Source organism: Euphorbia lathyris, chromosome 4, assembly GCF_963576675.1.
Source record: "Euphorbia lathyris chromosome 4, ddEupLath1.1, whole genome shotgun sequence".
Lineage (NCBI taxonomy): Eukaryota > Viridiplantae > Streptophyta > Magnoliopsida > Malpighiales > Euphorbiaceae > Euphorbia > Euphorbia lathyris.
Window position 1 is genome coordinate 12,037,594 of NC_088913.1, and position 144,179 is coordinate 12,181,772.

The 144,179-nt window shown below is 37.3% G+C and overlaps 4 protein-coding genes and 1 pseudogene across 5 annotated transcripts; all 5 read right to left on the minus strand.

Moving 5' to 3' along the window:
• Window positions 1–5,367: 5,367 nt before the first annotated feature.
• Window positions 5,368–14,718, minus strand: LOC136227405 (cyclase-like protein 2). The gene is made up of 6 exons (XM_066016054.1): window positions 14,367–14,718; window positions 13,046–13,090; window positions 6,427–6,499; window positions 6,217–6,314; window positions 5,911–5,981; window positions 5,368–5,550 (listed from the first exon to the last, which is right to left on the minus strand). Exons 1-6 carry the CDS (start codon window positions 14,701–14,703, stop codon window positions 5,425–5,427), a joined length of 750 nt encoding a protein of 249 aa, XP_065872126.1. The 5' UTR covers window positions 14,704–14,718; the 3' UTR covers window positions 5,368–5,424.
• Window positions 14,719–17,933: 3,215 nt separating this feature from the next.
• LOC136226872 (cyclase-like protein 2) lies at window positions 17,934–72,477 on the minus strand (annotated as a pseudogene).
• Window positions 72,478–79,953: 7,476 nt separating this feature from the next.
• On the minus strand, window positions 79,954–85,175 carry LOC136227747 (cyclase-like protein 2). Its single transcript, XM_066016486.1, has 6 exons — window positions 84,723–85,175; window positions 83,389–83,433; window positions 82,279–82,351; window positions 81,842–81,939; window positions 81,388–81,458; window positions 79,954–80,274 (listed from the first exon to the last, which is right to left on the minus strand). Exons 1-6 carry the CDS (start codon window positions 85,060–85,062, stop codon window positions 80,149–80,151), a joined length of 753 nt encoding a protein of 250 aa, XP_065872558.1. The 5' UTR covers window positions 85,063–85,175; the 3' UTR covers window positions 79,954–80,148.
• A 4,883-nt stretch (window positions 85,176–90,058) lies between these two features.
• Window positions 90,059–95,225, minus strand: LOC136227422 (cyclase-like protein 2). Of its 2 annotated transcripts, none has more exons than XM_066016082.1 (7): window positions 94,739–95,221; window positions 94,559–94,603; window positions 94,074–94,146; window positions 92,792–92,889; window positions 92,095–92,165; window positions 91,460–91,601; window positions 90,059–90,379 (listed from the first exon to the last, which is right to left on the minus strand). In XM_066016082.1, the coding sequence occupies exons 1-6, from the start codon at window positions 95,160–95,162 to the stop codon at window positions 91,476–91,478; spliced, it is 837 nt and encodes a 278-aa protein (XP_065872154.1). In that variant the 5' UTR covers window positions 95,163–95,221; the 3' UTR covers window positions 90,059–90,379; window positions 91,460–91,475. The 2 variants fall into 2 exon arrangements, 1 of the variants encoding a protein (XP_065872154.1); XR_010688059.1 differs by lacking the exon at window positions 90,059–90,379 and adding an exon at window positions 92,276–92,374 and having other exon boundaries at window positions 91,556–91,601; window positions 94,739–95,225.
• A 12,460-nt stretch (window positions 95,226–107,685) lies between these two features.
• Window positions 107,686–113,247, minus strand: LOC136226546 (cyclase-like protein 2). The gene is made up of 6 exons (XM_066015099.1): window positions 112,794–113,247; window positions 109,696–109,740; window positions 109,527–109,599; window positions 109,058–109,155; window positions 108,317–108,387; window positions 107,686–107,962 (listed from the first exon to the last, which is right to left on the minus strand). Exons 1-6 carry the CDS (start codon window positions 113,209–113,211, stop codon window positions 107,837–107,839), a joined length of 831 nt encoding a protein of 276 aa, XP_065871171.1. The 5' UTR covers window positions 113,212–113,247; the 3' UTR covers window positions 107,686–107,836.
• Between the last annotated feature and the right edge of the window lie 30,932 nt (window positions 113,248–144,179).

The window sequence follows — 144,179 nt, forward strand, 5'->3', positions numbered from 1 at the left end:
AAGGGCGAATAAAAACATGCGATTACTATGGACACAAAATCCTTGAAAGGGAATGACAAGCTTCTACCCCCAAAACAACAATATACCTCTATGGCGCGCTTCTCGATCCCCTCCATAGCAGTAGGAAGCGGTACTTGTTCTCGCACGCGGGAAGCAGAGGGGAGTCGCCCAAGGACATTGCATATGGAAGAAACAATGTCCTTACAGGAGAAACTCACGGCCATGCCAAAGGTCCTAGTCCACCACCCGCTAATATCGGGAATAGGCTGCGAACGCATAAGGAAAGAGATCAGAAGAACAGCAGATAGCTTATAAAGAACAATAAACATTACAATAAATCAAGATACCTCGTGAATTGGTGTACTGCTCTTTCCTTTTGATGAAGCAGATATGGGTGTACCGCCAACAGTAGGAGATACAGAGGTGTTTTTCTTCCTGGGCCGAGAAGACTCCGTATCTGCATTATTCTTTCGCTTCCTAGTTAAAGGAAGGTCCTCAGAAACAGAAGTGGGACCTTGTGAAACGGAAGCGATTGGAAGGGAAGCCGCCTCAACAGAAGGAGCCGCCCCCACAGGAGAATTCGCCCCTGCAACAGAAGTTGTTCCCTCCATCCGCTTCTTCCTTCTTGCTAGAGCTTTTGCCTCCCGATCTGCAGCGAGTTGAGATAAAGGATCACCCCTACAAAGGGTTAAAAGAAATCATCAACTTGGAAATGGAAAAAAAGAAAAGTACCTTGAACAAAAACGCGATAAGGGATATAGACAACGCGATCTCCCTCGCGGTAGGCAATCGCCACTCGACTTCTTAGCATGTGGAAGGCCTGATCATACGTCCATACAAAAGGAGGCGTACTCTTCAAGAACTTTATAACAGCGGATTCTTCCTCACTGGGGTAACCGAAGTTCAAACTCTTTACATTGGGCCGGCCCCAGCAGCGAAGGAAGTTTGGATTCCCTTCATTAAACTTGATAAAGAAGTAAGATCGGTCCCACTCGCGGATCTTGTTCAGCTTCTCATCGAAACCATAGTAACCGCTCTGACGGATGAAAGTGAAATACCCCGCCGAACTCTTGAAATGATGAAGCTTGGAGAAAATTTTGAGCGAGAAGGGAACCTCCAAACAATCCGCCAGAAATTTATCCAGAGTTAAGTCGGCCCATCCATTGGGATGCAATTGACCGGGTGCGATTCCGTAACCGCCCAGGACGGAAGCAATCTCATCCGCCAGCGGATACGTGAAACCGCAGATAATCTGGGCGACGAAAATGGTGAAATACCCCTTTGGGTAGTCGTCCGGTCCTCTATCCTCCCCGGGAATGATGGTCTCGAGACCTTGAAGCCAAGGATACTGCTTCCGCAAATCATCAATTGTCTCACGACAAACTAGGCTTCCTGACCGGTCCTTCTTTGGTAATAAACGGGGGGTTAGGACAAGTGGCAGAATCAACTTCTTAGGGTCAAAACCTAGACCCTCATCGGTTGTATTCGCTAGGTGGAGGAAGTCGGTGGGATGGGAATCAGACCCAGGAGAGCTGGTTGAAGCTTCATCAACCATCTCATCGACCTCATGAGACACCTCGCGGACGTAATTTTCGTCGAACGGTGCGAAATCGAGGTCAAGGTTCGACATATTGATGAAGAAAAATGAACAGAAGTAAAGAGCTGAACGAATTACAAGTAACGGAAAAGAAAACTTACATGTGGGAAAGAATACAGAGAAGAACGAACACTAAGGGGTTGACGCCGGAGAAGAAATGACAGGAGAAGGAAAGAACAACTTTCGAATTTTGAAAGAACAACTTTCGAATATCCAGACAAAGACGAAGAGTCTCCTATAACATGTGAAAAGACCCTAAAGGGCTCTTGCCAAACTAAAGGGGAGGCATGTGATGATCCGCGAAGCCAAAACGGGCTCCGAATAAAGGAAGCGGGTAAAGCGAATAACCACCCCGACATCCTAAACGGAGCATTAAAACTCCCACTCAAACACGTTTGTTGCCACGTAAGGGACGTGGCCTAGAAGGAGTAACCGCCCTCGGCGGTTACTTCAGAACACTTATAAAAAGCCATAAGGCCAGAGGGGGAGGTACATTCATATTTTTCCAGCAATACTATTATCAATTTACCAACCCTCCTACAAAAACTGACTTGATCGTCGGAGAGTTTTCCCGGAGATCCTGTCTCCGGTTCTGTTTTGCAGGTAACTACGGTGGAGATCATCTAATCGGATCCAGCAAGTTATCATATGATTATTGTCTTTATATAATTATTTAGTTAGTAAAAACACTAGTAGTAGACCTTTAATGCTTTGTTTGGTCCAAACATAAACCAAACCGGACCAGACAGAAATAATTCAGTTCGATCCCGATCAAACTGAATTATAATTTGGTTTGATTTTGTTCTAAAATATACATGTAATTTAGTTTAGTCCAATTTGATTTGATTCGATTTTTGTACTGAACCGGACCATGCTCACCCCTAATCCAGACTAATCATTCGTTTTCCTCTAAAAAAAACCACAAGTCCATCACCCATGAGTATTGCATCTCCGAATCCCATTTTTTCATGTCCCATGAAAAACTCAATTCTCGAAACAATTTCATCCACTATTTCAGATTCTGCCTTAAATTTTGTTCTTTTTTATAGTCGGCAATGTGTCACTTCCTCCCGAAATCATTTCCTGCAACTCAGAAATTCCACTTTAAACTCACGTCGCAAATTCTTGGGCCTCGTCACTCTTCTCAATGGCACAGATTGTGAACCTTCGTGTGTTTTACGAAAGTCAACAAACTGCAAGAGACTCTTAGTGAGCTCTCTAAAAATAATATAAATAATTGACTCTTATTGATTTAAGAATGACTAAGATATATGATCTCAACAATGTTCCTTATATTCACTCCTTATTTATTATTTTATTATTAAAATTATTCTTTATTGTTACATTACCAATAGTGTGAGGAGAGAGACACATCAATAATAAATTATTAATAAAAAATGAAGTTAGGATGCACTAAGAGGTGGAGAGAGGCTCTCTATTAATAGAGAGGATGGAGAGGCTCTTAGTGGTTTGAGGAGCCACTAAGAGGCTGTTGGAGATGAATTTTCATTCTCTCTCCTCAAATTTTAACTTAAGAGCCAACTTAAGAGGCTGTTGGAGATGCTCTGAATAGCGTCTGACAGAGGCGTATACAGGGGTCCGGCCCCCTCCGGCCGTCGGAACCATCATGGTCACGAGTAGTTTCGGCTTCCTTAAATATTAGTGTATATAGACTTTATGTAGTAATATTTCATTGTTTAAAGGTAGATGAGATGGTTAAAACACTTTTTTCTTTTTAAAAGATCATAGGTTCAATTCCTTCTAACCTCAATTTATTTTAAAAAGTGTTTATTTATTTAAATTTTATTTTTCAATAATTATAAAACTATGTTACCATTATTAATTTATTTATTTATTTTCATAACACTCTTGAACTCATTTTTATTATGTCTTTCCATTAAAAAATTAATTTCTTATTTTTGAGACCTAGACAACTTAATTTCTAAATTAAATTTTAAAAATAAAAATAAAAATAAATGTAAGAATGTTATAATTTTTTTTAGAAACTAGTATTGAACTAATAAAAAAAATTAAATATATCCCGTTACGTGTTAGGCTTGTCCAAAATTCAAAATTTCAATATTTTGGACCTATTAGGTACTACATAAATCTAAATTTCTAATTTTTTTGGCTTGTTAGGCCTCTATAAATCCAAATTTCTAATATATTTTTTTTGGCTTGTTAGGCCTTTCTAAATCCAAATTTCTAATTTTTTTTTGTCATGTTAGGTCTCCATAAATCCAAATTTCTAATTTTTTTGGCCTCTTAGGTCTCCTTAAAATTGGATCTTAACCATTCAAATTATAACACGCATATATACAAAAAAAATTAAACAAGTTCGATTTAGCAAAAAAAATCCAAACGCACGTGTAAAATCGGCCCCCCAACCAACTAATCCTGTATTCGCCACTGGCGTCTGACTACGTCAAATGAAATTGTGGCACTCTTAGAAAATTCTACTTGGACTTTGGTTCCCCGGCCAGCTAATTATAACATCATCACTTGTTGTTGGCTCTTTCGAATCAAACAAAGAGAAAATGGTAGTATTGAATTATACAAAGCTCGATTGGTTGTCAGAGACTTTATTCAACAATCTAGGATTGATTACACCGAAACATTCAATTCGATTGTTAAAACTACAACAATAAATGCCATATTACTCTAGCTGCTGCTCAGAACTGGTCAATCAATGAAATTTGCTTCAAATTCCTTCTTACATTGTAATCTTACTAAAACCATTGGATCAAGCATCTTACTTCTTGTGACTTGAAATTCATTAATCAAAATAAGGCATTCACCTTTCATAAATGAAGTATGTGGGAGACATCCATTAACGTGTCAAAATGACTAATTGTAAACCTTGTTCTACACCCATGGCTACCACTCTTAATCTCTCCCAAGAACATGGCATTCGTCTCACCTCTGATCGTGAATATCAAAGCACTCTTGGAACACCATTATATCTTACACTGACACGTCTTGACATTACCTTTGCTATTAACAAATTGTGCCAATTTTTGCATTATCCAACTAATAAGCACTGGAAAGCAGTCAGATGCATTTTAAGTTACATTCATGGCACCTAGGATTTAGATATTGCCTTCTCTTCATCTCTAACCAAAGCAATTCACTACTACACAAATAGTGGCAGGGAGGGATGTCTGGATGATGAATGATCCATTGGGGCTTTTATGTCTATTTGGGGAACAGTTTGGTCTTTTAGCACACTCGTAAACAACCAACAATTGCTCGTTCCTCTACTAAAAGCGAATATAAAGTTGTTGCCAATGCCACGACATAACTTCTTTGGCTTCACTCTTTTCGGGTTGAAAGTTGGTGTCCAATACCTCATCCTATCCAACTGTAGCGTGACAATGTGGGTGTTATATACCTCACAGTCAATATGGTATTCCATGCTTGATTACCACTTTTTTCGTGAACAAGTTGCAAATGAGTTTCTCGCAGTTCCTTTTATTCCCAAAGAGGATCATGTTGCAGACATTATTACCAAACCGCCTTCGAGCATTTGATTTCTTGTGCTACGTCGCTCATTATGTCTTCATTCTCTTCGTCGGCTTACGGAGGGCTGTTAGGATAATAGCTTATTAATATGATAAATTTGTATTTACCCCTTTCCACAACATATCCATATTAAGTCTCCTACGGGAAACGCGTATGCGTAACCCTAACCTAGTCTATTTAGGTTTCTTCCTCTTCTATATATTATCATTTTGGCTATCTTTTCAACATAAAGAATAATATAGATTCAGTCATACATATTTTCATATTCCTTCAATTAACAATCAGAATCTAATAACTTTAAAAAATCATTCAATAAGAATACATCGGGTTGGTGAACCATCAGCACCATGTAACCGTAGAGGCAAGCAATGAAGATCGTATATTCCTGTTTTAATATCATCAAGTTTTAAGCCTTCCACCAAAATAATTTTCTACACACAAAAAAAATAATTAATTTTCTACTCAAATCATAAAATAAATAAACATTTCTAAAAAAATATAATGAATACTTTGTTCATTTTATAATCTCGGGTTGTTTTAAAAAAATGAAATTATTTATTGTATTATAAATTAGGAAGATAATAATTTATATATATATATATATATATATATATATATATATAATTGATATTGGTTACAAATAAAATTATGATAGTCAAAAGTAATTTATATCTAATAAAATAATTTAATTATCTTTGTAATTGTTTAAAAAAGAAAATGAATTTTCATCCGAGAAAGGGAAAATAAATTAATTTTATAATCTAAAATATTTGGAGAAGATATTTTCTTACCCTGCTTTTAAGGAAGTGAAGATGTGTTGGAGCCGCATCGATATAAGCAGAAACAGACAAGTAATCAAGTCCTGTTTTATTCCAACTATGAGAAATTTTACTATATTTCGGCGTAATACGGTCACCACATCCTTCGTGCATGGAATGAAACTAAAAAAACTATAATTGTAGAATGAAATGTGTATGAAAATTAACGTTTAAAAGCTTAATCTAAAAAATTAGATAATTAGGAGCTCAATTCTAAAAATCTTAAAAATTCGAGTGTCAATTATTGAATTAAATAGATTATAAATATAATATCCTTACCAACAAGTTTAATTTGAGTATTTTCCACTAGCCATTTTGCCCCGTCAGCCATGAATCCGGTAAAGTTGGAATTGAATTCTTTCTTATACATAAGCTTTCTGAAAATTTCTTAAAACAAATTAATTATAATTTCTTATAACTAAAATCAAAATTAATATTCTCACATTAAATCAAATCTGGAATTGAAATTATAAATTATTAAAAATATACCTATCAGTATTTAAAGTTCTGAATAGAACACGATGTATTCCTTTTGGAATTTTCAACGACTTCATCACGTTAGCTAAAATAAAATAAAATAAATCAAATATATTAGAAGAAAATGCACTATAAGTTATTGACAAATTCATAGGTCAAGTCAAGTGACCGGCCAATTTTATATTTATTTATTTCTAAACAATAAATATAAGTTTTTTTTTTAAGGATATTTAATTAAATACAGAATTACTTTTAATAAAAATTATTTCATATATACCCGCAACAACAAATAACAAACTGGAAAATACAACCCCAAAAAAGTCTCTCTCGACTACGCGATAAAGCGTTTGCGCCGACGCCGTGCTACCTCGGCCAGGGCCGTCGCCGTGAATCGTTGCCAGTGAGAGGGTCCTTTCCGTCGACTGGTAAAGGTAGTCCCCGTCCTGTTTATGTGGGTCTTGTGTTGTGTGGTTTCGTATTGTGTTGAGGTGGTTAACGGATTTCTGCGTTTTTCAACCTAGATCAGAGTCGATCTAGTGGTGGCCGTGGGCGGGTGAGAGAGAGGCACAGGGGTGTGCGACGGTGGTGAGGAGGCGTTTCTGTTGGTGCGGTGGGTGTGTGGCCGGTGTTGTGTCACTGCGGTTTGCGGTTTTCTTGGCTGCATTTTCTTGGTGCGAATTTGGGGGTTCTGGAACCTCATTCTACTAGGCTTTCTGTTTGCTGTTCCAATTGGGATAGGTGTAGTTGGAAAGGATATCAGAAATGGAAGGAGATTTAGAGAGGCTCAGAATTGAAGGAGATGAAGGAGGACTCATTGATTTGCTTACACCGGCCGCTCCAGAAGCAGTGATTGGTACGGGTCTTCGTTACTTAGGAAGGTTTGTGGCAGATAGACCGCTCAATTTCGTGAGCATGAAAAACCGGATGGCGGTTCTATGGAGACCAATGAGAGGGGTCGAAATTCAAGAGGTAAGCTCTAACCTTTACTCTTTTGAATTCTTTCATCCGATGGATAGAGATAGGGTAATTGCTGGAGGTCCGTGGGCTTTTGACAACTATATATTGATTATGAATGTCTGGAATTGGGGTGTGCATATAGATGATGTGAATTTATTGAAATATTCTATTTGGGTGCATATTTATGGACTTTCTGTGGGGACTATGTCTGAATTAGTTGGCAAACAACTAGGAAATTTCCTAGGGACCTTCGAGGAGTACGATATAAATAATAATTCTGGTTTCCACAGACAGTTTATGCGTATCAGAGTCAATCTAGACAGTGAACGCCCGTTGAAAAGGTTTAAAAACTGAGGAGCACTGGAAATGTGTGTTCTTTAGCTACTTTCAAATATGAACGCTTAGGTATTTTCTGCTATATGTGTGGTTGCCTGGGACATACAGAACGCTTTTGCGAGAGAGTTTTCAATATGCAGGGGGACGAGATTCTGAGGGAGTGGGGGGATTGGCTTAAAGCCTCAGTAAGGAGAGGCGGAGACAATAGTGGGGCAAAATGGTTAATAGATAGCAATGGGGGAGGGGGTTGAGGGGATTCGGAGGTGGTAGGGGAGGGAGATCGGGAGCTATGAGGGACATAACTAATACAGGGAGAGGGAAGGATGTGAGGGGGATGAACAAACAAGTGAGGGAAGGGGAGAGAGAAGTCATGATCTGTCCATTTACAGGGCCGTTCTTCAAGCCTTTAGCGAATGATGAGGGTAAAGAGATGGGGGATGAGGAGGAGGGAGATAAGGGGGAAGATACTGAGATGGAACTAAATGATGTTAGAAAAAGAAGAAGGGAGGATAAGGGAAAAGGGAGGGAGGGGGAGGGAGAGGATAGGCAGGAGGGGGAAGTCTCTGTTCTTGGAAAGGATAAGGGGAGTTCTACAGAAAATGGTTCGGCGAGCCCTAAAGTACAGGGCCGCCGGGGGCAATGAGTTGTTTAAGCTGGAACTGTCGTGGCCTGGGAAACCACCGGGCAGTTCGCTCCTTAAAGGAGCATGTTTCTTCCCAAAGCCCGAATATTGTATTTCTGATGGAAACACTAGTGGAGGACCAGAGAGTTAGTTTAATTAAACAACAGTTAAAATTTGAGGGAGCTTTCCCTGTCAGTAGAAGAGGCCGTAGTGGAGGTTTAGCTTTGTTACGGAAAGCAGGGACTCAGGTGGTGATCAAAAGTTTCTCTGATCATCATATTGAGGCAATCATCACTAATTATTCACAAGGTGATTGGAGATTGGTGGGCTTCTATGATTTTGCTGATCATAGTAGGCATGGAGAGTCGTGGGATTTATTGAGGAGTCTAGCCAGAGATGCTTCTATCCCATGGGTAGTGATTGGAGATTTTAATTGCATTCTGAATTCTAATGAAAAGGTGGGGGGAGCGGATTACCCAAACCCCTTAATGCAGGAGTTTGCCAAAACGATTGAGGATTGTGGTCTGAGCGAACTGGTTCTGAATGGGAACCATTTTACTTGGGAAAGAGGTAGAGGGTCTGAGCTCTGGGTTAGAGAAAAACTGGATAGGGGTTTTTCCTCAGCTGAGTGGCTGAATCGATTTGACAATCATCACCTCAAAACTTGTATGACAGGGTATTCAGACCACCTTCCGCTCTCTCTTCATCTGGAAAGGGAGAGAAATAGAAGTAGGGAAAGGAGATTCCATTTTGAGGAGGTATGGCTTAAAGATCAGGAGTTTAATAACTTGGTAAGAGGTCACTGGCGAAGTCAGAGGGGAAACCAGTTTAGGAAAATTTGGAGGAGTGTGTCCAGAAAATGGCAGTGTGGGGAAAGAGTTTCAATATGCGGTTCAAAAGCCAAATTAGGAAATGGAGATTTCAAATGGAAAGATTACATGGTAGTAGAAACAGGGATTCCATTGCCGCTTATTTCCTAGCCAAAAGAAAACTTAATGATACCCTAGAAGCTGAGGAGAGTTATTGGAGACAGAAGGCTAAGGTTTTCTGGCTGACAGAAGGGGACAGAAACACACAGTTTTTCCATTCTAGTGTCAAAACTAGACGTCAACAGAATTCAATTACCTCTTTGACAGATGAGAATGGGGAGGTGATTGATAACCAAGCCGAATTATTGGACCTGGCACAGAGTTATTTTCAGGATGTTTTCTCTGCTTCGAATTTGAGTAGGGTTGACACAGTGCAGGTAATTGACACGTGCATCAGTCCTGACATGAACGATTCACTTGTTGCTCCTTTCAATCAAGAAGAGTTTAAACAAGCTCTATTTTCTATGAGTCCTAACAAATCCCCAGGCCCTGATGGGTTAAATCCGGGCTTTTTTCAAGCCTTTTGGGACACATTGGGAGTAGACGTGGGAGCAGCCTGCGCAAAGTGGCTTCGGGAGGGGGAATTTCCAAGTGGGATAAACGACACCACAATTGTTCTGATACCAAAGGTTGATAATCCTAGAATGCTGAAGGATTTTCGCCCTATCGCCCTGTGCAACGTCATTTACAAGATAATTGCAAAGGCCTTAGCAAATCGTCTGAAAAGGGTACTCCCTAAGATTATTGGTGAAACTCAATCTGCATTTGTTCCAGAAAGGTCTATAATTGACAATGTTCAGGTAGCCTTTGAAAGTATACATTTTATGAAGAGGTTGAAGAGAGGGAGGAATGGGTAGGTTGCCTTAAAAATTGATATCAGCAAAGCCTATGATAGAGTTGATTGGGAATTCCTTAAAGCAGTTATGGGCAGAATGGGATTTCATGAAACCTGGATTGGCTGGATGATGTTATGTATAACAACTGTGAAATACAAGGTGGCAGTAAATGGGGAGTGCTCTGATCAAGTTGTCCCTGGCAGAGGTTTAAGGCAAGGGGATCCCCTATCTCCCTACCTTTTTATCCTGTGTGCTGAAGTTTTATCTAAACGTATCAGAAAAGCTGAAGAAGATGGGCTTATTTCAGGTTGTAGGATCTGCAGAAGGGCACCGGCAGTAACACACCTCTTCTTTGCTGATGACATCTTTTTATTCTTTGGGGCAACTATTGATGAGTCTAGAAAGTTCATGAACATCCTGTCTGAATATGAAGTGGCGTCGGGTCAGGCAGTAAACTTGAGCAAATCAGGGGTTTTTTTCAGCCTTAATGTGACTGAACAATTGCGAACACAGATCAAAGCAATATTGGGTGTGTGCACTCCTTTCGACACAGGCAGGTATCTGGGGTTACCATCACTCATTGGGCGGTCCAAACGCAGGATTTTTACTTTCTTGATTGATAGGCTTCACAAGAAGTTTGGTGCGTGGGGCCTAAAATTCCTTTCCCAGGCTGGGAAAGAGGTGCTTCTCAAGTCTGTAGCTCAAGCCTTGCCAACCTTCTGTATGAGTACGTTCCTTTTACCCTTATCTATCTGTGATGAGCTGCAAAAATTAATGAATTCCTTTTGGTGGGGTATAAAACCTGAGGGTAGAAGAAACATTCATTGGTTTGATTGGGGCAAATTATGTAGACCTAAAGATTCAGGTGGGATGGGCTTTAAGGATCTACATATGTTTAATCTAGCAATGTTAGGTAAACAGGGATGGAAATTACTAAAATTCTCAAATACTTTAGTGAGTCAAATGTTCAAAGCTAAATATTACCCTAGGGAGGACTTACTTCTCTCCAAATTAGGCAATAATCCTAGTATGGTTTGGAGAAGTATATGGGAAGGCATTAGTATATTGAAAACAGGGGTTAGGTGGAGAGTGGAAAATGGTAGATCAATCAGAGTTTGGGAGGATGAGTGGGTCCCTAATCTAGAGGGTTTTTGCATAAATTCCTTTTTGGTCCCCGGAATGGAAAATCTGATGGTAGCGGGCTTGTTTCTTGAAAATGGGAAAGGGTGGGATATGCAGAGACTAAACGGCTGCTTTAGCGAAGTGGAAGTGCAAGCTATTGGTGATATTATCTTACCATACAATGGGGGGGAAGATATGAGAATCTGGCATTGGTCAAGGGATGGACACTACAATGTTCACTCAGGCTACTTGTCAGGTATGGGGCTAGTAGAAGCTAGCAGAGACCAGGATGGTTGGAAGAGGTTGTGGAAGTTGATGATTCCCCCCAAGCTGAAACAGTTTATTTGGCGGCTGTGTTCAAAGTGCTTACCCACTAGAGCTCGGTTGGCCCAAAGAAGAGTCCCCATTTCAACTGAATGTCCAGTATGTGTGGAGCAAGAAGAGACGGATAACCATTTATTTGTTGATTGTTGTTTCGCATGTGACATTTGGCGTGTTGCAGGAGTTCCTGCGCCGAGAGTGGACAACAGACACATTGACGAGTGGCTCCTGCAAGCCTTGAGCAACTCCAATCTGGAAGAATTAGTCAGAATCTGTTGTGCGCTCAAAGCAATCTGGGACCATAAAAACAGAGTCCTGTGGCACATGAGATGGTGGCCGACAGACACGGCTTGGCGAATCAGCTTGGAGGATGTTCTTGACTGGAAGGCCTATCAACAGAAGGCACCAGCTTCGGGCAATCGACAATTGCAAGCAACACACATGCATGTGGTCCCACCGACGACCGTTCGGCCACTCCCGCACACACAGGGCGAACAGACGGGAGGTAACCACTTCCAGCCAAATCCTCCCCAGAGATGGAACACGCCTAGCCCGGACTTTATCAAATGCAACATCGACGGGGCTATCTTCAAGGAATTAAGTAGCAGCGGCATGGGAGCGGGTATTAGGGACGAAAGGGGAGCTTTTCTCTTTTGTAGTAGCAGTCTTATCCCTAGCATCAAGGAGCCACGGGTAATTGAAGCTCTTGCAATCCGCATGAGCTTATTATGGATTGCTAATATGGGTTTTTCTGCTGTTATATTTGAATCTGATGCTAAGGCTGTGGTAGATGCTATTCTCTCTGAAAAGCAAGATATTTCTGAATTTGGCATGATTGTAGAAGATTGTCGAGTCATGCTAAGATCCATCCCATCTTTTAAATTAGGCTTTGTTTCTCGTTTAGCGAACAGTGCGGCTCATTTGGTAGCTAGGCTTGCCTGTTCCAATGCTAGCGATTTCTTTACAACTATTGTGCCAGAATGGCTTGTGAACACTATTTATATGGATGCAAATACATCATCTATTTAAGCTTCACTTTCAGGTTCAAAAAAAAACAACAAATAACAAATATTAAATCGTAACAGTTAAATAGGGGTGGAGACATGGGTTCTAGGCGCTAAATCCACTCATACATGAGCAATTCCGCCCTTCTGTTTCCGACATATTAAGATTAAAATGGTTAATTAGTTCATTAAATTTTTATTTAATACAAATTCAAACAATTCACTTCTAATTTTATAGTTCAAATCTAACTCAATTTTGAGACGTTTTACCGTAGTACGAAAAAATTGATTTTAGACATTTCAGATGATAACATGTATATATACCCAAGAAAAATTGAACGAGTTCGATTTAGGAAAAAAAAATACAGATATGTGTAAAATTGACTCCTAATAGAACTATCATGTATTCGATACTAAATAAAAGGTTTGGTAAAAAAAAATAGTAGAGAAAAAAGAATATCAAGACATGTATGAATATTCTAATTTTCCTCTATTCCGCCCACTTTCCCGATATACCAAACTACCTCTACGTTTTATTCTAAATCCAGAACGATATACAGTTACCAGTGATGTTTGAATTTCTTGGAACGTCAATTAACAATGCTGGACCTGCAAAAAAAAAAAATGAAATTGAAAACATTGAACCATTGTAATTTAATTCAGTTCGGTTCAGTTTTGATTTTTCAGCAATTTCAGTTTTGGGTTCAGTTCGGTCTTAAAAGGAAGTACTCTAATAAGACCAAACCGATGTTATGTTATTAAAGGAATCTATTGGGCTGATAAAAAAAATTTATTTCTATAAATACGAATTTTTGTACAGCTAAATATAACTTTAGGTTTGTATTTAAAATGGCATTATATATTACATTTCAATCTTCTATTTGTAGCTTCCTTTTGTCCCCTTTATGCATTATGCTGATATTTTTCTGCAATGTGTCCATTATTAGGAAAATTACACCGACGGTGACTAAAATTTATTTATTTATACAGTATTACTATTAAACTTTAAAATGTAATAAAAGTCCCTTAATTTTACATTTTTTAACATTATTATAACTCCATTTCAATTAACGCCTAAAAATGACCGTTGATGACCTCAAAATAGAAATTTTTTATAGTTTATGATATTTTAAACAACTTTAATTTTAAGTTTTTCATTTTGAGCTCATTTAGGTGTTGTTTGGTTAGAAATGAGAAAATGAATGTTTAGAGAGAGAAAGCTCCGGAAATGGTATTAGAAAAATAAATAATGTGCTTCCATGCTAAATATAGTTCTAAAACAACTTTAATTCTTCGATTTTTCTACTTTGAGTCGTTAATTAAAGTTTAATAGCTGTAATATTAGAAAGTGTAAAATTTATAACTTCTATCTTATGTTTTGAAACGTGAAAATGAATAAAGTTCAGTAGTCATGTGTGGTGAAGCTCTTAGCCTAGTGGTTGAGAGCTTACCTATGATTAGGGAGGTCATGGGTTCGAATCACATTCGGGTCTGGTGGGGATTTTTCTTTCTTCTTTAATGTAAGCGCATTGTGTGCAAAATTTTTTAAAAAAAAAAAATGTGTGTGATTTACCCATCAGTTATATGCCAAATTTAATGTTTGTAAATTTCTTTAACGAATAAATTTTGTAGGATTTGAATCCGTGAGCACTTTAATCTAGGACACTATGATATCATGTCAATAAACCATTTTACTCAAAAATCTTAAACAATTTTTTCCCGATTTGAGGGTGTAATTATAGCACCCTCTAGATCATCTTTCCAACTAGAGAACCCGGTGAAACCACCCGTCCTAGAGTAAACTCGAGTGACCGGAATGTAAGAGACATGGTTCCCGAAAAGGAAAAAATATAAATAAGTAAATAAATGTAGTTAAGAGTGTTACCATTAAGAACCTTCAGATCAAGCGAATCAACGTCATACCCAGCTTCAAAATAAGACTCATAAAAATGGCTAGGTGCATCAACATGAGTCCCCGAATGTGTGGTCAATGTTATGTTTGACACATTAGCCAACGAACCATTCTTGATGCTTTCAGTTTGCCAAATGAACTGTCCTAACCCATCCTTAGACCCAAACTTAGGCAAATCTTCAACATACCTATGAGTTATGTCATAGATTTTTCCGTTTTCGAGATCTCCGATGCCCCGTCTACGTCCACCATAGACCACGGTGGCTAAGGTGAAAAGAATTGTTACAATTGAGAAATGGTGGTGATCCATCCTTAGTTATTTGTCTTTGAAAATTTTGAGCATTTTATAGGGGATTTAGAGGAGAACTAATAATAAAAATAGATTCTCCTTTTGATTGGATTATATTCAAATATGATAAGAATATGATAATGAGTCAAAAATGAAAGGTACACATCAAGGAATGCCAAAAAAATATTGTTTCTTATTTTATTTTATATTGCATGTAGTTGTCACAATCTAAATTTAATATGATTAATTCTTGTAATATAGTCACCGACTTTTTTGGAGTGCTAAGCACATTATATATTTTATGTTTTCTTCATTCAAATGATGAATTTATATGATTGGCTTTATAAAACTTATATAAATAAATATGAATTATTAATTAATCGATAAATAAATATTTTATTAATTTATCGATAAATTAATATTTATTAATTTATAGAATAATTTTTATTTTGTACATTATATTTTTCAAATTAAACAATTAATTTTTTCAGTAATTAAGAAAAGAAAAAAATAATTAATTAATAATGATGCATTGTATATCTAAGTTTATTAATCTTGTTAAAAAGAAGTTCATTAATTTTGAGATGACGTGTTTCAAAATAGAATGCATGTATAAATACATTAGAATATGAAATGTTGTGAATTTCTATCTGAGGAAGGTATGCTTCTAGAAGAAGAAACGGGTGATGTTGAAGTATGCTTTCAGAAGAAGAAACGGTTGATGTTGAAGGCATTCAAAGATTAGAGGAAGTTATTTCTAATCTACATTATAGAAACGCCAATGAATGTAGAGCAAATTATAAATTATCCTAGTGAAAATGAAGTTTTAACGGAATCGCCTACGGACGAAGAAATTATGAAAGGAGTAATGGACATGGAAGATGAGAACAATCAAGATACAGATGATAGTAATGCTACCATATTCTCCAAAAGAAGTTTTTCTTACCATAGAGACTTTGAAACATTACTTGCTTCAAAATGAGAAAAATATGCCGAATGTAGTTTATACCCTCCAAAAAGTAAAAAATAAAATTGAGTTTAATTCACATGAAAAGAAAAAAAAAATGACTATAAATGCATAATTTAGTAAAAATAAAATTCGAAATAAAAGTTGTTTAGAAAGTGATTTATTTTATAAATTATATATATAATTTTTGTACGTATTTAATGAATTATTATTTTATATTTTCAACGGGCCTCAAGGAATTTTTTTAAAATTATTATCTCGTGCATTTAGCGAGATTATTATTTTATCTCATAGTCGGAACCGGAGAAAATTATTATTTAATCGAGGTTATTAATTTATCGAATATTCATTTATCGAGATTTTACTATACTTTATGAATCATATTTAATATTATAAACTTAAATCAATTCATATAATCATATCATCTATAGTGTTCACATGACCTTAATTACTAAATGAATTTGGTCATTTATCGTTCGATATAGTTATGATGCTTTGAATCTCCATCATATAAATTTAATAAGCCTAGATCTAATGGTGAATGATCAAATATAACATTTTAAGATCCGTGTGATTAAAATCGATCCTATCAAATAGAATGTCGAAAAATTCGATAAAAAAATTTCACAATATAAATGCTTGAGGTTATATTCGACCAAAATGATGTGGAGAAAATCATATCCCTACCGGCAGCGAATCTAGCATATGAAAATAGAATAATTTGGCATTATGACAAAAGTGGATGCTCTACGGTCAAGTCGAGTTACCATCTGGTGGTGAAGGATATGGGCGAGACTACTGGCAGCAGCAATACCACGGTTCCCTAGAGTGGTATTTGGAAATTACAAATCCCTCCGAAAGTAAGATTCTTCCTGTGGAAAGGGTGTAATGAGTTTTTACCAATGAAGGAACAACCCTTTCTTAGAGGACTATGAGCCCATTTGATTTATTTGTTGTTTGTCGTTTGCTGTTACGAGATGTTTGCTGTTGTAAAATGTTACTTTTCCAAAAAGCAGAGATTCTTTTTTTTTATGTAAAAAGTTACTTTTCATGTATAAAAAACAAAAACAAGGTTTCTAACCAAACACCTAAAACTCTCCTTTTTAAAATGAAAAGTCAAACAACATAAGAAAAGTAGACAAGCAAACATCCCTACAGGTCGAGAAAAAAGTGTGTGTGTGTGTTGTGGGAAATTTGGGGAATACAGTATGCATGTATTCATTGGCTGTTACTACACGCAACAATACTGGCAGTAGGTGGGAATCGACAGTATAATAGGCCCGGCTAATTTATAAAAACTCAGACACTAAAAGTTGATATATACTTCTGATAATAGGCAAATAAAGATACATATCATGTGGACCAATCAATACGTCCGGATCAAAGGTAAAGATAAACACCTCTGACATGTGGATTGATGCACGTGATACGTAAATAAAGTCAAGTGCACCATATTACTGCAAAAGAATAAAGTACATTAGTACAAGTCAATCCCATGAGAATTATCAATCTGGATATCAATTCTAATCAAGTTCTTTATTATCTAAGCAATTGAATAATTTTGAATGAAGTTTTAAACTAAAAAAGTAAAATAAATAGATTAGGTTGAGTTATGTTTTGATTAACAATAATGAAGGGAAACTAGGATTTCGGATCCCTTAATCAACTCATATACCTATAAGGAAAACTTGTAATGTGCTTCTAAAAACCATTAAACAAAAGACAACGGTTTCTCCTAAAATCATAATGATTTTGTTCGAACTTATTACTCTATTTGTATCTCTAGTTACAATTGATATAATGTCTAATCTAACTAACTAAGGTTATGTTGTACCCTAGACCACTAGGCCGCGTTGATCCTATTTGGACTTAGGTCTAATTAAGTAAGTCTAGTTGATCGATTACTTGGCTTGTCTTCCATTCAACTTCTCCCCAAACTGCTCCGTTGTATATTATAAATGGAATAAGATGATTGTGCAGTTAATGTATCTCGGTGCTGAATCATATAATCTTTCCCTTCTCAAACCTTGTTAACTTAAGCATGAGAATGAGGTCACCAATCCTTTTACTCATTTTCTATCTTATAACAAGAGATTGTAGTCTCACGTTATACCCTAAAAGTTTCCCCTCAAGATTTCCACATTAACTACAAATTTCTATAATTTCAATTTCATAAATACTCAACTTTAGTTCTAACATTAGTCATTCGTTTTTAATCTTGTAGTTCCATTTTTGAAATAGTTATTCTTCATGTTTATAGAATGATTGTGAATTTTATTTATTTTTCTGTCATTTAGACTTAATACAATCATATATTCAGATATCAAGCACATTACTCATAGTAGTTTACATGTTAATAATTGACAATAGATGTCTAACATGCTCGTAAAATCGAAAAAAAAAACGAAATTATTAATCTCAAAATAATCATAAATTAATAAATTCATCATAAGAAAAAACATCATTCGATAAGAATGCACCGGGTTGGTGAACCATCAGCACCACTCAACCTCAAAGGCAAGCAATGGAGATTATATATTCCCGCTTTAATGTCATCAAGTTTCAAGCTTTCCACTGGAATTACTCTCTACACAAACAAATTTAAAAAGTTAAAAAATTCTTGCTCAAATTATAAATTAAAGATATATTCTGAATGGAAAAATTTCCCCTAAAATTATTGAAGAAGATATCATATAAAATAGTGCAATTTTATCTTTATAATACAACAATTAGTGCAATTTTATCTTTATGATAGAAAATCTAGTTCAAATTGACCATTTTATATGTGAATATCAATGAAAAATAAAGGTAAAAGAACTCCTTGAGAAAAGGTAAAATGAACTAAAATTTCTACCGTGGAAGTAAATTAATGAATCCTCTTAGTAACAGATAAATTGAATTCCCCCAATAATTTCAGAGGTAAAATTGATCGTTATCTACCACTAATATTGGTTAAAATAAAATTAAGATAGTAAAAAGTAATATATATAAAAATTTGATAACATAATTAAAGTACTTTAATTTTTTTTAATCTATATACTGATATTTTTTACAAGATTCATATTGCTTAATCGAGAGCGAGTAGTTGTTTAAACGGAAAATTTATTGTCATTCAAAGGAAAATGGAAAATAAATTAATATTTTTTAAAAATCTAAAGTTAATTTGAGAATATATTTCTTACCCTGTTTTTAAGGAAATGATGATGTACTGGAAGTAAATCCGTCGTATGCAGCAACAGATAAGTAATTGAGTCCTTTTTTATTCAAACACAAGAGTAAATTAATATAAATTCATGTAAGTTATTTATTAAAAAAGACAGAAATATAAATGTAAGGAAAAGTAAAAAAAAACACATGTAATTTAGCACATTTGGAAAGTCGGTGCTTTCTATGATTACTTTGTTTTTGATAAAGTACCATTACTTAGTATGTTTTCACCATTGGATGATGGATTAGAAAATTAATCCAATGGTAAAAACACACAAAGTAAGACTTACTTTGTTAAAAACAAAGTAAGCATAGCTTTTACTTTGGAAAGTCATATATGTTCAATCAAAAAAAAAAGAAAGTCATATATGTAATTTAAAATTTTGTAAAAACAAAATTGAACTTAAACAAAATTGCACAAATACCCTTAATTTAAATGATAAAGAAAAACCTCCACCTCATTAAAAAAAAAAAAAATCGTTACCCTTTAAATATAATTAACACTTTTTTTTTGTAGTGTGAAATCTAAATCTAAATTTATTATATAAAAAATATAATTATATCTATTAATTTAAAATTAAATTTATATATTGATTTAAAAATATGCTCATATTAGCAATTTCACATACTAATTAATATCAAGCGAATATAAACTCTCTCATGTGGCCCTTACGAATCTTGCATCGTCCGTAAAACAGAACACGTGAAGTCACCATACTGAAGTTGTTCAATATGATCCCATCTTAAGGTCTTGGCTCGAAAAGTCTCCAAAAACCCCATCAAGGATCAACAGTTACAACAAATACGTCTGATATCGTCAATCACATACCTAGTGGGTTTGAGGGATATTGAGACCCGATATTCGAGCATACATTCAACTATCGACAGGTGACACATAGCACGTCCCGCTTCTAAGTTTACAACTGTCTTCTATAGCTCGATCACATTATAAATAGAGTAAGGTACTACTCAAGGTGCAGTACTTCATTCATTAAGCTTACATTACAGCTTTAATTTACTGTTGTGTTCATCCTCAAGTTTTTCCTCAATCTAACTTAACCATCGGAGCAGGTTAACCGGACTCCGACCCCCCTTTTGACCTTATTTGTGTCTAGTTGCATATTTACAAGTGGACTTACAGAATTCAACCACATCAAATTATTGCGCTAAGCATGGACCTAATATAGCAATGACTCGCTTAAACAGTTCCATGCAAATTTCCTCCTCTAGTACACTCATTGCATCCGGAGTTTAGAGAGTGATGGAAGAAGAAGCGCGCCGACAGCTTGAGGTCGACCACAGCCTAGATCTAGAAATGGAGGAGGATATTGAAGCCTTAGAGCCACAACAACAAAGGCTCTTAGGCGCAATCTTTAAACACCTTGCAAAAACCTTGGATATGTCCATGACGTTGTCAATGTAATGCAACAAGAGAACACCATCCAAATGGTAGAAGCCAAAGAGAAGCTGGAGATAATAGAAGAAACTATGAGATGCATTAACAAATAAGAGAATACAGTCTGCTCTACGGACACCACATCGTCCAAACATCGTCATCATCGAGACGGGTCGCTGATAAATCAATAAAGAGGATCTAGCGGCTAGTCAAGGGGTGGAGAGAACTCCATAATAAGGCTCCACATATCCAGAACTCCCCCTGCATGAAACACATAGAATGTCAATGAGCAATCTTTCATGAGATCGATCTTGGTGAAGGAAAAAAATGACCATCCCCGAATAGAAAGACCCCAGACTGAAATCACAAAAGGACCTAACACAGATCCATTGAGTCCCGATCTATTAGCTAGGAGAAGGTGATTGAATCCAAGACTCGGGATCAATAGGCACCCAAGGAAAGGAATCTCATGGGAAGAGGCATAGATTCCAAGAGTAAGTTTGATGTGATTTAGAAAGAACTGGATAAGCTCAAGAGTACCATTTCTAACGGATGGATCGATTCAAAGCATCCTCACATAATAGAGGTAGAGATAGTGTTATGTAAAAATATCATTATTGAACCTATGCCGAGAGAGTTTAAATATCCACTGCTGAAAGAGTACAATGGGACAAGGGACCCTGGTACTCATATCAAAAACTTCAGGTGTGCTATAGATACTACCACAGAAATTGCCACTATGATGTTCCCCCTTTTCCCACTATCTTGCAAGATACTACCTCCTAATGGTACAATTAGCTTAGCACGGGAACGATCACTCGTTTTAAACAAATAATAGGGCTCTTCACCGACAACTTTATGATATCCATCCCTGAGAGAAAAACCATACATGATCTCAACTATCTCGTCTAGCATGAAAATGAAACTCTGAAGGATTATGTGGATCGGCTCCAGCATGAAGCCGTTCAGGTCAAGGTACTAAATGTAGAGGGAACAATGCGCATCGTGGTTGTAAAGTACCTCAATAAGGAGTTATGCCAAGAGCTGACAACCAATAGGCCTCGAACCTTCAAAGTCTTGATGGTTGAGCAAAAGACTTCTGCAGATGGGAGGTAAATAGATTAAATTTTATATTGAAAGATAAGGTTGCCTCCACCAGCGCATACAAGCAGCCTAGAAATGAGAGAGGCTAGGACTAGAAAAATCCATGAGCGCACTCGGAGAGAACAACAATCTCCCTAAATGATCCTAGAAAGGAAGTCATGTACTGGGTGCAATGGAATAGGGTGCACATCATCTACCCTCCAAAGATGAAAAAATCTCCCTTGCACAACAACGGGGCATAACCAAACTTCCGTAAAAACGAAGAGCATAACACGGAGGATTGCAAGAAACTCATTATCGAGCTGGAGAAGCTGTCTTCGCAAAGAAAGGTAGACCATTTCCTTAAGATGATTAGGCGGCGCTTAGCATCATAGAAAAAGAAAGGTGCAATAAGAATAAAGACATTTGAGGTGTGATCAACGTCACCTTAAAAGGAACCGATCCTCAAGCATCCAAAATAAGAAGGTTCCCCAAGAATGATAGGCCTCAAATGCTAAGGCCATACTTCTCATTCGACAGAATGAGAAATACCCTAGCTAAGATAGCGCATGATGATGCATTGGTGATCAAAGTTCAAATCGAAGACTTCAAGGTTCACAAGGTGTTGGTAGATACGAGAAGCTCAGCCAACATCATCACAAAGAAAACCTACGAAGCACTCTGCCTCAAACCAAGCAGGTTGAGCCCCAAAAAATCTCACTTAATAGGAATCAGTGGACATACGGTATACCTTTGTTAGGTAGTGTCGCATGAAGATTGAGCTCGAGGATGGACACACTACCTAGTGATTGAAATTTGAGTTCCTAGTGATTGATGCTCGTCTAATACAATGTGGTAATAGGACGACCTCTACTATCCAACTCGGGAGGCACCTTGTCCATCAGGAACCTGGCATGGCAGATCCCCACCTCCGAATGAATGGTCATAGCCCTAGGAAATCAAACAATGGCCTATAAAACATAGATGGCATCGTTGGAAATGAAGCCATCATAAATCAAGTTCGTCGAGGAAGAAAGAGAAAGACTAAAACTAGTAGGGGGCATGAAATCCGTCTTTCTGGTAGAAGGAAAGTCAGTGCAAATCTCAACAGAAATACCATCCTCCTTAAAGGAAGAGATAGTCCAAATGTTGAATGACAATATTGCTGCCTTCGCCTAGTGCCCAGTAAACGTGGTCAGGATATCCCCCGAGATAATGACCCATTATTTGAACATTGACCCAGAAGCCATGGTAGTCCAGTAGAAGAAGCGAAACCATGACCTTAAAAGGCAAAAGGTTATCCATGCAAAAGAAAAGAAGTTGCTAGATTGTGGGCACATCGAGAAGGTCTTCTACCCACCTTTTCTCGCACATATGGTTCTAATAAAAAAAAAAGGCAAATGAGAAGTAGAGGTTATACTTTGACTTTACAAATCTAAACAAAGTTTGCTCAAACGACTCATATCTACTTCCCTTTTATCAATATACTTATAGATTCTACGACGAGGTATGCCATCTATTCACTACTAGATGCCGCAGTAAGATACCACCAAATACCTATGAACTCACTTGATAAAGAAAGCACAAGCTTCATAACCAATGAAGGCACATACTGCTACAAGGTTATACCATTCAAGCTAAAGAACATTGGTGCTACTTATTAGAGACATCAACGTGATCTTCGAGGAAATGATCAGGGAGAAAATCAAAATCTATGTTAATGATATGATCGTGAAGAGCAAAAAGTCGAACAGCACAATGTAGATCTAGAGATGGTCTTCAAAACTGTAAAAGAGTACGACCTGAAGTAAGCAATGGGTGAAAGAAACTCACCAAACACTTTCTTCCTTTATATTGTTCAAGAAGCAAATGAAATGATGGGCATCATCATTACTAACAAGTAATGATGAGAGAGCATAAATAGCTCATGACACGCCCCCTCAAAGAATGCGAACTACAACACATGGCGAGCAGAGACAAATAGCCATCAGCTCGAAATACGCCCCAAAAAAGCACACTCTGATATAGGTGCAATTAAGAGCATACCAAGTGAGGGGAAAATAAATTTTCATGAGCTCACATAACCTCGTTATTAGTCCATCATTTCTCAAAAAAAAAAAAAAACCCCCAAATTATCAAGACAAATCCCCCTCTATCAATTTATAAGGAATCAACAAATACAACGCTCCTCGAAGCATATGCTTTCTCATCCTAAAGAATGATAAATTAGACCCGGTTAGGGGAACATTTGATAGTAGGAATATAAACTCATCCATATGAAACTTACGAAGCTCGGAGCATAGTGAAGCTACTGAATATGCTACAGGCTTAAAGTCTCCAAAGACCTCGTCAATGATCTACTCATTACAGCAATCACGCCTGATCCCGTAAATCACAGACCTAGTGGACTTAAGGGATATTGAGCCCTGATATACAGGCACACATTCACCTATCGATAGGTGACATGTACCACATCCCACTCCTAAGCTTATAATTGTCTTCTACAGCTCGATCGCAGTATAAATAGAGTAAGGTACTGCTCAAGATACATGACTTCATTCATTTATTAAGCTTACATTACAACTTTAATTTATTTTTGTGTTCATCCTCAATGCTTCCTTCAAATCTAAGTTAACCATCGAAGCAGGTTAGTTGGACTCCCCTCCTATCCTTATTTCTATCAAATTTCAGGTTTACAAGTGGACTTACAGGATTCAATCACATCACTAACAACAACATACAAACATAATTCTACCAACCACTAATAATCAAATAGCAAGTAGTAAATGGCAATCAACATGTGAACCCAACAAATAACATGTGAACTAAACAAGGAACTTAGTATTTTAAACCGAAATTCAAAATTGGACATTATCCTTACCAACAAGCTTAATGTCAGTATTCTCCACCAGCCATTTTACTCCATCAGCCTTAAATCCAACATAGCTATGATCGAATTCTTTCTTATACATAAGCTTTCTAGAAATTAATTCATATAAAGGATTTAGAGTATATATAAAAAGTTTTCTTAAAACAAATTAATGGAGTTAACAATTTTTAACACCATATTACAATTTATCTACTAAGTCGATTGATACAATACGATTGATAAAAATATCATTTTCTTTTACTTCTATCATATACAAATAATATAAAACATATAAATAGTATAAACAATTATGGTACGAGATAAATTATCACTCTCACAAATTAAAAATAATATTCTCATATTAAATAATAGTTGAATTAAAAATAATATTCTCATATTAAATAATATTGCAACTATTATCCAACGTCAAAATTAAGTTATAATTTGTTAAGAATTTACCTGTCGGTATTCAAAAGTTCTAAATAGAACACGATGTATTCCTTTTGAAATTTTCAACGACTTCGTCACTTCAGCTATAATCAACAATTAAAAATATTAGAACAAAATGTATTATATGTAATCTACATGGTTATAGTTTAGTGGGATAGAGGTGAGATCGGTTCGGTTTAATATGGTGATTTAAGAATCTCTAAAATTGTAGCCGATGAAAGTTAGTGCTATAATTACATTTGGCCCTAAAAAAATCAATTGTTTAATCTAATTTTAGACCATTTATTCAAGTATATATCTGGTTTAAGAATCTTCGAGATATGTACTTAGCCTTCATTGGAATTTAAAAAACTCTAGAATTATACTTAATGAAAGTCAATGATATTCAATTTGATCTTAAAAAAATTCAACAGTTTAATGCAATTGTTTCTAAAAATTTATTCATATATTTGGTCCAATCTAAAAATCTCAAGTTAAAAAATCTTCAAAATCCATGCTCAGATTTAATCTAGTTACCAACGTAGCATATTAACGATATGTTTGGTTGGAAGTAATAGTCGTAGAGAGATGGGAAGGAAGTTAGAAATTTGAGGCATATATACGGATGTTCCAAACACACCATATGTTCGTATTTCATCTAAAGTTGTAAAAAATGCCAACCGCTAACAGGAGCGTAGACAGGGGGCCTGGGCCCCTCCGGCCGCCGGAACCACCTTCATCTAAAGTTGTGGATCTATTATGTACTCCCCAAATCCAAATTTCTAATTTTTTTCGGCCTGCTAGGCCTCTCTAAATCCAAATTTCTAATTTTTTTTGGCTTGTTAGCCCTATATAAATCCAAATTTCTAATTATTTTTGGCATGCTAGGTCTTCCTAAAACCAAATTTCTAATTTTTTTTGGGTCTGTTGAGCCTCTTTAAATCCAAATTATTAATTTTTTTGGCCTGGTAGGCCCTCCGAAATCAAAATTTTTAATTTTTTTACCACTTTAGCCCTCCCTAAATCCAAATTTTTTTTACATGTTAGAATTATTAAACGAAATCTAGCTTAATTTTGAAAAATTTTACATTAATACTTAAAAATTGGTTATTGATCATTCAAATTATAACACACACACTTCCTAGGTGAGAACTCACCTTAGATGAGAACCACCCAAAACTACGTAGTTTTGGGTATGAAAATTTAAAAAAAACGCTGATGTCTAGGGGGATTGAACCTAGGACCCTGCATCTATACTCCACACTACTTAACACTAAGCCAATTATCTTTCTTGTGTACTATGTGTCGCGCTGCTTAATATATTATGACCCTTTTAGCTTCCATTGTTTAATATTTGATGAATGCACTTATTAATATCAATTAAATGTGCATAATAATAAATTATTAATAAAAAAAAGAAATATGCATAATAATGAATTATTAATAGAAAAAAATGCAAAAACATGCTCTAATTTCTTATTTATTTAATTCCTCTATATTTTTGTAATTTATATTTTAAAATGTTAAGGACGATGTTCTAAATATTGTTACATATATTCTAAACTTTATAATTTGTTTTCTCAAAATTAAGTATAATGTTTAAAAAAATAGTAAATATATGGACCATTTTTACATTTGTTCTATAATATAATTTATAACACTCATATTCTAAATAACATAATGTATGTTCTCAAAAACATAACGCATGTTGTTCCAAAAATTAAGTATAATGTTCTAAAAAATCAGTAGATATCTCGATCGGTTTTTCATTTGTTCTATAATATAATTTATAACTCATGTTCGAAAAAACATAACACGTGTTCTAAAAAACATAACGTATGTTCTAAAAAATATGTCGTACGTTCTAAACTTCATAGTTCGTGTTTTAAAAGTTAAAATATATGTTCTAACGTTTGTTTTAAAAAATATATAGTTTGTGTTCCAAAAATTAAGTATAATGTTCTAAAAAAATCAGTAGATATTTCGATCGTTTTTTCACTTGTTCTATAATATAATTTATAACTCATGTTCGAAAAAACATAACACGTGTTCTAAAAAACATAACGTATGTTCTAAAAAATATGTTGTACGTTCTAACTTCATAGTTCGTGTTTTAAAAGTTAAAATATATGTTATAACGTATGTTTTAAAAAATATATAGTTTGTGTTCTAAAAATTAAGTATAATGTTCTAAAAAATCAGTAGATATCTGGATCGTTTTTTCATTTAATCTATAATATAATTTATAACTCATGTTCGAAAAAACATAACACATGTTCTAAAAAACATAACGTATGTTCTAAAAAATATGTCGTACGTTCTAAACTTCATAGTTCGTGTTTTAAAAGTTAAAATATATGTCCTAACGTATGTTTTAAAAAATATATTTTCCTATGTAACATAAATTACAAAAATATAAAGGAATTAAATAAATAAGAAATTAGAGCATGTTCTTTGATTTTTTTTTTATTAATAATTCATTATTATGCACATTTCTCTTTTTTTCTATTAATAATTCATTATTATGCACATTTCCTTTTTTCTATTAATAATTCATTATTATGCATATTTAATCGATTATGTACATGAAGCTAAAAGGGAGATGGTATATTAATCAGCGCGCGAAATGATATACAAAATGAGCAATTGGCTCAGTGGTAAATAACATGGAGTGTGCGTGAACAGGTCTTAGGTTTGAACCCCCTAATAAGCAGCAACATTTTTTCTTAATTTTCCTACTCAAAACTACGTAGTTTTGGGTGGTTCTCACCTAAGGTGAGTTCTCACTTAGGGGAGGGTTCTCACTTGATCCCTCCCCTATATATATATATATATATATATATATATATATATATGCTTAATACATACCCAACCCCCTAAAGTTGTCCATTTTATTCATTTAACCCCTTCAACTTAAGGGACATCCTTTTAACCCCTTAAACTCTAAAAAAACGCTACTTTTAACCCCCTATCATCCGACGTGGCATTGACCTAGTCAACGTTTGTGTCTCAAACACAGGAGGCGCGTGGGAGGATTTAGTTCTTGCCTCCAACGGTAAAAAAAAATGCATGCAGCCCCCTAAAGTTGTCCATTTTGTTCATTTAACCCCCTCACCTCACGGAACAACCCTTTAACCCCTTAAACTCCAAAAAAATCCTAGTTCCAACTCAAGTACGGGCATTGGAGATAAAGAAGATTTAATTCAGCAAGTTTGATTCAGCAAAAAAAAAAAAAATTACGAACACGTGTAAAATTGGCTCCCCCAACCGAGTAATCCTGTATTCGCCACTGGCCGCTAATTGGACGGACAGAGTCCTCAAAAATTAATTGGATTTATATTTTTAAAATTTTTAATTTGTTAATTAATAAACTGTTATGTAAAATCAATTAAAATATGTATTATACTATTTAAAAATAATAATATAAAATTATTTAATATAGAAAAATATGTATATTTATAATATATAATTTTAAAAATGTGTAAAACATCAATATTTCAATAAAAATATATATTATTGAAACAACTCAAACGAATAAAATATAATGTGAAATAATATTCGCAAGCAATATAATTCAGTAAAAACCGAAGCATACCAGTGATGTTGGTGTTTCTTGGAACGTCAATTATCAATGCCGGACCTGTAAAAAAATATATAAATGAATAAGTGACTTTGATCCAACTGTGATGCAGATTAAAGATAGTAAAAATAAATAAATTAGGAGACAAAATAATCATAAATAGTATTTCTCAAAAAAAAAAAAATCATAAATAGCAGCTTTACATTATGGTATATAATTTCGTATTAAAAAAGTAAATTACGTAGGCTACCCAAATTAGGTTAAGCTTTAAAATAGATGATCCAACTCCAAATAGATGTCTTTAATTTTTAATGAATGGCAATTAACTAAATTAATAGCAAACACTAAAATAATTATGGATTTTTTTTATTTTTCCTAATATGTCATCTATTTACTTAATTCGAGTCAGCAAAAGTTTTCAAAAGCTTTTCTAAAGTTTTCAAAAGCTTATATAAAATTTGAGTCACGACAGGCTTTCAAAGATTTTCCAAAAATGACAAAGTAGTTTTTTCATACTGTTGGTCCAAAATAAAATAAATTTTATTTTTATGTATATAGAAAGCTTATATTTAATTTAGGATATAGTTTCTATTTTTGTTTAGAAAATAATGAAAAATACACTTATAAACTAACCGCCAACCGATGAGAAAGTCCGGCACTACGCAGGGCGTGTCTTCCAATACGCGGGGCGTAGATCAAGCAACCAGAGAAGGTCTGCTTCAGAGGCTCCAATACGCGGGACGTAACCTCAGGGACGCCACGCGTAAAACTTGGCAACAAGGCGTTTCGAGATCAGAAGCTCCAACACGCGGGGCGTCCATTCTCATACGCAGGACATACTTCCTTACGCGGGACGTAATACCAAGTACGCCACGCGTATGCACCATCAACAAAACGCGCCAACTCTAGAAGCTGCACTACGCGGGACGTAATCAACATTACGGGAGGCGTAACCAAGAATACGCGGGGCGTATCGTCTCTTCCGGCAGCAGTTGGAAGGAGTCAACAGCAGTTTGTGGAAGTTGAGGTAGTGGGATGATGTGGCATTGGTGGTTAGTGGTAGTTGGAGGAAGTTGAGGAAGTTAAGTTAGTTGGTTAGAGTTAGTTGGAGTTAGTTGAGTTAGTTGGTGAATAATTACCAAAATACCACTCAATAATTACCAAAATGCCACTCCAAAATACTATAAATAGACCCCCTCCCCTTCATTAAAAATCACACTCAACACACAACAAAACCCCTCTCTCAAGCTTCAATGCTTAATCCTTAGTTTTGCTCTTTAGTTCTTAAGTTCTTTCGTTCTTAGTTTTTCAAGTTCTTCCTTTCGTTCTTCATTTTTCGTAGCTTCAGTCCCTCTTTTAGCTTCCTTTAGCTTCAATTCAAGTTCCAAAAGCCTCTTTTCAACTTTCTCAACTCAAATTAGCGTTTCAAAGTCGTTACTCTGCTCAAGTTTTCAATTAGAATTTCCTTTCTAAAATAATTTTTCAGATTCGTCCATCCTTTTTCAAAGCCCAATTCTGTCCATTTAACGTTATTTTTTGCCTTCGATCCCTTCGACAAAGTTGTTCCTAACGTCCTGAATTTCGATCTAGCCTTTTGATTCACTCAATTCCGTGTTCAGAAACTCCGTTTACAAGCTTATCTTTGTACCCCAAATTCTTTTAGCTATTCTGCCCAGAATTTCCCAGATTCGACTAGTTGTTTTCAAAGCCATATTCCGTCCATTTAGAATCCGTTTTAGCCTTCGATCCCTCATAGAAAGTTGTTCCTAACCTCCCGAAGTTCAATTTACACTATTTACTTGTCCAATTCCGTATTCTTAAGCACTCCAACCAAGCTCCCCAAAGTCAAGGTTTAAATCTGCCCCATTTGCCTACCAACGTTTAGTCATTGCACAAAGCACATACCGTACGGGCCCGACCGGTTGCAGCTCTCCGAGGACCTCGCACCTACACCAAAATTCAACTTCAATCCGAGATAGCTATTGTGGCTCCGAGTTTGTTGTTGAATTTCAATTTATTTTATCGCATTTCAATTCTTTGTATTGATTTGTTTGTTCCAATTCAATTGATTACCTATATGTTTAATATAGAGATTTCTCAATTGTAATTTAATTCATTTCCAATTTCATGTTTCAAACATTTATTCATCAATAAAATACCAATTTTCACCAAATCTTGTGTCAATTTCGCATCTTTCAATTTCTTTATTTTTCACGTCTTCAATTTATTCGCATTAGCTTAAATAAAACAATTTATCTAGCAAAGTTTCTATAACGGCGCTAGAGACCCAAGAGGGACTTTTTCAATCCTTGCGTCCCTCGCCAATCGTTTGGTTTAGAATTCAAGTTTTGGCGCGCAAATCCATAAACTTAACCCACTTTAATAATTGAGAAATAATTTCTCTGGCACGCCCGCACCCTAACCACACGTGACAAGGTTGAAATTAGCATATTTCGAAAATATCGCTAACAATTTTTGGCACGCCTAGTGGGACCTTTATTTAAGCTTTGCCAAAAATTTCAATACCTTTTTGCATATAAACACGACTCATTTTTTTTTCTCGCCCCACTTTACCTTACCAAAATTTATTAGCTAACGCTAACAATTTTTGGCACGCCCAGTGGGACCTTTGTTTTTTTTTTAGCTTAGCCAAAATTTTTAAAAGCATGTTTCTTTTCGTACCACGTATATATTTTTATTCAATTCTTAAACCAATTGTTTTTCATACTATGTTATTATTCCATTAATAAGTATTCATTTATTTTCTTGTCCTTTCTTGTTTAAACTCGATCATTAACTTAATTTCATCATTTTCACCCATAAATACTTACGGAGAATGCCTCCAAGGAAGAACACCGGGAAGGATCCAATTCCATCCGATTCAGAAGAAAGTCAAAATCAGACCCGAGATCAGAACAATGAGCCCGGCATGCCTGAAGGCTTTGTAGCCGAGACCGTGAGCAATAGCGGAAGTGCAAGCCAACAACCACCTCAAGGCCCACCCATATTCGACATGACACCACTATTAGCGAGTATGGAGAAGCAAATCAACCAATTCGTACATGGATTTTCACAAACTATGAAAGAGAATCATGAGGTTATATGCAACGCAATGCAAGCTATCAATGAGACCCTGTTCAAAACTAGCAATGAGGCGGTAAACAATTCCAACAAGGTTCCGGCTCTCGAGGAGAGGATTGTCGATTTAACCGGAGAAATCGACAAAATCCTGAAAAAATATGCCGAGCTGTTCTCACAAAAGTCAACATCTCAAGGACCAGCGGACAATGGAAAGGGAACACCGATCTCAGGTGTCGGCGAAAGGTACATCCCTCCGCTAGTCCGAGAAGAGAGTCTCAGGTTCAATGAGCGCGGCGATAGGATTAACCCAGAACCCGTTCAGGTCCCACCACCACCTCAACAGCATTTTAGGTCTCATATCGGGCCTAGTAACCATGCCGAATACTATGAGGAAAACCATACTCGTAATATGGGGGGCAATGGGAGAGGAACCAGCTTTCACCCACAACGGACGATGCACACACGCATGGAGCCCGCCAATAACTTGGGAGAGGCCCAACGCATAAGAAACATCGTCCAAGAGATTTATGGGCCAGCCGTAAGGGAGGTGTACCGACCCGAGTTCCAGAAACCGTATCCACGGCAGTACGATCAACTATATCCCTTACCTCACAACTTTAGAGTCCCTGATTTCACCTTGTTTTCAAGAGAGGAAGGGCAATCCACCATAGAGCATGTGGCACGCTTCACCTTTCAATGCAGTGGTTTGAGCATGGCTATGAACTTCGACATGTTGCGCTTACGCTTATTTCCAGGATCATTAACAGGACCAGCGTTCTCTTGGTACACCACTTTGCCATCCGGGTCCATTCATGGATGGGAACAAATGGAAAGGCTTTTCCATAACCAATTCTATCGAACGGAGCCCGAGGTCTGTGTGGCAGAACTTTCCCATGTAGTGCAGCGACATGGGGAACCGGTCGAAAATTTCATTAATAGATTTAAGAAGATGCGACATCGATGTCGAATCAACATTCCCGAAGCCGAATTTGTAAAAATTGCTCAACGAGGCTTGAAATTCGAAAACCGAAAGAAATTCCAAGGGATCGACTTCCATGATTATTATGAGTTGGTAGCTAAAGTATCTGAGTACGAAGAGTTGATGAAGGAGGATCATTGGCGAAAAAAAACTATGGGGAGCTATCAAGAAAATATGCAAACACATGAGATAGCTATTGCCGATTTAGCAAACACCGGATCTCGGATGTGCCCCAGTTTGTTAAAGAACCCTAAGACACCAGACGTAGTCAAAAGGAGTCCAACCGCTCAGTACACTTTCGACGTCTCAAAGACGGAAGAAATCTTCGATTATTTGTTGAAGGAAAAGTTCATCACACTACCACCTAGACATGTGATTCCAGCTAAAGAAGAAATACGTGGACAAGACTATTGCAAGTATCACGACAACTGGAGCCATAATACTCAAACTTGTTTTAGTTTTAGAAATGCCGTGCAGGATAGGATAAACCGCGGGATACTCCAATTCCCGGAAAAGAAGGAAAGCATGTTGATCGATGATGATCCATTCCCAGTGGCCAACATGATCAATGCCACTTCACTAGTATGGGGGGCAAGGGAAAAGAGTGTTCCAACCCAAGGACCCGACGAGTTTGGGTACTGTAGACACCGAGTCGGAGGACCTGTGACGAAAACCTGAAAACAAGACGGTTGAAGCGATTGATTCCGAAAGTTTCAAAAATAATAAAATAAATAAGTTACAGTCGGTCGCTGTTGTCGATCGGATAGCTCGCGAATGCTTAACGGCACGGTGCGAGTGCTTAGCAGCGTCCGGCAAAGCACGCGCTCGACGTCTGTCGGACGCACGCACCCAATCATGAATAGTACGCACTCGGCGTCCGAGCAAGGCACGAGCTCGACGTCTGTCGGACGCACGCACCCAATCATGAATAGTACGCACTCGGCGTCCGAGCAAGGCACGAGCTTGACGGCACGGGACGCGCGCTCGTCGGTCACGGGACGTGTGCAACCGGCAGCGCGGAACACGCGTTCGGCGGTCACGACGCGTGAACGCCCGATGATGCGGAACGCGAGTTCGACGGCCGCGGGGCGTGCACGCCCGACGGCGCGAGACGCGCCCCGACGGACGTTGAGCGAGTGCCCAATCGCGTTGGGCGGAAGCCCAAAGGTAGGGGGGGCGCGAGCGCCCAACCGCGCGTTGGGCGCTCGCCCAACGCTACTGGGCGATCGCCCAACAATTGTTGGGCGGCCGCCCAACTATTGTTGGGCGGCCGCCCAACAATGTTGGGCGGTAGCCCAACGTGATGTTGGGCGGCCGCCCAACAAGCCTTGGGCGGCCGCCCAACGACTTTGGACGACGCCCAATTTTGCTCGGGTGTCGCCCAAAGTTTCCGGGACCCGTTTCCCTATATAAGGGGCACGGATCCCAATGCAAAGGAGAGGAAAATTTTGGGAGCTTTCTCACTCTAAACATTTTTAGAGAGAGAAAGTCAATTTTTTAGAGAAAATATTTTTTTTCCCAAAAAAATCCAAATTTTCCAAACTTAAATTTTTACTAAAAAAACACAAAAAAAACGGAAAATCACGACTCGTGGAATCAATCGGCTTCAACTGTCAGATACCGAATCTAAGGTATTATCCGAGGACTAGACTCTTTTATTTATTTTCTTCTTCTATTTATTTTTTTATGTTATAGTTTCTTTATTTGATTAGTTATTTATTTTATCACGTTTTATTTAATTAGCGTATTTATTTAATTTTCGTTTCGTGTTGAATAAAATTCGGTTTTGTTTTAAAATAGAAAACCTCGTTTTGATATCCCAATACGAACCGTGATCCGATAAAAAGGTAGTTCGGGTATCGAAAAACGTTGAAATTATAAGTTTCTAATTTAAAAGAAATTTTCAAATAATGTTTTAAAATAAAAACATCGTTTTAGGAACTTCCGTTATTGACTATGATCCATTTTTGGTAGTTCGGAAATCCAAAACGATTGAATTAGATTTAATTTAAAGCTTCTGAATAAATCTGGAAACAATTAGAGTGCTGCTGTAATTTGCCATTTCTGTCACTAATTGCTGTTTACCTACGGATTTTCCGTCGGTAAATCTGCCAAAACGCAAAAAATGCCATTTCAGTCCCTTTTTCTCAACTTCTAAGCTTTTAATCCTTAATATATATATGTATAGTTATGTAATATATGTGTTTCAAACTATTTTAGATGTTTAGTGTATATAATTATTTAGGATGTTTGTATATCATTCGTTATTTAATTTTTAAAACATAAGTATATGTATATATTTGTTCTTTTATTCATTTGAGTTATATTAGATCCTATTTTGAAGATTATTTACTTGGGCATTTTGGGAAATAATCAATAGATATTAGTATATGCTATTTTTTTGATATTTAAAACTATAATAGTTATGTATATATGTAGTTTTGGGATATTTGGGTTATTTTATTGGTTATTGAATGAAATTATTTTGGGTAAATGTTATGTTCTTATTTATGAAATTTATTTACTATTTTCACATCTTTAAAGTATAAATGTATTTTATCTAATATTTTCATATATGTATTATATAGTTTCCTTTTATTAACTTTTATTTTCATATTCTCTTTTTGATTTAAATGTATATATATATGCTAGAATTACTTTCTTTATTCTTTTGGATCATTCATGGGTCCATGTTTCAAATGGGCTTTATTTGATTATGAATCTTGCTTTAAATGGGTTTATTATTGTAATTATAATAGGTAGAGAGAGTCCATTAAATAAAAGGGGAAAATAAATCAAAAGAAAGAGAGTTTTCAATTTGATTATTTAAACTAATGAATTTTTAGAGGTTCCTAATGTAAATACATGGAGTTGTTTTTTTGTTAATATTTCAAATCGTTTCCAAAACACCACGTTTTAAATCCTTAATCCGTTCCAAAGGCGGATTAAGTGAACATGGTAATTAAAATCGCTTTCCTTGTGAATAATAGAGTTTTTGAATCATTTTCTTAAAGGATTTGTACAAAATAAAGTTGACTTGTATGTTTAACCACGTTTTCTTAACTAAAGGTTTTTGTCTCAAACATTTCCAAAGCACTTGAGTCGTTCCAACGGCGACTCGAGTAAACTTCACTAATCGTGGTTTTAAAACGCACCTAAATCGTTCCAACGGTGATTAAGGTGCGAACCATGTAAATAAACTCGTTTTGGGGAAATAAGTTAGTGTAGAATAAACACACGGCATGACATTTAAATAAAGTTGTAAATAAATCACTTCTTTCTTCCCCCTTCTCTGTGTATGTATAATCTAAAAAGGGTGATTCTTTACTAATATGGCTTTCCAATAATATATGCTCAAAACGGTTTCTGAAAAAGAAAGAAAAGGTTTCAAATGAATTTTAAACTTAAAGAAGTATACGATTAGTCCGTTATCGCCTAACATGCTGAGTAGGAGGCCGGTGGTTCATAACCGGGCGATGTCGGGGTGCCTAGTAGCCTTTCTTCGAAAAGGAGCTAGCCTTCTCGGCTCGTAGCTAAGTTTCCCGAACCCACACCGGTCTCCCGCAAGGGATCGGTGTTCATTTTCCCATTCGTGGGTGGCGACTCTTCCATATCTCCGAGCTCCGGTCCTGCCGAGCAGCTTGATTCCACGATTGGTTGCTTTCGGCGCCAATCACCGCTTACGTCGCCATGAGGTTGTCCACCCCCCGGTCCACCCAGGAGATTAGGTCGCGGCACCTCGTCTAACAAGTGGCGACTCTGCTGGGGAAGCGAGAAATTTGATTCTGGAAGGCGTGTATTAAGCCCTTAATGGGGACGGATCGTATTACTTCTTTTCGTATGCATTCATGTGCATTATTGCAAACCTTTTGGGTAATTTCCGCGAAACCTCTAGCGAGAGTCCATTCGTCGCTCGAAAGAGGCTAGTGTAAGTTCCCCCTTACAGTAAGGCGCCAAAGGGTCCCCATCCATTCGTTAGGGGCGAATTTGTGTGGTCCTGTGAGGTCCCGCGCTCAGCCGTGTCAGCATATAGTAGCCTTAGAAGTTTCCATAGGATTACCCGTTACTATTTTTGATGTGATAAATGAATCAGTTCGTATTTTCAAACCGCCATGATACGTGTCTAATCCTAAAGTATGTAAAGAAAATGAGACGATGCGTTAATATATACTCGTGAATCGACATACTAATTATCCTAAAACACCGAAACGATTTGAACTAAAGACGACTTAGTCATCTCATATGAATGAACATGTGCGGCCCGCCTTGTCCATTTCGGTGTCCCGACGAAGGCACATGTTCAGGAAATGCGTTATGACGTAAGCACGTATTAGTATGAATTGGTTTGGTGTTAAGGATAGTTATATCTCGATTCAAAAGACTATATTAACAGTAGCCGTTATTCATATTCTTTAAATAAATTAGGATAGAATGAGATCATAACGAAACGAAAATAAAGAACATTTCTGTTTCGAACGACCCTGGTATAACGTGAAAAGTTTCGCATAAGTAGCCCGTCCCTTCCGAATAAAAGACGAGCTTTTACGTTATGCCTCGTGTCGTTCTTAAGAGAAATGGATGTGTCCGCAAAGGTGACTAAGAAAATAAAAGAAAAGAAAAATGAACTAAACGACCAAAATCATTCCGAGTCTACGATATATACCAATCCCGAGGGTAGTTAAAGAAAATAAACCAATATCGTTGAATACGTGCCTCGAACGAGTGTATACCCCGTTTAAAATCTCGAAGCCGAATCAAACCAAACCGCATAATCGCGCCATATGGACGAGACTGCGGGTTTTGACTAATGACTCGATCATTTCGACCGTTACCAAAACTGCAAGAAATATGGCCCGATGTACATGTTTGCTTAATTCGCGCCCAAATGAAAAAGAACGGTGATATCCTCGAACAAACACGTGATTCGACGAAATGTTGATTTTCTATAACCACGCTAAGATGATATATCCCGTAAATTGGAAAGAATAAAGATTTGTTGCTAGCCGAAAGATTACCGTGCGCTCAAATAAGACTCGCCGTCTTTTCACGTAGCTAAAATGAGCAAACGGATCCTCGACGCTAAAAACAAACACGTTACGCGATGAATCCGTTCCCTAAATTCAAAAGTGATTCCATCACTAAATAAACGCGTGGTTACGTCTCTCGATAGATTCAAAAGATCCCGTTGTAAATCTAAAAATCGAGACACGAATCCACGTGAATAAAAGGGAACGAGTCATGGACGATAACGAACGATTGGACTAGAAGAATAACTCGAACCACGTCTAAAAAACTGAGATGCGCTCAAAGGGAGTCAAAACCCGAACTAATGCGTCTCGCGAAAGGACAAAAGACGAGTTATTCCGAAAGAACAATCCAACTTGGTCGATTTCTTAGTCACTGAACGTGGTACATCAAAACGAATTGTATTGTCTGATGAGTGATTTATTTTTCCGCAATAATCGACGGTATCACGCGTCCTCTGGACCATGATGTGAGCCCATGCCAAAATCCTAGGAAAGAGACTTGGACCAGCGAGTGTGTGGAGGAATAAGGATGGAAGAGAGATGATGTGATGATTGTGATTATTATCTAACGTTTTCTTATTGCAATCTAATTACGCGTTATGTACGATTTTCGCTAACTAGTTTGTTCGTATGGATTTCTATCTGTTTGTACATCAATCGAGTCAGATTTAAGTCATAATGCATCCTATGCTTAACAAATCATTGCAGTCGTACCATATAGAGTGTTGCATGCTGACCAAATTGTGTGCAGCTATATTAGGTTTCATAGACTTAGGACATATTTATTAGGAATGTGAGAAAGAGTCGACCCCAACGTCGCGTATCATTCTGGAGGCATACTAGTTATGTCGTGACGTATCCTATACGTCTTTGCCTTGTCATACCTAGGTGCTGGGATGCATCCTATGCGTCCTTGGCACGTCCTGTGCATCTTCACCGTGTCGTTTGTATGCTAGCTAGGAGGCATGTCCATTATGTTGTGACGTATCCCATCCGTCTTTGCCTTAGCATACTATATGTATGGTAGCTTACCTCGTACATTTCTCTCGTATCCCAGGAACTAGTCAGAAGGTACAACCCTTATGTCATGGCGTATCCCATACGCCTTTGTTTTGGCATACCCCGTATGTCACGACACCTCCAATATGTCCTTACCCTGTCAAGAGGCGTACCATTCTCTGGTGGCGTGCCCGCTATATCCTTGCTGCGTCGTGTCATCACGTGTCCACCCGTCATGAGTCCCACCTGTCATGGGGTGATGTATTCCTTGCATCTTTACTTTGTCATACTCCATGAGACGTAATGCACCCCATGCATCTTCCATTAATCATTCAGACACCGATCAAGAGGCGTACCTGTTATGTCGTGACATATCCCATATGTCTTTTCCGTATTGTGCCTCGTATATTATGACCCATTCCTTGTGTCTCTACCATGTCATTACACACCGGTCAGAAGGTGTACTATATGTGTCATAATGCATCCTGTACATCTTCGCCTCATTCCTTGCGCCAAGCGAGGGGCATGAGTTGCATGCCCCATATGTCAGGGCATGTTAGGTGCTTGTTCACCATGCTATGTACGTTAGATGAAAGGCATACCATTTGGACCGTGACGTATCCCATACATCCTTACCTCGTCCCATCTTCCATATCGTGAAGTGTCCCAGGCGTCTCCATCACGTCAGCTATAGACCAGTCAAGACATGTACTCGATGCACCGCCGTGCATCACGTACGTCTGGGTATTGCCAAGGTCGTACATCGCGATAGGTCGCACATGCGTCTTCCATATCAGATACGCTAGTCTAGAGCCATACCCCGTATATCATGATTTGAGTTCTCGCCTTGCGAGGTGCCTGACAGAAGATGTACCCCATACATCACAATGTATCTCGCGTCTTTACCATGTCTCGCATGCCCGTCAAAAGGTCTACCCCGCATGTTGTGATGTGTCTCATATATTAGTCCGGAGGAGCACCTTTAGACCTTGAGGTATTCCCAACGTCTTTGTCATGTTATACTTTGTGTGGGATATGTCGCGCACATCTTTATCGTCCTCTTTATACCATTAGGGGGTATGCCATGTGCATCGTGGCATATCACATGCATCTTTTCCACCGTGTTTAAGTTATCCGGAGACATGTCCCATGTGTCACGACGAACTCCGCCTCCCTCTATCATGGTTAGGAATACTGTTCGTTAGATATGCATCCTTGCTAGATCCAAACTGCTTGGTGGTCGTACCTCGTTTGTCATAACATTCGCATCATGGGGCAAATTCTGTTCACTTTTCGCATGGTCGACTCGAGATGTACTATGTGTGTTGCCACATCGCCGATAACTTATCGATAGTTCAAAAAAAGAAACATTGTCATGGCATCGGTTCCTCCCGAGACTCAAATTAACCATTCGTCACATGTCTCATACACGTCCTACTTATGTCTCAAGACATACCATGTATGTCGCTACGCCTTAGCCAACACATCTCAAGATTATGACTGGTACCTTGATCTCAAATAGAACCATAATCTCACGGGTCGTCATCACCTCCCTTTCGTATCTCAAGACATACCCACGGATGTCGCCACACTATACACAATGACTAAGTGATTCCAAATTACGTTGTTGTATTATCCATGCCCCTCACCTCGTAGGTTGCCATCATGACCTTCGCACGCTAAGACATGCCACGTGTGTCGGTGCGCCGTGCACCTATACTCCAAAGTTACGTGGTTGTAAGATCGAAACCTTAGGGTCGGGTGAACTGTTTCACACGAATCTCGTTTACCTATCGTCATTCGCATCTGGGGGGTAGTCCATACGTAGCACCTCCGTATTTCAAAAATATGGGCAATACCCTGAGCTTCGAAACGAAACCTTGACTGGTATGTTGTCCACGCTTCCCATTTGTACCTTTAGGTGCGCCATGTGGGTCATCATAATTACACCATCCCACTGTCCGGACCCCAGGTTCGCATTGACCCTCTGACGCACGCTTCACACAAAGTCATGGTGTCACATCCGCGTTTTAACTGGCACCTTATATGTCACCTCGTCACATCTAATAAATCCATTGCACTAACCTCTTAGCTAGTAGGTCATCCTCATGCCCCATTGGTACTCTCGGTCGTACCTTGTATATCGACACGTCATTGTACTAAAGTAACCGCGCATCCTTGGCCTTCTTGAGACACGCTGTCGCATCTTCAAAAATGGGCAAATCGATATGAGACATACCAGGTGTATCATCATATATCATAACACGTCAGTATTCCAAACATGTGACACTAGTCCTTCGAACACGTATCAGCTTTCGGTGCATATCCCGTATGTCACCGCTTGTGCCTTAGTCATACATTGGGCCTTGTCAAAATGTGCCCCACATGTCGCCTTATCATTGACAATATTTGTAGCCCACGAATATGTCATTAGGCTATCCAATTCTGGACCGACCTTTGACGCGTGTTCTGTATGTCATCCCTCGCACCTTACTCACATATCAAAGACTGTGTCGTTTATACCATCCAGTCAGGGTTAAGCTTGTGGCACACACCCATATACGCGGTTCGGTACGTCCTGTTCGCATGTCAAATGTCGAGTCACTCATGTCATTGAGTTCTAGTCGAATCTGGGGCAAGTTCATATATGTCATCACGTGCATCTTGCTTACACCCCCAATGTCGAGTCATTTGTATCGATAAGTTCAAGTTGAACTTTTGGCCCGTACCTGTCATATAGAGTGATTCATGTCATCAAGTCCAAGTCACACCCTTAGGCACGTACCCTATGGGCCGTCTCGAGCATCCCGCTCATACCTTGACACACTGAGTCGTTCATGTCGTGAGGTTCCTGTCAAACTCTTGACGTACGCCCTGTAAATTGTCACTCATATCTTGAGTACGCCTCAAACAGCAGTTTGTTTATGTTGTCAAATCCTCGACACACTCCCCTTACACCCTTGGTATTATTGTCTATGCGCCCCAAACTCCGAATTGCCTTATTTACGAGTCTGAGACATATGCCCTATGTGTCCTTATTTGGGTCTCGCTCATATCAGTAGTATCAAGTTGTTTATACCGTGGCTAAGTCCAACATTTGGCACTTACCTCGAAGGTCTTGGTTTGCGTCCTCGTTGCTCTTCGAGTTGTTCATAGTAATAGGTTCCAGTCATCTCAAATATCGGTGATGAACCCAATCCGTCGTAAATATCCACATAAGATCTTTAGGGATTCTCATAAAACATATCGTCATCAGGTTCGCGCTATGAAACAAATTGACCTTCGACACGTACCAGGTAAGTCGTCGTTTCTGTCTCGTTGATACCTCGATCGGATTAGGACACTTCTCATTCTACCAGACGCACCGATGTTCGCAAATTCATTGAGGTATTTGGGGTCTCTAGCTTAAGTTAATCCTTGAACCGCACCCTGCGTGTCGGTATCGTGTCTAGCTGACACTTCCAATGTTGTTAGAAGGTACCTCTTGAGTCATCTCTGTGCTTCATCCACACCCAAAGTTGGTCAGATAATACGTGTGTAGTATGCGTACCCTATTCGTGTCTCGTACCTAGCATGTTGGATTTCCCCCATTATGGTCGAAATCCCAAAATCAAGCCATCATATCGTTCGTGAGTTGCGTATAAGTAAATCGTGGGGGCACATCAAGTGGGACTCCCATCCTGCCGTTTGGCTACCTCTAAGGCATACAACGTACGTCACCGTATTCCCTAAATGCACCATGTCTCAAACCACTCTGCCCAGCCACTAGTGAGTCGAGTAGGAGTTAATAATTGGCACATACCTCGTATGTTGACATATGCATCCTATTCGAACCTCGAGTATCAGGTATTCCGTGTGCATTATCCCGTCAAATAATACTCATCATCGTAATAGTTGCTTTCCAGGAGAAGCTGACAATCGGCGCACATCACGTATGTCACTCGAGTCTCCCATATGCCTTAACCTGTTTAGGGCATGTCCCGTGCGTCACCACTTTCTGCATAACACACCAAGGTTCTGTTGGTACGTCTACGTATTAGTGTCTTGGGTTTAAACTAACCATCGACCCACACCCCATATGCGGTGGTCTCGTCCCGTTTGCTTCTAGTTTAGGACACACCCTCTATGCCGGCCTGTTTCAGGAAACTTGTGTTTCCCAGAAAGACGTTTCCCTGTTATCAGTATCAATACCAAGTAAACTATGGACAAGTGCCCCGCATGTCTCCGTCACGGTCTATTGGAGTCTCGGACATACCATGAGCGTCACATCAGTCCATGTAACACCGTGTATCTTCGAAGTACGTCATTGCTACCAATGATGGCAATCCCTCACATACACCTCATGCATGGTCGCTGTAGACACCGAGTCGGAGGACCTGTGATGAAAACCTGAAACAAGACGGTCGAAGCGATTGATTCCGGAAGTTTTGAAAAATATATAAAGAATAATAAGCGGAGGAAAATTAACGGCACGGCACGAGCACGCAACGGCATCCCGCACGCGGACGATGATGGTCGAACGCCCGTTTGACGGCTCGAGACGTGCGCGCGGCGTCCGTCGGACGCACCGCGAGTGGCACGCTCTCGACGTCCGAGCAATGCTTGGTACCGCTGGCGGTGCGCGCCCTCGTGGGCCGTTGAGCACACGTGCCTGGCAACGCGAGGCGCGCGTTCGGCGGCCGCGACGTGCGAGCGTCTGGCTGAGCGGAACGCGCGCTCGGCGGCCACGGTGTGCACGCGTCCGACGGCGCGGGGCACGCCCCGAGGGTCGCCGGGCGGGCACCCAACCACGTCGGGCGAACGCCCAACGCGTCGGGCGGACGCCCGACGAGGGTTGGGCGCGGGCACCCAACCTCGCGTTGGGCGCTCGCCCAACGCCGTTGGGCGATCGCCTAACATTGTTGGGCGGCCGCCCAACTATTGTTGGGCGGCCGCCCAACTCATGTTGGGCGGTAGCCCAACACTAGGTTGGGCGGCCGTCCAAATTTTTTTGGGCGTCGCCCATTGTTCCGGGATCCGTTTCCCTATATAAGGGCACGGATCCCAAGGTAAAAAAGAAAAAAAAGGTTTTTGGAGGAAGGGGGGCCTTTTTTGGGAAAACTTTCTCACTCTAAACATTTTTAGAGAGAGAGAGTGGATTTTTTTTGAGAAAAATATTTTTTTTCTCAAAAATTCTAAATTTCCTAAGTTCAATTTTTACTAAATTTTTATTAAAATCGGGAGCTCGCGGTTTGTGGAATCAATCGGCTTCGACTGTCAGATACCGAATCAAAGGTATTATCCGAGGACTAGACTCTTTATTTTTATTTAATTTATTTCTCTCCTTCTATTTATTTTTTTATGCTATAGTTTTTATTCCTTTAGTCATTTATTTATTTTGTCACGTTTTATTTAGTTAGCGTATTTATTTAATTTTCGTTTCGTGTTAAATAAATTCGGTTTTGTTTTGAAATAAAAACCTCGTTTTGGATATCCCAATACGAACCGTGATCCGATAAAAAGGTAGTTCGGGTATCGAAAATCTTGTAATTATAAGTTTTTTATTTAAAAGAGGTTTCCAAATAACGTTTTAAAATAAAAACATCGTTTTAGGAGCTTCCGTTTTCGACTATGATCCATCTTTGGTAGTTCGGAAGTCCAAAACAATTGAATTAAATTTAATTTAATGCTTTTGAACAAATCTGGAAAATATTGGAGCGCTGCTGTAATTTGCCAATTCTGTCACTAAAGGCTGTTTACCGACGGATTTCCGTCGGTAAATCTGCCAAAATGTAAAAAATGCCATTTCGGTCCCCTTTTCTTAACTTTTAGACTTTTAATCCTTAGTATATATATATATATAGTTAGTTAATATATGATTTTCAAATTATTTTAGAACTTTAACATATATAATTATTTTAGAAGAGTGGTGTTCCATTTTATTTTTATATATGTATGTATTATCTTCTCTTTTTTATTATTATTTGTTTAAGTCACATTAAAATCTATTTTAAACGTTATTTACTTGGGTATTTTGTGAGACAATTAGTAGATATTAGGGGATAAACATATAGTCTTTTTGACATTAAGATTATATTAGTTATGTATATATATATATAGTTTCGGAGTATATTTGGGTTATGTTAATTATTGATAAATAGAGTTATTTTGAGTGATAAATGCTATTTTCTTATTTATGAATTTCATCTACTATTTTCATATATTTAAAGTATAAATATATTATTTTCATTATTCTTTCTTATATATGTATTAGGTAGTATATTTTCATTTACTCTTATTTTATGTCTTTTGGGCTAAAATGTGTAAATATATATCTATATTATTTTCTTTATTTCTTTTGGTCATTTATAAGTCCATGTTTCAAATGGGCTTCACTTGAAAAAATTAACTTTTTGGGCCTAAATGTGTTTATTGATGTAATTATAATAGTTAGAGAGTCCATTAAATAAGTGGGAAAAATAAGTCACAAAAAGAGAGTTTTCAATTAAATTATTTAACCTAATGAGCTTTCTTAGATCTCTAATGTAGATAAATAGAGTCATTTTGGTTGATATTTCAAATCATCTTCAAAACACCACGTTTTAAAACCTTAATCCGTTCCAAAGGCGGATTAAAGGATCATTGTAATTAAAATCGTTTTCGTTGTAAATAAGGACTTTTGAATTGTTTTCTTAAAGGATTTGTACAAAATGAAAGTGACTTGTATGTTTAACCACGTTTTCTCATTAAAGGTTTTTATCTCAAACGTTTTCAAATGTTCGAGTCGTTCCAACGGCGATTCGAGTGAACTTCATCAAACGGGGTTTTGAAACGCACCCTAATCGTTCCAACGGCGATTAAGGTGCGAACCATGTAAATAAATCCGTTTTGGGGAAATAAGTTAATGTAGAATAAGCACACGACATAATATTTAATACGGTTGTAAATAAACCACTTCTTTCTTCCCCCTCTCTGTGTATGTATAAACATAAATGGGTGATTCTTTACTGATGTGGCTTTTCAATATCATATGCTCAAAACGGTTTCTAAAAAGAGAAAGAAAAGGGTTTCAAATGAATTTTAAACTTAAAGAAGTATACGATTAGTCCGTTATCGCCTAACATGCTGAGTAGGAGGCCGGTGGTTCATAACCGGGCGATGTCGGGGTGCCTAGTAGCCTTTCTCAGGAAAGGAGCTAGCCTTCTCGGCTCGTACCTAAGTTTCCCGAACCCACATCGGTGTTCATTTTCCCATTCGTGGGTGGCGACTCTTCCATATCTCCGAGCTCCGGTCCTGCCGAGCAGCTTGATTCCATGATTGGTTGCTTTCGGCGCCAATCACCGCTTACGTCGCCATGAGGTTGTCCACCCCCCGGTCCACCCGGGAGATTAGGCCGCGGCACCTCGTCTAACAAGTGGCGACTCCGCTGGGGAAGCGAGAAATTTGATTCCGGAAGGCATGCACTAAGCCCTTAACGGGGACGGATCGTTTTACTTCTTCTCGTATGCATACATGTGCATTATTGTAAACCCTTTGGGTAATTTCCGCGAAACCTCTAGCGAGAGTCCATTCGTCGCTCGAAAGAGGATAGCGTAAGTTCCCCCTTACAGTAAGGCGCCAGAGGGTCCCCATCCATTCGTTAGGGGCGAATCTGTGCGGTCCTGTGAGGTCCCGCGGTCAGCCGTGTCAGCATATAGTAGCCTTAGAAGTTTCCATAGGATTACCCGTTACTATTTTTGATGTGATAAATGAATCAGTTCGTGTTTTCAAACCGCCATGATACGTGTCTAATCCTAAATTATGTAAAGAAAGTGAGACGATGCGTTAATATATACTCATGAATCGACATACTAATTACCCTAAAACATCGAAATGATTTGAACTAAAGACGACTTAGTCATCTCATATGAATGAAAATGTGCGACCCGCCTTGTCCCTTTCGGTGTCCCGACGAAGGCATGTGTTCAGGAAATACGTTATGACGTAAGCACGTATTAGTATGAATCGGTTCGGTGTTAAGGATAGTTACATTTCGATACAAAAGACTATATTAACGGTAGCCGTTATTCACATTCTTTAGATAAATTGGGATAAAACGAGATCACGACGAAACGAAAACGAAGAACATTTCTGTTTCGAATGACCTTGTCATAACGCGAAAAGTTTCGCACAAGTAGCCGGTCCCTTCCGAATGAAAGACGAGCTTTTACGTTATGCCTCGTGTCGTTCTTAAGAGAAATGGATGTGTCCGTACAGATGACTAAGAAAATAAAGAAAAGAAAAATAAACTAAACGACCAAAATCATTCCGAATCTACGATATATCAATACCGAGAGTAGTTAAAGAAAATAAACCAATGTCGTTGAATACGTGCCTCGAACGAGAGTATACCCCGTTTAAAATCTCGAAGCCGAATTAAGCCAAACCATATAATTGCACCATATGGACGAGACTGCGGGTTTTGACTAACGACTCGATCATTTCGACCGTTACCAAAACTGCAAGAAATATGGCCCGATATATGTGTTTGCTTAAATTCGTGCCTAAAGGAAAGAAAACGGTGATATCCTCGCTTCGGACAAACACGCGATTCAACGAAACGTTGATTTTCTATAACCACACTGAGATGATATATCCCGTGGATTGGGAGGAACAAAGAGTTGTAATTAGCCGAAGGATTACCGTACGCTCAAATAAAGACTCACCGTCTTTCACGTAGAGCAAACGAATCCTCGACGCTAAGAACAAACACGTTACGCGATGAGTCCGTTCCCTAAAATAAAATCCAAAAGTGATTCCATCACTAAATAAACACGTGGTTACGTCTCTCGATAGATCCAAAAGATCCCGTTGTAATCCAAAAATCGAGACACGAACCCGCGCGAATAAAAGGGAACGAGTCATTGACAATAACGAACGATTGGACTAGAAGAGTAACTCGTACCACGTCTAAAAACTGAGATGCGCTCAAAGGGAATCAAAACCCGAATTAATGCGTCTCGCGAAAGGACAAAAGACGAGCTATTCCGAAAGGACAATCCGACTTGGTCGATTTCTTATCCGCTGAACGCTGATATGTCAAAATAAACTGTATTGTCTGATGGATGATTTACTTTTCCGCAATAATCGACGGCATCATGCGTCCTCTGGACCACGATGTGAGCCCATACCAAAATCCTAGAAAAGAGACTTGGACCAACGAGTGTGTGGAGGAATAAGGATGGAAGAGAGATAATGTGATGAATGTGATTGTTATCTAACGTTTTCTTTCTCTTATTGCGATCTACTTACGCGTTATGTACGATTTTTCGCTAACTAGTTTGTTTGTATAGATTTATATCTTGTTGTACATCAGTCGAGTCAGATTTAAGTTATAATGCGTTTTATGCTTAACGAATCATTGCAATCATACCATATAGAGCGTTGCATGTTAACCGCATTGCGTGCAGCCATTCTAGGTTTCATAGATTTAGGACGTGTTTATTAGGAAAGTGAGAAAGAGTCGACCCCAGCGTCGCGTGTCATTCAGGAGGCATACTAGTTATGTCGTGACGTATCCCATACGTCTTTGCCTTGTTATACCTATGTGTTGGAGTGCATCCTATGCGACCTTGGCACGTCTCGCGCGTCTTCACCGTGTTGTTTGTATGCTAGCTAGGAGGCATGTCCATTATGTCGTGACGTATCCTATGCATCTTCGCCTTAGCATACTATGTGTATGGTAGCGTACCTCGTACATTTTTCCAGTATCGTAGGCACCAGTCAGAAGGTACAACCATTATGTCATAGTGTATCCCCTACGCCTTGGTTTTGGCATACCCCGTATGTCACGGCACCTCCAATATGTCCTTACCCTGTCAAGAGGCGTACTATTCTCTCGTGACGTATCCCCTATGTCTTTGTTGTGTCGTGTCATCACGCGTCCACCCGTCAGGAGTCCCACCTGTCATGTGGTGACGTATTCCTTGCATCTTTACTTTGTCATACCCCTGAGGACGTAACGCACCCCCCATGCACTTTCCAGTAAACATTCAGACACTGATCAAGGGGTGTACCCGTTATACTATGACGTATACCACATGTCCTATCCCTGTCGTGCCTCGTATATTATGATTCATCCCTTGTGTCTTTACCACGTCATTACACACCGGCCAGAAGGGGTACCATGTGTGTCATAACGCATCATGTACATCTTCGCCTCATTCCTTGCGCCAAGCAAGGGGCATGAGTTGCATACCCCATATGTCAGGGCATATCCGGTGCTTGTTCACCATGTTATGTATGTTAGACGGAAGGCATACCATTTGAGCTGTGGCGTAGCCCAGACATCCTTACCCCATCCCATCTTCCATATTATGGAATGTCCTATACGTCTCCATCACGTCAGCTATACGCTAGTCAAGACGTGTACTCGATGCGCCATCGTGCACCGCGTACATTCAGGCATTGTCAAGGTCGCACATCGTGATAGGTCACAAATGCGTCGTCCATATCAGATACACTAGTCCAGAGCCATACCCCACATGTCACGACTTGAGTTCTCACCTTGTTAGGTGCCTAATGAAAGACATACCCCGTATGTCATGATGAATCTCGCACGTCTTTACCAGGTCTTGCATACCCGTCAAGTGGTCTACCTCTAGACCCCGAGGTGTTCTCTACGTCTTCGCCAGGTTATACTTTGCGTGGGATGGGTCGGACATATCTTTATCGTCCCGTTCATACCATTAGGGGGTATACCGCCTGCATCGTGACCTGCCACACGCACCTTCGCCATCGTGTTTAAGTCATCCGGAGACATATCCCATATGTCGTGACGTACTCCGCCTCCCTTTGTCATGGTTAACAATACCAAACTGCTTGGTGGTCGTACCTTGTTGTCCTAACATTCACATCGTGGGTAAAATTCCGTTCACTTCCCGCATGGTCGACTCGAGACATATTATGTGTGTCGCCACGTCACTTACAACTTATCGATAGTTCAAAAAAAAAGAAACATTGTCATGGCATCGGTTCCCCCCGAGACTCGAATTAACCATTCGTCACATGTCTCACACACGTCCTACTTATGTCTCAAGACATACCATGTATGTCGTTATGCCTTAGCCAACACATCTCAAGATTATGACTGGTACCTTGATCTCAAATAGAACCATAATCTCATGGGTCATCGTCACCTCCCTTTCGTATCTCAAAACATACCCACGAATGTCGCCACGCTATACATAATGCCTAAGTGATTCTAAATATATGTTGTTGTATTATTCATGCCCCTCACCTCGTAGGTTGCCATCATGACCTTCGCACGCTAAGACATGCCACGTGTGTCGGTGCGCCATGAACCTATACTCCAAAATTACGTGGTTGTAGGATCGAAACCTTAGGGTCGAGTGAACTGTTTCGTATGAATCTCGTTTACCCGTCGCCATTCGCATCTGGGGAGGTAACCCATACGTAGCACCTCCGTATTTCAGAACTATGGGCAATACCCTGAACTTCGAAATGAACCCTTTGCTGGTGTGTTGTCCATGCTTCCCATTTGTACCTTTAGGTGCGGCATGTGGGTCGTCATAGCGTCCCCTCGTATTTACGTCATCCCACTGTCCGGACCCCAGGTTCACATTGACCCTCTGATGCACGCTTCACACGAAGTCGCGGCGTCACATTCGCGCTTTAAGTGGTGCCTTATATGTCGCCTCGTCACATCTAATGAATCTGTGCGTTATTGTACTAACCGCTTACGCTTTGGTCGCTGGACGGGCCTTGTCAAAACGCGCCCCACATGTCGCCTTGTCATCAGAAATATTTGCAGTCCACGAATATATCATTAGGCTATCCAATTTTGGATCCGCCTTTGACACACGTTCCGTATGTCATCCCTCGCACCTTACTCACATGTCGAAGACTGAGTCATTTATACCGTCCAGCCAGGGTTAAGCTTATAGCACACACCCACATACGCGGTTCGGTACGTCTGGTTCGCATGTCAAATGTCGAGTCACCCATGTCATTTAAGTTCAAGTCGAATCTGGGGCAAGTTCATATATGTCATCATGTGCATCTTGCTTACACCTCCAATGTCGAGTCATTCGTATCGACAAGTTCAAGTTGAACTTTTGGCCCGTACCTGTCGTATAAAGTGATTCATGTCATCGAGTCCAAGTCATACTCTTAGGCATGTGCCCTATGGGCTGTCTCGAGGATCCCGCTCATCCCTTGACACACTGAGTCATTCATGTCGTGAGGCTCCTATCAAACTCTTGACGTACGCCCTGTAAGTCGTCACTCATGTTTTGAGTGCGCCTCAAACAGCGGTTTGTTTATATTGTCAAACCCTCGACACGCTCCCCCTACATCATTGGTACCGTTGTCTATGTGCCCCCAAACTCCACGAGTCGGAGATATATGCCCTATGTGTCGCTATTTGGGTCTCACTCGTATCAGTAGTATCGAGTTGTTCATACCGCGGCTAAATCCAACATTTGGCACTTACCTCGAAGGTCTTGGTGTGCATCCCCATTGCTCCTCGAGTTGTTCATAGTAATAGGTCCTAGTCATCTCAAATATCGGTGATGAACCCTATACGTCGTAAATATCCACATAAGATCTTCAGGGATTCTCATAAAACATGTCATCATCAGGTTTGCGCTATGAAACAAATTGACCTTCGACACGTACCGGGTAAGTCGTCGTTTTCGTCTCGTTGATACCTCGATCGAATTAGGACACTTCTCATTCTACCAGACGCACCGATGTCCGCAAATTCATCGAGGTATTTGGGGTCTCTAGATTAAGTTAATCCTTAGACTGCACCATGCGTGTCGGTATCGTGTGTAGCTGACACTTCCAATGTTGTTAGAATGTACCTCTCGAGTCATCTCTGTGCTTCATCTATACCCAGAGTTGGTCAGATAATACGTGTGTCGTATGCATACCCTATTCATGTCTCGTACCTAGTATGTTGGATTTCCCCCACGATGGTTGAAATCCCAAAATCAAGCCATCACATCGTTCGTCAGTTGCGTATAAGTCAATCGTGGGGGCACATTAAGTGGGACTCCCATCCTGCCGTTTGGCTACCTCTAAGGCATACAACGTACGTCACCGCATTTCCTAAATACACCATGTTTCGAACCACTCTGCCCAAGCACTAGTGAGTCGAGTAGGAATTAATAATTGGCACATGCCTCGATGTTGACATATGCATCCTATTCGAACCTCGAGTATCAGGTATTCCGTGTGCATTATCCCGTCAAATAATACCCGTCATTGCAATAGTGGCTTTCCAAGAGAAGCTGACAATTGGCACACATCACGTATGTCACTCGCGTCCTCCTTATGCCTTAACCTGTTTGAGGCACGCCCCGTGTGTTACCACTTTCTGCATAGCCCGCCAAGGTTCCGTTGGTACGTCTACGCATTTGTGTCTTGGGTTTAAACTAACCATCGACCCACACCCCATATGTGGTGGACTCGTCCCGCTTGCTTCTAGTTTAGGACACACCCTCTATGCCGGCCTGTTTCAGGAAACTTGTGATCAGTATCAATACCAAGTAAACTATGGACAAGTGCCCCGCATGTCTCCGTCACGGTCTGTTTGAGTCTCGGACATACCATGAGCGTCACATCAGTCCATGTAACACCGCATATCTTCGAAGTACGTCATTACTACCAGGGAGGGCAATCCCTCACCTACACCTCATGCATGATCGCTTAGGTTGTTCTTTTTAGATCGTGAGTCGTATCGATGTACCAAATATGCCATTCCCACCACTCATATCGCTACCCCTCCAATGTATCTACACGTCACGGATATCATCGGGGTACACTCTCATTTACCTAGCGCCCTAGGGAATTTTACTTATCATGAGGGTCGTCTCAATCTCACAAGTGTCAGTCGTGTCAAGCGTCATTCAACATTGTACATCTTATAAAGCATTGCAAGGTAAACTTGTAGGGTTCGTACTAATGTGTGTATAACAGTTGAAATGGTTTCAAGCATCGGCACTTCCAAACAGGTAAGTTAGCACAAACGATCGAAGTACTGCCAACGGCTCTGGTAAATAAAAAGAAAAAAGAAAAAAGGGGTTTAGCTCCACTCAAGTCGTGTTTATGTTGTGAGAAATAAAGCGCAGATCACGAATCATGCATACATCCATCTATAGGAGGCACAAATAGATAGCTTTAGCATTCGCATCGCACGTGCATTGCATCATCAAAATTCATAATGCCTAAAAAGCTCCACTCATCGATCCTTTCTCTTTCCTTGTTAGAAACCCAACTCATGGCCCAGTCCAACAATTCAAACCATAATCTTGAGAGCCGTGTGCAAGGGGCTTTAGCCAAATACATCTTTTCTAATGAGTTCAAACGTGCTCTTAATGATCCGGAGAATGTTAAGCATAAGGGGGTTGAAAATTCCCAGGAGATGATAGGAGATTTCAATCTCAGAGTAGAAATCGAGCGAGTTCTTCCTGATATCCTTGCTTCAGATGAATTCAAGATAGAGCTGAAAAGGTTGGTCAGGGAGGTCCTGAGCGAGTCACTAGTCGCGGAGATCCCGAAAGCTGCTATGGAGAAAGCTATGTTCCAGCTCACGTCACAAGTTAATCCACAAACATTCACTCCACCAAGGGTAGTCTCACACCATATTTCACGAACACAACAAGATCCACACCATCGGGGACATGAGATTACCAGGGTTGTTCGCCCTCCGTCGCCCACTCAGTATAGAGGGGAGGGAAGGGAATTCTCCACTTTCACTCAACCCTTATTAGAAGTGTTGGAGGGTCTACAAATGTATGATATACTTCATCCCCTACCAGCCACGGGAGGTCCAACCACTGAATTAGTCAAACGCAGGGGCTACTGCCACTTCCACCAGAAATATGGTCACGAAACAAGCACTTACATGAAGTTGAAGGATGAAATCCAAGATCTCATCGAAGCTGGGAAGATAAGTGACCCAGATCCTTCTCAGCGGATGAAGTCTTCGGCTTGTTCCTTGAACGGTGAGGTCTACCACGGATCAGGATAAACGAAAGAAGAGGTTCTCTAGATTGAGGACGCTTATGAAGCAGGAGAACTTGAAGCTTCCTGAAGTAGTATGAGAGAGAGGATTGCACTTGTAGTCTTTATCCTTGTCTTTTATTTTATCTTCTATTCCACAAGATGTTATTAACCTCCTTTTGAATTCAATGAAATTTCGTTTCCGCAAGTTTATCCTAAACATACGTACTTACATTTGATATCCACTTAATTGAGATATTCCCGTTTCTATCATGGCACGGACATAAGCTCTAGAATATACTTATTGCTCAGTACTTAACCACTGAAGAGAGAAAATTAAGAGAATAAAAAAAAAGCAAAATAAATCATGAGAAGCGATTCCCTGACTCTACAATGATAAGTCGGACGTAGATCCATAAAACGAAGGGTTCTCACCGGCTTTTGCCAAGAAGAAGATTGAGCGACAATCAACAAAGTCCAAAAGAGAGAAAAAGAAAAGAAAATATGGAGCAAGCAACAAGCCCTCAGAGCCATACTTACACTGAGGCACCGACAAAGATTTCTCCCCCCAAGGGGGGACACAAGTACAGGAGTGCGCCCTTTAGAACGAGGCGGGGGCAACTAACCTATCAGCGATAAAGTATTTTGTCCCAGGATCAACGAAAGGGTTAGACCTATGATGACTCAAAGTTAAACAAAGGAAGAAGAAAAAAAATGATGCTAAAAAGGCCCTGGGGCAAAGTCAAGTCAATCGGAAGTAAAAGAAAATAAATCAAAAGCTGACGTGATCAGCCAAGAGGCGTCAAGGTGGCAAGAATGGTTGACATTGTCCAACAAATGTGTAATCAAATGTACGAGAAAATCTCACTGTAACGAAGAAAGATCAAATGCGTAGTCAAGGGAAGCCGAAGGCGGCAACGAAGTTCAGAACTTTAATCAATCTCGAGGGAACCGAGGAATCCTTCTTATAAAAATAAAAAAAAAAGAAAGAAAGAAAATCCCGATGGGTTGAAAATCCGCAAAGGACGGCCTATGCAACAATAAGGGACACCCCAATAAAGGAAAGCCCCGTGGGGCGCTTATTTGAAAATTCCGGGGATAGAAGGAGAGAGTTAAAATAACTGAAGTGTGAAAACCCGAAAGGGCATACTTCGGTGACAGTGGTTAATAAACTGAGCAGTAATCAACTCAATGTATGTTTGCCAAGTGCTTTACTTAAGCTAGACGGTTGCATTTGCCATAAAAACACTCGCATCAATAGGCACCCCATCTCAACTGAAATCACCCCAACACCCATAAACCGATCCAAAATCTATAAAAAAGAAAAACTAAAAAAAAAAGACTATTCCTCTCTCTCATGCTCCATGAAGTCTGGTTCCTCTGCTCCTATGTGGTCCTCTCAAGGGTCAAACTTCGACCGAAGCGTCTCTCCTCCATAGCTACTCCCAACGGCAGTATCCCTAGTTTGGGGCACACGAAATCTCACCTCGAGTTGGCAGGGGCATACGCCCGCATCAACTTCTAACCTACACCAAGACAGTAACTTTAATCGGGGGCATGGCCCTACAATCAGATCAACATCCATCTCACTCCGGAAGCTTCTCCATTAACGAAGGCATCGGGCATGAACTCATCATCAAATGATTAGCATAGAAATGGCCCGTGAATATAAACCCCATGTGCTATCCGGTATCATTCACAATCAAGAAAGAAAGAAAAAGAGAAGAAAAATTGAACAAAAAGGTTGGATTGAAAACCTCCAAAGAGGCGATCCAAGCAAAAGGAGAGATAGAGAAAATCAGTGAGATATAGAAAAGATGAATTGAAAACCCCTAGGGGCAGTTCATGCAAAAGGAGAGATAGAGAACATCGGAGAGATCCCGTTGAGTTGAAAACCCGAAAAGGGCAGCTCAGGCAAAAATTAGGGAAAAAATGAATACGTCAAACTCTGGTTAAAAGCGAGAGTCCCTTTGACACGAGCTCATCAAGACCAAATCCTTATCCTTACAACCCTTGGTTTCAAACTTAACCTCGCCCTCATCCTCGCACTCCTTGGGGACGGCCCGAAACATCATTTCTTGATCTGAAGCTACAAAAATCCTCCAAGCCTATGAAAAGGGAATCCATCCGAGCATTTCATCCACATGTACATAGTTCGCATACACACATGTCCATACATCCGCATAAAGCAAAACACATAAGCCACACTTATGCACATTCAAACACACGCACAGTCACCTACACACACACATAGGTGTTTACATGCATCCATAGACTAGGCTACATTCATCCATCTATATGCATCACTACACACCTGCGGTCGATTTAGAGACCAGGGTTGCTTTTGAGCCATTTTGACTCACGGTCGCAGACCGGAGTTGCTTTTGAGCCACCTGACTCGCGGTCGCAGATCGGAGTTGCTTTTGAGCCATTTTGACTCACGGTCGCAGACCGGAGTTGCTTTTGAGCCACCTGACTCGCGGTCGCAGATCGGAATTGCTTTTGAGCCACCTGACTCGCGGTCGCAGATCGGAGTTGCTTTTGAGCCATCTGACTCGCGGTCGCAGACCGGAGTTGCTTTTGAGCCATTTGACTCACGGTCGCAGACCGGAGTTGCTTTTGAGCCATCTGACTCACGGTCGCAGACCGGAGTTGCTTTTGAGCCATCTGACTCACGGTCGCAGACCGGAGTTGCTTTTGAGCCATTTGACTCACGGTCGCAGACCGGAGTTGCTTTTGAGCCATCTGACTCACGGTCGCAGACCGGAGTTGCTTTTGAGCCATTTGACTCACGGTCGCAGACCGGAGTTGCTTTTGAGCCATCTGACTCACGGTCGCAGACCGGAGTTGCTTTTGAGCCATCTGACTCACGGTCGCAGTTTGCTTTTGAGCCATCTGACTCACGGTCGCAGACCGGAGTTGCTTTTGAGCCATCTGACTCACGGTCGCAGATCGGAGTTGCTTTTGAGCCATCTGACTCATGGTCGCAGACCGGAGTTGCTTTTGAGCCATATTTACCTAAGATCGTAGACTAGGGTAGCTGTTTAGCCATTATCCCCGGGATCTTGAAATGGGGTAGCTGTTTAGCCATTATCCCCGCAATCTTGAAATAGGGTAGCGGTTTAGCCATTATCCCCGCAATCTTGAAATAGGGTAGCGGTTTAGCCATTATCCCCGCAATCTTGAAATGGGGTAGCTGTTTAGCCATTATCCCCGCAATCTTGAAATAGGGTAGCTGTTTAGCCCTTATCCCCGCGATCTTGAAATGGGGTAGCTGTTTAGCCATTATCCCCGCAATCTTGAAATAGGGTAGCTGTTTAGCCATTATCCCCGCAATCTTGAAATGGGGTAGCTGTTTAGCCATTATCCCCGCAATCTTGAAATAGGGTAGCTGTTTAGCCATTATCCCCGCAATCTTGAAATAGGGTAGCTGTTTAGCCATTATCCCCACAGTCGTAGATCAGGGTAGCTGTTTAGCCATTATCCTCGCAATCTTGAAATAGGGTAGCTGTTTAGCTATTATCCCCGCAATCTTGAAATAGGGTAGCTGTTTAGCCATTATCCCCGCAATCTTGAAATAGGGTAGCTATTTAGCCATTATCCCCGCAGTCGTAAATTAGGGTAGCTATTTAGCCATTATCCCCGCAATATTGAAATAGGGTAGCTGTTTAGCCATTATCCCCGCAGTCGTAAACTAGGGTAGCTATTTAGCCATTATCCCCGCGGTCGTGAACTAGGGTGCAGCCCGAAGCAGAGTCTGATGCAGTCAGAGAGCAACGCCGGAGCGTGCAGCGCAAAGGTCAGGTATGTTTCCTCCTACTCATTACGTGTCTTTTACTTTTATATGTTTTACATTGCATGTGTTACGTTAGCAAAAAAACGTTTTCGAACCACACACATCACTGTCAAAATAGAAAAGTAGGGGCAACTGTAGACACCGAGTCGAAGGACCTGTGACGAAAACCTGAAACAAGACGGTCGAAGCGATTGATTCCGGAAGTTTTGAAAAATATATAAAGAATAATAAGCGGAGGAAAATTAACGGCACGGCGCGAGCACGCAACGGCATCCCGCACGCGGACGACGATGGTCGAACGCCCGCTTGACGGCTCGAGACGTGCGCGCGGCGTCCGTCGGACGCACCGCGAGTGGCACGCTCTCGACGTCCGAGCAATGCCTGGTACCGCTGGCGGTGCGCGCCCTCGTGGGCCGTTGAGCACACGTGCCTGGCAGTGCGAGGCGCGCGTTCAGCGGCCGCGACGTGCGAGCGTCTGGCTGCGCGGAACGCGCGCTCGGCGGCCACGGTGTGCACGCGTTTGACGGCGCGGGGCACGCCCCGAGGGTCACCGGGCGGGCACCCAACCACGTCGGGCGAACGGCCAACGCGTCGGGCGGACGCCCGACGAGGGTTGGGCGCGGGCGCCCAACCTCGCGTTGGGCGCTCGCCCAACGCCGTTGGGCGATCGCCCAACATTGTTGGGCGGCCGCCCAACTCATGTTGGGCGGCCGCCCAACAAGGTTGGGCGGTAGCCCAACACTAGCTTGGGCGGCCGCCCAACCACAATGGGCGACGCCCAAATTTTTTTGGGCGTCGCCCATTGTTCCGGGATCCGTTTCCCTATATAAGGGCACGGATCCCAAGGTAAAAAAGAAAAAAAAAGGTTTTTGGAGGAAGGGGGGCCTTTTTTGGGAAAACTTTCTCACTCTAAACATTTTTAGAGAGAGAGAGTGGATTTTTTTTGAGAAAAATATTTTTTTTCTCAAAAATTCCAAATTTCCTAAGTTCAATTTTTACTAAATTTTTATTAAAATCGGGAGCTCGCGGTTTGTGGAATCAATCGGCTTCGACTGTCAGATACCGAATCAAAGGTATTATCCGAGGACTAGACTCTTTATTTTTATTTAATTTATTTCTCTCCTTCTATTTATTTTTTTATGCTATAGTTTTTATTCCTTTAGTCATTTATTTATTTTGTCACGTTTTATTTAGTTAACGTATTTATTTAATTTTCGTTTCGTGTTAAATAAATTCGGTTTTGTTTTGAAATAAAAACCTCGTTTTGGATATCCCAATACGAACCGTGATCCGATAAAAAGGTAGTTCGGGTATCGAAAATCTTGTAATTATAAGTTTTTTATTTAAAAGAGGTTTCCAAATAACGTTTTAAAATAAAAACATCGTTTTAGGAGCTTCCGTTTTCGACTATGATCCATCTTTGGTAGTTCGGAAGTCCAAAACGATTAAATTTAATTTAATTTAATGCTTTTGAACAAATCTGGAAAATGTTGGAGCGCTGCTGTAATTTGCCAATTCTGTCACTAAAGGCTGTTTACCGACGGATTTTCCGTCGTAAATCTGCCAAAATGTAAAAAATGCCATTTCGGTCCCCTTTTCTTAACTTTTAGACTTTTAATCCTTAGTATATATATATATATATATAGTTAGTTAATATATGATTTTCAAATTGTTTTTGAACTTTAACATATATAATTATTTTAGAAGAGTGGTGTTCCATTTTATTTTTATATATGTATGTATTATCTTCTCTTTTTTATTATTATTTGTTTGAGTCACATTAAAATCTATTTTAAACGTTATTTACTTGGGTATTTTGTGAGACAATTAGTAGATATTAGGGGATAAACATATAGTCTTTTTGACATTAAGATTATATTAGTTATGTATATATATATAGTTTCGGAGTATATTTGGGTTATGTTAATTATTGATAAATAGAGTTATTTTGAGTGATAAATGCTATTTTCTTATTTATGAATTTCATCTACTATTTTCATATATTTAAAGTATAAATATATTATTTTCATTATTCTTTCTTATATATGTATTAGGTAGTATATTTTCATTTACTCTTATTTTATGTCTTTTAGGCTAAAATGTGTAAATATATATCTATATTATTTTCTTTATTTCTTTTGGTCATTTATAAGTCCATGTTTCAAATGGGCTTCACTTGGAAAAATTAACTTTTGGGCCTAAATGTGTTTATTGATGTAATTATAATAGTTAGAGAGTCCATTAAATAAGTGGGGAAAATAAGTCACAAAAAGAGAGTTTTCAATTAAATTATTTAAGCTAATGAGCTTCTTAGATCTCTAATGTAGATAAATAGAGTCATTTTGGTTGATATTTCAAATCATCTTCAAAACACCACGTTTTAAAACCTTAATCTGTTCCAAAGGCGGATTAAAGGATCATTGTAATTAAAATCGTTTTCATTGTAAATAAGGAGTTGTGAATCGTTTTCTTAAAGGATTTGTACAAAATGAAAGTGACTTGTATGTTTAACCACGTTTTCTCATTAAAGGTTTTTATCTCAAACGTTTTCAAATGTGCGAGTCGTTCCAACGGCGATTCGAGTGAACTTCATCAAACGGGGTTTTGAAACGCACCCTAATCGTTCCAACGGCGATTAAGGTGCGAACCATGTAAATAAATCCGTTTTGGGGAAATAAGTTAATGTAGAATAAGCACACGACATAATATTTAATACGGTTGTAAATAAACCACTTCTTTCTTCCCCCTCTCTGTGTATGTATAAACATAAATGGGTGATTCTTTACTGATGTGGCTTTTCAATATCATATGCTCAAAACGGTTTCTAAAAAGAGAAAGAAAAGGGTTTCAAATGAATTTTAAACTTAAAGAAGTATACGATTAGTCCGTTATCGCCTAACATGCTGAGTAGGAGGCCGGTGGTTCATAACCGGGCGATGTCGGGGTGCCTAGTAGCCTTTCTCCGGAAAGGAGCTAGCCTTCTCGGCTCGTACCTAAGTTTCCCGAACCCACACCGGTCTCCCGCAAGGGATCGGTGTTCATTTTCTCATTCGTGGGTGGCGACTCTTCCATATCTCCGAGCTCCGGTCCTGCCGAGCAGCTTGATTCCACGATTGGTTGCTTTCGGCGCCAATCACCGCTTACGTCGCCATGAGGTTGTCCACCCCCCGGTCCGCCCGGGAGATTAGGCCGCGGCACCTCGTCTAACATCGCTTAGGTTGTTCTTTTTAGATCGTGAGTCGTATCAATGTACCAAGTATGTCATTCCCACCACTCAGGTCGCTACCCCTCCAATGTATCTACACGTCACGGATATCATCGGGGTACACTCTCATTTACCTAGCGTCCTAGGGAATTCTACTTATCATGAGGGTCGTCTCACAAGTGTCAGTCGTGTCAAGCGTCATTCAACATTGTACATCTTATAAAGCATTGCAAGGTAAACTTGTAGGATTCATACTAATGTGTGTATAACAGTTGAAATGGTTTCAGGCATCGGCACTTCCAAACAGGTAAGTTAGCACAAACGATCAAAGTACTCCGATCCTCTCTCTTTCCTTGTTAGAAACCCAACTCATGGCCCAGTCCAGCAATTCAAACCACAATCTTGAGAGCCGTGTGCAAGGGGCTTTAGCCAAATACATCTTTTCTGATGAGTTCAAACGTGCTCCTAATGATCCGGAGAATACTAAGCATAAGGGGGTTGAAAATTCCCAAGAGATGATAGGAGATTTCAATCTCAGAGCAGAAATCGAGCGAGTTCTTCCCGATATCCTTGCTTCAGATGAATTCAAGATAGAGCTGAAAAGGTTGGTCAGGGAGGTCCTAAGCGAGTCACTGGTTGTGGAGATCCCGAAAGCCGTTGTGGAGAAACCTATTTTCCAGCTCGCGTCACAAGTTAATCCACAAACATTCACTCCACCAAGGGTAGTCTCACACCATATTTCACGAACACAACAAGATCCACATCATTGGGGACATGGGATTACCAGGGTTGTTCGCCCTCCGTCGCCCACTCAGTATAGAAGGGAGGAAAGGGAATTCTCCACTTTCACCCAACCCTTGTTTGAAGTTTTGGAGGGTCTACGAATGCGTGACATACTTCACCCTCTACCAGCCATGGGAGGTCAAACCACTGAATTAGTCAAACGCGGGGGCTACTGCCACTTCCACCAGAAATATGGTCACGAAACAAACACTTGCATGAGGTTGAAACATGAAATCCAAGATCTCATCGAAGCTGGAAAGATAAGTGATCCAGATCTTTCTCAACAGATGAAGCCTTCGACTTGTTCCTTGAATGGCGAAGTCTACAACGGATCAGGATAATCTAAAGAAGAAGTTCCCGAGATTGAGGACACCTATGAAGTGAGAGAATCTGAAGCTTCTTGAAATAGCATGAGAGAGAGGAGTACACTTGTAGTCTTTATCCTTGTCTTTTATTTTTATCTTTTATTCCACAAGAGGTTATTAACCTCCTTTTGAATTCAATGAAATTTCGTTTCCGCAAATTTATCCTAAACATACGTACTTACATTTGATATCTACTCAATTGAGATATTCCCGCTTCTATCACGGCACGGACATAAGCTCTAGAATATACTTATTGCTCAGTACTTAACCACTGAAGAGAGAAAATTAAAAGAGTAAAAAAAAAACAAAAAATCATGAGAAACGATTCCCTGACTCTACGATGATAAGTCGGGCGTAGACCCATCAAACGAAGGGTTCTCACCGGCTTTTGCTAGAAAGAAGATTGAGCAACAATTAATAAAGTCCAAAAGAACAAGTGCATGAGTGCACCATTCAGAACAAGAAGGGGGCAACTAACCTATCAACGATAAAGGACCCTGCTCCAGGATCAATGAAAAGGTTCAGATCTATGATGACAAAAAAAAAAAAAAAAAAAAGGCCAATGCTGAAAAGGCTCAGTGGCAAAGTCAAGCCAATCAGAAGTAAGAGAAAATTATCAAGTAGACGTAACTAGCCGAGGGGCGTCAAGGGGACAAGAGTGGTTGACATTGCCCAGCAAATGGGTGATCAAATGTATGAGAAAAGCTCACTTTAACGAAGAAAGATCAAATGCGTAGGCGAATGAAGCTAAAGGCGGCGACAAAGTTTAGAACTTTAATCAATCTCGAGGGAACCGGGGAATCCTTCTCATAAAAAAAAGAAAGAAATTCCGGATAGGTTGAAAACCCGTAAAGGGCGGCCTATGCAACAATAAGGGACATCCCAGTGGGTGAAAACTCGAAAGGGCACTCATTTGAAAATTTCGGGATAGCAAAAGGAGAGGATTAAAATAACTGAGATATGAAAACCCGAAAGGGCATACTTTAGTGACAGTGGTTAATGAACTGAGCAATGAACAATTCAATTCATGCTTGCCAAGTGCTTTATTTAAGCTAGACGGTTGCATTTGCAATGAAAACACCCGCATCAATAGACACCTCATCTCAACTAAAGTCGCCTTGACACCCATGAACCGATCCAAAATCCAAAAAAAAAAACTAAAAAAAAAAAAAAAAAAAAAACTATTCCTCTCCCCCATGCTCCATGAAGTCTGGTTCCTCCGCTCCTATGTTGTCCTCTCAAGGGTCAAATTTCGACCAAAGCGTCTCTCTTCCATAGCTACTCCCAACGGCAGCATCCCTAGTCTGGCGTACATGAAATCTCGCCTCGAGTTGGCAGGGGCATACACCCGCATCAACTTCTAACCTACACCAAGACGGTAACTTTAATCGGGGGCACGGCCCTACAATCAGATCAACGTCCATCTCACTCCGGAAGCTTCTCCATTAACGAATGCATCGGGCATGAACTCATCGTCAAATGATTAGCATAGAAATGGCCCGTGGATATAAAACCCCATGTCCTATCCGGTATCATTCACATTCACAATCAAAAAAATAAAAAAAAATTGAACAAAAAAGAGTTGGATTGAAAACCTCAAAAGAGGCGATCCAAGCAAAAGGAGAGATAGAGAAAATCAGGGAGATATAGAAAAGATGAATTGAAAACCCCTAGGGGCAGTTCATGCAAAAGGGGAGATAGAGAACATCGGAGAGATCCCGTTGAGTTGAAAACCCGAAAAGGGCAGCTCAGGCAAAAATTAGGGGAAAATGAATACGTCAAACTCTGGTTAAGAGCGAGAGCCCCTTTGACACAAGCTCATCAAGACCAAATCCTCATCCTTACAACCCTTGGTTTCAAACTTAACCTCACCCTCATCCTCACACTCCTTGGGGACAGCCCGAAACATCATTTCTCGATCTGAAGCTACGAAAATCCTCCAAGCCTATGAAAAGGGAATCCATCCGAGCATCTCATCCACATGTACATAGTTTGCATTCCCACATGTCCATGCATCCATATAAAGTAAAACACATAGGCCACACGTATGCACATTCAAACACACGCACGGTCACCTGCATACGCACATATAAGGGTTTACATGCATCCATAGATTAGGCTACATCCGCCCATCTATATGCATCACTACATACCTCCCCTTGACACAAGATCATCAAAACCAAATCCTCATCCTTGCAACCCTTGGTTTCAAACTTATCCTCACCCTCATCCTTGCACACTTTAGGGATGGCCTGAAGCATCATTTCTCGATCTGAAGCTACCGAAATCCTCCAGCCTATGAAAAAGGAATCCATTCGACCATCTCATCCACACATACATAGTTTGCATACACACATGTCCATACATCCGCATAAAGCAAAACGCATAAGCCACACTTATGCACATTCAAACACATGCACAGTCACCTGCACACACACACATAGTTGCTTACACGCATCCATAGACTACGCTACATTCACCCCATCTATATGCATCACTACACACCTGCGGTCGATTTAGAGACCAGGGTTGCTTTTGAGCCATTTTACCCACGGTCGTGGACCAGGGTTGCTTTTGAGCCATTTTACTCACGGTCGTGGACCAGGATTGCTTTTGAGCCATTTTACCCGCGGTCATGGACTAGGGTTGCTTTCGAGCCACTTACCCGCGGTCGTGGACTAGGGTTGCTATTGAGCCTTTTTGCCTGCGGTCGATTTAGAGATCAGGGTTGCTTTTGAGCCATTTTACCCGCGGTCGTGGACCAGGGTTGCTATTGAGCCTTTTTGCCTGCGGTCGATTTAGAGACCAGGGTTGCTTTTGAGCCATTTTACCCGCGGTCATGGACCAGGGTTGCTTTTGAGCCACTTACCCGCGGTCGTGGACTAGGGTTGCTATTGAGCCATTTTGCCTGTGGTCGATTTAGAGACCAGGGTTGCTTTTGAGCCATTCTGCCTACGGTCGATTTAGAGACTAGGGTTGCTATTGAGCCATTTTACCAGCAGTCGATTTAGAGACTAGGTTCCCCAAAAAGAGCGTCTGTTCGCGACCGATTTAAAGGCAAAGACGGGACAAACCAGACAAAGATCGAAGACAAGGTCGGAGGTATTCTTCCTCCTACTCTTCACGTGTCTTTTACTTTCATATGTTTTGCATTGCATATGTTATGTTAGCAAAAAAAAACGTTTTCAAAACACACACATCACTGTCAAAATAGAAAAGTAGGGGCAACTGTAGACACCGAGTCGGAGGACCTGTGACGAAAACCTGAAAACAAGACGGTTGAAGCGATTGATTCCGAAAGTTTCAAAAATAATAAAATAAATAAGTTACAGTCGGTCGCTGTTGTCGATCGGATAGCTCGTGAATGCTTAACGGCACTGTGCGAGTGCTTAGCGGCGGCCGGCGTGCATTCAACAACAGTCGGACGCACGCTCGACGACGCAAAGCACGCGCTCGACGTCTGTCGGACGCACGCACCCAACCATGAATAGTACGCGCTCGGTGTCCGAGCAAGGCACGAGCTTGGCGGCACGGGACGCGCGCTCGTCGGCCACGGGACGTGTGCAACCGGCAGCGCGGAACACGCGTGAACGCCCGACGACGCGGAACGCGAGTTCGACGATCGCGGGGCGTGGACGCCCGACGGCGCGAGGCGCGCCTCGGCGGCCGTTGAGCGAGTGCCCAATCGCGTTGGGCGGAAGCCCAAAGGTAGGGGGGCGCGAGCGCCCAACCGCGTCGGGCGGACGCCCAACGGCAGTTGGGCGCGCGCGCCCAACAATCCGCCCAACAATGTTGGGCGGTAGCCCAACGTGATGTTGGGCGGCCGCCCAACAAGCCTTGGGCGGCCGCCCAACGACTTTGGGCGACGCCCAATTTTGCTCGGGCGTCGCCCAAAGTTTCCGGGACCCGTTTCCCTATATAAGGGGCACGGATCCCAATGCAAAGGAGAGGGAAATTTTGGGAGCTTTCTCACTCTAAACATTTTTAGAGAGAGAAAGTCAATTTTTTGGAGAAAATATTTTTTTTTTCAAAAAAATCCAAATTTTCCAAAGTTAAATTTTTACTAAAAAAACACAAAAAAAACGGAAAATCACGACTCGTGGAATCAATCGGCTTCAACTGTCAGATACCGAATTTAAGGTATTATCCGAGGACTAGACTCTTTTATTTATTCTCTTCTTCTATTTATTTTTTTATGTTATAGTTTCTTTATTTGATTAGTTATTTATTTTATCACGTTTTATTTAATTAGCGTATTTATTTAATTTTCGTTTCGTGTTGAATAAAATTCGGTTTTGTTTTAAAATAGAAAACCTCGTTTTGATATCCCAATACGAACCGTGATCCGATAAAAAGGTAGTTCGGGTATCGAAAAACATTGAAATTATAAGTTTCTAATTTAAAAGAAATTTCCAAATAATGTTTTAAAATAAAAACATCGTTTTAGGAACTTCCGTTATTGACTATGATCCATTTTTGGTAGTTCGAAAATCCAAAACGATTGAATTAGATTTAATTTAAATCTTCTGAATAAATCTGGAAACAATTAGAGTGCTGCTGTAATTTGCCATTTCTGTCACTAATTGCTGTTTACCTACGGATGTTCCGTCGGTAAATCTGCCAAAACGCAAAAAATGCCATTTCAGTCCCTTTTTCTCAACTTCTAAGCTTTTAATCCTTAATATATATATGTATAGTTATGTAATATATGTGTTTCAAACTATTTTAGATGTTTAGTGTATATAATTATTTAGGATGTTTGTATATCATTCTTTATTTAATTTTTAAAACATAAGTATATGTATATATTTGTTCTTTTATTCATTTGAGTTATATTAGATCCTATTTTGAAGATTATTTACTTGGGCATTTTGGGAAATAATCAATAGATATTAGTATATGCTATTTTTTTGATATTTAAAACTATAATAGTTATGTATATATGTAGTTTTGGGATATTTGGGTTATTTTATTGGTTATTGAATGAAATTATTTTGGGTAAATGTTATGTTCTTATTTATGAAATTTATTTACTATTTTCACATCTTTAAAGTATAAATGTATTTTATCTAATATTTTCATATATGTATTATATAGTTTCCTTTTATTAACTTTTATTTTCATATTCTCTTTTTGATTTAAATGTATATATATATGCTAGAATTACTTTCTTTATTCTTTTGGATCATTCATGGGTCCATGTTTCAAATGGACTTTATTTGATTATGAATCTTGCTTTAAATGGGTTTATTATTGTAATTATAATAGGTAGAGAGAGTCCATTAAATAAGAGGGGAAAATAAATCAAAAGAAAGAGAGTTTTCAATTTGATTATTTAAACTAATGAATTTTTAGAGGTTCCTAATGTAAATACATGGAGTTGTTTTTTTGTTAATATTTCAAATCGTTTCCAAAACACCACGTTTTAAATCCTTAATCCGTTCCAAAGGCGGATTAAGTGAACAGGGTAATTAAAATCGCTTTCCTTGTGAATAATAGAGTTTTTGAATCATTTTCTTAAAGGATTTGTACAAAATAAAGTTGACTTGTATGTTTAACCACGTTTTCTTAACTAAAGATTTTTGTCTCAAACGTTTCCAAAGCACTTGAGTCGTTCCAACGGCAGGTAATCAACCATAAGAAGTTCCCAAGACATCTCTCAAAAAATGCGAAAAGAAAATTAAGAAAAAGAGAGGCAGACAAAAGAAATAGTCAAAGGGAATCATCCAGCATTAGCCCTAGTGACGCAAAAGAAAAAAGCAAAAACCAAGAAAAGAGCATCCAAATCCGTGTGGGGAATTTCATCATCCAGACAGATTGTGCAACCACCTCTTTGACCTTACCTTCAAATTTTAGAGGTGAAGGCACTAAGAAGGAAGCCCCTAAGCTCGAGCACAAAGAGCGAGAAGATCCAACACCGAAGGCGTCCGTCGAAGACGCCATGAGGAGGGTTTACTTTGACAAGCCCACTCCAAGGATGACTCGCCACAATAAACCTTTATACGTTAAGGCTCATATAGATGCCAAGACAATATCCAGAGTGCTCATCGACAATGGATCAGCTGTTAACATCATGCCAATGAAGACGGTCTTGGCCCTAGGCAAATCGGAGGAAGACATAATCTCATCAGAGGCATCAGTTTCAGCCTTCACGGGAGAAATCACGAAGACATACGGTGTCCTACCTTTGGAGCTCACCATTGGCTCTCACACCATCACGGTTGCTTTCTTCGTAGTAAATTCAACTGCAAGCTATCAAGCGCTTTTAGGAAGGGATTGGATTCACTCCAACTCATGCATCCCAACATCTTTGCACCAACTCCTTCTATTTTGGAAAGGAGAGGACGTGGAAGTTGTCCGGACAAACGAGAAACCATTCAAAACCTACTCAAACGGAGTCGAAGCCTCCAAGAGATTGATGCAATTGGTATAACAAAAATAAAACAAAAAATAAAAGGAATTTTCACCAAAAAAAAATAAAAAAATAAAAAATAATAAAAAAAAGGTTCAAAAAATCCTAAATACATTCTTTTGTGTACAAATTTTCAATTCTAGTCAATTTATACACAAAAGAGGGGGGCAATTGTTGGCCCAAAATAAAATAAATTTTATTTTATGTATATAGAAAGCTTATGTTTAATTTAGGGTATAGTTTCTATTTTTTTCTAGAAAATAATGAAAAATACACTTGTAAACTAACCGCCAACCGATGAGAAAGTCCGGCACTACGCAGGGCGTGTCTTCCAATACGCGGGGCGTAGATCAAGCAACCAGAGAAGGTCTGCTTCAGAGGCTCCAATACGCGGGACGTAACCTCAGGGACGCCAGCGTAAAACTTGGCAACAAGGCGTTTCGAGATCAGAAGCTCCAACACGCCGGGCGTCCATTCTCATACGCAGGACATACTTCCTTACGCGAGATGTAATGCCAAGTACGCCACGCGTATGCACCATCAACAAAACGCGCCAACTCTAGAAGCTGCACTATGCGGGGCGTAATCAACATTACGCGAGGCGTAACCAAGAATACGTGGGGCGTATCGTCTCTTCCGGCAGTAGTTGGAAGGAGTCAACATCAGTTTGTGGAAGTTGAGGTAGTGGGATGATGTGGCATTGGTGGTTAGTGGTAGTTGGAGGAAGTTGAGGAAGTTAAGTTAGTTGGTTAGAGTTAGTTGGAGTTAGTTGAGTTAGTTGGTGAATAATTACCAAAATACCACTCAATAATTACCAAAATGCCACTCCAAAATACTATAAATAGACCCCCTCCCCTTCATTAAAAATCACACTCAACACACAACAAAACCCCTCTCTCAAGCTCCAATGCTTAATCCTTAGTTTTGCTCTTTAGTTCTTAAGTTCTTTCGTTCTTAGTTCTTCAAGTTCTTCCTTTCGTTCTTCATTTTTCGTAGCTTCAGTCCCTCCTTTAGCTTCCTTTAGCTTCAATTCAAGTTCCAAAAGCCTCTTTTCAACTTTCTCGACTCAAATTAGCGTTTCAAAGTCGTTACTCTGCTCAAGTTTTCAATTAGAATTTCCTTTCTAAAATAATTTTCCAGATTCGTCCATCCTTTTTCAAAGCCCAATTCTGTCCATTTAACGTTATTTTTTGCCTTCGATCCCTTCGACAAAGTTGTTCCTAACGTCCTGAATTTCGATCTAGCCTTTTGATTCACTCAATTCCGTGTCCAGAAACTCCGTTTACAAGCTGATCTTTGTACCCCAAATTCTTTTAGCTATTCTGCCCAGAATTTCCCAGATTCGACTAGTTGTTTTCAAAGCCAGATTCCGTCCATTTAGAATCCGTTTTAGCCTTCGATCCCTCATAGAAAGTTGTTCCTAACCTCCCGAAGTTCAATTTACACTATTTATTTGTCCAATTCCGTATTCTTAAGCACTCCAACCAACCTCCCCAAAGTCAAGGTTTAAATCTGCCCCATTTGCCTACCAACGTTTAGTCATTGCACAAAGCACATACCGTACGGGCCCGACCGGTTGCAGCTCTCCGAGGACCTCGCACCTACACCAAAATTCAACTTCAATCCGAGATAGCTATTGTGGCTCCGAGTTTGTTGTTGAATTTCAATTTATTTTATCGCATTTCAATTCTTTGTATTGATTTGTTTGTTCCAATTCAATTGATTACCTATATGTTTAATATAGAGATTTCTCAATTGTAATTTAATTCATTTCCAATTTCATGTTTCAAACATTTATTCATCAATAAAATACCAATTTTCACCAAATCTTGTGTCAATTTCGCATCTTTCAATTTCTTTATTTTTCACGTCTTCAATTTATTCGCATTAGCTTAAATAAAACAATTTATCTAGCAAAGTTTCTATTACGGCGCTAGAGACCCAAGAGGGACTTTTTCAATCCTTGCGTCCCTCGCCAATCGTTTCGTTTAGAATTCAAGTTTTGGCACGCAAATCCATAAACTTAACCCACTTTAATAATTGAGAAATAATTTCTCTGGCACGCCCGCACCCTAACCACACGTGACAAGGTTGAAATTAGCATATTTCAAAAATATCGCTAACACATACATAATAATCCAATCTAAAAACTTGCTTAAAAGAAAAAAACTAAACTAAACTTTAAATTTTATAAATACTGAATCTTTCATTAATAGTTCCGTTAGCTAGACCGTTAGATGTAAAAATTAAAGATCAAAAGTTTAATTAAGAAATTTTATTAGAATCAGGGTTTAATCAAGAAAAATCATAAAGATTGGGGGCTTAAGAATGATTTTTAAAGTTTAAGGTTTAATCTGAAAAAAAATAAAGGGTTAATTACTAATTTAGTCCATTTGAAAGGATCCATTAACATATTTGACACACTTCCATTTCATCTTATTAAATTAGACGCTTTCATCACTTTGGACAAGAATACCCTTATTTCAATTCACCTTCTTCCTCAGACTCTCAAACGTCTTCTTCGCCATCCCAAACTAAAATAGAAAAAAGTCAAAGAGAGTCATAGCCAAAACCAAAAGTAGAGATGAAATATTTGTATGGATGTCCTTTGAATTTTGTGATCTCATGTATATGTGTGATGAGTTCAATTTCGTTAGCGATTTTGAGATTAGTAGAGATCAGAGGGAAGCATTTATTGAAGTATTCTAAATTTTGGAAAGGAAACACAAAACAGATGAAGCTTTCCAGTAGAATGGTATGTTTTTAGCTTATACGTCTCCTTTTCTCGTTGGTCTTACCTCTTTCTTCATCTGCAACGGTATCGTTTCAATTTCCTCCATTTTTATCGCATTGCGACGTTTCGTCACAGATACGACAACTGTTTTTTGCAGATACGATAAATTTCGTCGCAAAAGCGACAGGAGCAACTATCGATGCGACAAAAATGAAGAAAATCGGAACGGGTTGACGAGAAAACATTCAACTAACCAACTGTGTATTTGAATAATGTGTATGTAAAATAAAGAAAGAATACTTACATGAACTTGAATAATGTGTGAATATGCTTCGATCTTGGGTTGAATTATTAAATTTTGTTGTAAGAATTTGAAAGAAATGAAAATTAAAAGAGAAGGTCGGAGGAGGTTATGATAATTTTATCCATAATGGATGAAAATGTCTAATTTGGTAAATGAAAACGAAGTGTATTAAATATATTAATGGACCTCTCAAATGGGCTAGATTGGTAATTAGCCCGAAAATAAATGATATAGATGCCTCAATTCTTACACCTAAAACATATATTCTCCTTGTACTTGGCTTAAAACATCAATGACTTTTTAAAAGTTACAGATCACTTCTTATTCTTGTCCGATTGCATTTAACAATTTTATGTTTCTCAATAGAATTTGTTTGGATGTAAAAACTTGGAAACACGGTCCAACACATGTCAAAATGTTCGCCACGTGTTAAAAAGAAAATGTTAAATAAACAAATAATTAAGAACTTTTGAAAAATTTTATTAATTGATTAGTATTAAATGCAACTAGACAAGAATATAAATTATTTAAAACTTTTAAAATTCAGAAACATATGAAGTTTTGGGTTAAATATATGGGAAATAAATATATTAAGACCTTGTTTGACAAATATTTGTTAACCGGTAGCTGTTGTTAGCTGATTTGACTAACTGATTGTGTAAACTTGTTTGGTAAAACTTAACTAGGATTAAATGGTAGTTATTAGGGGTAAAAATGATATTCAAAAGTGGTGGAGCAATACATAATTGAAAAAGCTCGTAAAACCAGCTTTTTGAAAATTAGCTTTTTGGACCAATAAGCTTTTCCAAATCTTTCTTTACCAAACACCAGTATTAAATGTGTGACTAATCAAAACGTTTAAAGTAGCTCAAACCTCTAATTTTACCCCAAAACATTCTTTACCAAACATGGTTAAGGAGATGCTTGTTTGCACTTTTTCATACTTCTGTTTGCATTTTCAAAATAGAGAGTTTTAGGTTTTTGGTTAGGGGCGTTTTATTTTCCTTTTACACCTGAAAAGTAGTATTTTATAAAATCATGGAATCCCGCTTTTTGGAAAAGCAGTTTTTTCCAACCATAAACTGTAACAACAAACAGTATGTAAAGCAAACGGACTTTAAGTCTTAATGATGTGTTTAGTTAAAAAGCTCCTAATCGGTCCAACCAAAAACTTAAGAAAACAAGGTATAATTACCATTGAGGACCTTCAAATCAAGAGAATCAACATCATACCCAGCTTCAAAATAAGACTGATAAAAATGGCTAGGAGCATCAACATGAGTCCCTGCATGCGTACTCAATGTTATGTTTGAAACATTAGCTAAGGAACCATTCTTTATGCTTTGAATTTGCCAAATGAACTGTCCAATTCCTTCCTTTGACTCAAACCTAGGCAACTCTTCAACATATCCATGACTTATGTCATAGATTTTTCCGTTCTCCAGCTCGCCGGTGCCCCAGCCACCACCATAGACCACGGTGGCTAGAGTGAAAAGAACTAGTATAATTGAGGTTTGGTGGTGATGATCCATCCCCTATTTTTTGAAAGATGTGAAAATTGGGTAAGTGGATGGATGGTACTTTATAGGGATTGATTTGGAGGCCATCTAATCATGTCAAAGATTTTGAAACTTAATACTTAACATTGTGCTGCTAAATAGCATCACCAAATTATTTATTACCGTCCTCATTTGGACTTTGGACTTTTTGATCATTCTCATAATTTTGATCAAAAACTAAAAAAAATTTCTTCAAAATCCTAAACCCGAACAACAATAATTAAAATTATGAAAATAACCCCGGAAATGGATGATTACGAGTCGGAAACATTAAAATTTACGTTTTTTATCAAAGAACTCATGAAAATAATACATATTTTTTTATGACGATTATGCATTTTTCATCACAAAAAATTGGAGAATTTTACATTTTTCGTCACAAAAAATTAAACGATTTAGTATTTTTCATCACTAAAAAATTTACAATTTTGCACCGGTCAAAATTTGACCAAGGGGGATGCCGCACCACCCATAGCGGGGGCGGATGTTGCCACATCCGCATAGGCCAAATTTTGGCCAATTTTCTAAAAAAAAATCAGTTTTGAAAAAAAAAATTATGAAAATGACAAAATTGTCCAAATGGTGGCAGTGATAAATAATTTGGAGGCGGTAAATAGCAATACTCTACTTAGCATTTGGTGGAAAATCTACTCTCACCATTTCAATATCCTCTTCCACATCCTTTTCATAAAAAGTGGTTATCACTTAATTAAAATAATATATTTTATAAATTAGAAGGACTCACACATTAAAAATGGACGATTTTTTGTGAGATGAATATAGAAGGAGACACTGCGCAATGGGGATAATAAATTTTCTTTCTATATATTTCCCCTGTTATTAAAAAGATAAATAAAATCTTGACCTTATATAATGGCATGTGTTATGCTATTGTATTTTTCTATTTATTAGATGATATGTTTGGCTCTTAAATTAAAATTTTATTACATCTTTTTTGCCACTCTTCAATCCTTTTAATCGGCGCATCAAGCGCTCTTTGTCTTACATGGTCAAACCACCTTAGTGGATTTTCCTTTATTTTATTCTAAATAGATGTAACTCCTACTTTCGGCCTAATTATTTCTTCCCTTTATTATATTCACACTACTATATAAAGGAATAGGGGTAAAAAAAAATTGATTTTATGATTATTGGGGGTAGATTTGAAACATTGAGCCTAACATTTCAATATTTATTTTTTTTGAGAGGAGCCTTTTTGGATACTTCCCCACCCACCCACCTTTGGTCTATGTCTAATTGGTTAAGATTTCAATATTTATAAAGTATAAATGGTACTAAATCTCTCTTAATAATAATAAATCATCTTTTATAATTGTATATATATTTATGGAAAATTGTTTTCTTGTAGTAAAGATAAAAACATATAATATTAATTTGTAGGCTTATATTGTACTAAAAATAAAAGTAGGTTGGCCTACTTCATGACTTAGCTCTCTCCCAAAAATAGGCATATTGTGGAGTTATATTATAATTTCATATTTTCAAAGGTTTTTATTTTGACAACGAATGATTAATTAATTATATTTTAAACAAATTGAGAGATTATCGAGATATTTTAAACAAATTGAATGGGCTATCGGGATATTTTAAAAGTTCAGGTGGTCAATCAAGTATTTTGGACAAATGTAGGAGGCAAATGATATATTATGCATTTCATATTTATGGGATAAGATATAAATTTAGCCTTATGATTATTGACCAGGGGCGGATTTTGCATTGATGTAATTTTAAGCCTAGTATTTACCAGACGGTATAATTTCACGACTCATTAATGAAATATGAGTATTTTTATTGATGGGAGATGTGTTATTTTAGGCCTCATTGAGTTACCAGAACTCTAAAGGTTGAAATGTAGTCTAAACATGAAATTACATATGAAAAAAAATAATCCTTTTAAAAGGCATGAAACTCATCTTTCTTTAACGAGCTAAGGTACAAAAATACTCCTAGTGTTGGCAGTGAATAGTAGTTTTACCTTTAATCTAAAATAATAGCGATTTTACTCCTAACGTTGACAACTAAGAGCAATTTTACCTCTGACGTTAGCAAGTTTGGTCAATTTCAAACTTTATTTAAAAATACTAATATTTTATTTCCGATTCTACATTAGTTGCACATCAATTGGTTCTAAGAAAATAAATTTTGCGTTTTTTGTAATTTTAGAATAGATTTGGCGATATAATATTTTTTAATTCGATGAAATATTTAGATTTTTAAGTTTCTTTTTCTCCAACAAATACATGCACAATATAATTTTTTAATTATTTTAAAAAAAATCACGTGTATACATATGCGTTTGATCTGTTACTAATGAGTGATAAAATAATGCACGTGTTTAGTGGAGATAACAAGATTTATTATTAGAAGTCAGTTTCGTAATAATGTTTGAAATTCATTAAACTTGTCAATGTTATAGGTAAAATTGCGTCATTTTAAACATTAGAAGTAAAATTACTTCTTAACACCAACATTAAGAGTGTTTTGTATATTATTCCTTTGTAAAAGGGTATCAAATTGCACGGTTTGTTAAACGTTAAACTTAATATTGCATTGTTTTATACTGAGATGTTAAACTTATAACTTATCTATATGTTTATTGTTTGAAATATTTAAAAAAAATACAAGAACAAGATACACATATCTATTGGCCAAGATAATCGTTACTACCTTTTTATACTTGATTATTTTGTATCACCAACTCCCTGAACTTGTCCATAAAATAGATTATCTTCCTGAACTTTATAACTGTCTCGCCAACTCCCCAGACTTGCTTATTCCGTAACAACTAAATACAAAAACCTATTAAACCTAAATTTTAAAAATACATCTTCATCTATTCGAGAGGTAATTTTTTCTCTTCTCCTACCTATCAACCTATTATAAGAGTTAGTGTTGCAGGATTGAGAGATCGAATAAATGAGGATTGCGAGTTAGTATTGTTGTTTTTGTATTGGGTAAATTACAAAACTAGGTCAAATGGGAGGCTCATTTATATAATTAGCCCATTTACTCAACCTACTACATATCTAAAATGTTTTTGTGTGACTTTCTCATAATACCCTTAATATTTACGTGTGTCTATCTCCCTCCCGTCTGACTTCGCAGATTCGACAATATGCGAAGCCTGAGAAGCTAATGTTTGGTTTACTTGATGAATTTAATTAGCATATGCGAAGCCTGCGAAGCTAATGTTTGGTTTACTTGATGAATTTAATTAGCATATGCGAAGCCTCGATGTGTTTTGAAGCTAATTCGCGAAGTGGTATATAACAAAAAATGCCAAACAACGACGGATTCTAACATTAAAATCATAACATTATCAAAATTTACAACAAGTTTGCCACAATAACAACATTAAAATCATAACATTATCAAAATTTACAACAAGATTGCCACAATAAACTCCTAACAAATCATTTCAAAGTCAACGTGACGAATCTGGACGGAAATTTCTCCCTCTACAAGAAGTCCAGACCTTTTGGGATGATAAATGGAAGTCCAGACCTTTTGGGATGGACGTGTCCCATGGTGCACACTAAGATTGGCACAATCTCACCTAACCAATCATTTCAAAGTGAATGTGCCAATCTTGAGGGAAATTTCTCCTTATACATGAAGGAAAGTCATCTCCCCTGCAGCCCAATACGCCGCCTTTCAGAAAGGGATGTTATGTAATCAACCACCTTCAGGAAAAATTAATCGTGTTAGGCAGGGAAAAAGACGATTTTGGCTTCGCGAAATGAGGATTAGCGCCTTATACATGAAGGAAAGTCATCTCCCCTGCAGCCCAATACGCCGCCTTCCAGAAAGGGATGTTATGTAATCAACCACCTTCAGGAAAAATTAATCGTGTTAGGCAGGGAAAAAGACGATTTTGGCTTCGCGAAATGAGGATTAGCGAAGCATGCGAATGTAAATGTGCAGGGGAAAGGATGATTTTACTTCGCGAATCGATGGTTTTGTGAAGTCTGCGAGGTCTAAAACGTGAAGATCTATGTCGCATATCGATGCTTTCGCGAAGTCTGCGAGTGAAATCATAAACTTTTCTACTCGCAGACTTCGCGAACTAATCGATTCGCGAAGTAGATCGACACGTTTCAGGCTCTTTCTCTTCACAGATCTTTGTGAAATCATCGACTACGCGAAGTGATTTCATGGAAAAACGCAGAAGAAACAGTAGATACTTACATTTTTCGCGCCTTTCACCCTTAAAAGCGACAATAACAATATGATAAACTGGGAAAAACGATGGAAATAACGTAGAATAACCATTTCTTTGATGGTAACAAGAAGAAAGAAACCAAGTAACGAGCAGGAACAGGAAGATGAAGAACCATGGTTTCATTTTCTAGGATTAGGAAGTTGCAGAATCAAGAAATGAAGAGAGAAAAAAGAGAAATACATTGTGATTTGGAGAAATGGTGCAGATTTCGTGCAATTTAAAGGAAGATATGAAGATCAAAAGTCTTGGAATCATTAATGGAGGAGCCAACAACCGTTTCGCGCACCCAAGGAGAAGAGGGGAGAGAACGTTCGCGTAAGGGGGAAGTGGGAAGGTTAGGGGTATTATGAGAAAGTCACACAAAATCAGTATAGATATGTAGTAGGTTGAGTAAATGGGTTAAATATGTAAATGGGCCTCCCATTTGACCTATTTTTATAATTTACCCTTTTGTATTTAGTTGTTACGGAATAAGCAAGTTTAGGGAGTTGGTGAGACACTTATAAAATTCAGGGAGCTAATCTACTTTTATGGATAAGTTCAGTGAGTTGGTGATACGAAATAATCAAGTTCAATGAGCTTGTGAGACATTTGCAAAGTTTAGAGAGTTAGTCTACTTTTATGGACAAGTTCAAAAAGCTGATGATGTATTGGACCTATAAAGTAAAAACACTACTTGAAGGAAGACTTGGGAAAACATGTAAATAGTAAAAAAAAATCCGATCTAAGGTGATAGAATCTTCCCTAAAAGGCTCCTCATTGGAGGAATTGGGCAAATCCGACGAGGGTATAAGTTCATTAGAGGAGTCCATTTCTAAGAGAAACAGAAAATAAAAAAGAAATTGATAGAAGAAACCTCTAAAAGAATACATAAATTGGAAACTTATCGAAGAAAAAATGAAAAGAAAATTGATTTGAAATTTAAAAAGAGGAAGACATTGTAGACAAAATGCATGGAATATGTAGTGAGAAAGAAGAGAAACGGCACAAACCCTTTTTTTTTATAGAGAGTGAGAAATTGAAAAGTTATATGAACGATTGCCTCATCACAACCTTACACTTGTCGTAACCACCTGCAACAAAGAGAGCCACGCTTCATTTAATGAGCATCCAAAAAGAGGCGAGGGAAACAAAGCTTCCTCTTTATAGACGTAAAAGGCTTTTTATTCTTATAAAGGGGGAATCTGATAACAAGTGAAAAGTCATTCTCCAAATATATCTTCTTGGAACTAGGCCTTGAGCGTTGCTTGAGCAGAGTCTTTCTAGGTTGAGTCTGTTAACCAAAGGAAGACCCGACTTATTGATGAAAATTAAGTAGGGGTGACTCATGTTATAAAAACTGAGTGTCTCGTATGAATGCTTACAAGGGAACTTTATACATGACGACCTCTTATTGGAGGATCGTGCTGTCCAATAAAGACTTGCCACCTTAAACGGTAATAACAGAAAGCATAGCATAATGTGTAACAACCTATAGATTCAAGATTTATAGATATCTACTAGGTATGCTGAAAAAACCTACCCTCGTTTCTTCTTCTTCCTTCTCTTTCTTTGAGATTGAAAAGTTACATTGGCATTAGAGCGCTTACATCAGTTAGCATGCAGCTCCTTCATTTTGCAGATTCAGGCGAGGCTTTTGAGGATCCAACTATTTGAATTTATACTTTATATCACCATCAACTCCAGTCAGGCATTGGCAAAAGATTATTGGGGAAGAACTTCAACTCCTCTAGGATGTTTACAAGCTAAAGGAAAGAGGAGACCCATTTTAACTATTGCAAGAAAATGCTAGACGGCTTTCCAGTTTGGAATCGGTGTGGCGTTCTTTAGAATGAAAGAACACCTCCAACTTTTGAATTCCTTAGTACTTGTTAGCCACTTCCAATATCTCTCCATCCGTTAATAGAAGGTTGGTCTTAGACCTTTGGGTTATTTTGCTTGGAGGAAATGGGTTTTGGAGCGGGTTTATTCATGATTTTAGTATCACTAAGAGTTAGGTCTTCAATGGTTCTATGATTTTTGGTTTGCGGGAGTTCTTCCTAACCAAATCTTTCATACACTAAAGAAAGGAGAGAGACGCTTACTGGCTGCAAAAACATGGTAAGAACTCTGGAAAAACTAAAATTTTCGACAAGAAGTAGAGATGAAAGAAGAACAAAAAAAATGTAAATGGAAATCCCTCCCCCCTTTATAGCTTATGACCCTAGGAAATCAAAATGACGACTTTGATATGCATCATAACAAATGGACCAATCAGAAAAAAAAAACCCTATTAAAGAGGCCACTTAAGTGCGCGAGACCCCTTTGACTTCCTTTCTTTTCAAAATGATGCATGTTTCCCAACATGTGGCTACCTTTTAGTGGAAGAACAATTTGATTTGAAAATGCGCCTATAATGGCCCATGTGACTTATCACTTACCCTTATCATTACCATGCTTTCTACTATTCCTAACTACTCATATGAATGAGTGAAGACCACATGTTGGACATTCCAGTTAAATCCGGCCAAAAGACGAAACAACACTTACTCACCGGTCAGTTTCCTCTTTGGCCTACATCGAACTTCAAACATTGAAGAGTCATTTGGCTCTCTGAATTATTGACTAGGCGCTCTTAAACTGAAACCCTAAAGAACTTAGGTAGACCAGAGAGGGAGGACATTTGATAACAAACAAATAAAGATACATGCCACGTGGACCAATCAATACGTCCAGATTAAAGGCAATGATATGGAAGATAACCGCATCTATAGCACGTGGACCAATATGAAGGCGCACCAATTCATCAAAACTATCATCCCGAGATATACAAGATACAGTTGCTAACGTCAAATCTCGGTGGTCCCACCAAAGAATATACTTCCCTCTACGTCTTTAAACATGTCTAGGGCATCAGCTAGCTCACAGAAATTAACTTTTTCTCAAACTACCTCTTTGCATCTTATAAATAGAATAAAATAATTGTGCAACTAAGGTACCTCAGCACTAAATCCTAGAATTTTATTATCCATCATCATCCATTCTCAAGCTTTTCTAACTTAGGCATCAGAGTGAAGTCGTCGGTCCATGTCCCTTTCTTTGACTCATTTTGTATATATAGCAAGATATTATAGTCTCACTATGAGTTCCTCTTCTAGATTTTCCACATCAACTACAAATCTCTATAATTTCAATTTCATAAATACTCAACTTTAGTTTAACATTAGTCATTCATTATTAATCTTGTAATTTAACTTTTGTAATAGATATTCTTCATCTTCATAGATTAATCATGAATTTTAATGTTTTTGTCATTTAAACTTAATACAATCATATATTCAGATGTCAAGCACATTAATCGTATTAGTTCACACATTAAGAATTGACAATAAAACTTCTCACACGCTCGTAAAATCGAAAAAAAATAATGAAATTATTAATCTCAAAATAATGATAAACGAATAACTTCATCAGGAAAAAATCATTCAATAAGAATGCATCGGGTTGGTGAACCATCAGCACCATGCAACCTTAGAGGCAAGCAATGGAGATTATATACTCCTGTCTTAATATCCTCAAGTTTTAAGCCTTCCACTGGAATAATTCTCTACAAAAAAGAAAAAATAATATAAAAATTAATATAAAAAAATAAAAAAAAATTGCTCAAATTATAAAATAAAGATATATTCTAAAAGGTCAAATTCGCTCCAAAATTATTGAAATAAGGTCAATTTTTCTCTTATCATATAAAATAGGGTAAAGTTCAAATAAAACCCCTGTGGTTTCACTAATTTTCAGATAAAGAACTGTGGTTTACTTTTTGTCAAAACGAGGACTGAGGTTTTCAACTTTAGCAAAATAAGGACTTTTTCGATTGATACTACTAAAATCACCCTTAACAACTTCAAAAATGACATATTTTAAGAACTACTAATATTCTAAGCAACTTTAATTCTTCAACTTTTTTATTTCGAGATTATTTAGATGATGTTTGGTAAAGAGAAAGAAAGTTCCAAAAAAGATGATTTTCTAAAATCGAAAATATAGTTCTATAGAAAATATGACATTGAACAACTTTAATTCTTGAAAATTTTCATTTTGAGGTCGTTAAAGATAGTTTTAATAGCATTATTAAAAGTGTGAAACCTCAGTCCTTGTTTTGACAAAAAGTAAACCACAGTCCTTTATCTAAAAATTAGTGAAACCACAAGGGTTTTATTTGAACTTTCCCCTATAAAATATCATAATTTTATCTTTCCAGTACAAAATTTAACTCAATTTTATTTCTATGATAGAAAATCTAGTTCAAATTGACCATTTTCTATCTAAATATCAATGAAAATTAAAGCTAAATCTCCTTTCTAAAAATGAATTAGAATTTCTACCATGGAAGTAAATTAATGAATCCTCTTATGCAATAAGGAAGAAATTGAATTTCCCCTAAAATTTTATAGGTAAATTTGATCATATGAATAGTTAATATCGGTTACAAATAAATTAGAATAGTAAAAAGTAATTTATATGTATTTAATAAAATTGATAACATAATTTAAATAATTTAATTTTTTTTATCTATATACTAATATTTACAAGGTTAATAATGCTTAATTGAGAGCGAGAAGTTTTTTAAAAGGAAAATTTATATTCATCCAAAGGAAAGAGGAAAATAAATTATTATTTTTTTATAAATCTAACATTCATTTCGATAGATATTTCTTACCCTGTTTTTAAGGAAGTGAAGATGTGTTGGAGCCAAATCCGTGTATGCAGCAACAGACAAGTAATCGACTCCTTTTTTATTCAAACAAGAGAAAATTAATCAAAATTAATAGAAATTATATATTAAAAAGAGAGAAATATAAATATAAAGGAAATGTACAAAAAAAATATACATGTGAATTAGCAAATAAAAGTGAATTTATTTATTATGACTATAATTTAAATTATGGAATCGAAATTGAAATCAGAATGAGAATAACATGAAATCATAATTGAAATTACTATTTTGTTAATTTGGATTCGGAATCTAATATGCTCAAAACAATAAAATATAATTTGCATAATTGTTTTCACTTTGTTGATATATTTCTTAATTTGTATTATATATTTAATATTTTGTATTATAATTCGAAAATTAAAATTCAACATTTTTTAAATAAATATAATATCCTTACCAACAAGTTTAATGTCAGTATTGTCCACTAGCCATTTTGCTCCATCGGCCTTAAATCCAGTATAGCTGGAATCGAATTCCTTCTTATACATAAGCTTTCTGAAAATTAATTCACATGGAGTTTAGTATATACATATAAATTTTTTAAAACAAATTAATAGTGACAATTTTTTAATATAATTATACAATTTACAGAAACAATTCAATTGATATGACATTATTGACATAATTATCTTTTTTTTACATTTATATTATAAGTAAAATATATAAATAATATAACATAATTATAATAATTATAATATGATAATTAAAATTGTCACCCTTATAAATTAATAATAATATACTTAAAATTACAAACAAAATTAATATTCTCACATTAAATCATATTGCAACTATTGTCCAACGTTAAAATTAAGTAAGAAATTATTAAGAATTTACCTGTCGGTATTCAAAGTTCTGAATAGAACACGATATATACCCTTTGGAATTTTCAACGACTTCATCACCTCAGCTATAAGCAACAATCAAATATGTTAGAATAATGTATCGACTTGTTCATAGTCGAGTAGAGGTGAGCTCGGTTTGATTCAATCAAGAAATTTGATAATCTTCTGAATTGTACCTGATGCAAATTAATGATGCAATTTGTTTTGGTCCTTAAAAAAAAGTAACGGTTCATTCTAATTCTGGATTTTTATTTGGATATTTGATCCGGTTTAAGAATTTCTAATATTCGTATTCACATATGAAGATTTAAAAATCTCCAAAATTATACCTAATAAAAATTAATGGTGTAATTTAGTTTTATCCAATTCTGAATTTTTTTTTTCATTCGTATATCCAGTAAAGAATCTTCGAGATTCGTATTAAGTCTTAGTCTGGCCGATTTAGAATATGTTTAATTCCAGTATGTTTAGTTGGAACTAAAGAGTATCTCCTTTGCAATGTATGGTTCCTACTTTTCGATCTTATATTAAATTGCAGGTCATCCATGTAATTATTTTGTAATTGATATCAATTTCAATTAGTGAGGTCTAATTAATATTTTAATAAAAAAATATTTATTATTAACAAATTAAAAATTAAGAAAAAGATTTACCTTCTCTCTTCGTGTGACTGGTCAATGCGCCATGTCGGCAATTTGATCTCCATAAAAATCAAAAGTTGACCGGTCAACGCAACACATCAGCAATATTAACTTTTATGGATGTCAAATTGCTGATGTGATGTGATGAGTTCACATCCGAATATTCAGAATGGCTTAAATAATGATGATTGGATTGCTGGTGTTTTTCTATGGATTTGGATTTACGAGAAGTATATGTTTTCTTATTCTTTGTTTTTAATACCTTTTAGGGTTTTTTTGCTCGTTGTAGTCGTTTTAATGCTTTTATGGATCTTGTAAGGTTTTATTCCTTATACTTTCTTTATTGTACTTGTTGTTGTTTGTTCATGTATTAAAGATATAAGTACTTTTATCAAAAAAAAAAAAAAAAAAAATTGAATCATTGAAATAAATAAAAATAATCCAGAATAATATATATTTACCAGTGATGTTGGTATTTCTTGGAACGTCAATTAACAATGCTGGGCCTGTTAAAAAAATAATTATAAATGAAATAAGCACAATTACATTAATATACAATTTCTTATTGTAGAAAAAATAATAATGACGTAGCACAATTTTTTTTAAAATACTAATGACGTAGGCTAGCACAATTTTGCAAAAAAAATATAAATGAAATAATCATAAATAGCACAATTTTTAATTTCTTATTAAAAAATTGGGTTAAGCTTTAAAATAGATGATCCAAGTCGAAGTAGATGTCTTTAATTTTTCATGAATAGCAAACAAAAAAACAACTACAGATATCAAATTACAACTATATCTAGAGATTATGGATTATAAATTATAAATTATTTTATTTTTCTTAATATATCATTTATTTAGTCAATTCGAGTCAGCAAAAGTTTTTAAGATAATAGGAATAAAGTATTAAAATGACCTCAACAATTTTAGAAAAATATTAATTTAACTCTAACGTATTAAATAGAATTATTTTATATTCAACATTTCGAAATTGGTACACTTCACAAATACATTGAATCTGAAATAATATTATTTTATAAATAAAACTTAAATCAATTAAATATAATATTATTTTTGGTGAGTAATCTAATATTATTTTATACATTAATACTTTTCCAAAAACAAACACATTATTTCATTTTCCTAATATATCAAAAGTTTTGAAAGATAATAATGATCGAACCACTTCTTGAATGGACTTCCAACTACTCCAATCAAAAACCAAAAAATGAATTGAAAATCTTAATTTATATAAATTAGTTAATATAAAGAATTTGTATATAACGTAAATTAATATAATTAATTTTATTGATATTTTTTATTAATCCTTTTTATTCAAATAGAATTTCAAATTCAATAAACACAAAGTAACTTTTTCATTTCAATTTCGCGTAGCTGTTGGATATATATACATAAAAAATAAAAAAAAAATAAAAAAACTAAAAATTATGTTTTAAAATAAAAGGAAATAAATGTCAAAAATATGGCTAAGCCCCTGGATTTTTCAATTTTAAGGATTACGTCTCTAAACTTTTAGATTTTAAGAATTAAACTTCTCATCGTTAATTTTCACACGTGTTAAGCCTTTTATTAACGGTTTAACTAACTGAACCGTTAGTTATGAGCTCAATGTATTTGAAAATTAAAGTGTGGAGACTTAATCTAGAAAATAAATAATAAAAAAGCTCAATTTTCAAAACTATAAAACCTCAAAGACTTAAAAACATATTTACCCAAAAACTCCCAATCAGTCCAATCAAAAACTCAAAAAAAAAAAAAAAAGTAAAATTACCATTAAGGACCTTCAAGTCAAGGGAATCAGCATCAAACCCAGCTTCATAATAAGACTGATAAAAATGGCTAGGAGCATCAACATGAGTCCCTGAATGTGTGGTCAAGTTTATATTTGCTTCATTAACAATCGAACCATTCTTTATACTCTGAGTTTGCTGTAGGAACGGTCCCATCCCATCCTTTGACTCAAACTTAGGCATGTCTTCAACATATCTATGAGTTATGTCATAGATTTTTCCGTTCTCGAGCTCGCGGCCGGTGCCCCGGCCACCACCGTAGACCACGGTGGCTAGAGTGAAGAGAAGTATAATTGAGAAATGGTGGTGGTGGTGATCCATGTTTTCAATTAATTGAAAGATGTGGAAATTGGATAGGAGTTTATAGAGATTTGGGGGAGATTGAAAACGTGTCAAAGATTTTATAAACTAGTCAAAGATTTTGATATTTAATACTTAACCTTGACATTTTTATATAAAAACCCTCTAGAATGGCAATATGTTATTGTAATAGATTTCCATCCGCTTCCACGGACACTAATCCTTCAAAGATTATGTATTATTAATGTACTTTTTTATGATTTTTTTCTCTATTTTACTTTTATTTATATAAAAAAAAAGGTTTAATAATGGCGAAATACATTACCAGCTCCCTGAACTTGTCTAAAATAGTAAATTGGTTCTCTGAATTTTGTAAGTATCTCATCAGCTCTCTGAACTTGCTTATTTCGTATCATCAGCTCCTTAAACTTGTCCATAAAAATTTATTAGTTTCCTGAATTTTGCAAGTATCTCACCAACTTCCTAAACTTACTTATTCTGTAACAACTAAATATAAAAACCATAATACTAACTCTCGATCTCCATCCATTTAATCTTTCAAACCTGCAATACTAACTCTTATAATAGGTTGAAAGGTAGGAGAATCGAAAAAATTTACCTCTCGAATAGATGAAGACGTATTTTTAAAATTTAGGTTTAATAAGTTTTTATATTTAGTTGTTACAGAATAAGCAAGTTTAAGGAGTTTGTGAGACACTTGCAAAGTTCAAGAATCTAATATACTTTTATGGACAAGTTTAGAGAGCTGATGATACAAAATAAGTAAGTTTGGAGAGTTGGTGAGACACTTGTAAAATTCAGGAAGTCAATCTACTATTTTGAACAAGTTCAGACTGATAATGTATTAGGTCTTTAATAATTAAGGTAAACAATTCTAATTGAGTCATACTAATTAAAAAAAACGTGAAATGTTGTATAGAAAGTAAAGTTTTAAGAGAAAAGTATTAATTTAAGAGATAAACTAAGATGTTAGAGCATCTCCAGCAGTTAAAATTTAAAATTAAAGAGTTGAAAATTAACTCCAACAATTTTTTAATGGCTCCTGAAACTATTAAGAGTCTCTTTATCCTCTCTATTAATAGCATCCGCCTTATTTTATTTTTTATTGATAATTTATTATTGAGGTGTGTTTCTGCTTCATTATTGGTAAATATAACAATAAATAATAATTTTAATAATAAAATAGTAAATAAAGAGTGAACATAAAGAGTATTATTGGAATACAATGTCCAAACCAACATCAAATTGATGTTGGAAAGCAGATTAGATGATGGTTGGCTCTTCAACCTATCATCAAAACGTACTCTTATTTCGATGAATACGGTTTTCTCAAATAATATTTTTTATTTTTTTTTTTACTTTTTTGTTTACTTTTTTATATATAAATATAATTATTGTATATTTTGTTATATAATATTATAATTTAAATAAAACCATGTGTTGGAGAGAGGAAATGAGTAAATGGGTTAGAGCAAAAATAATGTAGAAATGAAGAAAATGCGGTTTGATGTAGCAAAAATGATGAAATGGGTTGGAAGTGATTTTAATTATTCCTCGAATTACTAAGAGTCAATTGTTGTTATTATTTACAGAGATGGAACTAAAAATCCCTCGAAATGCTTAAAGCAATATAAATTTATATAATAAAACAAAAAATAATTTAAACAAATAAAAATATGTATACAATTGAAAATATATATTAAACCTTTATTATTTAATATGCAATTTGTTCGGGGTGCGATTCGCTGGTTACAGCCTCCTTCAGCTCGCTTTAAATTGAATGTGGATGTCTCTATTATCTCGGGATCAGATCTGCTGGATTTAGGCACGATGCTACGAGACTGCAACGACAAGTTTTGTGGAGTTTTTTCTAAACTTGCGCGGGGTGATTTCTTGCCTCGTGTAGGGAAAGTTATGGGTATTCGGGAAGCTCTAAGTTGGCTCAAGAGAAAGAATATGGACGGTTGTCTTGTTAAAACTGATGCAGAAGTGGTAGTTTTAGATCTTAATCAACATGCCTTCAAATCTTATTACGATCTTGTTCTTGATAATTCTAATAGATTGTTTAGTATTATTTTTAGTAGTCGTTTTGCGAATAGTGATGTCCATGAACTTATAAGGCATTCTATTTTATATCAAGATTGATAAAAATGATATACAAATTTTCAAAATTTCATTGTTCTAAGTTTATGGATAATCTTTTCTTTAAAAAAATATGCAATTATAATAGTGCAAATTATTGGTCAACGTACGTTACACAATGATTAAAAAAAAAAAAAAAAAAATGATAAAAGTAGGTTGGCCGACTTCATGGACTTAGCTCTGCCAAAAAAAGGCAAAAGTTAATTTTAATATATTCCTGTCTATTCATAGTAATCTTATATTTATGGGATAATATATAAATTTAGTAGTATGACTATTACATGAGAAAAGTATTTGGCATCCATATAATTTTAAGGATAATTAATTTATTAGTCCCTATATTTTGATAAAACATACTGTTTAGTCCTTGTATTTTCAAAACACACGGTAAGGTCCATAATCTTTTTCTCGATGAACTGTTTAGTCCCTAATATATTTCTCGGTAAACTGTTTAGTCCCTAGCATGAGTTGAGAATATAGAGGAAATTAAACTCACCATTGAGAGTAAGAGGATTTCCACCTTCAATTCGAACAGGAAGAGTAAGCGAGAGAGAATTGAGTCGATTTCTACCTTCAATTCAAACAGGAAGAGTGAGCATGAGTGATTCAATTATGGGTTGGGGATTCAATCATTTCTCCATTTTTTTTGTGAGTGCGAGTTGTGAGAGAAAGACATAGAGGTGTGAATTATTTTTTACTGATAAATAGTAAAGGGTAATTTAGTCATTTTTGAATTCATAAACGATAAAAAAATCTAACAAACAGACGGATAGGGTAATTAATTTATTAGTCCCTATATTTTGACAAAACACACTGTTTAGTCCCTGTATTTTCAAAAACACATGGTAAGGTCCATAACCTTTTTATCAATGAACTGTTTAGTCCTTCCGTCTGTTTGTTATATTTTTTTTACCGTTTATGACTTCAGAAATGACTAAATTACCCTTTACTATTTACCTTCAAACTTTAGAAGAGAAAGTCTAATTTAAAAGAAGCTATTTGTATGGAGAATAAGAAAAAGAAAAAGAAAAGACCCAATGCATACGAATTTGAACGATTAAGAAGAAAATCAAGAAGAAGAACATTCAAAGTTGATTTCAGATGCATTAGAGTTTAAAGGAAATGAAAAGAAGAACGCAAATCCAAATTGACTAACAAAATCTTCATGAGAGTCTAACGGCAGGGACTAAACAGTTCACCGAGAAAAATGTTAGGGACTAAACAGTTCATTGAGAAAAAAGTTAGGGACTTTATCATGTGTTTTTGAAAATACAAGGACTAAACAGTGTGTTTTGTCAAAATATAGGGACTAATAAATTAATTACCCTAATTTTAATCCTAATACTTTTATGAACAGAAAATGTGTTATTTAAGGTTTCATCGGGTTACTAGAACGTTAGAGGTTGAAATATAGCGAGAACATAAAAATACACTTGAAAAAAAAAACATTTTCCGCTTAAAAAACATGAAATCAATCTTTTGTTAACTGGATAAGGTATAATAATAATATTCCTAGTGTTGTCAGTCAATATCACTTTTACTTTCCAACAGCAAAATCAAACAGCAGGTAAACCAAACGGACCCTAGAAAATACAGATTCTTTTCTTATATTCTGCACCAGTTGTACATCAATTGGTTCTAAAAAATAGAATTTTACGTTTTTTGTGATTTCATAATAGATTTAGAGACAGAATATTTTTAAATTCGGCAAAATATTTAGATTTTTAATTTTCTTTCTCTTCAACACAGAGAGCACTACATTTTGTTAACTTTTTTTCAATTTTTTCTTCACCTGTATATATGTGTGTGATCTGTTAGTGATGCGTGATAAAATGATATATGTATGCAGTGGAGATAAAGGGTGTTTTTTTTATCTTATCCTTTTATTAAAAAGACATGAAATTGCACCGTTTCGTAAATATTAAACTCAAACTGTCGAAGCTAAATTTTTACCTTATTTCTGTATTTATTGTTTGGAATAATATTTTTTTTAAGAAAACTACTAAGAAGAATTCAAACAATATGAACATTATTTCTTTGGGATTTTTGATAAAAAAAAAATTACATTTTAATGCTCAATCTTCTCAAGGTACACTCCAAATCCATTAGCCACATTCAAGACCATCATTTATAACTACACTTGTATGTGATTAATATATATTATAAATATAATGAAGAATTTAGATGGAGAGAAAATAATTAAAGAATCAAAATTTTTAATATTAATGTATCATGCCTTATTTACACTAGTATGCTTACAAAAATGAATGGTTCAAAGCATTTATCTTTAATTATATTATACCGATAATTAATACATGTTTAGCTGTTAATGAATATCTATTAAATAATTATATATATATATATAGTAATTATGGGTTTCAAGCCAATTAAATTAACAATTTCAAGTTTGAAACTTTAATTAGAAAATGATCTATTTAAAAGATAACTAACGACAAACTCAAACAGAGAAATCCGAAAAGAAGTTACAAATAAAAAAAATTCACATCCACAAAAAAAAAAAAAAACAAATAAACATTAATTTGTGGGTTATAGTGTACAAAATAAGTAATAAAATATGGGTCAAGGTGCATTAACTTAAACAATCAATTATAGAAAAAGATAAGAGTAGGTTGGCATGGTAGGCTTGCGTAAACTTTCCTCTACCAAAAAAGGGCAAGAACTAAAATTAGCATCTTAGTAAGTTTGGTTTGTTTCAAGAACATCACTTTGAAATTTCAGCTTAGATAAGACAAATTCAACTTCTGTAATCTTTTAAGATATTGTCCAAATTTTTATGATCATCACCTATTGTTCGTTAGTTTGGTATATTTTAACAAAAAGTACAAATATAAACTTTTTGATTTGAACCATTTTAAAATATAAACTACGTGATTTAAAAGTTGACAAACAAATAACTTGTGACAATGTTTAAAAGTAAACCATAATAAAGAAAAAAAACAATTTATAAAAAAATCATTTTTCGCTCAGATCGCAACCTAAAAAACGATCGGGAGCCAAATCGGGGGAAACTTTGATCAATTTCTCGATTTTAGAAGTCTGAACGGGCTAATCCACCGATGGCATTTACATATGATGTCTCCTGCCCCAAGTTATCATCACCACCAACCTTGTCATTTACAGTCTTACTCTTATCAGACTTGCACATCCTCTGTCCCTGCAAGACATTAATCAGACTGTCACCCGAGCTCAAGATATAGAAAGAACGATTTTAATCATATGGACCTTAATAGCTATATAGTATTTGGTCATTTATTGTAGATATATGCTTATTAAAATCTTAGGATGGAGATTTAAAGCATATCCTAAGGTTTAGATTTAATAAGTCTACATGTAACGCTGAATGACCAAATTCATTTGGTCATTAAGGTCCATGTGGACACTGTTGATAGAAAGACATGTAAGTTACATCCACACCCACTAAACTGTAAGAGTGTTAACATTATCGCTTCTAAACTCTTTATTTCTTAAGATAAACATCCTTGAACTGTACGTTAACGTAATATTAACGTCCAAATCAACGAAAATCTGTTAAAAAATTAATGAAAGAATGATTGAACAACTTTGACTACATCATTTACGCTATTTACATCTATGCCACCACAAATTATGATCAAATATTTATTTTACTCTTATATAAAGATAGAGTAAAGAAAAAAACATGTATACAAGGAATTATACGAGGGTAAAATAGGTACTTAACAATAATTTATGGTGATGTAGATTAAAAAAAAAAAACCCTAATATATCAAGAGCCCTCCGAGCTTGCTTAAAATGACATATTTAAGCTCCTATTGTAAGTAAGGTTAGATAGTTGATAGATTACTTTAAACAAATTCAAATGGCCGATAGGTAATTTTAAGTAAATTCAGATGCTAGCGTTACACTTTGTAAGTGAGGGGCAATCCGTTTTTGGATCAAGTTCATAAGAGCTCCCGACATATTAAAGGACGGCCCGGTGCATTACGTGTTCCCGCTAAGAGAGGGTCCGGGAGAGGTCCCACCGCAAGGGTGTATTGGGGGCAAGCCTTCCCCTTTCAATTTTTTGGCAAGAGGCCGCTCCTAAGACTCGAACCGTGACCTCTCGGTCACACGACAACGTTTACCGTTGCACCAAGGCTCGCCCTCAGCTCCCGACATATTAAGCTATTAAAATGCAATTTGCTGTGAAGTATATTATAGCAACCAGTGTTTTTAAAGAAATGGCATAAACGAAATTCAGGTGTCAAAAACTTACTATAGAAAGAAAATAATCATTTGATAAGAATGCATCTGATTGGAGATCCCTCAGCACCAAGCAACCTTAGAGGTAAGCAATGGACAGAATATAATCCAGGTAGAATTGCATCCAGTTTCAGGCCTTCAACTAGAATGATTTCCTGAACCATATAAACACCATTAATCATACAACGATGGTCAGTTAAGTTTGCGCAATGTTGTAATAAGATCACGAACGTTTATTTTGTATCGATAAAATTACTCATCTTTTCGTTTTGTATCAATAAAGTCACTTTGAAAAGCCAAATTCTCACTGGAAATGTTGATTAGGACGCTTAATCAATAAAGTCACTAAAGTAGCAAATTTGTGTCACTAAAGTCATTATAGCCGGATCCAACCAGGACTTGGCTACCATATCAACAACACCTCATAATATATCTGACGTGTGTTGACTCATATCCCAAATTAATTCATTTCTCTTTCTTTTTTAAATTAATTTCACGTGGTGACATGCATCAAACATATCGTGAGATGTTATTGGCGTGGTAACCACGACGGTTTTTCGATAATCCGGATCTAACCATAGTAATTTTATGGCCACAAATACTTTTCAGTAGCAATCTTCTAAGCACTAACAGCATGTCAACTCTTACCCTGCTTTCTAGAAAGACATGATGAGAGGGAATCAAATCACTGTAAGCAGCAACAGATAAGTAATCAATTCCTACAATTGGCAGTAGACAAATATGTTAGTGCAATATAAGGTTTCCAATAAAATTGGCACATAAAGATAAAATTATGATTCCCTTGAATGTAAAGATTATTAATATCAACCTCTAAGACATGTTGAAGTGCTTGTTTGACATTGCTTTCCGGTACTTTAAAAGCAGCTTTCCCAGCAAAAAGCAGTGTAATGCCAAAATGGCCCTAAGCCTACCATATCGTTCCCAAGAAATTCTTGTTCAAATGTGTGTAGAAGTATTAAAATGGATTATCGTATATGATTATACATCAGATAAATGCAACAAAAGTAATAATCATGTCAAACGAGTTGTGTGAAACGAATTGTTTCTGTAACTCATGTTGTAGTGTTAGAAATTGACAGCCTTAAATGTAGTTACAACTATCAATAGGGCTCAAAAGCTCCAATTGATAAATGAACTGAAATGAGGGGGAAAAGCCATCTAACACGACGGGGCACCAAAGATATACCTATTTGACATGATTATTATTTTTGTATCATTTATATCACATATAATCATGTAAAATATATAGGTTCCATAACACTATTATAACATAATAACTCATTTTGATACCCTTACAAAAAAAATCATGAGTAAAATAATTTACCAACTAGTTTAATGTCAGTGTTATCAATCAGCCACTTTGCTCCATCCTTTGTGAACCCGACATAGCTTGTGTCAAACTCAGGTTTGAACATAAGCTTCCTGAGAATGGATGAAAATAGACTTCAGATTTAGTCTGTAAAAAGCAGTTTCTTCAATTCTATGATATTTATACAGTATTAGATTAAATTTTTTATTTATCATGAATTTACATTATTTATAGAAGTACATATTGAAAATTATAAGACTAATACATCCCTAGCTCCCAAACTTATGTAGGAAGTCTAATGCCCTACAACTTTGAAAACGACCCATTAGTTCTTTTAAGTTGCTTAAAGTGGCATGATTAACCCTCTAAGTCATACATGACAGAGAAAGTGGAGATTTGGACAATTTAAAGCGAGCATCACTTTAAACAAATATGCAGGGTTTATTGTGGGGTTTATACAGCTGATTAAAGATGCCTGTGGAGCAGGGTTTTAATTTTATTGCAACGGAGTCGGCCTGTTTCGAAGTTATTCAATTACTCAATGGGCGTTTTGAAGACCATCAACCCCATCTTTACCGAGTCCTCCTAAGGGAATTCCTTCATTGAAAACTAATGCACGGTAACCTTTTCACACCTATACAGGAAAGCTAACAAATGTGTAGACTGACTGGCATCTACCTACGAGAACCTCCCGATGAACTGAGAGCTCTACTTCAAACAGTATAGGGGACTCCAGAAGTATTGTTTTGGCTCTTTGTACCTTTCATATTAAAAAAAAATAACAAGGGGACCAATGGGTCACCCTAAGCACGTTTAGAAGGTCAATAAGTCACTTTAAAGAAGTTTAGGAAGTCAATATGTCATTTTGAACAAGCAAAGAGCTAATAGGACATCTCAAGCAAATTTAAGAAGTTAATCCTCGTTTTCAATATTTCGGGGTGCAATCGGCATTATGGGCAACTTGGAGGGACTATATATGCATTAGGCAAAGGCCGTATATATAAACTTGCAAGTTTTTTGTACAAAAATTTCAAAATTAACAAACCAATTTTAATAAAGCTGAAAATAATTAGATACAAGTACAATAATAGAGAACCTAGGGAACTAGCCTATGCAACTTTATGGAGTACATTTTGAGTTACAATTGTACATTTATCTAATTGACCAAAAACCATGTGATGCAGCAGTCTAGCAAGAGCAACAAAAGGCTACTTAGGAGCTACAACGAGCTTCTGCAAATAATCTCAAACTCAACAAACTCAGTGAAACTAGAAAATAATTGCTGACAGAAGAATACCTGTCAGTATTAAGTGTTCTGAAAAGCACACGGCGTACTCCTTTAGGAATATTTAAGGATTTCATAACAATGGCTGTAATAGAGAGACTTCATATTAATTTTCTACAAAGATCAACTGGAGAACAAATAAATGCCATCAACACATTAGCCTTATAAAATCAAACATTTGGTTTCAATAAAGTCATTCCCATCAATTTGTATATAAAAACAATGTCCATGTGGCATAGAAGACAGTTATAAATATATATCAACTAACAAGTTAAATGTGAATTTGAGTTATTTTATTGAAACAAAATCAAGGTTAAGAGTTTAGATAACTCTGTGGAACCGATCCCAAACTTCCATGGGCGTCAGTGCACTAATCAACTAATTTCAGGGTTGATCAGCTCAAATTTCATAAGTGACTCTTCTTTCAAGCATCAGGAAGTTCAAAACACAATATGAAAAGAAATAAAAGAAAAATAGCAATACAGAGAAACACATACCAGTTATGTTGGAATGCCTTGGAACATCAATCAACAGCGCAGGTCCTATTAGAAATAAAAATAAACACCTTGTAATTTCAATAAGTCAGCATAAAATCAAACAAAATTAGTACTAATTAAGAACAAGCCCTCTAAGAGTACTTTCATCGAACAGTTAACATTCAATTAAAAAATTCTTACCGTTCAGCACTTCAAGATCAAGAGTATCAACATCATAGCCTGCATCAAAATAGTTATCAAAAACATGTCCCGGAGCGTCGACGTGAGTGCCGGTGTGAGTTGGGAGCTTCATCTCAGAGTTATTAGCGAGGGAACCATTCTTCATACTGGCAGGGAGCCAGAGGAATTGCCCAAGCCCATCGTTGGAGCCCCAGGAAGGCATATGTGTTGTGTATCTATGACTGATGTCAAGGATTTTTCCGCCGCCATAGACCTCGCGGCGCAGTGGGAAGTCTCCGTCGTCACGAAAACCATCGAAATCGGAGATATCATCGGTGCCGGGGATGGTGGGGTAGGCAGCAGAGGAGGCGGTGGCTGTGAAGGGAGAGACGAGGAAGAAGAGGAGAAGAGAGGAGAAGGAAGCTCGTGGTTTTGTTTCTGCCATTGATGTAGTTGAGTGAAGTGAAGAACCTCGAAAAATTAATTATTGGATTGGTACAAGTTGAGTTTCAAAATTTCCAAGTACTAATTTGAGATAATCATTAACTATAAAAAAATTATTTAAATTTAATTATTAAATTTTAAAAAATTAATTATAGTAAGAATTATTTATTTATTGAATAATTAAATTTTAATTACTATTAATTTGAGACAATAATTAACTATAAAAATTAATTATTAAATTTTAGGATTAATTTCAAATAAAACTTTGAGATTTCGCGATTTTGCAGATCGATATATGTTTGTTACGAAACAAACAATGTAGTTGGTATTGTTAGCCATTTTGATATTGACTGTCACACCCGACCCTAAATGACCTCAATCGGCATCGGGCGTGAAATGGAAAGATAATAATCAATACTTAGGAGTCTCCAATTTATCCACATATCATTATATTACAATTGCAATACCAAAGTTCTAACCATAATTCTAACAATAAGCATCCAACTTACAAACCTCGCCTAATCGGACGGTAACCTTCTCTATATCCTGTACTTTCTCACCTAAAAACATTAAAACATTTAAAAACGTGAGACAAAAATCTCAGTAAGAAACTATCAGCTATCAAATTCCAAACTATTTCATAACCATAAATCATTTGGCTTCAATTAGCCATTTTGTATCATAAGAATCATATTTGGACTTCAATCCAAAATAATAACAACAATAACCGCAACAGATTTCTCAATTCAAAAACAATTCGTAAGAAATCATCAAATTCATTTTATTCAATATATATATACATTGAAACCAAAAACATATATGTATATATGTAAATCAACCAAATTAAGCCTTAAATCAACATAATCAAGTAAAATCTGAAATTCACATAGAAGCATAATCAATAGCTTCATTTGAACCGTAATTTCACAATAAAAAGCAAAATCAGGAAAAACCTCAATTTTACAAAATTCCTGCGTAACCCTAAAATATCAATTTCTGAAACTTCTTTGATTATATATATATCTGTATACATAAAACTCAAAATATAGTTGATAGTTACTTACCTTGGCTAAAATACACCCGTTCAATTCTCCTCTAAATCCCGTCTAAGACGTTTCCCTCCAAACATTGCCGAAACTCAAAAACTCTTCGGCTAGGACTTAGATCTATGTATAAGGATGCTATGGTTTTAATTTCAAGTGATTCGGATGGTCGAATCTCCATAAATCAAAGAAACGGTGGAGAAACGGTCGAAAAATGATTTGATAAGGATAAAAGAAAAATAAACAGAGAAGAAAAGAAAAGAAATAGAAGAAGATGGCGAAGTCCGTGGAATGTTGGGATTTATATTCCAAATTCGGCAAATATCATATTTGATCCTTCATCTCTTTATAATCTTTTATAATCATCATAAACTTTTAATTTACACATAAAATCATCGAATTAACCTCAAACTTTTCCTATAGCACCAAATAAAAATCACACATCTAATAATTATCATATATACTAATATCAAAATATAAATTCAAGAAATTTAGTCACGGACGTGACATTGGCTTTATCAAATTTAATCGATAACGATCTGAAAATAAAAAATTTCAAGAATTAAAATTGTATAATATCATATTTTTTATGAAATCATGTTTTTTTTTATGTTTCAGGAGCATTATTTTTAAAGTTTTTGCTTTCTAAACATTAATTTTCTCTTTCCTAAAAATAACAAACAAGAGCATCTTCAATGCATTGTGTTTGGAATGATGCTTGATGATATGATATGTTTGAAAAAGTGCATTGTAAAGGTTGTTTAAATGATTATGACAATGTTGTCAATTTTTGACACCCTTATTTTTCTTTTTTAATATAAAAAATTGATTTAGTAATTATTGGTGGAATTTTATAATAATTTTTATTATTAAAATAAATTATATATGAAATAATAATTTGTGAAACCATAGTAATAACTTTTAGAGTTTTTTTTTTTTTTTTTTGGTAGAAAAGGAAAAGAAAAACGAATAACAACAAACTACCCAGGAATTAGCCTAGGGAAGCTAACCCCAATCCTATCTTCTAAGAGAAGATGAGAGATGAAACTAGGGGAAACAGGAAGGGTAGTAACGCCTAACGTCCCTTCATGGCCCGCCGCCGCCATGGGATCAGCAACACGATTCTGCTCTCTAAAAATGTGTCTGAACTCTACGAACTCAAAGGAGGAGCAAAGCCTTATAATAGCTTTGATGAGGTTGCGACTGTTAAGACCCATAGAATGATTCTCAGAAATCATTTTGATTGCTTCCAAATTATCAGACTCCACAGAGAGCCTCTTAACACCCAGCCTTTTAGCAAGATTGATTCCAGTAAGAATAGCCCAGAGCTCCGCAGAAAAGGAAGAACCCAACCCTAAATTCTGGGAGAACCCAGAAAGCCAGACGCCCCCTACATCTCTAAGCACACCTCCAGCCGCAATCTTACCGTTACTGAGGCAGGAACCATCAGTATTCAGCTTCACAACCCCCTCTCTTGGCCTGCTCCATCCCACGAGATGGACATCACAACACTGAGAGGCTCTGGCAAGGGACTCTCCTTTGAAACTATCGATAATAGAGAAAAGTTTTTTCGAGAAGAAATCAGCTAAGTTTGTCATAAAAACAGTTTTATCTCCAAAAATCTCCTCGTTTCTCCATTTCCAAACTTGGTGACAGATAATAGCAAAGAAAATGTCACCATGCTCCATGTATGGAAGCAACTTTCCTCTAACACCATCAGAGAACCAGTCGACCTCAGAATGTGCCATGAAGGAAGAGAAAATATGGTGTGGGAGAATTTTCCTCCAAACCTCTTTACTATTAGAGCAATCTCTAAGAGCATGGCACAAAGTCTCAACATGGCCTCTGCATCTACTGCAAGCTCCAGAATCAGCCAAGTGCCTTCTGTGCCTATCCGAATTAGTAAGAAGCCTGTCCTTAACGCCCAGCCACAGGAAACTCCTAATACGGAAAGGAACTTTAAGGGTCCAAATCGACTTCCACACATCCGAGGGAGGATCAGATCTAAAGAGAGAGAAAGCTTCAAAGGCCGATTTGCAAGAATAAACTCCATTGTTAGTCAGCGCCCAACAGTGCCTATCCAAGTCTTCCTCTTGATTACTCACCTTCACTCCCCGCATTCTAAGGAGAGTCTCAAAGCTAAAGAAAGTATCAAACTTTGACCAGATCCAGTCCCCTTCCGAGTCAACCATATCGGCAATCCTCCAGTTGCGTATATCACTAGGCGGGGGGGAAGAACACACCTCAATTAACGGTTTATCCCCAATCCAGTTATCAAACCAGAAACTAATGGACTTACCATTCCCCACCTCCAGGCCAACTCCCAAGCAGAACTCATCAAACACAGCACTAAGTCCTTTCCAGAGGAAGGAACAATTAGCAACTCTCTCTTTCGGGCCCCCGAAGATTTTGTCTTTCCGATACTTACCACAAAGGAGGCGAACCCAAAGAGAGGAGGGGTTTTGCCACATACGCCAAAGGAGTTTCATTAATAAAACTTTATTATTGTCCTTTGCTTTCCTAATACCCAGACCCCCAGAATCTTTAGGCTGGCAAACCTCACTCCAAGGCACAAGATGGATCTTCCTGCCCTCCGCAGCTTCCCCCCACAGGAACCTACGGTTAATCTTGTCAAGATCATTAAGCACAGGATCCGGAAGCTTACAAGCCTGCATGATGTGATTGGGAGCAGCACAATTAACAGATTGAATTAACGTGAGGCGGCCAGCGAGAGACAGAGTCTTGGCTTTCCAAGTGGCACACTTCGAATTAGCTTTATCCAAAGTCTCTTTGAAGGAGCCTTTAGACACACGCTCACTATGGAGGGGAACGCCCAGATACTTCCCAAGAGAATCAGTAAGAGGAATACCTGAGAGATCACTTAATCTCTTACAGACTCTCTGATTCATATTCTTAGAGCACATCATCCTAGATTTCTGGATATTAAGCTTCTGCCCAGAGGCCGAACAAAAACAATCCAGAATATCCATAATGACTCTCAACTGCTCCTCATTACCCTCAAGAAAGATAAGGACATCATCTGCAAAGAATAAGTGAGTCACCTGGGGACAGAAGCTGTTGATCGCCACAGGGTGGAAACTCCCATTATCAATCGCATCCTGAATCAGGTGAGAGAGCCTCTCCATAGCAATAACAAAAAGGAAAGGGCTCATAGGATCCCCCTGACGGATTCCTCTGCCCGGGGAAAATTCCTCCGACATATCCCCATTGACCATAACTTGAAACACAGGAGAAGAAATACATACCTTAATTAAACTTCTCCAGCTGTCCGGGATTCTAGCTCTCTCAAGGCTCTCCATCAAGAAATCCCAATTAATTCGATCATAGGCCTTCTCTAAATCCAGCTTCAGAGCCACAATGCCTTTCCTCCCCTTCCTAATCTTCATCGTGTGGACCATCTCTTGGGCGATCACCACATTATCCATCATTTGTCTACCAGGCACAAAGCTACCCTGATTCTGACAAATGATCGCAGGAAGAATGCCACGGATTCTATTAGCCACAATCTTTGTAACAGTTTTGTAAAGAACATTACAAAGACTGATAGGTCTCATATGCAAAAAGGAAGAAGGCTTATCAATCTTAGGAATCAGAACCAGGAGGGTTCTATTAACCAGCTCAATATCCTTCGAACCACTGAACACCCCCAAGACAAAATTATAGATGCCTTCCTTCACTACATCCCAATGCTTATGGTAAAAGCCCGCCGGAAGACCATCAATCCCAGGAGCTTTAGAAGCCCCAATGCTGAAGATAGCTTGGTCAATCTCTTTTCGGGAAATAGGTTGAAAGGCCTCCTGACTACAATCCTCACTGATTAAAGGAAATGTAGCAATAGAGTGAGCCCTCTCCAAAAGAACAGGTTCCTCTTTGAACAGCTCTCTGTAGAAATCCAGGGCTAAGTTCTGAATAACCTCATCTTCATAAACCCAATCACCATTAGAATCCTTAATGGCCTCAATTCTATTTCTCTGCCTTCTGATCAGGGTAGAGAGATGGAAGTATTTGGTATTACGATCCCCATCTCTAATCCAGGACTTCCGAGACTTCTGGAACCAAAGGAACTCCTCCTGCCTAAGCACAGCCTCCAGCTCCTTCTGAAGGGTTCTGAGGAGGCCCTCAAGGCTATGATCAAACCTCCCCTCCAACCTGCGTTGAATGCCCTCCATCCTCTTTAATAACTTGTTCTTCCTTCTGATAATATGCCCAAACACATTCCTATTCCACCCCTGCACCTTATTCCTGAACCCTTCAGCAGCTTGCAGTACATACGAATGAGGTCTCCAACTCTCATGAACGAACTCTTTAAACTTAGGATGGGACTCCCAAGCCAACTGATACCGGAACGGTCTCTTACCCCTAGGATGCTTACCTCTCAAAAGTCTAAACAAAATAGGACAATGATCTGAATGACGGAACGGGAGGTTCAACACAAAGCACTCGGGGAAGGAAGTTAGAGCTAAAACATTAGCGTAGACTTTGTCCAATCGAACAAAAGTATTATTACGCTTCCAAGTGAATTTATGACCAGAAGCCCCCAGATCGGAAAGCCCACATAAATCCATACTATTCTTGTGATGCAGACAGCGATTAACATAATGATTGGATCCCCCTCTCTGATCACTCATAAAGGCGATATCATTGAAGTCACCCGCCACAAACCAGGGCTCCGAAATGCTGACACTCATAGAATAGAGAACCTCCCAGAGCCGTTTTCGATTAGACAAGATAGGGTCAGCATACACAAGGGTAATAAAAAAGGAAGTATTGCCGGAAATACTCACTTTACAATGAATGAACTGCTTATCCATGCTAAGAATATCAAAATGAATCCGATCTGGCCTCCAAAAAAGCCAAATCCCCCCAGCCCGGCCAGTTGCCTCCGATCTAACACAGTGCCAGTTCTTAAACTTCTTAACCACCTCATCTGCTTTCTCACCACTAATCTTAGTTTCCAAAAGAGCAAAACAAGATGGATTAAACTGCTTAATAAGATCATTAATATGGATACGGGTAGCCTTGCTAGCCGCACCCCTAACATTCCAAAATAACAAATCCATAGAAAGGAGGACAACTGACCACACCCCTACCCTAAGCTAGGTATTTACTAGGGGCTCCTGAGAGCCTTACCGAGGTACCCCCGGGCCCCCTCTTATCTGGAAACGCCAAAGTGTTAAGGCCACTTTTTTGTTTTCCTTTAAGCTTTTTCATATTAGTTTTGTTAACTCCCATAGATTTCCCAATCCCAGGATCAATACCAGGAACAGGAATACTAACCTCATTTGAATTCTTCATCCTTCTAGCTGCAAGGGTCAGGGTCCCCCCCTGGGCTTCATCCTTAGAGACAAAAAGTGGGTTCACAGATTCAACCACCTTCTCGACTAGATCTACAGACTCTAATCCTGGAATACTCTCATCCATATGATTCTCATCTTGGTCTGACTCTTGAACTTCCTCAATCATCAGGGCCCCAAATCTGGACCCAGGCAAGGCTACTGAAGAAACCCCAGCCTCCTTTCTAGCTTTGAGGACAGGCTTCTCCTTGACATTTGGAATAACAGTAGCTTTAGGAGAAAGGGACTTAGAATTTGTGTTGATATCAGGAGGACGATTGTGAACCACTGCAGGTTGATTCCTACGTCTAGCGGGCCTCTTTGCCACCATCCAGGGACCAAAGTTCCCTTCATACCCCTGGTTCCCTCCAGTAATCCGCACACTACTCTCAACCCTCTCTATAACAACCCTCTCCCTTTTAGGGCAACCCTCCTGAGAATGACCATACATGCCACAATCATAACAGATGTTATGTAAACCTTCATACTCAATAAAGAACACTTTATCCTGAACACAGAACTTAGAAAGTAAAGGTTTAGCCAGATCAACATCTATACATACCCTAGCAAACTTACCCCTAATGGCCCCAATTGTAGTCTTGTCCACATGGTGGACCTTACCAACCAAACCTCCTATTTTACTCAGAAAGTTTTCACTGTAGTACTCAATGGGAAGGCCCGGGAATCTTACCCAAGTCAAGATCCTGTTAACCGAACAGTCGTGAGGATTAAAATTAGGAACCCAAGGCCTTAAGGCCAAAACATGATTGGAAATGATATATGGACCTCCCTTGATAACCGAATTATAATCCTCAACCCTAGTAAATTTAATGACATAGTAGTCATTTTCTAGGTCAGTAATACTGACTTTACCTTTCCTTGCCCACTGCGCTTGTATTCTTTGGGCAAAATAGTTAAAACTAATTCGCTTACCCAGGACAGTAACAATCAAAGACACCTTCCACTTCTCTCTAAGCTCACGCTTCTTTGCAGCGGAAAGTCTAATGACCGGACAGAGAGGATCCTCCTGGCCATTATCTTCCTCATCAGAATCCGAGAACATATCATCAGAATCTCCCACCATTAAAACTTCCTCTAAAACCGGCTCTTCCTCAGCCACCCCCATGACCGTGTCCTTCCAAGAGTTTTTACCAATCTCGCTCATCTGAACCCTAGGTCTGGGGGAGACCGTCTTCCAATGAGCTACTCCTACAACACCCACCCTTCCCGAATTATTAGAAACATCCAGACCCGAGGCAGCCTGCCTCCCCGTCGTAGCCCCTGCCTGCCCCTCACAGCCCGGAGGAGAGGATCCCGCGCAAGGCACTGCGCCGACAGCCCCAGCCCACTGCCCGACCGAGGAGCCGGCAGCGCCTGGGCAGTGCCCGGCACTATCGGCGCATAGCCCTGCGCCAGGCACCCCCGGCCCCACTTCTCCCCTCGAGATTAGGGGAGCCTTACCCCCGGCATCAGAAAACCCAGCCGCCCGTATCTCCCATTGATCCGCACCCAGCCGCGACAACCTTGTCGAATCTGCCGCATGTGGATCGCAAAGATCCGTCCCATGCCGCACGGGCGGCGCCCGCGAGAACCCTGCCGACGCACCATCCATGCCCACGAGATCCCTACCGACGCCCCTGGATTCCCCTGCCTCCACCCCGCCAAACGCCCCGCCCCGATCTACACCAGGTGCACGCTCGCCGCCAACAAAACTTGCCTCACCCTTCTCGCCCCAAACCACCAGGCCACCGCCCCCTTCCTTGCCGCAAATCCCCTCCAGATCCGACCCCCCCTCGCCGGCCACAGCCCCCCTTCCTTGCCGCAAGCTGCTCAATGCTCAATTGGGTCAATCAGCCCAAATTGGCGATATAGCTGAGCCGAAGCTGGAGACGCAAGCCAACCAATTACACAAGAGGCATGATAGACACGGTGATGGAGACAAGAGAGAAGTGTCCAGTACTCTCCATCATTAGCGCGTGGAGCACGCGTTGGAGTGGACCACGCTCTAATTATGCTCTGAATCTTGTATAGTGCATGATTCAACTGCTGCTGCTTCTTTTTTCCAATGGCAATGCTCCCCTGGACACTGTGAAGTTTTTTAGGGGTTTAATGCATATTTACTGTTAGACAAACGTAATTCTGTTTTAAGAATGTTAGACAAACGATTACGTCTATTTTAAAAATATTAGATGTGATTAACCAAAAACAAAAAGAACACAGAAAGAAAACATGAACAGTAAAACTAGAAATTAAAAGGAAGGAGTTAGACAAATCTGAGGCATATATTAGCAGTTTCCTTAAGACAGATGTCGTCGCTATTGACGATCGTCTCCAGGATACAACAGATTACGCAAGCGAACTCAAACCGTGTGTAGCCTAGTTATCACCGGAGTAGGAAAACAAGACATTATGAACAGACAAAGAGCAGGAAAAATTCCAGAGAATATTTTCTCTAACCGTTTTTGAATTTGACAATCCATTCTATATAAATAGAACTTGAAAGGATATGTCTTTTCACGAACGAACACGATTATACACACACAGACACAACTGTTCACGTATGAACATGACTGTTCACGAAGGACACGACTATTCATGAAAGGAGGTGTTTGTTGGTATTTAAATTAATATATAATTTTATTCAAATTTTTCCAACAATCCCCCACATGAATAAAATTAGGAACGAGACGATTACGAAATGGTGATAACTTTCTACAGAAGATATCTGCATAGGATAGGTAGCTAATGTGCCTTGAACCTTCCCTTGTGAAAGTATATTTACTTTACTGGCTGACTAGTAGACGCGATGTCTTTGAACTATTCTGCCGTTTGTGTAAACGATGATATACCCCACACAGATATCAACATAACACAGTATAGGTTCTCATGGTTATGTTCGTTATGGTCATGAACATCGCCTGGTTCTGCGAGAGTTTAAGAGAACTAGGCCCCACACTAGTCTCCATCGAAGCAACCCCACTTCACTCTGACATAGGTGATTTATTTGCTCAGAATACTGACGCACAATGTATCATTAAAAGCATATAGCTTAACCTTTTCCCGTTGGTGTCACTGTTTACATCTAGGAATGGACGGGGGTTTAACCCCCACAGTGAACGCGCAAGGTTTATGCAATTAGGTTGTCCCTTTGAACCTAGATCTTGGGATCTCCAGTCAACTAGGTAGGGTTTTCCTTCACATAACGCCTCTTCTCTATGGGCTTTAGTCCAATTCCTTTCGATGATTTTTTTCAATTTGATCTCGGTTTAACCTCTTGGTTAGCGGATCCGCTGTGTTATCCTTTGATTCTACAAAATCAATTAGAATGACACTCGTTGAGATCAATTGACTAATGGTGTTATCACACGGAAGATTTTCTATCTGAGTTCATCATTCGAAAGCTTTTTATACCGCATATTCACCAATTGATATGATATTTTAAGGCAATTTGATTTCTACATTTTTAGTGACTTTCATAAATTAAGTCTAGCCAACTAATGTTTATCTACCAGCGTCTAACTCGGTTAGATAACATTACTGCTCAGATCTGTCAATTTATGATATTTCACATTTCTAATGTAAATCCACCCTTACACGCGAGAATATCAAATATGGAATTTTCGCATATTATCATCTCTAAAGAAAACATATTTTTCTTTTATCACCAAGTCTTTAAAATTCTTAACAATGAATTTTCTTAGACTTTTAGTGTGGCTTACATGTCGCCACTGGTACAAGTAGGCTTAAAACCTCTGAAGTGACAGTGTTTTTAGACCGGATCCATCTTCAATTAACGTACATGTACCAACACATGCCATATGACAATTAAGAAATAAACCAACATTTTATTTCCTAAAATTCCAAACAAACTGGAAAACAAAATAAACTGATATGAATAAATTTATATTCCATATCAATCGAAATTGCCTTGTTAAACAACTAATCATGGAATTCAAATTACAAGTTATTAGTGATGAAGAAAAAGATCTGGGATATTCTGGATTTCAAAAAAAAAAAAAAAATCACTATCCACTCATTCAGTAAGCTTTCCCAATTTTACTTTATTTTCCATAAAAATGCTAATTGGAAAAAAATAAATATTTCTAACAGTACCTGCTCTTGGTTTTTCCGTGAAAACACTGCTACAAAAGAAATTCTATAACCATATTTTCACATACAAAAATGAACACTTTGATTAACCTCAATTCTTACTGACTTGTTCAAACTTTTTCTTCTTCATGAACCATTCCTGTATACTCATAATGATCATCAAGTTAATTTTGTGTCAATAAATTTGATGGTCCTTTCCACCCAGAACTTTATGCGTATGTTCTTTAAAAATCACAAAACAAGAAAAAAAAATCTGTCTTAAGAATGTTAAATTCTTAAGAAAAAATCAGTCTGTCTTAAGATTGTTAGACAAACGTAATTCTGTCTTAAGAATGTTAGACAAACGATTACGTCTATCTTAAAAATATTAGATGTGAGGCCTGTATTAACAGTTTCCTTAAGACAGATGTCGTCCCTATTGACGATCGTCTCCCAGGATACAACAGATTACGCAAGCGAACTCAAACCGTGTGTAGCCTAGTTATCACCGGAGTAGGAAAACAAGACATTATGAACAGACAAAGAGCAGAAAAAATTCCAGAGAATATTTTCTCTAACCATTTTTGAATTTGACAATCCATTCTATATAAATAGAACTTGAAAGGATATGTCTTTTCACGAACGAACACGATTATACACACACAGACACGACTGTTCACGAAGGACACGACTATTCATGAAATGAGGTGTTTGTTGGTATTTAAATTAATATATAATTTTATTCAAATTTTTCCAACATTTACACCCTTAAACTTAGCACGTTTTGCCTATTGGCACCCTGAACTTTTAAAATAACCTATCATACACTTATAGTTGACTTTAAAAACCTATTGCACACCTATAGTTGCCTTTAAAAACCTATTGCACATCTATAATTGGCTCATTCGGACCTCCTACACACAAAATCGTTGATCTTTCGTCTTTAACGAACGAGATGGTATGTGTGTTATAGAAAAAAAGAAAAGCACGGGAGTTCGTTCAGTATGCTACCTCATCCGTCAAAGACGAAAAATCAACGATTTTGTGTGTAGGAGGTCCGAATGAGCCAACTATAGGTGTGTGATAGGTTTTTAAAGCTAACTATAGGTGTGTGATAGGTTATTTTAAAAATTCAGGGTGCCATTAGGCAAAACTTGCCAAGTTTAGGTATGTATATATGCATTAACCTTTTTTAGGAGCTCCTTGAACTTGATTATTTCATATCACCAATTCTTTGAACTTATCCATAAAAATAAATGGCCTAATATATCAGCAGCTCTCTGAACTTGTCCACAATAGTAGGTTGGCTCCCTGAACTTGTCCACAAGTGTCTCACCAGCTCCATGAACTTGCTTATTTCGTATCACTGGCTCTCTAAACTTGTCCATCAAAATTGATTAGCTCCCTAAACTTTGCAAGTGTCTCACCAGCTCCTTAAACTTGCTTATTCTGTAACAACTAAATATTGTGTCTCACTAGCTCTCTAAACTTTGCAAGTGTCTTACCAGCTCCTCTAACGTTTTGGGTCAAGAGTAATATTATCTCTAACGTTGGAAGCCAAGAGCAAATTTATAAATTTGGTGAATTTTTTTAAATTTTTTTTTTTGTCTTATTCGTACAAAAAAAACAGTATTTTTTTTTTATGCAAGATGAGACATGTTACTTCCTCATCTCCATCTTGAACGGAACGGGGTGTAAGATTATTTTATATTTATTATATTAATCTAGACTTACACTAAACTCACACGCACTAGATAACACCACTACACCAACTGATTACCGTAAAAGTACGATCTAGTTTTTCATTGATTATCCATTATATATTGTATATATATGTTGCACATTTATTAATAACATTAGTTTGACCTTTATATTACATAATTTTGTAGTATTTAATAAATCGCAATCGAGCATAAATATTCGATTAACTAAAAGCATTGGCTTAACAATGTAAAGCTCCGTTAGATTATTGTGTAGATTTTACAAGAACAAAGGAGTCAAATTCAGTCTGGCCAATCTAGTCATGCAACACGGTAAATTCTTTAATGGTTCGGGATCATTGATACTAGATCATTGAAGAGGTGATACATCAATAATATTACTAACGTGTTATCTCATAATCGGTCTAGAAGTTGGCCCCGGATTACTATAAAAGGTCTCTACAACACAAGCGGAAATAAAAAAGACAATCATTTGATTAAAATACATCTCGCCGGAGATCCCTCGGAGTCAACCAGCCTCAACGGTAAACAATGGATAGAGTAAATTCCGGCTTTCACATTGTCAAGCTTTAGGCCTTCCACAATTATAATATCCTAAAAAATGTATTTCCAAGCAAAGTTAATTAGTTGATATAAGAAAAAAAAAAAAAAAGTAAATTTTAGAAAATGCGGGAAATTTATTTTGAATTTCTTCATTTTTTCTTTATTACACCCCTAATCTTTCGATTGAATACATTAAGTTTTTCATTTATAATTTTACACATTAATTTCATGAGAACGAAAAAAACGTAAACTCCGATTAATAATGCGTTACCAATTTATTTGCATTAAAAATTATTTATAACAATTTCAAAGTATTTTTTTAATAAATGTCTGATATATCTATAAGAAAATTGTAATTTTTTTATTTTAAACTGTGAAAAAAATATAATTTTAAATGAATCTTACTCTTTTTTCAAGAAAGACAAGATGTGCTGAAACTAAATAATCCCAGGCAGCTACAGCCAAATAATCAATTCCTGCATTTAGAAACATGAGATAAGTTTCTGCAAATACTAAAATTTAGAGTGAAAACTATAAGTTGTCATCAAGTTAATTTACAAATAATCAATTCAGACACTATAGAGTTACTTACCGAGTAATTAGTACTGACGGTCATATATAAGTTCAATAATGTTTTAAAATATAACAAATGTTTATTTTATCTTGAGTATTCATTTTTTTTATCCCAATAAAATCATTTTTAACTTTTTTTTATCACCCTCTTAACAAAAATGCTGACATGGCATTCAGTCACATAGCTCAATGTAATGCCAATGCCATGTCAGCGCCACATCAACCTGACACAACGGTTGACCTTTATATGTTCGGAAAAATTTGATTTGAACAGTATGTAGACTCCAAATAAAGAAAAGAAAATACTATTGTTAATAAATTTTTAATGTCACATGACGTTAACATGACACGGAAATTGTGATGTTGTACCATTAAAACATGTGAGTAGATGTCATGTCAACATCGCGGATAAAAGAAGTTAGCAGAGAATTTATACTGTAACTATATTGAGACAAAAATGAAGATAAGTGATTTTATTTAGAAAAAAATGAATATTTATAACTTTATTAAAATACTTTTGAAACTTATATAACCGTCGGTACTAATTATTCGTAATTATCATTTATCACTTACCAACAAGTTTGATATCAGTATTCTCTACCAACCATTTTGCCCCATCTTCTGTGAATCCCACAAAACTTGTATCAAACTGATTTTTGAACATAAGTTGTCTGCAATTCAATTAAAAAAATTCAATCCATTACAGAAAAAAAATATATATATATAAATCATTTTTTCTCAGAATAATGTTATTTCTAAGGAAAATCCTTGAATAAGACATGGTCCGTACCTAATGCCCATGTTGGCGTGTTAGACAACGTAAGAAACCGATATTCAAAACACTGATTTCAAAAACAAAAAATTCAATGATTGTATCATTGTGTTCAGTGTCAGATGTCAATCACCAAATTATTTGTTTCCGAAACCAGTGTTTTGAACACCGGACCTTGCTTTTAAGAAATTTTCTATAGAAAAAAACATATAGTTTCTACCGTTACTCTAAATTTAATATATACAACATAAAATGGTACGAAAAATTTACCTGTCGGTATTGAGTGTTTTGAAAAGCACACGACGTGTTCCTTTTGGAATGTTTAAGGATTTCATTGCTTCAGCTACATTACATTGATTATTAGTTAGAAATTAATTAACTTAATTAGATAATAATTAAGCAGTATAAGATAAGAATTAGAGAAATTTTTAGGACAAACCAGTAATGTTTGTATCTCTTGGAACATCAATTAAAAGTCCTGGACCTATGGAAACAAACAATAAAATGAATAAATGGGTTAGCTCAATCAAAAAAAAAAAAAAAAAAAAAAGCAAAGTACTAAAATATTTTGAGTTACTCAAACTATACTAGGAATCAAACTGTATTTTGTATTTTGTGTTAGCGCAATACATTAGGCCCAGCCCAGACCGATCGAGCCTTCTATTTTTGTGTCGTGTTTGAAATTTATAAACTAGATAACGATCAATGTAACCCTAACGTTGAGGTGTAGATTTAACATACAAAAATGGTCCAAATTCATTTTTGACGTTCGCAAGCAAGATCAATTTTAGTAATATTTTGAACGAACTTGTTTGATTATTATTTAACTATCAAATCGATATTCCAAACATCAATTATATGTTACTAATACAATTACAAAAATATCTATTAAAATACGTAACTAAGTTTGTTACATATAAGTTAATCACAACTTTTTTTTATATAAAAGTGTTTAAAATGTTTACTATGTTATTAATATAATTATAAATAATCAACAAAAAAAAAAAAGATGAAAATGCTCCAATTTACTAGGGATGGCAACGGATAGGGTACCCGCGGGTAGTGCCAATCCCAAACCCTTATCCGTTTATTTTTTAACTACCCGTACCCTTCCCATTACCCTAACGGGTATATGTTTTGCATCTCATACCCGTCCCATTTAATTCACGGGTACCCGCGGGTACCCTTACCCGTTAATAATAAATAAATAAAACAAAAAATTTTACAAATTTAACAAAGTATAAATTTAATAAATCATCCATCTAAAAATTGAACAAATTGAACCTTAATCAATAAAAATAAAGTAGCTTAGTGGTATCACTTAATGGTCGAAGAACAAAAGGTTGGTGTTCAAATCTCACATCTTACATCTAAAACACAATAATATTTTTTAATATATAAAAAAATTATGACGGGAAACGGGTACCGGGTACCCTAGGGGGTCTTCCCATACCCGTCTCATTACCCTAACGGGTAATGGTTTTGATCACATACCCTTTTATAAAGAGTACGGGTAGTCCCATTAGGGTCGGATAGTGCCGGGTACTCGCGGGTAGAGTACCCGTTGCCATCCTTACAATTTACCAATAAACTCGTTTGGAATGTTTAATGTGACATTTAAATAACAAGTCAAACTAGTCTTTTCATTTTCAGTAACGTAGAGCTAAAATTAATATTGTTCAGAAACATTAGAGTTTAAATATACATTATTTTATAAGTTAGAGCTAAATCTACACTTCTTCAAAAACATTAGAGTAAAATTTAATCTTCCTCCTTTATAAAAAAAAATAAAAATATGAGAAAGCTAGCTGGCTCGACCTTGTAATATTAATTATTTATTATTATTATTATTATATAATTTAACTTATGTTCAAAAAAAATTATATAATTTAACTTAAAAAACATTTACAAAAGTGTAGATCTATTTGGGCTGAGTTTTCAATTTGAATTTCAAACCAAGATGGGCCCGAGCCCACTTAAACTAATAAGCAGATGAATCAACTTGGACTAAATGTTTCAAAGTTGTAAATAAAAGGCAAAATTATAATTAAATTATAGGGTAATTAATTTATTAGTCCCTATATTTTGACAAAACACACTGTTTAGTCCCTGTATTTTCAAAAACACACGGTAAAGTCTCTAACGTTTTTCTCGGTGAACTGTTTAGTCCCTAACGTTTTTCTCGGTGAACTGTTTAGTCCCTACCGTTAGACTCTCATGAAGATTCTGTTAGTCAATTTGGATTTGCATTCTTCTTTTCCTTTATTTTCCTTTCTTTTAAATTCTAATGCATCTGAAATCAACTTTAAGTGTTATTCTTCTTGATTTTCTTCTTAATCGTTCAAGTTCGTAAGCATTGGGTCTGTTCTTTTTATTGTTCTCCATACAAATAGCTTCTTCTTCTAAATTGGATTTCCTCTTCTGAAGTTTGAAGGTAAATAGTAAAGGATAATTTAGTCATTTTCGAAGTTATAAACGATAAAAAATCTAACAAACAGACGGAAGGACTAAACAGTTCACTGAGAAAAAGGTTATGGACCTTACCATGTGTTTTTAAAAATACATGGACTAAACAATGTGTTTTGTCAAAATATAGGGACTAATAAATTAATTACCCTAAATTATATTACCAAACTTAATTATTAGTATATCATTATTCTCTATATATTATGATTTTACACCGTAATTTAAAAAATTTAAATGCTAATTCATAAATTATAAACTCTAAAAAATATATTCTAGACTTCTAATTTATAAATTCTAATCCTTAAAATATATTAAAATACTGATTTTACTAGTTTGATATAATCTAAAATTATGACTTAACATATTTATAAATAGTTTTTAAAAGATGAATTTCTGTGTAATTTTCCCTAAATAAAAATCACCACTCGTTATAAAAGTGGCATAATACCCATTTGCTCTCTAACCTTAAACTGTCAAAATCATTAATTAGATCTCTGAATTAACCAAAAATATCAATTGAGTTCCTATTCTAAATAAAAATCATCAATGGAGACTTTATCAAAAATTATTTGGTTGAATAGTTTCAGGCCCTCTTCCCTAAATCCATTCTGAATTACCATAGAGATTATTACAATCTATATCAAATAGTTACAGTTTCTGATTTTGTGATAGAATGCAGATTCAATTAATGAATTTTATTTAATACAGGGATTTAATTGATGATTTTGATAGTTTAAGATTTAGTTAATTTTGAAGCTACAATGCAATGCCTATAAAATTAGGCCTGCATCCAATTATTAATTTTCAATACGTAAAATATACTTTTATAATTCAATTTAAAATATACTTTTATAATCCAATTTAAAAATTCATAAATTCTAGCTTGATATAATTCAATCTGTTTTTATTTTTATTTTTAAATAGTAGTTTTTATTGTTTATGCTATTTTTGCTACTTGTCCTAAGTTTTCTTTTTTCCAAAATGTAACAACCAATTAAAAACTAAAGATCAGATAAAAAAAAAAATTAAAAACTAAAGATAATATAAAATTAAAACATAATTTATAATTACCATTAAGCACTTCCAGATCAAGAGTGTCGACATCAAACCCCGCATCGAAATAGCGATCAATATAGTGTCCCGGAGCATCGACGTGAGTGCCACTGTGGACGGAAAATTTCATTTCCGACATATTAGCGAAGGAGCCGTTCTTCATGCTCTCCGTTAGCCGGACAGCCCGTCCCATCCCATTTTCCGATCCATAGGCCGGTTTGTCGCTTGTGTACTTATGGCTGATGTCGAAGATTCTCCCGTCGCCGTAGACTTCCCGGCGAATTGGAATTAGATCGTCGGTTTCGGAGGAAAAGACAGAAGTGTCGGTAGTTCCGGGGACGGTGGGATAAGCGACGGTGGAGGCGGTGGCGGTGGAAAGTGGGGAGAGAAGTAAGAAGAGGAGAGAGATAATGGTTTTGGTATCAGTTGTCGCCATAGTGAGACTGAGAGATGACGAGGAAGCAAATCTCGGTTTTAGTTCTTGCATAATTAGTATTTTTTAAAGGTGAATTACACGCATAGCCCCTGAATTTTAAAGTTATTTTCACCGTGGCTCATGAATTTCAAAACTCAGGATTACGGGTGGGCACGGTTCGGTTAGGTAAAAAAGTTAACCGAACCGTTATCAACGGTTTTTAACCATTCAAACCGAAACCAGTCCATATCAATCGGTTAACCATACAACCGGCTAACCATTAATTTCGGTTAGGTTTTTTGGTTAATGGTTTTTAACCAATTCTCACTAGTTAACCAAAAATCAACAGTTAACCATAATTTTTAACCAAATCTAAATTTTTAAATAATATTAAAATACACATAATTTCAAAAATTCAAACGAAACAAATTCATATAAAAGCTCAGAATTCAAACATAAGTACCGAACTAAAAAACAATCCATGTTTTATTTTTTATTTTTTCAGAGAAAAGTATTTATTTATTTTTAAAGTAAAGCTTTATACGTTATATATTTATATTAATAAATGTTATATATCTTATAATCTATGTTATATAATATATTAATTTTTTTAAAATATATATTTATTAAACGGTTCGATTAACTGTTAACCGCGGTTTTTCAACACGCTAACCCCAAACCGAAATCGCAACTGGTACCTATCTATTTTTTAATCATTAAGAAACCATCGGTTCGGTTAACCGCCTTTTTCGGTTCGGATTGCCGATTTTTGGTTCAGTTACCGGTTTGACTAGTTTTTTTGCCCACCCCTGCTTCGTAGGGTTAAGGATGCAAGTGGGGCGGGTATTCTCCATTCCCGTCGGTGATCTGTCCCGATGGAGATGGAGATGGAAAATCATCGATAAGAATCCTCATGGAACAGGGATGGGGATAATTTTATCCCCCGTAACGGGGATAGGGCAGGGATAGGAAATGGTATCACCGTCCTGTGGGAATCCTCAATCCATTAATTTCCAATGAGGAATCTCGACAGATCCCCAATTATTTTCTATTATAATTAAAATTATATTTTAAATATTATAATTTATAACATTAAACTTAAATTAAATAGGCATCTCTCCAGCCCGTGTTTAGGGATGGTCCTGCGCCCAGGTAACTATAAGTAGTTTAGATAAATTGTTTTTGCTCCGGGTGAACTCAAAGAAAGTAATAAAAATATTTCAAAAAAAACGTAATAAAAAGAATTATGAATAATTGGCAATATGACAATTGAAAATTGGAAAAATTATAAAACTGAGTGAAATGGGAGGCCCATTTACATATTTAACCAATTTACTCAACCTACTACATATCTAGACTATGTTTACGTGACTTTCCCAAAATACTCTTACCTTTTCATCTTCTCTCTTCTCCTTTCTGGTTACGCAAACAGTTGCTCTTCCCCAAATGATTCCCGGACCTTTGATCTTCCTCTTTTTCTTTAAATTGCGCGAAATCTGCACCATTTCTCCATATCACCGTGTATTTCTAGTCTTCCTCTCTTCATCTTCATCTTCCTAATCCTAGAAAACGAAGTCATGGTTCTTCATCTTCATGTTCCTGCTCGTTTCTTGGTTTCTTTCTTCTTGTGACCATCGAAGAAATGGTGATTCTACGTTATTTTAATCGTTTTTCCCAGTTTATCATATTATTTTTGTCGAAAAATGTAAGCATATACTGTTTTCTCTGCGCTTTTTCCAGAAATTCACTTAGTGTATGTCGTTTTCGCGAAGCCTGCGGGGAGAAATTTATCGATTTAACTTCGCGAAACGATGATTACGTGAAGTTTGCTAGGTAAATCCATAAATTTATTCCGCAAACATAATCTAGATATGTAATAGATTGAGTAAATGGGTTAAAAATGTAAATGAGTCTCCCATTTGATCTAATTTTATAATTTTCTCTTCAAAATTAAGTAAAAAATAGTCTAATTTCGTAATAAGTCAATTGAGAACATGCTACTATTTAATTATTGGTTATTTATATTCTATTTATTTTTAAGTGTGATAAATGATTTGATATGCACCACAATTATTTTTGTCTGAAAAGGATACCAAGATTTATCATAACCACATGCTGTATTATGATTCTTCCAATATGGTAAATCTATTTGGGCTAGAAGCTATCCAAATATGGCGCAAAGATTTGTAACTATATTTGGAGAAATTTACAATACTGCGAAAGTAATACTTCCCGCCGACCAAAATTGTTTTGAATATTACTATATAGATATGATTGGTAGAAAAAAAAGTTATATACATATATCATGAATTAATTGGTTGGGAATATTCCAAGAGTATCCTAAAATTACTTTTATATTTGCTTCAGTATTTTGATCACTCCTAAAAATAATTGTTTTATGGCTTAATACACGAATAACCCTTGAACTTGTTCAAATATTGCAACTGCCTCCTCCAACTTTCAACTATAACAACTTACCCCTTAAACTTGTCCAATTGTAAAACATAACCCCAAATTGGGAATTTTTTTTATCGTGTAGTTGAAGCAACCGTAAAAACGTTTTTCCGGATTCGTATCACGTCAAAAATCTGATTATCACACTCCACGAGCGTTGCAGCTTTTGTATTTCATGCGTTTTTTCAATTGTAGTCCATGTCAGCAATTTGGGGTTATGTTTTACAATTTAACAAGTTTGAGGAGTAAGTTATTACAATTAAAAATTCGAAAGGACAGTTGCAATATTTAAACAAGTTCAAGAGTTATTTGTGTATTAAACCTTTTTTATCTTATCTCTCTCAACATGGCCGATTTATTTTAGTATAGAATTTCTATTGGTATATATGTGCATGTAACGTATGATGACATACTTTCAAATTAAAATAATGGCTTAATACATCATTTGTCCCCTGAATTTTTAAAGGGTCCTGATAGCTCTTCAATTTGTATAAAATGTTCAGTTAGTCCTCTAAACTTGCGTAAAATCTAATCAATTGATCACTCGGTCGTAAAAAAGTAAGTTAAATGCAGAAGATGTATTCCATTCATCTTAGAATGTTATTATAATTAAAAAAAATAGATTAAAAGGAAAGTTATTGCTTGCTCAACTATACAACTTGTCTTCTCTAATATTAGAACCGTATACTCCGATTTTTGTCGTTTTACTTATTTTTAAGACTCGTGCAATAAATCTTCCGCATTTAACTTACTTTTTTACAACTGAATGATCAATTGATTACATTTTATGCAAGTTCAGGGGGCTAACTGAACATTTTATATAAGTTAAAGGGGCTATCGGGACACTTTGAAAATTCAGGAGGGCCAATAAAACTTTTTGGATAAGTTCAGGGGGCAAATGATGTATTAAGCCTAAAAGAATATATACATCATTAGCCTACATACCTATTCGAGGCTTAGTCATTAGGAGTAAGTCTCGAATAGTCTTCAATTTAAGACTGTTCTTAAATTGTTCAATCTCAATCAGCATGTGAATGCACGTATTGATTTTGGTCTAATGAATGTCACTGCTCGCCACACAAATGTTCTCTTAGTACATATATAGATACACGATAAGTTGTCTACTTCATGTACTTAGAGAACTGTAGGGAGATGTTGCCGGATTTTCATTAGAATGGAAAGCTCTGCGTGCATTTAGCATTGAGATTGGAAATTTAAGAATGAGTTAGATTGGCGTGATAAAGAGTACCCTACAAAAGCATGTATTGTATTTACATAAGATAATTAATTAATTAATTGATATCATGCATTATTATTATTTTGTGTATGTTTTTTGTGGTTAATTAGTATGGATCGAAGTTGGATATATGATAATCGAACTTTCGATGAGTTCTTACGAGGGATTGATGAGTTTAGTGCGGTTGCCATTGAATTTTTGATAAAAAAGAGTGGTTCAATTCGTTGTCCTTGTTGAACTATGATTTAATTCCAATAAAAATAATAACATAAAATGATTTAATTAAGAAAAATATGTAAAAAAATAGTTCAATAATAATATCATTGAAACAGCTGAAACAAGTAATAAATAAAGTCCATGGGTAATATAATTAAATGAAAACTATGAAATAGCGTTCTTAAATTCTTCAACCATATCACTGGAATAAATAAATCTCGAGTTGGGGTGTTATGGGGTTTTGCACGGCATGTCAACCTAGTTGGGATGTCGTGCTAACCCTCTTCCTCTCATGCTTCCAACTTTTTTTCAAAAAAAAAAAAAAAGAGTAAAGTACGGATGGAAATCTCCTAAAAAAAGCTACACATGGGAGAGAAATTAAAAAACGTTAATTATGAATTTAATATGTCACTAGATAAGTATTAAATATAAAACAGGTTATTTCTGAAATTAATATCAGATTCTTTTCCTATAATAAAACGCTTTACACACAATGTGTGTGTGTATATATATATACATATAACGGATGACTGAGATGGAGAGGGCCATTGCCACTATATATGAGTCAACAGCTCGCCACTTTGACTGATCTTTTGATACAGAGGATTTCCTCCGGGTGAAATGCCAATCCTCCACCAAATCAAGAAGCATTCTCTTTGATATTTCTTATTTACACGACTAACTCTTCTTTAGATCACTGCTAACTATTCAACTTCTTCTTCGAGGCATGTTGTTGGAATGGTTTTCGGCCTCTCCTGGAATGCTTGAAGCTACCAGAGAAAGTCCTACTCTTTCATTTTGAGCCGAAAGAGCTTTAGATGGTTATTTTCCTGTCTAATGCAACTATCACCTTTGTAAATGCTTCAGTATACCCTTCAGCGGAGAACTTCTATTGTTATGTTAGAAGGGTTGCCCCAAGCTATATATATATATATATATATATATATATATATAAGAACTCAATGTTTCACTCATTCACATCTCTACTTTAGTTTAGAGACTCTCTCTATCAAAACTCCATTTTTGGTGTTCTTCATGATTTAACAAATTGAGGTGAAGTATGAGACTTATAAGTTGGGATGATATGATGACGAAGATGTTGAATTTGATGACAAAATTAAACTGGAAGTCGAATTTCACTATTGTCCTCAATTCTAAAATTCAGATCCATTACATGTATCCGCAATCCGGAAATCATATCCTCAGTCATACATCTTCTTATCATTAATGGTGATTATAAGAATGCATCATAAGAAATGCATATGTCTCCACAATTGGTAAAGTCATAGGAGATGTTGAATATGATCTTCATACTCAATACTTCATTGACTATATTTTACCCCATCTCCTCATTTGCTTATGATTTTCTTAATGATCCATCTAATCTCAACCTTGGGGGACTCACTTTTTGTGTCAAAATCCTGAGAATTGATTGTTGTGATGATCATCGTCGAGAAAGTGATAGCGGTTTAACTGAATAGTTGTATTAATGTTTTTTTTGTTGTTTTCAGGTTAATATTAATTTTTACATGCAAAATTGATGGATTGTAATGCGAACTTGAAAAAAGCTAAAACATTAATACTAATAACTATTTAGTAACCGCTATCATTTTCTCGAAAAAAGCAAAAACATTAATACTAATATTCAATTAAACAACTATCACTTTCTCGACATTGGTCATCAAAACAATCAATTCTCAGGATTTTGACACCGAGAGTGAATTATTAAGAAAATCAGAAAGAGAAGACTTGGGTAAGATATAATAAATGAAGTGTTGAGTGTGAAGATCAAATTCAACATCTCCTATGACTTTACCAATTGTGGAGACAAGTGCATTTCTTATGATATATTCCTTAATCGCTATTGATGATAAGAAGATACGTGATTGAGGATATGATTTCCAGATACATATAATGGATCTGAGTTTGAGAATTGAGGACAGTAGTAAAATTCGACTTCAAGTTTGATTTTTGTCATCAAATTCAACAACTCCATCATCGTCCCATCTTATACAAAGTCTCGTACTTCACCTTCATTATTAAATCAGGAAGAACACGATAAATGGAGTTTTGATAGAGAGAGACTCTAAACTAAAGCAGAGATGTGAATGAGTGAAACATTGAGTTCTTTCTTTGTTATATATATATACACACATTGTGTGTAAAGCTTTTCCTGTAGGAAAAGAATCTGATATTAATTTTGGAAATAACCTCTTTATATTTAATGCTTATCTAATGACACATTAAATTTATAATTAAGTTAAAACTAACGTTGGTTTATTTCTCTCCCACGTGTAGCTTTTTTTTACAAAACTTCCATATGTAGCTTACAATTTTTTTTTTTTTTATAAAAATTGGGAGCATGAGAGGAAGAAGGCTAGCACGACATCCTAACTAGGTTGACACCCCACATAAAACCCCCCTAACACTCCGACCCAAGATTTATTTGTTCTAACAATATGGTTGAAGAATTTAAGGATACTATTTCATAGTTTTTTTTTTTGTTAATTATATTACTTATGGACATTATTTATTACTTGTTCAGTTGTTTCAATAATATTATTGTTGATTTTTTTTTTTTTACAAAAAAACATAATTAAACCCCTAAACTTTACATGTTTTAAGGATCAAGTTCTTGATCAATTATTTTTCCATATTGAGTCTTTGATCATTGATTCTGTTATGGATTCAGCCCTAACTTTTCCGTCCAGTTTGGGCGGCATGCATTATTAAGGCGATTTGGCCTATTGACGTGGATAAATAAAAATAAGAGATATTGACTAGGATAGATAGAAAGTAAAAAAAATTTACTCGGTAGGGTCTTCCAAGCTCGATCTTCTCCTCTCACATTTCGCGATTTTCAGTATTAGAATCACCAAATTGATCTTATCCCCTAATATCAAAATCCATTTCTAGCATGTTCTTCCAAGCTCGATTTCTGTAATTTATTTCTACTTTTTTTACTTTTTACTTTCTCTCCCCTAGTCAAGAAAGTTATTTTTTTATTTGTCCATACGAAAGTGAAAATGTTCACACTAACGGACTAAATCCCTCAAAGGCTCGTGTTGCCCAAGCTCGGCGAAAAAGTTAAATAAGGGCCGCATCCATAACATAATCAATGATCAAGGGATCAATATGGAAAAATAATTAATTAGAGGCTTGATCCTTGAACCAAACAAAGTTTCAGGGGCTTAATTATGCGTTTTGCCTTGTTTTTTACACGTATTTCAAAATCTATGTTATAAATATACATGTTTTTCTAAATTAAATCATTTTATATTATTTTTTTAGATAGTATAATACATGTTTAACATGTTTCAGTTGTTTATATTTTGCATGTCATAAATATATATTAATTATCACCTTATTTAGTAGATAGCTCACCCATTGCCACTTATTTTTTAGGAGATAAAGTTTAGCGGTTCGATTCTTTCTCTCTCCATTATTTCAGCTTGTCTCGTTGATCATGTTAAATGTGCCAGCATATCACAGATTCTTCTAGATTTATAATGGCCATGTTTGGTAAAGAGCGTTTTGGGATAAAAAGAGCGGTTTTGACTAACCTTTAGCGGTTTGACCACTGAAACCGTTGATTGGAGTGTTTGGTGGAGAGAGGTTTGGGAGAGAGTTTTAGGATGATAAAACGCTAATTTAGAAAAAGCTCATTTTAGGAGCTTTTTCAATTAGCGTTTTGCAATATTAAAATTAATGGACTTCTTTAACCCTAATAGATAGACTCCTCCTCCAATATTAAAAAAAGAAATGCCCTTATTCGTCTTTTTGCACAAACCACTATTATCAATCAGCTAATTTTTACCAAATAGGTCTACACAAACAGCTAGTCAAATCAGCTAATGTAATCAGCTAACAGCTAACAGCTAATTCCCAAACAGGGCCAATATATTTTGGAACCATAATATAAGTTTATTTAAATTGAAATAATTGTATTTGGAGTTATATTAGTTATTTTGACTTTAGAATATAATGTTTGAATTATAAGTTTCTAATAAGTAATAAATGAGACGTTTTAATGATATTTTATGAATAATTAATATTGTTGAAGACCAAGTATTACATTATTTAATATGGTTTTATGAATAATAAATGCTATTACGAATCAAGTTTTACATTAGCAGATATTTTAATGTGGTTTTATGAATAATAAATGTTATTGAAAATCGGTATTATAACGTCTCAGATCTCTTAGCTTCACCGATTAATCACTTGTAAGAAAATAAATTTTTGCTCCTCTTAATTAATTGACTACTTACCGATACACAATTCTAAACATAGGGATTTCTTGCAATTAGTGAATAATATATATTGTGATAATCTGATTAACTTTATAAATCACACCCTGAATATATTATTAAGGGAAAAGTTCAAATAAAACCCCTATGGTTTCACTAATTTTCAGATAAAGGAATGTGGTTTACTTTTTGTCAATACGAGGACTGAGGTTTCACACTTTTAATAATGCTATTAAAACTATCTTTAACGACCTGAAAATGAAAATTTTCAAGAATTAAAGTTGTTCAATGTCATATTTTCTATGGAACTACATTTTCGATTTTAGAAAATCATCTTTTTTGGAACTTTCTCTCTCTTTACCAAACATCATCTAAATAATCTCGAAATAAAAAAGTTCAAGAATTAAAGTTGCTTAGAATATTAGTAGTTCTTAAAATATGTCATTTTTGAAGTTGTTAAGGGTGATTTTAATAGTATCAATCGAAAAAGTCCTTATTTTGCTAAAGTTGAAAACCTCAGTCCTCGTTTTGACAAAAAGTAAACCACAGTCCTTTATCTGAAAATTAGTGAAACCACAGGGGTTTTATTTAAACTTTACCCTATTATTAATTCAATACAAATATATATCAACAAGAGTTTATATTTTTATGCCTATTCTACAAATTAAATGGGATAAATTTATTATTAAAATTTAAGGTTTAATGGAAAATAGATTTTACAATTGGTTGAGAGGTGAATAGAATAAACCAATATACTTTAATTGAGAGTTTATCAATTAAAAAAGGGTTTTGTTATATACCGCCCCAAATTACTTATCACCGTCTCGTCTTAGACATTTTTGCCCTTTTCATTTTTCCATTCAAAAACTTAATATCCTCTCTCTCCCGAGTTAAAAATTGGATTTATGAAAAATGAACCCGAGAACGTCGAGGAAATCGAACTACCGTTCCTATTTACACTAATTGAAATTCATCTCCAAAAACTAACCGATCCAATCAATATATAAAAAAAAATCATCCAAAATGTACTAAACGGGTGATTCACACAATTCCGCCTAGACAGAAACGGAACCCATTTCTACTATGGCAGAAACGGGTGGATCACCCATTTCCGCCATCCGTTTCTGCCTACGCGGAATGGTGTGAATCACCCGTTTAGTTCATTTTGGATGAATTTTTTTTTCCGAATTCGGAAATGGAACTCGTGTTTTCAATTCGATTTTCAAATAAAAATACTTATCCGAGGATATTAGTTTTTTTCCTTTACCGTGTTTAAATTCCATGAATGTTGTTCGGATTTTTGAATTTCGAAGAAATTTGAGAGAATTTCAGTGTTTGAGTTTAAAAAATGAAAAGGGCAAAAGTGTCCAAAAGAGACGTTCATAAGTAAACTGGGTGGCGGTATATAGCACTCCACATTGATGAAAACTTGTTTACTTTGGGACGGTGATAAGTAAGCTGGTGGCGGTATATAGCAATCCACATTAATGAAAACTTGTTTAAAAAAAAATCAATTAAAAAAACTGTTGGAGTTTAAAAAAATGTAATTTTTTCGTATTTGTAATTGCCTGTTAAAAAAAAAGGCAGTATATGATCATTGAGCAATTCTTTGTGATCTGAGAATAATCATTCACAACCTTATTAATAATTTGACAACTTACCTTATGTTTAAATGTTGGAAAATTTATATATAAATAAAATTAGTATAAATTCCAATATTCATCTTTGTTTATGAACAGTTGTGTTCGTTCATGATTAGTCGTGTCAGCTCATAAACAGTCCTGTTCGTTCATGAATAGTCGTGTTCATTCGAGAACAGACATGTCCATTCAAGTTCTATATATATATATATGATGGAGCTGTCAGATTTAGGGATGGGCACAGTTCAGTCCAGTTCGGGGATTTAAGAATCTTCAGCGGGGATTCCTAAAAATGAATCTCCAGGATTGGATTAAAAATTCCGATCCGGTCCAATTCGGAGATTCGGGGATTCGATTTCGATCCAATCCAGTACAGTTATTTGACGAGTCAGATAATAAAATACATATACTTTTACCAAAAATAAATTAAAAATATAATTTGCAAGATAATAAATATATAAATTTTTAATCAAAATAAATAACATGTGTTTACAATACCAAATAGGGATGGCAATGGGTACTCTACCCGCGGGTACCCAACACTACCCGACCCTAATGGGAGTACCCGTACCCTGTATAAAAGGATATGAGACGGGTATGGGATCAAAACCATTACCTGTTAGGGTAATGGGAAGACCCCCTAGGGTACCCGGTACCCGTCATAATTTTTTTATATATTAAAAAATATTATTGTGTTTTAAATGTAAGATGTGACATTTGAACACCAACCTTTTGTTCTTCGACCATTAAGTGACACCGCTAAGCTATTTTATTTTTATTGATTAAGGTTCAATTTGTTCAATTTTTAGATAGATGATTTATTAAATTTATACTTTGTTAAATTTGTAATATATTTTGTTTTATTTATTGATTCTTAACGGGTAAGGGTGCCCGCGGGTACCCGTGAATTAAATGGGACGGGTATGGGATGCAAAACATATACTCGTTAGGGTAATGGGAAGGGTACGGGTAATTTAAAAATAAACGGGTAAGGGTTTGGGATTGGCACTACCCGCGGGTACCCTATCCGTTGCCATCCCTAATACCAAATATTAATTTCGACCTAAATAAAGTAATTGGTGAACCAAATTGCTAAAGAACAAATGGGTAACTTAGTTTCAAGATTAACAATTTTAACATCTTAACACACACAAATCTTAAGAAATGCACAATTTAAGCTAAACAACAACAAATTAAAGTACAATAGCAGAAAAAACTTGACCAGATTCTAACGAGTTAAAATTCAATAACATAAATCAAAATTTGACTAAAGTCATACACTACCAAATTAATTGATCTATTTTGATTGTCATATGTACACAAATTTTTGTACACAAATTTTAGGATTTAACCAACAACCAAAAGAAACAGTAGGAAAAACAATACCTGAAACTGAAATTGCAAACTATTAGATTTTACTTTAGAGAGAAAATTGAGAAAACGATGTCAGAACTAGGATTCTAATGAACTACGATTCTCATGAACTAGAATTTTAGAATAGGAAGAAAAAAGAATGAGAAACATAGAGAATAGAGAGAAGAATATAGAAGAAAAAATATATTTCATTAACCAATTGCATAATCAACTAGTACAAGCTGGTTCTCTTAAATAGAAAACGGGACAAAAAAAAATATAGTTGGCCTAACAAATCATCGCTATAATAATTCTAACCTACCTTAAATAAGAATAGGAAATATAATCTACCTTAAATCACCCTAATAATTCTAACCTACCTTAAATAAGAATAGAAAATACAACCTACCTTAAATAAAACTAGGAAATACGACACTTCACTAAATAGAAAAAAAATAAAACTTCATCAATAAAATATAAATTTAATATGATAATTCTTAAGTTCTTTCAATCTAGTTCGGTCCAATCCAATCCAATTCGGTTATCGATCCAATTCTTTGACAAAAAGTCAACAATCCAATTCAGTCAAGTTCTTTGAAAAAAAGTCAACAGTTCGGTCCAATTCCGAATCTTTTTACTCGGATATTCGGTCCAATCCAATTTCTCCAAGATCCGTGTCCAGCCCTACCGATTAATCACTTGTAAGAAACTAAATTTTTGCTCCTCTTAATTAATTGATTACTTACCGATGCACAATTCTAAATGGCTAATTACAAATCTAGCCCAATTCAGAGGGGTCTTTTACATATCTAACTCACTTTGTTTCCATCTTACCAAATTACACACTTTCAACCATTTTGGACAAAATTACCCTTAGTTCTATTCAATCATCGATCTACTTCTGATTCTTTTTCTTCTTCCGCTTCTTCTTCTTCTGCTGCTGCTGCTTTTCTTCTTATTCTTCTTCTTCTTCTTCAGTTCATCTTCTTCAATTTCTGATACCAATCATTATCGATTTTTGAGATTATTGAAGTATTATGTTCAATTTCCCATAGAAATTATATGTTTTTAGCTTATACGCTTGTTTTTCTCGTTGGTCTTGCATCTTTCTTCATCTGTAATGGCATCGTTTCAATTTCCTCTATTTTCCACAATTTTTCTCAAATTTCCTCCATTGCTGTCGCATTTGTGACGAAATTTGTCGCATTTCATGCATATTCAATGCAAATATATATCAGCAAGAGTTTATATTTTTATGCATATTCTAAAAATTAAATGGGAAAAATTTATTCTTAAAATTTAAGGTTTAATAAAAAAAAATAGATTTTACAATTGATTGAGAGTTCAATAGAACAAACTAATAAACTTTAATTGAGAGTTTATCAATTAAATAAAACTTATGGAGTTTAAAAAATGTAAATTTTTCATAATTGTAATTGCCTATAAAAAAAAAGCAGTATATGATCATTGATCAATATTTTGTAATTGTAAATTTTTCATAATTGTAATTGCCTATAAAAAAAAAGCAGTAAATAATCATTAGCAACTTATTAATAATTTGACAACTTATCTTATTTTTAAATTTGTTTTTGATAAGGTATCCAATGTTCTGATACCAAAGTAAATAAATACTGATACGTGGAAATATAAAAGTTTTCGAGTCTAATGGACTTTTAGGTACCGTTTTTTCATCAAGGAGAACCCCCTGCCAAAGATAGCTCTTAAATAAAGATTTCTCCTAATAAAATGACTCTTAAATAAGAAGTGATTCCTATAAGAAGAGAGACTCATAACATTATAAATAAATAGGTATAGTAAACCCTAAAAATATGTTAATATTATTATCTCACAATAATTCATCAGTAGTATCAACTCTTTCAAGCTTTGCTTAGGTATCGGAGTGGGTTTATCGGATCTCTTTCTAACTATTTTTTTTTTCTTTGATCGGTCCGTTTTTTATAATGATGTATTTAACCTTAAAATAATATATATTTTGAAGGAGTATAAAAAAAAATTGCTAAAAAAGTAGAGGGGCATAAAAAAATTTATAATATGTGAACTGCTATATACCGTAACTATTTTACTTTCCACCGCACCTTTTTGACATTTATGTCAAACCAAAAATCAAAAACTCTCAAATCCTCTCTAGCTTTTTTAGCTTTTCAAAAAAACCCGACCTAAAACTACATGTCACCAAAGGAAGGAAGGGGAAAAGGCTTTATGAAGGTTCCGGTAAGTTTTAATTGTAAAAAAATTTCTGAAATCACGGGTTCCGCCGGGAAAGAGGCAATAAGTTCCACTGACATTACTTCAGTTAAGTGCATGCCTTTCGGTAAAGGTAGTCCGGGGAAGCAACCAGTTAAGTCTTTCCTTCAGCCATCTAAGGAATAAAGCAGCAAGTTCAGTCGAAAAAACAATGGGGTTGGCAGATATACTGACCAGCGATAGTCGAATAAAAGATTTCCGTCTTCGCGACGCTGTAGTCTATTCGCTTTTGCGTGATATGAGATTTGTGCAGCTACTCCGCCTAATTATATTCGGAGGCAGAACCCGTTTTTTTGTACTAAATGGGCTGCCGATGCCGTTGCCACCACGGGCGGAACAGACCAACTGTCCGTTTGCCCGTGGTGGCAACGACATCGGCCATGCTTTCCACCTTACGATGGAAAGCATGGCGCACTCGTTCCACCATTACGTGGAACGAGTGGCGCACCAGTTCCACCGTAAGGTGGAACTTGGTGCCGCGTTCGTTCCACCTAATGGTGGAACGAACAGCGCATCCGTTTGGCCCTACAGCCAAACGGAACGCGCTGTTCGTTTCGTCACTAGGCCAAACACTTACGGCGTACAGGTCGGCCGTGGGACCGACCCGCACGTTGCAACCGTTTGGTCCAGCGGCCAAACGGACAGTTCGTTCCGTTTAGGCCAAACCGGGCTCGAAATAATTTTTTTTCAAAAATAAATTAATTCGGGCCGCCCGTTGGCAGGCCCGAATTATTAAAAAAACTGAAAAAATGAGAAATTGAGTATCTTGTATTCCCACATCGATGCGCCCCTGATTGCGGCTTTTATGGAGCGGTGGCAGCCAGACACGTCATCATTCCACATGCCGTTTGGTGAGATGAGCATTATGTTGTATGATGTGTGGCAGATTTTGCGCATCCCCGTCGATGGGGCCATGGTGACTGCTGAGGCGAGTATTGAGGAGCTTCAGTCTTATGTAATGGAGTTGTTTGGTATGACTCGGGATGAGTTGCTGAACGGTCACTACTTTAACGACGGTATATGATCGGCTTCCGTCCTGGAGTATTGTCAAGGAGATCGGATTCCTGATGCACAGGCTACAGCTTGGACGTTTCTTATGCTCGGTTGCACATTGTTCATGGATAAAAGTGGTGACCGCATTCGACCTTCATGTCTATTGGAGGTACATGACTCGGTAGCTGGAGCCATTGGACTCTCATGGGGCTCAACTGCACTAGCATATCTATACCGTCATCTAGGTATTGCTAGCAGAGGAGACTGCGGGCAGATCATGGGTTGTCTGTGTTGGTCCCTTGTAAGGTTGCAAGTATAGTTCCAAGGGGGGGTTAGGAACTATTTAAACTTTTTGCAATTAGGGCAGACTTCTTTTTCTAAGGAAAAAGGTTTTAACAGCAGCGCTGAGTAAACAGTAAGATACTGGCTTAGTCAACTGGTGACTAGGTCAGTTTCTTAGCTTGAGTCAGGAGATAGCACTTAGAGTCTATTCCTGAGCTCAGACGTTCAACGCGCACAACTCAACTTGACCTCTTTACTTGGTCAATTTTTGGTTATTTTAAGCAAGCAATATATATAAGGAGTTAAAGGTAAGAAATACTTCACTCAGCAGATTTATCCAGGTTCGGCTTCTTCTAAGCCTACGTCCTGTCCCCGGAACACGTTCCGAGATTTCGAATCCTCTACTGAGCTCTTTAAAGGTAGAGCCTCAAACCTTTTACAATCTTAGCAACTGAGTATGACAAGAGTACCTTCCTCTATACCTCTACTCAATCCTAATCTCTCGCTGAGTACTAAAACCGAGTACTCAGCCTCTCCTTTCTATCTCTAGAAATGATAAGTGTTTTGTCCTATACAAAGATTTTCTAAGACACTTTAGACGATTGAAACAATCACTCTAGACTTTTACACAGATATAAGAATTGTAGTGTAAGATTTGCTTTGCTTCTTTGCTTGCAGATCTTGTGTAGAAATTTGGTCAGCGTAATGGCTTGATCAAGTTCTGTGTTGAGTGAAGCTTCTGATGGCACTATTTATAGAGACGTCTGGGCATCGGTCATTTCGAATTTCGAAATAACCGTTGGAGGGAAACAGCTTCCTGTCGTTGTCATCCTGACTTGCTCAGAGCTCTCGGCCAATCAGAATTGTGTATCTTCTGTCCTCGGTCAGCTCAGCAGACTGTCTCTCCTTTTATGGTAAAGTCAACTGGATAGCATACTGTGTCGTCTGAACTTTGCCCAAAGGGGAAATACTTTGTCTGGAAGTTTTCCTTCGCCAGCTGCTGTCTTGTACGTTTGTCGAATCTACTCAGCAGCTTCATCTTGAAGTTGTTCCCGAAGGTCTTCTAGATCCTTCTCATGCTGAGTTGCGTTTTGTCTAGAACGGCAACGTTTTGACAAACGCGGGCCGAGTTATACTGAGTTGTTTGACTTGGGCCTTGGCTTCCGTATTGGGCTTGGGCCTTTTAATTCTTATGTCTTATAACAGTTTTAACTCAACATTGAACAAACACATTAGTAGAATAAATCAAAGCATTTAAACTTAGTATGTTTAGAATATGTATTTTAAATTATACTTAAACAATTTTGTCAAATCAAAATTATGTGGAAAGGTGTTTCAACAAACTCTCCCATTTTGATGTTGGCAAAACTATTCAGCGAGGAACTCAGTATGAGCTCCCCCATGATAGTTGACCTAGTATAGTTTAGCAAACTCCCCCGTAAGGGTTGAACTACTGACTTAGTTTTACTCAAAACATTTAAAGGTTTAAATGAGTAAGTCTAAGGTCAGTTTTCAGATATAGGTCAGCTATTTCAACATATTCTATTTACTCAGTATTAAGCGGAAGGTTTAGTCATATAGAGCGCGCTGAGTAATTTGTTGTTCAATGAGTTCTTATCAGAATGTTTTATAAACACATAGGTCAATGTCAAACATGTTATCAGCATTTGATTTAGTCAATAAATGTTACAAGTATTAAATATAGCCGATTTAATTGAAGATACATAATGACTCAGTACTTAGTAACATATATTATAACTCAGGAATTGAATAAAAGATGCAGATATGATATATAGATAGAAGTCAGTGATTACACAGCAAAATATATATAGATAAGGCAAATAGATTACAACTGACTTAGCCTATACTGAGCTAGCCTATCTATTTCTTTTTCCTGTGTTGCGACGACTGACTTCGCTCATGCTGAGCTCTAGTTGCATGTTCTTTCTCCCCCATTTTGTCAACTTCAGGGAGTCTGAAAGCATCAGTTAAGACAGCTCGAGTCAGTTCTTGGGACAGCTCCTTAAGTTTCTCAGCGCTTTCATTTACGCCATCAAAGATGGCAACTCCATCAGCTGATACCTCTTCGGGTGCTTTTAGATCAGCAACACTGAGCATATTGACGCTAAACGCTTGAGCTTTGCCTTGCCAGATAAGAGCTTCAGTAAGGCCAACAAAGATTTGGTGAAAAGTCTTTAAAAGAGTTGTGTCGTAATACTGACGTTGAATGTTGTTATGACGAATGTGGTTGAAAGTTTGTTGTGCGAGAGTCAGTATCTCATTCTTCTTCATTGCGTCAGTATCCATCTCTTGCTTATTCAGATTAAGCAACCGTATAGCCTCACCAATTTGCTCTACCGAGCACTGACTGTACGAAACCATTTGCTCATTGGTCTTAAGTTGCTCAGTATGAAGCTGAGCAAAGAGCATCTTGATTTCAGATGAAGTGGCATAGTCAGTATGCGCAGCTGACAAGTTCTGGACTTGTTGGTGGAGAGAGTTCAAGTGTTGCACGGTTGTCAGCTGGATCTCAGCCAGCTTGGCAATTGAATCCTGCTTAGCTTGCTGTGCTTGGAAGGATATGACGACGTTCAGCAGATCCTTGAGTCCCTTAACTTCGTTGAGAAGCTGAGTGACTTGGGAAAGCTGGGTGGTCGCGAGAATTGAAGAGCCAGCAGCAGGAGGAGTGGAGTGTTGAAGGTCTCTGATTAACGCTTGCACCGAGTCAATGATCTTTTTGCCGGACTCAGTGGCATTCAGATAGCTTTATGATCCTTCAGGGACATCAGTGTGACCGGAAGGAAGAGGAGTGAAAGGAGTTACCAGGTCAGTGACTGGAAGTGATGAACCAATCTGCACTTGTGTTTGTGGGATAGTTGATTGATCGGCAGAGAGTTGAGTTGGAGAAGTTGTAATGCGAATACTGTCTATGATGACGACAGAAGTGTGTGGAGTCAGCACCATGCTAAAGGAAATAGCATGAACAGTAGTCGGCTCAACCTGACTGGTTGATGTTGCAGAAACATTGGGGTTGGCATGTTCCTGCTGAGAAGAAACAGAGGCTTGCTTTTCTAATGGCACCGATGTAGTGGAGGTTGATTGGCGTTTGAAAAACTTGAGTTGGACGGTAGAAGGGTCCTTAGTTGTCTTTGAGAGGACAAAGTCAGGAAGAGTTGGTGGTTGCACAGGAGGTTCACTGACTAGCTTCTCACTGGCCTTGACCAACCTTCGCCTTCTACGAGGTGGAGTGACAGTATGATCAGGTTCTCCCGAGTGAGAAGGGGAAGATTCTTGTTGCTCAGTATGAGGCTGGTCAGCTTGCTCTTCAGCTGGATCAACAGTGTGTTGGTCGAGTACTTGCTCAACTCCAGCAGCCAACTCAGTATCGGCATGCTCAACCTTATTCTCACTGGCTGTTTCCTCAGCGTCCTCAGCGTCATCCTGACCGCTGGCTTCTTCTTCTTCTTCCTCGGTACTGTCACCATCAAGTTCTTCCTCAACTTGAGAGATGAAGTGATCATCTAGTTGAACCTCATGTTCTTCGGACTCAGCTATTGTACCTTGACACTGAGTGAAGTGAGAGTCACCCGGTACAATGAAGTCAGTAGGTATAGCGTTGAGGGGAGTCAGTGTAGAAGGTTTCTGCTTCTTCTGAGGTTGCTCAGCAGCTTCCTCAGTTCCAGGCTCACCTTGCCTGCTTCGTTTTTCAGCTGACTTACCAGTTGACTTCTGTCTTTTTGCTGGAGACTCAACATTTTTTGAAGGAGTCTCAGCAGTTTTCCTTTTGCGTGAAGCTGGGGCCTTAGTCCTTCGCCCTTTCTTTGGCTCAGCAGTTCCCTCAGCTTGTCCAGCAGCAGCAGCAGCAGCAGCAGCAGCTTTACCTTTCTTCAAAGGCTGTCCAAACTTCAAAGCTCTCAGCGAGGCAGCTGTGATCTCAGTTCCTCGAGTCTTCTCCTCACCTTCGAGATCAACCTTATGGTCAATGAGGATTTTGGTGATGAGTGATCCAAGCCGCATCGTGCCAGTACTTCGAAGGAAACCAGCAACGAGAAAGACTGGCATGTTGATGGGAGTGTACGTCAGCATATGCCATATAAAGCATTGCTCGAAGTTTGTTGCTGATGTAGTGCAGTTGATCTTTGGGTAGATGAAGTAGGTCAGCAAGTAGTGAGCCATCTTCTGGTGCTGACCGATTGATGAAGCTGAGACTTCTCCTGAGTGACCCTCAAGTTTGCAGAAGTTGTGTTCATACCCAGTTCCATCCTGATCTCCAGATCTTCTCAGCCTTGCTCCCTCAGTTTTCAAATTGAGCAGATTTCCTATGTAGAGAGGGTTGATGAAAATGGTTTTGTCTTTCACCACTATGCACAGGTAGTCAGTGTTGTCATTTGCAACTTTGAGGTTGTGGTAAAACTCCCTCACCAGGTCAGGATAGATTTCATCCCTAACCGAAAACAGCCCAGTCCATCCATTCTGTGAAATCCACTCGCAGAACGGTTGTTCATTTTGCACGAAGTTTTCCGATACCCATCTTGAGGGTTCAACTTTCCATTCACGAACATTCTCGAAAACCTTGGAGTAGGTTCTGATTTTTACGGGTTTTTCCTGACCAGCTTTTCCTTTGCTGGGTGTTGGAGGATTCCTTGTAGGTTCATCGGAGCTGGACTTTTGGTGGCCGGCACCGGAGATATTGTAGGATACCTTAGTCATTTTCGAGGATGGGGAAGGTTTAGAAGGATTTTGAGAGAGAAAGAGTTTCTTTGCCTTAGAATTTGATTAAGCGTAAAGAATAAAAAATGGGGAATTACCCATTATTTATAGATGGAATGAGCGGTGTGGATTTAATCGAATCCATGTGTCAGTTTTGCCTTGGGATTGTGTACCGACAAAGATCCTGGCATTTATGACACATACGGCGAATACGTCATCCTAGGGCTATACGCGTGCTATTGCATTTATACTAACGGATCTAACACTCAGTGTGTAGAATACTAAGCGTTTGATATTCTGAGTGGTCAGTATTGCATTAAACAGATGATTTCTAAGTTTAAAACTAACTTACTCAGTATGCAAGTTTACTCAGTATTTGCTGTTTAATTAATGTCAATAAGTACACAACAAAAGACAATCATTCAGCATAGTAATTCACTCAGCATGCATATTCATTTAGTTCAGGAATTTACTGAAGAGGATTGAACATACCAATAGCTTCTCTCAGTATGCTGAACTGCTCACGGGCCAGTGGCTTCGTGAAGATATCCGCAAGCTGTTCGTCTGTTGGGACAAAGGTCAGCTTGATCTCACCCTTGAGTACATGGTCTCTAATGAAGTGATGTCTGATGCTGGCATGCTTCATTCTGCTGTGTTGAATTGGGTTCTTTGAGAGATCAATTGCACTTTTGTTGTCACATTTGACTTCAATTGTCTTCGTTTGAACACCATAGTCTTCAAGCTGTTGCTTAATCCATAGGACTTGAGCAACACAATGACCAGCAGCAATGTACTCAGCTTCAGTGGTAGACAGGGCTACTGACGCCTGCTTTTTGCTGAACCAGGATACAAGACAGCTTCCTAAGAAGTGACATCCTCTAGAGGTGCTTTTACGTTCCAGCTTATCCCGTCCATAGTCAGCGTCAGTGTATCCGATGAGTGTAAAATTATGAGTATTTGGATACTATAAACCTGCGTTCACTGAGCTTTGCAAATATCTAAGGATTCTTTTTACAGCAATGCAATGAGATTCCTTAGGGTTAGATTGATATCTAGCACAGTAGCATACTGAAAACTGAATGTCCGGTCTACTGGCTGTTAAGTAAAGTAGAGAGCCTATCATACCTCGATATAATTTGCTGTCTACTGACTTACCATTCTCGTCAGCGCAAAGGACAGTGTCAGTGCCCATAGGAGTGGATATTGGCTTGCAATTTTCCAAGTCATATTTCTTTAATATCTCCTTGGCATATTTGGCTTGACTGATGAAGATGCCATTCTTTCCTTGTTTAATTTGAAGACCGAGGAAGAAGTTGAGTTCTCCCATCATGGACATTTCAAACTCAGTATGCATTTGTTTGCTAAACTCCTTGCACATTGATTCGTTAGTTGCACCAAATATTATATCATCAACATAAATTTGGGCCAGCAGGGTATCTTTACCCTTTCTCTTAATGAATAAGGTTGTATCAGCTTTGCCCCTGGCGTAATTTCTAGTCAGCAGGAAACTGGTCAGCCTCTCATACCAAGCACGTGGTGCTTGCTTGAGGCCATACAGAGCCTTTTTGAGTTTGTAAACATGGTTTGGGAACTTAGGGTCCTCAAAACCTGGAGGTTGATTTACATAAACCTCCTCGTTTATAACTCCATTAAGAAATGCACTTTTGACATCCATTTGGAATAATTTAAAGTTCATGTAAGATGCATATGCACATAGAATTCTAATTGCCTCTAGACTTGCCACTGGGGCAAAGGTCTCACCGTAGTCAATACCTTCTTGCTGACTGTAGCCCTGAGCTACAAGCCTTGCTTTGTTCCTGACTACGTTTCCTTGTTCATCCATCTTGTTCCTGAAGACCCATCTTGTTCCGATGGTCTTTTGACTCTTTGGATGAGGCACTAACTCCCATACATCGTTTTTTCTAAATTGATCGAGCTCCTCTTGCATTGCGATCATCCAGAATTCATCGTACTCAGCTTCAGCGAAATTCTTCGGTTCTTGTACTGAGACGAAGGCAACATTGCTGAGGTACTTCCTGAGTTGATTCCTCATCATCAGGGTATTCCCAGCAGAGTCAAGGATTGCACTTTCTGAGTGCCCTCTTGGGATCCTTATCTCTTTAGGTAGATTTATGTCTTGTGCTGTCTGTGTTTCAACAATCTCTGCAGAAATAGATGGGTCAGTAAAAGTAATCTTAGGTTCACTCTTACTCTTGGTCAGCCTTTTCGTGAATGACTCAGTAGCTGGTTCTTGGTCAGCGGTGGTTACTGAGTGTGGATCATCTTCAGTCAGCGGCTGGTATCTACCTGCAGGGTCAGTTTCGTCGAACTCTACATGTACTGACTCTTCTAAAACTTGAGTTCGCTTATTAAAAACTCTGTATGCTTTGCTGTTTGTTGAGTAGCCCAAAAAGATAGCCTCATCAGCTTTTGTATCAAACTTTGCTAAGCTATCTTTGGTATTTAAAATAAAACATCTACAGCCAAAGGCACGAAAGTATCCAATATTTGGCTTTCGTCCTTTTCAAAGTTCATAGGGGGTTTTCTTGAGTATAGGTCTAACTAGAGCCCTATTAAGAATATAGCATGCTGTGTTAACAGCCTCTCCCCAAAAATACTTTGGAAGCCTATGCTCATCCAGCATTGTCCTGGCTATTTCAACTAGAGTTCTGTTCTTCCTTTCTACAACCCCATTTTGCTGAGGTGTTCTAGGAGCAGAAAAATTATGGTCAATGCCGCTGGCTTCACAGAATTCAACAAACTTTTGATTTTTGAATTCTCCACCATTATCACTACGGATGTGAGCTAATTTTAGGTCTTTTTCATTTTCAATTTTTCTAACCAAATTTGAAAATGTCTCAAAGGTCTCATCCTTGCTGGTCAGCAAGATAACCCACGTATACCGAGAGAAGTCATCTACAATGACCAAGGAAAATCTTCTTCCACCCAGACTCAGCGGCTGGACTGGACCAAAGAGATCCAAGTGTAGTAATTCTAACGGACGCTTAGTTGAGACAATATTTTTGCTATGAAAAGATTGTTTGGTTTGTTTTCCAGCTTGGCAAGCGTGACATAATTGATCTTTTTGAAATTTAAGTTCAGGCAATCCCTCAACCAATTGCTTTCTTGCTAGTTTGGCCAGGAGGTCCATGCTTACATGACCAAGTCTCCTATGCCATAGCCAGGAATTTTCTTCCTTTGATACTAAGCACGCAGTTTTTGAAAACTTTTTCTCTAAGTCTAGCATAAAGACATTATCTATTCGAGGGGCAGTTAATATTAACTCATTTGTTTTACCCTCGTATATTTTACATCCAGTAGCATCAAATATAACTTTTCTCCCATTGTCACATAGCTGAGCTACGCTGAGTAAGTTATATTTGAGTCTGCTGACTAGGGAGACAGATTCAATAGTAGGATTACCTCCGATGGTTCCTGACCCTACTATCTTACCCTTCTTGTTGTCTCCAAAACTTACACTTCCTCCTCGTTTACGCTCAAACGTGATGAACTGAGTTTCATCACCCGTCATATGCCTTGAGCATGCGCTGTCAATATACCACATCTTTGACTTCTCGGCACATCTCAGGCTTACCTGCATTGTAACTAGTTACTTTTAGGTACCCAATTCTTTTTGGGTCCTTGCTTGTTAGGTGCAACAGGTAAAGCATCATATTTTATTTTATGGCGACATACATGGACAGTATGACCATTCTTTCCACAGAAGTCACAACTGACCTTCTGTTTAGGATGTTTCACTGACTTGTCAGCACCCCAATGCTGAGCGTGCCAGCACACCTTAGTGGTGTGTCCTAACTTCCCACAAAAGTCACACTGGACTTTTCGCTGGGGATTCCATCTCTGTTTAGTACCTTGGTACTGAGTTCTCAGAGGACTGTTTCTTTTATTTGGAACCTTTAGTTGGTTCTGGATAGTTGTGACGTCCTTTCTCAGTTTCTTTGTAACTGACTGGACTTCAGAGATAGACTCATGTATGATCTTCATGTTATCATGCAGAGTTGAATTGTCCTGAAGAAGGAATCTGAGGTCACTCAGTTTGACCTCTTCCACTTCGTCACAGCGCCTGCTGAGTGCTCTAACTTTCTTATTACACTTTTTAACAAGTGTATAGAGATCACTCAGGGCATTAACCATATCGTTTCTGAGCTGGGGAAGAGAAATTACCTCATTTGATTGCTCGTCATCATCTGATAGGTCAGCATGCTCAGAGACGCATGGCTCAGCAAGTTCGTCAGCCATGAAGCATATCTTCGCTGACTCGGTGGCCTCAGTTTCTGTAGATAAAGACTCATCACTGTCGCTCCAAGTAGCCACCATTGCCTTCTTCCCACTCTTCTTGTCTTTCCTCAGTGTGGGGCAGTTTGACTTAATATGGCCAGTTTGATGGCACTCAAAGCATGTAATGGGCTTTGAGCTGTCCTTTTTGTATTTGTTGTCGCTTGAGTCAGCTTTATACTTATCAAACTTTCTGTAAGGCTTCTTTGAGTATTTGTCATTTTTCTTGAATAGCCTTTTCATCTTCCTTGTGAACATAGCCATCTCCTCATCATCAGTTGAGCTCCCGTCAGTGGAGTCAGCTTTCATGACAAGGGATTTCTGCTTCTTGTCTTCAGATTTTTCCTTCACCTCAAAGTTTTTCATGGGTATCTCATGGGTCAGCAATGAACCGGTGAGTTCGTCATATTTGTAGGTGGTTAAATCCTGAGCTTCCTCAACTGCTGTCTTCTTTGCTTGCCAGTCTTTAGGAAGACTCATGAGTATCTTTTTGACTTGTTCTTCCTCAGTGAAGATTTTCCTAAGTCTCTTGAGCTCATTAATGATGTTGGTAAACCTTGCATTCATGTCTGAAATGCCCTCATCATTGTTCATCTCGAACAGCTCGTACAGTCTCATCTGCTGATTCACCTTGCACTCCTTTACTTTATTGGTTCCCTTGTAGGTGACTTCCAGCTTTTTCCAGATCTCTTGTGCCGACTCACAACCTGAGATTTTATTATATTCTGCAGCATCGAGCGCACAGTGAAGCATATTGATAGCCGAAGTGTGATTTTGAAGCTTCTTAAGATCATCCTCTGTCCATTTGGCCTCAGCTTTTACAACTGTCTGGCCAGCCACAACCTCGACAGGTACAAATGGGCCTTGGACTATAGATAGCCAGGCACTCATGTTTGTAGCCTGAATGAAGTTTTTCATCCTATTCTTCCAGAAGGTATAGTTTGACCCGAAGAATAGGGGAGGCATAGTAATGGACAGCCCCTTAGGCAGTATTTGAGTTGTTTGGTTTCCAGGGAGAAACCGAGTGCTGTTTTCGCCCATGGTAGGGATCAACTCAAGGTTGTTAGACCTTTTACAGTGAGCTTTTAAGGCTCTGATACCACTTGTTGGTCCCTTGTAAGGTTGCAAGTATAGTTCCAAGGGGGGGTTAGGAACTATTTAAACTTTTTGCAATTAGGGCATACTTCTTTTTCTAAGGAAAAAGGTTTTAACAGCTGTAGACAAAGAGTCAGAGGACCTGTGACGAAAACCTGGAAACAAGACGGTTGAAGCGATTGATTCCGAAAGTTTCAAAAAAATAAATTAAATAAGTTACGGTCGGTCGCTGTTGTCGATCGGATAGCTCACGAATGCTTAACGGCACGGTGCGAGTGCTTAGCGGCGGCCGGCGCGCGTTCGACGACAGTCGGACGCCCGCTCGACGACGCAAAGCGCGCGCTCGACGTCTGTCGGACGCACGCATCCAACCATGAATGGTACGCGCTCGGTGTCCGAGCAAGACACGAGCTTGGCAGCACGGGACGCGCGCTCATCGGCCACGAGGCGTGTGCGCCCGGCAGCGCGGAACACGCGCTCGGCGGTCACGACACGTGAACGCCCGACGACGCGGAGGGCGAGCGCTACGGCCGCGGGGCGTGCGCGCCCGACGACGTGAGACGCGCCCCGGCGGCAGTTGAGCGAGGGCCCGACCGCGTCGGGTGGAAGCCCAACGGTAGGCGGGCGCGAGCGCCCAACCGCGTCGGGCGGACGCCCCACGGTAATTGGGCGCGCGCGCCCAACAATCGTTGGGCGGCCGCCCAACAATGTTGGGCGGTAGCCCAACGTAGTGTTGGGCGGCCGCCCAACAAGCCTTGGGCGACCGCCCAACGGCTTTGGACGACGCCCGATTTTACTCGGGCGTCGCCCATTGTTCCGGGACCCATTTCCCTATAAAAAAAGGGCACGGATCCCAATGAAAGTGGAGGATTTTTGGAGCCTTTCTCACTCTAGACATTTTTAGAGAGAGAAAGTGATTTTTTTTTAGAAAAATATTTTTTTTCTCAAAAATTCCGAATTTCCCAAAGTTAAATTTTTACTAAAAAAAAAACACAAAAAAACCGGAAAATCACGACTCGTGGAATCAATCGGGTTCGACTGTCAGATACCGAATTTAAGGTATTATCCGAGTACTAGACTCTTTTATTTTTATTTAATTTATTTCCTTCTTCTATTTTTTTTTTTTATGTTATAGTTGTTATTTATTTAGTTATTCATTTATTTTATCACGTTTTATTTAATTCGGCGTATTTATTTAATTTTCGTCTCGTGTTGAATAAAATTTGGTTTTGCTTTAAAATAAAAAACCTCGTTTTGATATCCCAATACGAACCGTGATCCGATAAAAAGGTAGTTCGGGTATTAAAAAACGTTGTAATTATAAGTTTTAATCTAAAGAATTTCCAAATAACGTTTTAAAATAAAAACGTCGTTTTAGGAATTTCCGTTATTGACTATGATCCATTTTTGGTAGTTCGGAAATCCAAAACGATTGAATTAGATTTAATTTAAAGCTTTTGAATAAATCTGGAAAGAGTTGGAGTGCTGTTGTAATTTGCCATTTCTGTCACTAATTGCTGTTTACCGACGGATTTTCCGTCGGTAAATCTGCCAAAACGTAAAAAATGCCATTTCAGTCCATTTTTCTTAACTTTTAAGCTTTTAATCATTAATATATGTATGTATAGTTACGTAATAGGTATTTTCAAATTATTTTAGATATTTTGTATATATAATTATTTAGGATGTTAGTATATCATTTGGTATTCAACTTTAAATATAAGTATATGTATATATATATTCTTTTTGTTATTCATTTGAGTTAAATTAGATTCTATTTTAAAGGTTATTTATTTGGGTATTTTGGGAAACCATTAGTAGATATTAGTATATGGATATAGGTTATTTTTTTATATATATATTTAAAACTATATTAGTTATGTATATGTGTAGTTTTGGGATATTTGGGTTATGTTATTGGTTATTAGATGAAACTATTTTGGACAAATGTTATTTTCTTATTTAAGAGATTTATTCACTATTTTCACATCTTTAAAGTATAAATGTATTATATCTAGTATTTTCATATATGTATAATATAATTTCTTTTTTTTATTAACTTTTATTTTCATATTTTCTTTTTGGTTTAAATGTATATATATATGTGTTTATATTATTTCATTTATTCTTTTGGACCATTTATGGATCCACATTTCAAATGGGTTTTATTTGGGAGTGGATCTTGATTTAAATGGGTTTATTATTGTAATTATGACAATTAAAGAGTTCATTAAGGGAAAAGGGGAAAATAAATCACCAAAAAGAGTTTTCAATTTAATTGTTTAAACTAATGAACATTTAGAGGATCTTAATGTAAATAAATAGAGTTTGTTTTGACATTTCAAAATCGTTTCTCAAAAACACCACGTTTTAAAACCTTAGTCCGTTCCAACGACTGATTAAGCGAACAGTGTAATTAAAATCGTTTTCTTTGTGAATCATAGAAGTTTTGAATCGTTTTCTTAAAGGATTTGTACAAAATAAATTTGACTTGTATGTTTAACCATGTTTTCTTATTAAAAGGTTTTTATCTCAACGTCTTCAAACACTCGAGTCGTTCCAACGGCGATTCGAGCAAACTTCATCCAACGGGGTTTTAAAACGCACCTAAATAGTTCCAACGGCGATTAAGGTGCAAACCATGTAAATAAACTTGTTTTGGGTAAATGAATGAGTACAGAATAAACACGCAATATGACATTTAAAGTTATAAATAAATCACTTCTTCCTTCCCCCTTTTCTGTGTATGTATAACGTAAATGGGTGATTCTTTACTTATGTGGCTTTTCAATAATATATGCTCAAAACGGTTTCCAAAGTGAGAAAGAAAAGGTTTCAAATGAATTTTAAACTTAAAGAAATATGCGATTAGTCCGTTATCGCCTAACATGCTGAGTAGGAGGCCGATGGTTCATAACCGGGCGATGTCGGGGTGCCTAGTAGCCTTTCTCCGGAAAGGAGCTAGCCTTCTCGGCTCGTACCCAAGTTTCCCGAACCCACACCAGTCTCCCGCAAGGGATCGGTGTTCATTTTCCCATTCGTGGGTGGCGACTCTTCCATATCTCCGAGCTCCGGTCCTACCGAGCAGCTTGATTCCACGATTAGTTGCTTTCGGCGCCAATCACCGCTTACGTCGCCATGAGGTTGTCCACCCCCCGGTCCGCCCGGGAGATTAGGCCGCGGCACCTCGTCTAACAAGTGGCGACTCTGCTGGGGAAGCGAGAAATTTGATTCCGGAAGGCGTGTATTAAGCCCTTAACGGGGACGGATCGTATTATTTCTTTTCGTATGCATTCATAAGCATTATTTCAAACCTTTTGGGTAATTTCCGCGAAACCTCTAGCGAGAGTCCATTCGTCGCTCGAAAGAGGCTAGTGTAAGTTCCCCCTTACAGTAAGTCGCCAAAGGGTCCCCATCCATTCGTTAGGGGCGAATTTGTGCGGTCCTGTGAGGTCCCGCGCTCAGCCGTGTCAGCATATAGTAGCCTTAGAAGTTGCCATAGGATTACCCGTTACCATTTTTGATGTGATAAATGAATCAGTTCGTGTTTTCAAATTGCCATGATACGGTCCAATCCTAAAATATGTAAAGAAAATGAGACGATACGTTAATATATACTCTTAAACCGATATACAAACTACCCCAAAACATCGAAATGATTCGAACTAAAGATGACTTAGTCATCTCGTATGAATGAACTTGTGCGACCCGCCTGGTCCCTTTCCGTGTCCCGAAGAAGGCACATGTTCAGGAAATACGTTATGAAATAAGCACGTATTAGTATGAATCGGTTTGGTATTAAGGATAGTTGTATCTCGATTCAAAAGACTATATTAACGAGTAGCCGTTATTCACATTCTTTAAATAGGTTGGGATAAAACGAAATTATGACGAAATGAAAACAAAGAACATTTCTGTTTCGAATGACCCCGCTGCAACGTAAAGAGTTTCGCAAACGTGACCCGTCCCTTTCCGAATAAAAGACGAGCTCTTGCGTTATGTCTTGTGTCGTTCTTAAGAGAAATGGACGTATCCGCAAAAGTGACTAAGAAAATAAAAACAAAAATAAATAAACGACCAAAATCCTTCTGTATCTACGATATATGTCAATCCCGAGAGTAGTTAAAGAAAATAAACCAATGCCGTTAAATACGTGCCTCGAACTGGTATATACGCCGTTTAAAATCACAAAGCCGAATTAAGCTAAACCGCATTATCGCACCATATGGACGAGACTGCGGATTTGACTAATGGCTCGATCATTTCGACCGTTACCAAAACTACAAGAAATATGGCCCGATATGCACGTTTGCTTAAACTCGTGCCTAAATGAAAAAGAAGGGTAATATCCCTGTTTCGAATAAGCACGCGATTCAACGAAACGTTGATTTTCTATAACCACGCTAGGATAATATATCTCGTAGATTGGAAGGAATAAAGAGTTGTAATTAGCCGAAAGATTACCGTACGCTCAAATAAGACTCGCCGTCTTTTCACGTAGCCGAAACGAGCAAATGGAGTCTTAACGCTAAAAACGAACGCGTTACGCGATGAGTCCGTTCCCTAAATTCAAAAGTGATCCCATCACTAAATAAACACGTGGTTACGTCTCTCGATAGATCCAAAAGATCCCGTTGTAATCCAAAAATCGAGACACGAACCCACGCGAATAAAAGGGAACGAGTCGTTGACAATAACGAACGATTGGACTAAAAGAATAACTCGTACCACGTCTAAAAACTGAGATGCGCTCAAAGGGAGTCACAACCCGAATTAATGCGTCTCGCGAAAGGACAAAAGATGAGTTATTCCGAAAGGACAATCCAACTTGGTCGATTTCTTAGTCACTGAACGTTGATACGTCAAAACGAACTGTGTTGTCTGATGGATGATTTACTTTTTCCGCAATAATCGACGGCATCACGCGTCCCCTGGACAGCAATGTGAGCCCAAAACCAAAATCCTAGGAAAGAGACCTGGACCATCGAGTGTGTGAGGAATAAGGGTGGAAGAGAGATGTTGTGATACGTGTAATTAGACTAACGTTTGTTCTTCTTATCTTATATATCCGTAAATAATAAACGCACACACCACGAATCATGCATATAAAATCATGCATACATACTAATGGATACCGTTCGCGCAGACGTCATCATTAAGCGGTTGTGGTACCGAGAGAGCAGTCGGCTAGTTAGGCAGTTTGATCAGCTACAGATTGACAGTCCCGAATCAGCAATTGTGGCTTCTAATTCATCTTCGTCCGAGTATTCTCGTTCTTCCGTCAGTATGTCTGCAACCGACGAAAAAGTGGCCGGATTGGAAAACTCTGTGAACAACATTAATGAGCAGTTGGCTGCGATAGTGGCCCAGATAGCTAAGTTGGCCATGAAGGAGGACAAGAGTGGCAGCAAGTACGCTGAGAATGAGGTGAACGATGGCCCTCGCTTTGGGAACGAGGAAGATTATCAGGATTATATCCGAAAACAGCTTGAGAAAGAGAAAGCTAAGGAAGAGGAGTGGAAACAGCACATCACGCAGGAGGTGCAGGACTTACGCGGGGGAAGTTCCGGGAGTCAGGACTTTTATAACTTGAAGAATTGTTTGTCGGCAACTGCTCTGCCTTTGAAATTCCGACTCCCTGACATGAAAAAGTTCGATGGAACTGGGGATCCCACTGCCCACATGAATCAGTATGTTGCTGTGATGAAGCACACGATCCTGACTGAGGATCAAGTCCTGGGGTTGTTTAACACTTATCTAGAGGGGGCTGCCCTCACATGGTTTCATGCATTGCCTATGGTGACGAAGAGGGATTGGAAGGAGTTAGCGAAGTCATTCATCGCTCAGTATAGCTTTAACACCATGCTTGAGGTCACTTTGAAGGAGTTAGAGAGCACTAAGCAACAGGCTGGGGAATCTTTTTCCGATTTTATGAAAAGATGGAGGGCCAAGGCCGCGGTTATGAAGCAGAAGCCGCTTGAGCAGGATCAAATCCGAATGGTAGTCGGCAACACGTTGCCGTATATCAAGAATGAGCTGCGGTATATGCCTTTTACCGATTTTAACCAGATGTACAGTTGTGCCTTGACAGTTGAGGGGGATGGAGAACCAAAGAAAGCTTATACCAAATGGACCAAGTCTGGATATAGTGCCGGAGGGCCAAGTGCGAGTACGGAATCCCCAGCAGTGAAAGTACTT

What these genes read in the sequence shown, in the direction of transcription:
- LOC136227405 (XM_066016054.1), bottom strand. Translation starts at nt 14,703, where the DNA reads ATGGATCACCACCATTTCTCAATTGTAACAATTCTTTTCACCTTAGCC. An exon ending in AGAACTTTAAATACTGATAG is followed by an intron (nt 6,315 to 6,426) that starts GTATATTTTTAA and finishes AGAAATTTTCAG; the next exon opens with AAAGCTTATGTATAAGAAAG. An exon ending in TTCACTTCCTTAAAAGCAGG is followed by an intron (nt 5,551 to 5,910) that starts GTAAGAAAATAT and finishes TTTTGTGTGTAG; the next exon opens with AAAATTATTTTGGTGGAAGG.
- LOC136227747 (XM_066016486.1), bottom strand. Translation starts at nt 85,062, where the DNA reads ATGGATCACCACCACCACCATTTCTCAATTATACTTCTCTTCACTCTA. An exon ending in TGACTTGAAGGTCCTTAATG is followed by an intron (nt 83,434 to 84,722) that starts GTAATTTTACTT and finishes TTTTTTTAACAG; the next exon opens with GCCCAGCATTGTTAATTGAC. An exon ending in AAGAAATACCAACATCACTG is followed by an intron (nt 82,352 to 83,388) that starts GTAAATATATAT and finishes TGTTGCTTATAG; the next exon opens with CTGAGGTGATGAAGTCGTTG.
- LOC136227422 (XM_066016082.1), bottom strand. Translation starts at nt 95,162, where the DNA reads ATGGCAGAAACAAAACCACGAGCTTCCTTCTCCTCTCTTCTCCTCTTC. An exon ending in AAGGCATTCCAACATAACTG is followed by an intron (nt 94,147 to 94,558) that starts GTATGTGTTTCT and finishes TCTCTATTACAG; the next exon opens with CCATTGTTATGAAATCCTTA. An exon ending in ATGTCTTTCTAGAAAGCAGG is followed by an intron (nt 91,602 to 92,094) that starts GTAAGAGTTGAC and finishes TATATGGTTCAG; the next exon opens with GAAATCATTCTAGTTGAAGG.
- LOC136226546 (XM_066015099.1), bottom strand. Translation starts at nt 113,211, where the DNA reads ATGGCGACAACTGATACCAAAACCATTATCTCTCTCCTCTTCTTACTT. An exon ending in AAGAGATACAAACATTACTG is followed by an intron (nt 109,600 to 109,695) that starts GTTTGTCCTAAA and finishes AATGTAATGTAG; the next exon opens with CTGAAGCAATGAAATCCTTA. An exon ending in TACTGATATCAAACTTGTTG is followed by an intron (nt 108,388 to 109,057) that starts GTAAGTGATAAA and finishes TTCTAAATGCAG; the next exon opens with GAATTGATTATTTGGCTGTA.